Below are 144,179 nucleotides of genomic sequence, written 5' to 3' on the forward strand. Positions count from 1 at the left end.
TGGGTGTATTTTAAAAATTATTAGTAAAGTTAGATACTGCATAAGATCTCTAATTCATACAGCTCTGATTTAGTGATCTAATTATCATAATACACCACCAAAATAGGTGTGATTGCAGAATGAGCTCTCAAAGAGTTCTACATCCGAATTCTAGAACCTGTGAATATATATGTTATGTTTTATGACAAAGGAGTATTAAGATAGAATTAAGCTTACTGGTCACTTGACCTTAAAAAACTGAGATAATCCTGAATTATTCAGGTGGGCCGAGTGTAATCAAAGGACCTTAAATGTGGAAGAGGAAGGAAGAAGAACCCGTGCTGAGGTGATGAGATATGAAAACAGCTCCGCTAGTTATGAATGGTTTTGGAAAGGGGATACAAGGCAAGGAGTGTGGGTGGCTGCTGGAAGCAGGAAAAGGCAAGGTTATGGAATCTCCTCCAGAGCTTCCAGAAGGTGGGAAGCCCTGTGCACCTGGATTTTACCTGCCTTAAGATTTCTGACATCCCAAACCTCAAAATATTAAATCAACGTTGTTTTAAACCACTAGGTTTAGGTTTGTGCTAATTTGTTTAGCAGACATGGAAAACTAATACGATAGGATATATTTCATATAGCTCCATTTTACAGATGAAGAAATAGAAATTTACAGAGAAGGTAATTTGTTCATCTGTCTCGAAAGCCTGCTTTCTGTTCTCTTTCAGGATATCTGTCCTTATAAAAGGATACCCCTTGTGGAATTTTCTTTTGGGTGATAGCTACAGTCTTTGTTTTTCCATTTTCCTTTGTTCATTTCCTTCTGTTACGTTCAAGTTTGTTTGCTTCCAAGTGGGAGAACTAGTTTCCATACAGGCTTGAATGGAACGTAAAAGATTTTCTCTGGGTTTTTGGATGTAACAGGAAAAGTAGGAGTAGATTACTCTGAATATTAAATTGAGTTGTTTTGAGTGAATCTGACTTAAAAGTCATGTAGACTAGAAATATTTGTAAGTTTACAGAAATAAAAATGTATTGCCCACCTAAGTTAAATAAAATTTGGTTGTTGTACAAACACACTAGTGGCTTTAGATAAAATCTAATATCAGGAACAACTTTGACTGTTTATTAGATTAGCTAAGAGGCATTTGGAGTCAGAAAAACTTTTATTTAAACTCAAGTTTCTAACTTGTCTGGGTGATCCTGGGATAATTATCTCTGAGCTTCAATTTCCTGATTTTTAAAATGGGGATAATATAACTGAGTAAGATTCAAATGAGAATTCATGCAGAGCACATTGTAATCTGTAAAACACTATACAAAAAATAAGATAATAATTATTATTGCTGTGAGATTTGAGAGAGACTATATGGGCTTCTTTGACTGCAATTCACTTGCTGTATGAAAAGTCTGGCTGATTATCATACCCCTAAGGAATTACTACTTTCAGTTTTCTTTGAATTGTTACTGGTTGATCAAGGAAAAATTATGAATCAATTTCAATAATACCTATTATTATTAGCTTTCCCCAACTAATTTAGAGCACAGAGGTTTCTTAGTGTTCAGAACTCATAACATTTATTGTTTATAATAGTGGTTCACAAACTTGACTACACATCAAAATCACAAGAGAAAATTTAAAAGGTCATCCTGGGCCCCAATGCTGAAATAGTGTGATTTAGTTTTTTAAGTATATTCCAGATGATTCAGGTTGATATCCACATTTGGGAACTGCTAGTGTATGCCGATCTCTGTGATAGTCAGTAATCTTATTTAACTTGTAGGTCATTCTTCATGTTTTAAAAAAAATCTCAGTTACGTTGTGAGTTTTGTGTCTCCACATAAAGTAGTGTACACTCATCGTTATTGCTTATGATGTGTACTTAGGGAAAAGTACTGGATTGTTCACAGGCCACAAGTAGTGGTTTGTACTTCAATTATGTGGTCAGATAATAGAAAGTTTTGAATTATTCATAATACATGCAAAGAAAACTTAGAATTGAAGAAATTACTGAAATTATCTGGTTTGGTCTCTCTTTTTTTTTTTCCCCCAGATAAAAAACTTAAGCCAAGAAAAGTTAAAAGGCCTATCTAATGCCACTCAACTAGTTATCTAGGTCTAGAATTCCCAGACTTTGTCGTTTTCCTCTAGCCATGATAATTGTAGATGAAATAACTGAAATTCACAAAGACTCAAATCCCTATTTACTCAACTAGTTATCTAGGTCTAGAATTCCCAGACTTTGTGGTTTTCATCTAGCCATGATAATTGTAGATGAAATAATTGAAATTCACAAAGACTCAAATCCCTATTTGAGCAGTAGTTTAACGTTCTCTCTTTTACTGAATTCTTAATTAGTGGTAAAATGCACAGACTAATTTAAATTTTTTTCCTTTGAATAGTCTATGGTGGAGGGGCCCAGCAAGGAAATACAGAATTCAAAGAGTGAAGAAAAAATCATTTAAATCAACAAGAGTGGTTGTAGCCTCAATTTTTTTAATGCTTTTTTTTCCTGTTCTACAATATATTACCCAGTAAGAAAATCAATACAATATCAACCTTTTCTAGTATCATTACTGGGACTGATTTAAAGTAAAGTGAACAAATTGGGCATTAGAATACAATATAAAGACCACGTACAGAAGCAAAATAAAACGTCTTCACCCATGCTAAATAATGAAGCACTTTTCTATTTCAAGTGTCAAGCATCTGGAGGTAGGAAGAAATTCCTCTCATAAAAGTTTTCAAAAAGTAGACTGTTTAAGTTGCAGGAATTACACATTTTAGGAAGAAGGTTCTGTTTGTTGCATGTTCCTTTTTTTCCTGATCCTGAAGTAGCATAAGTCATGTGATTTTTTGTTGTCCCTACTAAACTCTGCATTTTTTCAAGCATAGATCATATCTTATTCATCTTTGTCTTTCTAACCCCTAGATCTTGGTTGAATGTCAAGAGATATCTATTGACTGAACCAAGGAGGGAAGAAAACAAAAAAACTTGAGAACCAGAGTTTAACAATATTTTTCCGGCTTCAAGGCCTATTTTTATTTCCCTCAGTATTCCAGTGAAACATTTTCTTTTGTACTACACTTTCTATAGAAATTGTTTTCTTTGCTTTTCTATCAGATTAAATCCTATTTGACTTTTCACAATGACGTATGCAATAACCAAATATCTAACAGTTACAGCTCATGAATATATGTGACTGCTTTAAAAGCTTACAATCTAGGACCCTTTACAGTAGGCCCCAACCTGATAACCCATGTTTTCTACATCAGTTCACTGAGTTTTTATATTACAGTTAGTCCATGTAAGTGAGGCATGTTAATATTTGTCTTTTTGTTTCTGCCATTTCATTCAGCATACAGTTCCTAAGGTTCATTCGCCTAGTTGCATGCTTCACAACTTCATTCCTTCTTGCAAGCCGCTCAGTAGCCCATTGTATGTATGCACCATAGGTCCCCCTTTTATTCCTCAGTCGTTATACCCTTAGGCCACTTCTATCCATTGTGGATTTCAAACATGTCACCACAGACACCAGTGTGCAAGTGTGTGCAAGTGTCCATTCATGTCCCCACACTCAGTTCCTCCAGGTATACACTGAGCAATGGGGTTTCAAGATCATATGGCAACCCCACCCCTAATTGCCCCCCGCCCTGAAACTACATTGCCCTCCAAGTGGCTGCAGAAAAGAAGATTTTAGAAGTATGAGAAAGAGGTAAGTATTGGGAAAAATGTTTCCAAAATTCTATCTGAATCATTTTGCATAATATCTGCTCTCCTAGGTCTGTCTTTAGGATCAATGTCAGCCAGTGAATGGAGACTTCAAGCACCAGAATCAATCACTCCATAACTGTCCCTCTGCAAAGGGTCACGATAAGGGATTCGCAGCCATAGCAAACATGATCTCATGTACTCTGAGCTCATGCTCAGTCCATGAAAGGAGGTTAAAATAAAATTTTAAGGGCACAGTTGAATGGCGAATTAACTATAAAATTGGGTCTGAGAGGCTATACAGAATAGAGGAGGGATAATCTCATTCCTTGTAGAGACAATGAGAAGAAATCATGGACCAATTCTGTGCATTGTACCACAGGAGTCTTTTTAGTGCAAGCTGCTGGTTCTTGTTTGCTAGCTGCTGGAATGCAATATACTAGAAACAGTATGGCTTTTAAAAAAGGGAATTTAAAAAGTTGCTTGTTTACAGTTCTAAGGCTGAGAAAATGTTCCAATTAAAACGAGTCTATAGAAATGTCCAATCTAAGGCATCCAGGGAAAGATGCCTTGGTTTAAGAAGGCTGATAACATTCAGGGTTTCTCTCTTGGCTGGAAGGGCATATGGAGAAGGCTGCCAGCTTTCTCTTCCAGCTTCTTGTTTCATGAGGCTCACTGGGAAGCATTTTCCTTCTTCATCTCCTAAAGTTGCTGGCTGATGGACTCCCTGCTTCATGGTGCTGCAGCGTTCTCTGCTCTCTCTGTACCTCCCTCATTCTCCACAGTGTTTCCTCTTTTATAGGACTTCAGAAACTAATCAAGACCTACCCAAATGGGTGGAAACACACCTTCCCTAATCCAGTTTAACAACCACTCTTGATTGGGTTACATCTCTAGGGAGATGATCTAATTACAAATTCAAACATACAGTATTGAATAGGGATTATTCTGCCTTTACAAAATGGGATTTTGATTAAAACACAGCTTTTCTGGGGTCCATATATCCTTTCAAACCAGCACACTGGTAAAGTAACTTATTTTTTTACTGACTTCCTTGAGTTATGGTCTAGTCAGTAATCACAAGGAGTTTCTAAAAGTTGAGGTCTTGAAACATTTCATGAATTTATTCTACCCTTATGTACTGATGGCTCTGCAACTCAGGCCACCCCCCCCTTGTCTTTAGGCATCATCTGACTGTTCAATAAAAAAAAAAAAAAAAAAGTGTCATGGAACCCAGCAAAGGCAATCAGTCAACCAGAGGCTGAGCTACTTATTACTATCTCTGCTGCGCGTGCTCTAATTTTCAGATTTCAATATATTTGGGCACGTGAATTCATGACGACTGACACGGCAAAATAGATATTTTCTTTTTCACAGTTGCACGAGTTTGCTGAAGTTTTTTTGAAAGCCATCAAAACTTAATATCATTAAAAGAAAAATTAGGGCAGGCCACAGTAGCTCAGCAGGCAGAGTTCTTGCCTGCCATGCTGGAGACCTGGGTTCATTTCCCTTTGCCTGCCCATGAGAAAAAAAAGTAAAATCAATGCATCTGAATCATTATGGAGTTTTATTTGGAAGAAAAAATCGTCAATACCATAATGTCATTAAATGAAAAACAATCAATGTACTTGAATACTTCAGGAGGTTTTATTTGACAGCTTTGTTAGGTCAGTTCTGAACTGTTACGCCAGTTGTGGGTTGAATCATGCTTCCCCAAAGGACTGCTCAAGTCCTAACCCTCAGTCTTTTTCATGTGAATTTATTTGTAAATAGGATCTCTAAAGATGTTATTAGTTAAGATGAGGCCCAAATAGACTAGGGGAGTCCTAATCCAATGTGACTGTTGTGCCAGTCTGATCTGTGGTGGACCCCAGAAAAACCATGCCCTTTGATCCTCATTCAATGTTGCTGGGTGGGAGCATTTTGATTGTCTCCATGAAGATGTGACCCACCCAACTGTGGGTGGTAACTTTTGATTAGATGATTTCCATGGAGGTGTGTCTCCACCCACTGAAGGTGGAGTTGCTTGCTGGAATCCTTTAAAAGAGGAAACATTTTGGAGAGAGTCCTTTTTGGTAGAGCCATGAGAAAGCCAGTAGACGCCACCATGTTCGCCATGTGCCCTTCTAGCTGAGAGAAAAACGTTGAACGTCGTTGGCCTTCTTGAACCAAGGTATCTTTCCCTGGATGCCTTAAATTGGACATTTCTACAGACTTGTTTTAATTGGGACATTTTCTTGGCCTTAGAGCTATAAACTAGCAACTTATTAAATTCCCCTTGTTAAAAGCCATTCTGTTTCTGGTATACTACGTTCCGGCAGCTAGCAAACTAGAACAACTGTATTCTTATAAGGAGAGGAAATTTGGACACAATCATTAGAAGATAGAGAGAGAGAAATGACCATGTGGCAGAAGCAGAAATGTAGCTATGCCACAAGCCAAGGAACATCCTGGATTGCTAGCCATGGCCAGGACCTTATGGCCTGCAGAGGAAGCATAGCCAAGCCGACACCTTGATTTGCACTTCTGGCTTCTAGAACTGTGAGTCAATACATTTATGCTGTTCAAGCTAAGTAGTCAGTGGGGCATTGTTGCAGCAGCCCTGGCAAACAGACGTTTGCATAGCAGGTACTTGGTATCTGAGACCCATCTGCTAGGAAAAACAGGCTGAGGACATGTCTTTGTGAAATCGCTTTTGCATTACAAACCTATTGTTTACTGTGGCCTGTAAATTCATTTTAGGTGGCCTAACACTGTGCTTGCATAAGAAGCATACTATTCTTTTTTTTATGTAATAGTATAAAATAATTATTTCATAAGTGCTACAAGTTCTTGGAAAAATAACTTGAGAAAAGAACATCCTTGTTTCTCCTCTGATGCATAGTTTAGCTGAGATTTCCACTATCTTCTACTGACTCATGGTTCTTTGCTAGTGAGGAGAATTATGTAAATATGAGTGTGTATCCTCAGAAATTATGTATGTGGCAATTTTGATTATATGTCTACAGGAATGTATTTAACGTGCTATGTAGACCACTAAAACTCAGCATTTTCTTGCTCACAGTCTCTTGTGCATTTCTCAAATATGGATACAGTCATAATAGTTCTTTGAAATTTCACAATTTTCAACCTAAAAACAAAGTTTGAGAAACACCAGGAAGTATACATTATTTAAAAATAGTTATGTGAAAATGCTTAATACCCCCTTTTCTGTGACTTACACAAATGGAAAAGAGGTAAGAACTATGCTTTTTTCATTAATTTTCAAGGTTTGGGAGTATTTAATATTTAATGATACTTTCAAAGAAAACAATTAATATAAATAGCTATGAGAGTAATTTCATTCCACCCTCTACTTTTGATGTAAATGGGATCAGGTGAGCAGAGGCCAAGTACAAGACAGAAATCTTGGCAGTAAAGCTTAAAATAGATAAAGGAGTCTGGAAGATTTTTTAATGTGTACATACAATAGCAGGTGGTATTATCTTGATTTTTTACCAAGGCCTTGTTTCTTCAGAAGCTAGACAAAATCTTTGGTTCTCCTTTTTCTTGAAGATGGTTTCATGGAATCAAGGATCTGTAAAAGACCTGTAAAGTTATCTCACCCATTCCCCATTTCTTCGAAGCTTTACCTTGACATGTTCTCTCGTGACAAAGAAACAACTTTATACAAATGTCTTTTAGTAGTTTTCTCCTCCTGTGTTTGTGACTGAAATGTGGGAACCTTTCAATGTGTGTAGCATTCTGTTACTTCATATTTTCCTTTCTTTTTTTCAATCTTCAGGGGAAATAGAAAACAGTTTGTTATCCTTTTCTAAATTCATGGGGTTACCCCTGACCTCTGTCGCCTTAAAAATCTCCACAGATTCTGTAGGTCACTGGCTGTTGTGAATACTCATACCCCTTGGTACTTTGGGATTTGAGGAAAGGTCACTGTGCTGTGTCCTTTGACCGGAAGTAAATGCATGCACATAATAGCTGTATACTCAGTGGAGTTGAGAGGTGTTTATAAAAGCTCTGTTGACACAAATCATGACTTTCCACCTGGAGGACAGACCTGAAGAACTTCTTGAAAATATGAGTCCCAGATGATGAACATATTTAAAGAACTTCAAATAAAATCTATGGCTCAAAAAATGAAAAAATAAGCTCCAGAGCATGTGAAGCAAGATTTGAAAAATTTCTGGAACTAGAATTGCTTACAGTTAGTAGAACTATGGTGTGTAAAATTTGAGCAGTAGCTATGGGGTTATGTTATTTGTAGTGATTTTTTAGTATCATGATGATGTATTACAACTGGATTGAGCAGAGATGATATGTTATTCTGATTCTTTAGGGAAAAAAAAGGGGCTCTAGCCATTTTCCACAAAAACTCTTGTAATAACGGAATGCACTGAAAGGAAAATAGAACTGGATCTGTTAAATTTTGGGGGGGTTTAAGAAGTTGTCCATTTTGCTTTCCTTTTGGTCTAAAGTAGGAATCTCTTTATGCAGAATTTGTAAATTGACAGGAATCAATATTATCCACCAATAAATAAAGTCATTTGTTGGCAAATAAAATTTAAAAATGTAATGGAACTGTATGGTGTGGGAGTATCACTAACTAGAATCAGAAAAAATCCAGACAAAAAGTAAGTCAGGTGGCATAGAATCGAGGCCTCTTCTTTATATTTACTAGTTTCTGACTTTAAGGCAATCACTTCATCCTTGTAGTCCTCAGGGTTTCACTGATGAAAGAGAGGTTGTGTGTGTGTGTGTGTGTGTGTGTGTGTGTGTGTGTGTGTGTGTGTGAATAGTGAGCTCCCAGGTAGGGTCATGCTGACCTCCCAGAAACTGGGGGAATTTTCATTTGTCACAATGTCTTGAGGTGCTTCTGGCACTCACTGGCTGCTAGTGAGGGCTGGAAAACCTTCTGCAATAAAAAGCAGGGTAATCTTATGTAGTGAAGAATTGTCCCACCCCAAATGCCAATAGTCCTGAGGAGGGAAGCAGGAGATAGTTCTCTATCCAATTTGCCCTATTGGTAAGAACAATAATATATGAAATAAAAAACTGGGTTGCATGAATTTGAAACCAAGCCACAAACACATAGAAACACTTCATATTTTTAGAACGTGCTTGAGGCAAATGTAGTCTATATGCTTATTTACTAGGAAGGGAAACTCATTTATCGAATATTTATGTACTAGTCATTTTCACACATTCAGATGTCATTACTACTCATTTATCAATACTGAGCCTGAAGGTCAGGGAGGGAAGCATCTTGTCTAAGATTGGACTGTACTTGTCTGAACCAGAATGTTAATTTAGACTTTTGTGCCTCCAAACCTGGGGCTTTTGCCTTGCATTTCTTCCATCGGAAAGTGGAAAATGGTAAAAATGAGAAATGGTAAAGATGAGGACAGAAAAGTGCATGCGTATCAGCAGCCATTCTGAGCTCTTATCAGTTCCTTGAATATGCAATACTCGTAGCTCTGGGCCTTTGCAAAGGCTACATTTTTTTTTTTCTGACTTCCCCCTCCACACCTGATCTAACTCACCTTTCTCTAGAAGGTCGTTCTTGTGATTTGTGTCCGCTGGGAAGCCCACCATGAGCATGTGGAATTTATTTTAGGTGCCCCTGCTTTGTGCTCTCCTGACCTCCTACAGCCGCTCAGTCATATAAACTTACACCTTAGTCCACCTGTTTGGTGACTCAACTTCCATGCTGGGGGCAAGCTTCATGAAGACAGGGGCCCTGTGTTTCCCCAACTTCTAGCACTGTATTTTGTACCTTACTGAATATTTCTTAAATAGTGAGCTGAAAAAGGTGACTGTAGCAATCTGTTATAAGAAATGAAGTGATTTAATGGTGAACAGTTTGAACATTTGTTCTTTGAATATTTGTTTTGGTACATTAGAATATAATTTTACTTTATACAAATATATAATTTTTCTCTTACTCATGCTTTCTCTTCTACTTTTAATATTTGATATCTTTTATTTTATGCATCTTGCATTTATTTCTTTGGATATGTTGTTTATAATATGATTCTAATATATCCAGAGGGACTGGAGAGCAGAAAACTAAAAGAGCAGATTATGAAGCCAGGTGGCCTGAGTTTGAGAATCGCGGTTGTACCACTTACCAACCGTGCATCTTTTACTTTTAGAAAGTGACTTGGTCTTTCTTTTCTGTGAAAAATAAGAGAGCACCAATACTTTTCCCTAATGATTGCTGTGGACTACTAAATGAGATAATATGTGTAATAGGTACCGTACAGGTAAAACCTTTTTGGGGCATGACAAAATGTGCCACTTAATTTGACAGTTATTATTATTATTCTCTTCTTTCTCTATGATTAGGACATTTTAAGGTAGGTTTTTAAAAATTTTTTGGATGTATGCTATTAGAAAGGGGGAAATGACTGAACTTGATTCTTTCTGATCAAGGGAAGGTTAAGTAGAATAAACTTTGACTCACAAAAACCTGGGAATATTTATACCCGTTAGCACCAGATTGGAGGCAAGAAGCTTACTGGCTGTCCTAGAGTAAATTTAAGAGGGGAAAGTCTTAGAAGAAGACATCAGCAATCTGATGTCATTTCCTTACTCCAGTACAGCTTTGTTCCTGCCTGCCTACCTAGTGTGGTTACTGTTACATAGAGGCACTCTCCTTACTTCCTATTGAAATGGCGAGGTTGAAGGCTGCTAAGCCTAACCAAGAGCATGTCCCTGGGGCACTCTGGATGAAGGTTTTTGCAGTATGACCTTATTCAACTTTAATACTCTGTTTGAGAGAGTTCCTAAAACCTTAATCATAATTTAACAAATAGCTCATGTATACCTGAAGGATTTAATATTTTACCAAAGTTAATCTATCTTCTCAGCACTGGAACCAGATTGGGCCCCACACAAAACGTGTTGACACATATCCAAAACCAAAACTTAATGCTTTCTCGCTATTATTTGAATGAACAGCACAGTGAGCATCTCTAGATTGCAGCAATTTATAGATTAACACTCCTTCCCTTAACACTATTTTCTGTTAGCCTTGACTCATCATGCATCGTCTACAGGGACCTGCTTTAAATCATACCAATAAATTCTGGTTGGTTAGTGAAATTAAAGATGCCCTGACATGTGATTGTGAAATGCTGGATTAAAAAGAATACATATGTTTTGTATAATCTTTATCAGTTGTTAGTTTTGGTTTGAGAGGTGAAAAATTTTAGGCTAATGAATATTTTTTCTCACTTTTGGAAGTCTAGAGAATTTATATTTTAGGTGCTTCTTAAACAATGAATCATCTAAATTATTCTGAGCTTCTCTCATGCTGTAATGTGAAGGAAAGCTAAGGAAGCCAAAATTGTTTAAGACACAATGTGATAGATTTTGATAATAGGAAACAAATAGGGCCTTTGACAAAAAGAATAGGTCTTAAAAGAATAGCTATGTGGTGTCGGAGCAATGGCATTGCCCATTTTCCATTGAGAAAGCTCGCTTGCTCCGTGGGAGTGCATCTTATATTCTGAAATGGTTTGCATGCGTGGACATATACCAGAAGTTAGCGTTCCCCAAACAAATGGGTCATATTGTTACCAAATACTGTCTGAGTTTTGCTTTAACACTTACCAGTCACTCTAAAGCTATTTTCATTGATAATTGGTGTTTTTAATCTGATTACTCTTGCTAATTAGAAATTAGGTTAATAAAGTGAGGTTAAATATAATGTTTATGTTCTACATGTATCTGTGAGTATCTTTTAATTGACCTTATAAATGCTAAGGCTTCTCAGCTGTTGCTGGGGCCAAGGCTGTCCCATTTGGTCATAATACTAAGGAATTTATAGCTTTTTATTCCTCAGGCGTTAAAAAGAACCATAAAGAAGCTGGGAGAAGAAAGGATTGCAAGTATATTTTTATAAAGTTTTGTGTATTAACCTTCTGATTTACAATTTCTTGGTCTCTTCATTTCTTCTTGTGGATTTGAGTTACCTACATCTCGTATCATTTCCTTGCTCCAATACAGCTTTGTTTTCACCCACTTCATTTGTGCTGTTACTGTCAAGTGTATTATATTTTTATGTGTTAGAGGCCTAACAATACAATTATATCAATTATTTATATGTTGTATTATGCAGTTGGTTTTTAAGTCACTTAAGAGAAGAAAGGAGAAGAAATATGCAATTATACTGTTTTTAAAATTACCTATGGAATTATCTTTAATGGAACTCTATTTATTTTGTATTGATTCAAATTACTGTTTGGTGTTCTCACTTTTAGTCTGAATTTCCTTTAGTATTTCTTTTAAGGTCAATCTTTCAGCAACATATTTTCTCAGTATTTGTTTATCTGGAAATATCTTTATATCACTTTCATTATTTTTATTGAGATATAAATCACATACCATGAAATTTATCCTTTCAAAGTTTACATGCAGCGCTGTCTAAGTTCAGAACATTTCATCACCCCAAGAAGAATCCTTATGCCCGTTAGCATTTATTTCCAATTCTCCCTGCCCTTAGGACCCTGGAAGTCACTTTTTGTCTTTATGAAATTTCCAATTCTGGACATTTTATAAAAATGGGACCATACAATATGTGGCCTTTTTTAATATATGGCTTCTTTCGCTTACCATAGTGTTTCAAAGATTCATCCATGATGTAGCAGGTATTGGCACTTCCTTCTTTTTATGGATGAATTACATTCTGTTTTATGGATATACTACATTTTGTTTATCCATTTAGCAGCTGATGGACCTTTGACTTGCTTCTGCTTTTGGTTATTATGAACAATACTGCCATGAGCAATCAGATACAGTTTTTGTGTAAACATGTTTTCAGTTCTCTCGGGTATGTACCTAGCAGTGGAATTGCTGGGTCATATGATAACTCTGACTTGTTGAGGAAATGCCAAATTATTCCAAAGCCTCTTCACCATTTAAATCCCTACTAGAAATATATAAGATTTACAGTTTCTTCACATCCTTGATGAAGTTTGCTCTGGTCCATATTTTTGATTATAGCCATCCCCAGAGGACTTGAAATGGTAGCTATCTCATAGTGGTTTTTGAATACATCATCCTATTGCCTCTAGTCTCCATGGTTTCTGATGAGGGATTAGATGATAATCTCATTTTGGTTACCTTATATGTGATGAGTTATTTTTCTTTTGCAGCTTTCTTGATTTTTCTTCATCTTTCAACATTTTGACTGTGATGTGATTAAAAGCTCCTATGTTTTTTCCTGCTTGGAGTTCATTGACCTCCTTGAACACGTAGATTAATGTTTTTCATCAAATTTGGTAAGTTTTCTGTCATTATTTCTTCTAATATAGTATTTGCTCTTTGTTCTTTCTCTTGCCTTAGTATTCCTATTAAGCACAGGTTGGTGTGCTTATCGGTTTCCACATTTCTCTGAGGTCCTGTTCAGTTTTCCTCATTTTTTTTTCTTTCTGTTTTTCAGATTGCATAATCTCTACTGACCTATCTTCAAGTTTACTGATTTTTTCTTCTGCTAGCTCAACTCTGCTGTTCAGCTTGTCTAGTGAGTACTTCATTTTGGGTTATTGCATATTTCAACTCCAGGATTTTCTTTGGTTCTTTAAAAAACTAATTTTAATCTCTGTTGCTATTCTCTATTTGTGAGACAGTGTCCTCATTTGTTCCCATTTAAGCATGATTTCCTCTAGATTGTTGAGCATTTTTATCATCGTTTCCTTGAAGTCTTTGCTATGTCTAAAATCTGGGCCTCTTCACAGGTTGTTCTATTGATTGCTTTTCCCCCAAAGTATTGGTCACACTTTCCTACTTCTTTACATATCTATTTTTTTTTCTATTGATCAAAATAGAAAAAAAAATCCCTGAAATTTTAATTTACAAAGTGTAGCAACTTTGGATACCCTTGGGATTTGCTATTGCTGTTTGCTGACTTGGTTGGACTAAGTGGGTGAGACCTGTCTCCACCATGTGTGCAGCTTCCAATGTCTCGCTGAGAAAATACAGCCCAGAGTATGCACAGGGTCTTCTTGACCGCCAGTGATAATTGGGTTCTGTTTTCTGTCTTTTCCTAACCTTTCCTGTAAACTTCTGTTCTTCTTCTGTTAGTGTCACACCCATCTTCTAGCCTCCATTAATTACTTGCTGGTTACTCTGCCATTTTCAACAACACTTTAGGACATTAATTTTTTCATAGTCCGATGCAATTGAATTCATGCCCTTGGCAGAGGCAGTTTTCTCTAGTTTTTGAGGCTTGTTCTAACACGTCTGGGCAGAAGCGCTATGCTATGGCGCGGGAGGTGGTGGTGGGGTTGGAGAATGGAGAACTCACTTTTCACTAGCTGCCCCACCTGGATCCTCTCTATGGAGAAGGAATTGTGTGTGTGTATGGGGAGGAGGCTTGTTGGGGAGGGGGAAGGGACAAGTACAGGCTCTGCCATCTGTATGTGACCAGAACCCAGTGTGGATTTCTGTAACCTAGAGCTGGGGAGGATGGGATTAGCTGATACTCATCAGCTGCCAAATCTACCTGGCAGTGTTCTTCTTCCTTAGGAAGTTGGGGTAAATGGGAGCTGCCACTTGGCAGCTGAGTCTCTTGGAGCTTCAGGAGAGGCAGTGTGCATGAAAATGGGAACTTCACTCTCCACCAGCTGTCTTGTCTTTTTCTTCCCTCTGTAGCAGGACTTCATGTGTCAGAACAGGTGTCACTCAGCTGCCGCTAGCCACTCTATATAGGCCTTCTGCAACATAGAGCTTTGGAAGATGGGATCTGCTGTTGTTTATAGGCTGCTGAAACCACCCCAAATGGTTTTCCATCCCTGAGAGCAGGCAGAGATGGGAACTGCCACCTGACTGTCAAAACAATCCTCCTGCAAAGTAGAGCTGACAGGGTATAGGTACATTCCCAGGTTGAATGCCACAGCCTCCCACTGTGTTTCCATAGATTCTGTTAAATAAATGCTTCTCGATTTGTTGTAAGCCTGTGATCAATATCCAGAGACTTTGAAAAATTGCCTTTGCTATTTTTGACCAGCAGGATAGGTTTCCCTGAGTTCCTCACAATAATGTTCCAGAAGCCCTGATTCTCGCAATTAAATTATATAACCAGGTACTAGAGCTCAAGTAAGAAAAAGAGTAAATACTTTCACAATAAGGGATTATATTCCAATAATTTTTAAGAGCCAACAGAAGCCTGTGTCCAGTGAAGATTTGGATCCAGGTCCCAGAGTGACCATTTTATTCCCAATAGTTAAAAATCAAGAGGTGTTTTCAATAGGCTATTGTGACAAACACCAATTAAATAAAAAAAATACATCCCATAATTCTAACAAATGTTATCTATGTGTATTATTCTCTTATTCCTGTACATATGTGAATGATTCTTACCTTATTGAAATCTTAATTTTCAAAAACTTTGTGTAATTTCTTTCAGATTCATAGGCTTTCTAAGCTAGAGGTGGAAGTGCAAAAAAACCTATCGCTCACCATTTTAAAAAAGAAACTATTTATTTTTCAATTTTAAGATAATATTTTTAATAAAGACCTTTTTCTAATTGGTAGAATTTTAGAGCTAGAAGGAATAGATCATTATTTTGTTTTGCTAAAGCTGTTGGAATACAATATACCAGAGATAGAACAGCTTTTTTAAAGGGAATATATTAAATTACAAGTTCACAATTCTACAGCCATAAAAATGTCCAAACTAAAGCATCCAGGAAAATAAACCTTGACTCAAGAAAGGCCGATGTCTGTCACATGGGAAGGCACGTGGTTGGTGTCTACCGGTCCTTGTTCCCAGGTTCTGGCTTGCTTGGCACCTCATGGGAAGGCACATGGTGACATCTGCTGGGCTCTGCATCTCCAAACATCCATGTCTAGGCATCTGCTCTCTCTGTCTGTACCCCAGCAGCTCCAAATGTCTGCGTTTCTGTCAGCTCTCTATCAGCTGTTCTCCAAGCTTCAAAGCTTCCTACAAAATGTTTCCCCTTTTTAAGGACTCCAATAAACTAATCAAGACCCACCTTGAATGGGAGGAGTTATATCTCCATCTAATCAAAAAGTCACACCCACAATTGGGTGGGTCACATCTCCATGGAAACAATTCAATCCAAAGGTCACACCCATAACTGGGGTATTACATCTCCATGGAAATAATCTAGCAAGGCTTCCACCCTAAATGGTAGGTCTGCCCCCACAAGATTGGATTAGGAAAGAAAGCCTGGCTTTTCTGGGATACATAATTTGAAACAGTACAATCATCAATCCAATTGTATCTTTTTTTCCAGGAAAATGAAGTGAGGCCCAGGAGATTATGTCACTTGCAGAAAGGGTAAAGTCATCAATGGCAGAATTAGGAGATTTCAGTTTTTCTCACTCCTGGGTGACTTCTCACATTTTTTATCAACACCCTTTGTACTGGCAAACGTCATCAAGACAAAGCTCAACAAGATTTTAGTTAAATCACAACCCCCCCCCAAACCCACCCCACACAATTGGAGAAGAGTTCAAATAGTGACATTTGGGCTTTAAGCATTTGCTGTTTGAAAACCTAACTTTGCACACATTAAGGATATGAAGATGATTTCTCTCTTCTGGAAATTTTAGGTTGACTGGGATAAAAACAAAAGGGCTTCCACATTGCCCAAAATACATGCTGAAGCATACCAAGATTGCCTTCCGATTGGCCCCAGTTTTCTGGGTCTCAGAGGGGCTCATTAATTTGATGTGCTTTGCTTCTATGACAATAGAACACTCGCCTAGTCAATTACTTGCACCTGCCTTTTTCTGCTTGTCAAATTCCCCCTTTCCTTTAGAGCCTGTGAGTAACTGGGAAGGGAAAACCTTGTTGAAAAGAGACACCTCCAGGTTAGTTTTCCCTCTTATACCCAATAAAAAGAGGTACTCCTTCCCCAAATAAGTAAAGATGAATCTATTCAAAATGTAAAAATTGTTCTTATTGCAATAAATGGTGATACCCAATCTTGAAGGACAGGCACGTGGGTGTAAATCACCACTTATCTCTTTCTCTGTTCTTTGTTTTGGGCCGGGGCAGGCTCTGGGAATTGAACCCCAGTCTCTGGCATGGCAGGTGAGAATTCTGCCACTGAGCCACCATTGCATCACCCTCTTTCTCTGTTTTTAATGTAGTTTTTAAATTATTTTATGTAAAGATAACCAATGCAGTTTCTTTATTTTTGAAAAGACTAGACCAGTAACAAAATTTTAAAATAAGTATTGTGTGAAACAATTTTATTCAAGATTGATATTAACATTCATATGTTTCTTTTTTTAGAATGCAAATAGTAACCCCTTCACTCTCCTTATGAGGGCAGGGTTGTAGTGAAAATAAGGACTAGTAAAAACTGGAGATTCTATGCCAATATTATGTTACTACAAAGTCAGAATCTCAATGTTTCCTTCAGTGTTACAAAAGGTTTGAGGATAACTTATGTATTTTGTGCACATTTAAGTATTTTCAAAATCTTATGTGATTTTTGGATCATAATTCTATACTCACTTTAATGAGTGTAATGATATCTATTGAGCTTAAATTAAGCAAACACTCAAAGTAATACTTTTAAAAATTAAAAAAATTATTTACTCCTTCACACTTTACAGATGAGGAATTGATCTTCAGCTCTTAAGTAACACACGCAATGTCTTATAAGGAGTAAGTGAAAGACTTAGGACTTGAACCCAGGATGGTCTGACACAAAGGCCTAAGTGTAGCCATGTAGCCAATGTAGCCAATCTACTCTAGTTCTTTTTTCTTTTTTATTACATTCTTCCTCCCAAATTCTAGACATGTACCATATAGTGGTTCATTTCATATGCCAACTTGGCTAGATTATGGCGTCCAGTTATTTGGCCAAGCAAGCACTGCTCTGATTGTTACTGTGAGGGTATTTCATGGATTTAAATCACTAGTCAGTTGATTGCATATATGGCTGCTTATATCTATAATCAGCAAAAGAGATTGCTTTTTGTAATGAGAGAAGTCTCATCCAATCAGTTGAAGATGTTAAAGGGAGAACTCATGTTTTCAGCAGTCAGAAGGGAAAATTTCTATCTCTACTTCAGCCAGCCAGTTTCTCCTGGGGAATTTATCGTCACCTTCATTGATGTTTCCAATCTGTGGTTTGCTCTACGGAATTTGAATTTGCCAATCCCCATAATCCTGCGTGCCAGTTCCTATAATCAATCACTTAATATTTGCAAATATAATAAATCCTGTAACTTTTTCTTTCTAAATTAAAAAAATTGAAGTAATTGCACATATCTTAAGTGTATATTTATTGAGTTTATACATATGTACGCACCAGCCAGATCAAGATATAAAATATTTGCAGCATCCCGGAGGCTTTCCTTGTAATCCTTTGCAGTCTTTACTCTTTCCTCCATCTACGGGAACATCCCCATTCTGACTTCTGTCACTACAGAACATCTTAGAAATATCACTGGAACATCTTTTAAATATAATCCTGTGGTGGTGCTCTTTGTATCTGGCTTCTGATTCAATATTATATCTAGGAGATTTATATAAAATTGCATCAAGACGTAGCTGAGTAGAATAATGTTAAATGGTATGAACAAACTGCAGATTACTTATGCATTCTATTATTGATGGATATTTGGGTTGTTTTCAGGTTTTGCCTTTATGAATAAAGCTACTATGAACAATTTTGTACATGACTTTTGGTAGACCTAGCATCCATCTCATTTGGGTATATACCTAGGAGTGGGATTGTTGGCTCATAGAGGTAGGCATTTTTTAAGCTTTAGTAGATTCTGTCAAATAGTTTTCCAAGGTGATTTTACCAATAGACATCTCTACCAGTAATGTCTGAGGGTTTTGGTTATTCCACACCTCACCATCAGTAGGTAGTGTCAGTCTTTTTTTTTTCTTAAAGTGGTATTGTTTTTTTAAAAAAATATTTCATTTTCCAATTGTTTGTTGCTTGTGCTGTTTTGAAACTGTTATGTACCCCAGAAAAGCCATGTTTTTCTAATCCAATCTTGTGGGGGCAGGCCTATTGTGGGTGGGGCCTTTTGATTAGATTATTTTCATGGAGATGTGACCCCTGCCCATTCAAGGTAGGTCTTGACTAGTTTACTGGAGTCCTTAAAAGAGCTCATGGAGAGAAAGAGAGCCCCAGAGTTTACACAGGCACAGATGCCTGGAGATGCTGAGAGAGCCCAGATGTCACCATATATCTTCCCATATGACAGAGAAAGCCCGGACTAGATCGGCCTTTCTTGAGTGAAGTTATTCTGTTGTTGGCGCCTTAATTTGGACATTTTCACAGCCTTAGAATCACAACTTACTGAATCTTCTTTATAAAAATAAATCCATTTCTGCTATATTGCATTCCAGCTGCTTTAGTAAACTGAAACATTGCTACTGTATAGAAATATAATTGACTTTAGAAAAGATTTATTGAGATATAATTCAAATATTATACGTCACCTATTTAAATTATGCAATTCAATAGCTTTTAGTATATTCAAGGGGTTGTATAGCCATCACCAAAAGAAATTTTAGAACATTTTCATCACCTCAAAACCCTATATCCCTTAGCCATCAACTGCTAATCTTCCCATTCCCTCAGCCATTGGAAACCACAATCTACTTTTTGACTCTATAGATTCACTTATTCTGGATATTTCATGTAAATGAAATCATAATATGTGATCCTTCATGACTGGCTTCTTTTACCCTGCATATTTTCAAGGTTCTTCTTTGAGAACTGATACATTATAGCATGTATCAGAGCTTCATTCTTTTTTATTGGCAAATAATATTTCATTACCTAGATCTACTACATATGATTTATCCATTCATCAACTGTTGGACATTCGGATGGTTTCCACTTTTTGGCTATTATGAATAATGCTGCTGTGAATATTCATGTACAAATATTTGTGTGGTTGTCCGTTTTCACTTCTCTCAGGTATATGTCTAGGTAAGGAATTGCTGTCATATAGTAACTCAATGTTTGACCATCTGAGGAACTGCCAGACTGTTCTCCATTGGCTGCTCCATTTTATGTTCCTACCAGCAGTGTAAAATGGTTCCAATTTCTCCATATCATCAACATGTTTATCTATCTTTTTGGTTACAGTCACTCTAGTGGGTATGAAGTGTGACGTCATTGTTGTTTTGATTTGAATTTCTCTAATGGCTAATGATGTTGAACATCTTTTCATGTGCTTATTGGCCATTTATATACCTTTTTTAAAAAACATCTATTCAGATCCTTACACCCATTTAAAAATTTGGGTTATTTGTCTTGTTATTTTTGAGTTATATTAGTTCTTTATATATTCTAGATACAAGTCTCTCATCATATGATTTGCAAAAACTTTCTCCCATTCTGTGGGTTGTCTTTTCACTTTCTTTATGGTGTTCTTGAAACACAAACTTTAAATGTTTTGATAAAATCTAATTTGTCTCTTTCTTCTTATATTGCTTATGCTTTGAAAGTCATATCTAAGAAACCATTGAAGATTTACAAGTATTTTTATTCTAAAAGCTAAATGATTATAGCTCTTACATTTAAGTCTCGTATCCATTTTCAGTTAATTTTTGTATGTATTTTTAGAGGATGAATGCATTCTTTTGCATGTGGATGTTCAGTTGTCCCAACACTATTTGTTCAAATGACTCTCCTTTATCCTTTGGATTGTCTTGGCACTTTTGTCAAAAATCACTTATCATAAATAAGAGGGATTATATCTGGATTGTCAATTCTATTACACTGATCTCTATATTTTTCCTTGTGCTAGTACAACACTGTCTTGATTTCTGTAGCTTTGTAGTAAGTTTTAAGATTGTCTTGGCTAATCTGGGTCCTTAGAATTATCAAAGGAATTTTGGAATAAACCTGTCAATTTTTGCCACAAAGCTAGCGGGATATGGATTGTGTTGAATCTATAGATTAATTTGGGGTTGTACTGCTCTTTAATAATGTTCTCTTCCACTCTTTGAACACCGAGTTTCTTTCTGTTCCTTTAGGTCTTGAATACCTTTTGACAATCTTTTTTAGCTTTCAGAAAATAATTTAAATATTTCTTTTGTTAAAAGTATTCCTAAGTTAACTTTATTCATTTTTATGCTGTTGAAAATGAAATAGTATTCTTAATTCATTTCAATTTTTTCACTGCTATTGGATGAAGATGCAGTTGACTCTTGTATATTGATCTTGCATCCTGTAACCTTGATGACGCTGCTGCTTAGGTCTAACAGTATTTTCCTGGTTTTCTGAGGGTTTTCTCTGTATAAAATCATGTCATATGTAAATGGAGAAACGTTTTCTTCTCCCTTGCCCCATTTTGTGTATGAAAAAAATGTTAGAAACTGAGGTTAGTAATATTTACCTTCACATGGGAGCCCCCTGTACTAGGTCAGTCCACTGATGTTTGGATGAGTCAGTCTCTTCCATGATTGAGCTGGCTCCGAGCTTTCTTACACTTCACCACTGCTTTCAAATATTGTAAGGATGGAATCAGAAATCTTTATTTTCCAGGGCCTGGGATTTAAATACCGGCAATATACTGTAGATCTGCCTGTGATTTGTGGACAAGCTGCTAGACTTTGAATCTGGGAGCTCTTTCCATGTTTTGCAGCCTTGCCCTTGGCTTTTTGGGTTGCTCAGCTCGGTCCCACACTGCCTTCTGAACTGAGGATTCTCTTTATGTGTTGCTGTCCTGCCCTCAGATCTTTGAAAGGTAGCAGCTCTACCCTCTGTGAAGGCCAAAAAACCTTGGCAGAGGTAGGGGGAGGCTTTACTCTCTGCCCTACTGCCCCTCCCTGGTCTTTGGCATTTGAAAGCCTTTGTGTCTTGGAACATGCTTGGACTGAATCATGTTCCCAACAAAGACACGTTCAAGTCCACATTCAAGGCCTAACCCCCTCTCCTGTGGATGCAGACTCATTTGTAAGTAGTCCTTTGAGATCCTATTATTAAAATGAGCCCAAACTGAATCAGGATGTGCCTTAATCCAATGTGAATGGAGTCCTTATAAGCAGAGGAGATTTGGACACATTTAGGATTAGGAGGGACTCGCCTGCCGTGCTGGAGACCTGGGTTCGATTGTTGGTGGCTGCCTGTGCAAAAAAAAAATTAGTAGGGAAATGGGCATGTGATAGAAGAGATGGAGTTATGGATTGCTGATAAACCACCACCAGAGTGCTACAGAGAAAGCATGATCATGCTGGCACCTTGATTTTGGTCTTTTAGGCCCTAAAATGAAGACAATAAATTCCTGTTGTTTAAGCCGACCATCGTGTGGCATTTGTTATAGCAGCCCTAACAAACTAAGATAAGTTCATTTGGCTCTCCTGATCTTCCTCTTTCTTAGATGAAAGCCCCCACTAAGTTGGCATCTTATGAACCTCCTTCTCTCTCTCCCCACCCCAATTTTGGCATTTTACCCTCAATCCCTTAATGGAGGCTTGTGGGAAAGAGTTGGCTAAGAGTTGGCTGGTGGTTGGTGACTTCTGTGTGGCTAGAATGCCTAAAGATTCTTTTTTTTTAAAAATATTTTTATTGTCAAACCTTAACAAATAAACATAAAAACATCCTTGACATGAAAACATTACATACATGCTGTACAATCAGTGGCTGACAGTATCATCACATAGTTGTGTCTTCATCATCATGATCATTTTTTTGAACATTTGCATTTATTTCTTTCTCTAGAAAAAGAAATAAAAAAGAAAAAACAAAAAACTCATACATACCATACCCCTTATCCCTCCATCTCATTGACCACTAGCATTTCAATCGACCCAATTTATTTTAACTTATGTGCCCCCTATTATTTGTTGATTTTTTATCCATACTTTTTACTCATCTGTCCATATCCTAGATAAAAGGGGCATCAGACACAAGGTTTTCACAATCACACAGTCACATTGTAAAAGCCATATCATTACACAATCATTTTCAAGAAACATGACTACTGGAACACAGCTTTACGGTTTCAGGTACTTCCCTCTATCCACTCCAATACACCATAAACTAAAAAGGAGATATCGATATAATGTGTAAGAATAACCTCCAGGATAACCTTTCAACTCTGTTTGAAATCTCTTAGCCACTGACACTTTATTTTATCTAATTTCTCTTTTCCCCCTTTTGGTTGAGAAGGTTTTCTCAATCCCTTGATGTTGAGTCCCAGCTCATCCCAGGATTTCTGTCTCACATTGCCAGGTGGAACGCCTAAGTATTCCAAGCTTGCGTACCAGCCCACTTGTGGCTGTTAAAAATTCAGTTGGTTTCTCATTATCTTATCACTGATGGTTTATCCCTCCTTCATCTATTCTGCAGGTATAAGAGAAAAGGTAAAGTGTTTTCTGTCCTCTAAAGGACCTTTAAAGGCTTCCTCACTTTCTGGAGTTTTTATTTCAATTGAGTCTCTTTGTGTCTTCAGCTCTCTGATATATGTATTTTTAATTTTAAAAGAATTTTATTCACAGACCATACATTTCATCCAAAGTGTACAATCGGTGGCTTTCAGTTTAATTACAGAGTTGTGCATTCATTACCACAATCAATTTCAGAACATTCTCATCGCTCCGAAAATAAAACCCCCATACCTCTTATAACCCCCTATTATCGATACTTAGCATGGTATAGGGCTTTTGTTACAATTGATGAAAGAATATTACAGTATTACTATTAACTATAATCCATAGTTTACATTAGTTGCATTTTCCCCGTATACCACCCTATTATTTACAAATGCAATAGTGACATACATTTGTTCTAGTTCATGTAAGAACATTCTTATATTTGTACAATTAACCAGTCATCATCTACAGAGTTCACTGCGTCATATAGTCACAGGTTTTATCCTCTAGCTTTCTTTCTAGTAATGCACACGACCCTAAACTTCCCTTTTCAACAATAATCACTTCCATAACTCAGAGCTGTTAACTATACTCACAGTAAGGTGCCGCCATCACTTTTATCCACTTTCAAACATTTACATTCAACCTTATTAAAAATTCTGTGTACAAATCAAGCACCGGTTCTCTGGTGAGTTTTTAAAAAGCCATGATTTTGTAGCTTAATGGGGCTTGTTCATGTTGTTCAAGTGAGAGTGACAGTACCTTGTGGTTTTCTGCTTCTGAAACAGAAGTGGAACCTTCCCTAGGATTTTTTTTGGGGGGGGGAGGGTGTATGGTCCAGGAATTGAAGCAGGGTCTCCCGCATGGAAGGCGAGCAATCTGTTACTGAGCCACCTATGCACTCTTCCCTAGGATTTTGAGATGCTATTTATTTTTTTCCTCTATACGGTCCTTTGAAGTATGAGATTTTATCCCCATTTAATAGGTGAGAGAGTGTGTATACTCTGTCAAGTTCAGTGATTTGTCCAAGCTTTGGCCAATGATTTGTCAAATGCGAATTCCAAATCCCATGCTCATTCCGTTCACTATATCTTTGGGGACAAGAAGAAATAAGAAAGATTCGTACTTCAGAATTGAATTGAGAGAACCATCACTTGGTGTTTGGGTTATCAGCTAAACTAGGAAGGTGGAGTTAAAACTGGTCTAAGTAAATTGTGAAGCATTTCATGAATTTTTCCGTATAGAATCTTGATTTGATCCTTATTTTGCTACTGATAGTAGTAACTGGATATAGCAGCTTTCAGACTTATCTCAGCCTGGTAAAGAGCAGCTGTTCTGGTACTTTCACTCCAGCTCCTGCATCCCAAAGTGGTTCATTAGCCTGCTAGCAGCCAGCTAGCAGAAGTTTGGGAGAATCTTCACTTTTCAGCCAAGGTTCCTGAGACTCCGAGAGAGTCTCATACCTGATCGTTAACTACCTGAATTATGTTAACATAAATTTTGAAGAAGAATTTCTTAATTATAAGCAGCCAGTATAAATATGTTATTCTTAAGGAATATGCACCTGCAATCTTTTACTGTTTGAGACTTCTAAGGCAATCGTCCTTTGCTTGCTTAAAGTATTAACGCTTAAATGTGTGCCCTGTGCCATTTTGGATTTTCAAAGTGGGGTCTGATTTTCCCAGTTGAGATTAATTTAGAGAAACAAGTGGATGTGGACAGTTCAGAGCATCAGGCCACCTAAAGGCCTTTCTCAGCTTTCTCTCTCAGCTGCAACCCCCTTGCTTCCCTCCACCCATCCGTATGTTCTTCTTGTAGATACTTTGGCTTTAAATCTCTCTGTATACTAACTGAAAAGGAAAACTGAGTTTGTCTTGCCTGACTCATCAAATTTCCTTCATTTGGTTAGGAAGGAACATACTCTCGTCTTCTGTACTTTCTTTTCTCCCTCTCCTCTACCTTTCCCTCAGTTACATCTCAAAGCTTAAACAAGAAAATAAATGGAACATATTTGTCAATACTAATGTGGAAGTGAAAACTCTGTCTGTGAAGTCAGAATGATCTTTCTGAAAGGCAGATGGTGCGGATTTGAACAGATAACTTCCCTGCTTGCAAATGCCTCACTGGCTCTTTTGTAACCTAAGGACCTAAACTCTCCTTCCTTACCTGATACACAAGGTTCTTCATGGGCTGATGTAGCTACTTCCTCAACACTCTAAGCTCCAGCCTCACTGTGCTCCTCACTTATCATGGCTTTGCAAACAGTAAGCACAGCACAGCATGCACCCAATTCATTCTCCTATTTAACTTCTCTCCAGCATTAAATATGGGTGACCACTCTCTCCTTTTGGAATCATGCTTCTCTTTCTTTCTATGACAAATTTCTCTCCTGGTGTCCCTCCTAAGTTACTTGTCATTTTGTCTCCATTTCAGTCTTGAATATTGTTATGGTCAGGTTCATATGTCAACTTGGCCAAGTGGTGGGTGGGCAAGTGCTGGCTTGTCTGTTGTGATGAGGACATTTCATAGAATTAAATCATGATCATGTCAGCTGCATCCACAGCTGATTCCATTTGTAATCAGCCAAAGGGGCGTGCATTCTGCAATGAGTGATGCTTAATCTAATCGCTGAAAGCCTTATAAGGTGGATTCCGAAGAGACAGGTTCCTCCTGTTTCAGCTGGTGAGCCTCTCCTGTGGAGTTCGTCCAGACCCTCCATTGGAATCGTCGGCTTCACAGCCTACTCTGTGGATTTTGGACTCTGCGTTCCCGTGGTCACATGAGACACTTTTATAAATTTTATATTTGCGAGTGTTCCTTGTTGATTCTGTTTCTCTAGAGAACCCTAACTAATACAGATATGTTCATTTTGATATGCCTATCAGGCAACAAATGGAGATCACAAGTAAGCGGTTGGATATTTGGACCTGGAGGTTCAACAGACTCCTCTCTCTCTCTCAGTGTCCTCCTTCAACTGAACTCCAAGCATATTGACCCACACCTTCTTCTCCCCTCCCTCTTCACTTTAAAAACTTATGTCACGCCTGCCATGCCAGAGACCTGCGTTCAATTCCCAGAGCTTGCCCATGTCAAAAAACAAACTTATGACAATTTCCACATTTATATCTCAAGCCAGTACTTCTCCTTTGATACGGACTTTCATTCTCAAGGCTGTTTGAAAATGTGTCTGATCACCAAAATGTGTTCTCCGTGGAAACAAAACCTTGTGTTTCTTTTTACCATTATCTGTGTAAATTACCTAGTGGCAATACTTGGGATTCAAGTGATGCTAAATTTGTTTCAAATACTCATTTGTCAAACTTTGACAATCCATGATGTTTTATATGTATAAAGTACTTTTAGACTCCTTTAACAGATGACTAATAAATTTCCTTCATCAGTTGACCTATGGCTGGGTTTGGATTGAGCAATAAGACATCTGTACAAACCCAGCATTTCGGATCCCTGGTGAAAAGGGTGTCATTTCCTGGAAGCTTCAGGAACACAATTGTAAATATGTCATTGGATTTAAGTAAGCTTACTTTGCTGTTGTGTGAATATGCTACAATTTTGTCTTTGTTTCAATGGATATTTAGGATATTTCTATTTCTCTACAGTGAAGAACTTAGTTCTTATTCAAATTAATAGTCAAGTTAAATGAAAACTTTATATAGAGATAAGTCATATAATTTGGTGGGAGAATCTGCCTTAGCAGGCAAAATGTCTTGCTGTCCTGGTGAAGTTTTCTGAACAACTGAATGAGAACAGAGTTAGGATTAATTTTTTTGGGGGGGTGGGGGTGAGGTTGTTTACATTTTTCCTTTTACTGTGTTTGAAAATATATGCTCTTTACAAAATAAAAATGTCCTATATAATGTGCTAGTTGTAGTTTGTATTAGAAAACTTACGAACACATTTTTTAATCTAAGAAGTAGAATATTAAAAGAAACTTTCAGTTATTCATTATCTTCCCTCTATCCATTTCTCTGCCTCCCTGCCATATAGGTAACCACTATTCCAAAATTTATATTTATTATTATGTTGCTTCCTTAAAATAGAATTTTATCATAAATATATTTGCGTAAATTGTTTGATTACCTTAGTTGTTACTTAGCTCTATAGAGATGGTGTCAGGCTCTTTTTATTGTTCTGTATGAATATATCACAATTTCATTTATCTTCTCTTTGTCAATGGGTGTTGGTCTTAATGCAAAATTTTAACAAAGTCATTTATGTTTTTTTAATAAAAAATAATTTTAACGTACTATTTTAAAACATATTTAATACCATTTTATTATTTTTCTCTAAAAAGAGCTTGCCAATGAAAACTTTCTAGTGTCTTCATTGTTTAGACATGTTTAAGAGATTATAATTCTTGTACTTCCTCAAAAATACCTTGTTTTCGCTTATCTTCTTATTCTTGGGCCTTTGCACATGTTTTTATCTCTCTCATTCTTCAGATCTCATCTTAGATGTCAATTTTTCCAGAAAGTTTTCTGTCTACCCTAGGTTGGGGTAGGTACTTTCAACCCATGCCATAAACTCCCTATCTCTCTTTATATCCCTGTTCAAAACACTCATCGTACTATATCATGGTTTCTGGTTTACTTCTTTGTCTCCATATGTCTTACATGTCTTACTAACATGTAAGCTTGGAAGGGTAGACGTTTTGCTTCATTTACTGATATATTCCCAGAACTCAGCCCAGGACATTGCATGTGACAGATATTCAATAACGTTTGTTAAATAAATTTAACAAAAAAGAATTGCTAGCCTCTGATTTCCTCCTCACCAAAATCATCAATAAGGAAACTATTTGTTGATGAATGGAATATGTAGTAATGCTTTCTCTTTGAATCAGATGTTATCAATTTCCATGCTGTCAGCTGTCAAAGATGGAGATCAACAAAGAACCAAACAAACTAGGCCGCACTTCATGCCTTGCCTCCCTTGGTCCATGGAGATCAATGCCATAAAGACAGCTATTGATTTCTGCCATTTGTCTGCCAGGCAAGCCAGCAGTAATTGCTTTAGGAATTTTGTCCATGAATATTTCCTGTTAATTTCCCAGGAGCAAACCAGCTGCTCTCCATCTTTAAAAAAATTTAGAGACCTCGTAAAAATAAAAGTACTAATAAAAGTTTTATCAAAAATATTATTTATTCAGGCAGTAATGAAGAATAAGAAGCACAATACAGAAATATTTAAATTTTTAAAGGATTTTAAATCTATAATATATACAATAATAAAGCAAAGACTGAGTTAGAAGATATGCTTGCTTTATGGAAACATCTTATCATTTCTATTTAAAAAATATTTAATATCTTTTCAGGCTTTGGTAAACCTGCAAGCTTGCTTGTCAAGTTTCTCTAACAGTTATCCCCTATGGAAAGAATCCAAATTGCTTCCAAAATCTTCTTCTCTTTCCAGTTTTTTACCCCATTGCTTGTATATATCTGAAAGTTGATTAAGAAACATTAGATTTGTAATGGATTAGACATCTGGAATGTCATACAAACAATGATTCACTTTGTGACAATGTATGGGTTGCTATGATACACAGCATTTTTAACCTTCCAAAAAAACGTCTCTATTATTGTGGTTTCTTGACCATTCTAGAGGTGTTTTAGATATATTCAAGAGTTCAAAGGGCTAATTAATGAAGAAAATTTGCATATTTGGGTTGGGATGGCAGTCTTTTTTAAAAATTTTATTTGTTGAGGATTACTTCCCAACTCTGGAGAAGTAGCTTGCCATTTTATTTCCTGCCTCAAAAATAAATTAAATGTCATCCATTTCATTGATGTGTAGCATATGCTCTTATTGGCTCATAATAGCCAATCATGCATATGTTTCCCCAATTTGGCATTCAGTGATATCACATTGGTAGCTTGCAATTGGCCATGGTGGAGGTATTTACAGAAATCAAGGCCTTGTTTCTCCCCAAAAATCTGGTTGCTAATCATTGACAGTAAACTACTATAGATACTGGACAATTAGTTTTTCTTTTTTTTTTTTTAATTTGATTTTATTTTTCTGCCTAGTATTTGATCCTTTAGGGAACCACTTCTTCTCAATCAGTGTGATTCTGATATAGGTGTCAGTCCCAGAGCCTCAATCCTTTAATCACATAAGTAGAAATATGACCTAGCTGTGTACTTGTGTAAATAAGGTGGCTACTGGTCTGGCTGATACCCAAGAAGAAGGTCAGAAAACAACCAAACCTGGTATCGCCCTTCTACCCTGTACAATCCCCAATTCATATGATGCCTGGGTGTTATGCCAGCGCACAATTGGTGTGCAATAAGTATTCATTGAATCAAATGGATTCTGGCACTTGACTCCCTTGTCTAGAGCTGGGGATATTTAGAGCTTGAAGGGTGAGGAGAAACCCTAGAATACTCCAAGATATTTAACTCCCTTACTATTCAGAAAAAAAAAAGATCCAAAGCCCAGAGAGGAGAGATGTGCTTCTCAAATTCACACAGTGACTTAGCAACTGGGTTGGCTTGCTAATTTTCATCCTTCTGACATCTGAAACCTTTATTCAGGGATCAATTCCTCCTTTTTCTTGAAGTACATGATTTAGTGAAATATTACATTCTTTTTTTTTTGTCTAAATATGTCCTTATTTCATTCTTATTCTTAGAAGGATATTTTTCATCAGGTATAGTATTTTAGGTTTATGATTATCTGAGTAAATTCGATGATGACTAGAGGTGGGTTCCTCCGGAAAAGATCCGTCCCTGATTCCAACCCTGAGAGCCTTTTAAGGGGCCCAAGTTTGTCCTAAAAAGGGTGTTTCTTTGTTAGACTAGCTTCCTTGGGCAGGTCAAGACTTTGAGAGACCCAGCAACGAAAATTGAAACTTAAGTTCATCTGATATAGTTTAGACCTCAAGGCTTGCAGTGCTCTGCTGACAATCTTGGGTGTCTTTCTTTACTTATTTCTAACCTGATTACTCCTCTTTCTTTTTTCATCGTACATGGAATAAAGAAAAGGTTTTAAAAATATTTTATCTATCATCTCTAATAGACTTTAGGAGAATAGTTGGACCAGACAACTAGTGTATGAGATTGTCCGAAGATTATACCCAAATGCTCTGCGACCACCAGCCCCAATGTTTTCCATTTGTAGCATCGGTGGTCACAGCCATACCAATTGTATTCTCAGAAGCTGGCTGCTCACTTACCTCTGCCTGCAATCAGTGTGGTAGTGCTCTGTGCCACAGCCTGGTAAACCCTGAGATGGGTCAGTGAGACTAAGATGCCGTGCTTGGAAGGGCTAGGGCTGGGATGGATGCAGGGATGTCTGTGTGGGGCAAATGAGATCCAGGGGTGTCAGGAAGGATCTGCTTGAGGATGGGGTAGGGTTACTGCAGGCTTGTAGTTGCAGTGCAAGACTGTGTACTGCACGTGTGTGTGCCCAATGCTAATTGCAAGTGTCCAGACTTCATGCACTTGTGTGAGGAAGGGCATGGCTGGATAGGTCTGGCTGGTCGAGGTTGGGGTAATGCCTCCTGTGAGCTTGCCCATAGCCACTAGAATGGTGCTTACACTTACTTTTTTTTTTAAATAAAAAAATTATTTTGTGTTGTATATAGAAAGTATGGGAACCATAATCTTTAAAAACAAAACAAAACAAAACAAAACTGTTTTATTTGCACACCATATGATCTATCCAAAGTGTACTATCAATGGCTGTCGGCATAATCACAGAGTTTTGCATTCACCACTACAATCAATTTGGATCGTTCTCATTGCTCCAAAAAGAAAAATCCCATTCCTTTATATCCCCCTAGTTTTGAGACTTAGCATTGGTATAGTACTTTCATTACAATTGATGAAAGAATCTTACAATATTGCTGTTAACTATAGTCCATAGTTTGCATCAGTTGTATTACCCCCATATATTCCCTATTATTAATAATACCCTGTAATAGTGATGTGCATTTGTTCTAGTTCATGGAAGAATTAGAACAAACATATTTGTACAATTTGTCCTATATTTGTACAATTAATCACAGTCATTGCCTACACCAGGGTTCACCAGGTTATATAGTCTCATGCTTATATTTGCTTTTGATTTAAAAATTAATCTTATAGGGGGGTGCAGGGGTAATTCAGTGGTAAAATTCTCGCCTGCCATGCAGGAGACCTGGGTTCGATTTCTGGTCCATGCACTTCCCAAGAAACAAATAGGCAAACAAAGCAAACAAAAAAACAAAAAAACAAAAAAACTAAACAAACAGAAATTCAACAAATGGTGCTGCAATAATGGGGTATTTACATGGAAAAATAATGAAATGTGACCCCCCTGGATAGCAACCAAAAAAAAAAATACTAATCTTATATTTAAGATACTGAATGAGAAAAACTGCCAAGCAAGAAATCTATATCTGACAAAACTGTCCTTCAAAGATGACGGAGAGTTTAAATTATTTACAGATCAACAGACACTGAGAGAATCTGTGAACAAGAGACCTACTCTACAAGAAGTACTAAAGAGATCACTACAAGCAGATAGGAAAAGACAGGAGAGTGAGGTTTGGAGAAGGGTATAGAAATGAAGATTAGCAAGAAGGGTAAGTAATGGGAAAAAAGTAAGATATGACAGATAAAATCCAAAAGAAAAAATGGTTGAAGAAAATACAGCCTTTAAAATAATATGAAATCTTAATGGATTAAATTCCCCAATCAAAATACATGGATTGGCAGAATTGGTAAAAAATTAGGGACTATTTATGTGCTGTCTACAAGAGACTCACTTAAGCCCCAGAGACAAAAACAGGTTGAAAGTGAAAGGTTGGAAAAGGATATTCCATGCAAATAACAACCAAGAAAGAGAAGGGGTGGCTATACTAATATCAGACAAATTAGTCTTCAAATGTAAACCAATTAGAAGAGACAGAGAAGGACACTGTCATGGTCAGGTTCATGTGTCATCTTGGCCAAGTGGTGGTACTTATTGGTCTGGTTGGGCAAGTGCTGGCCTGTCTCTTGCTATGAGGACATTTCATAAAATTAAATCATGATCATGTCAGATACATCCACAGCTGATTCCATTTGTAATCAGCCAAGGGAATATCTTCTTTATGAGTGATGTTTAATCTAATCACTGGAAGTCTTTTAAGGAGCTTGGATCCTCCTTAAAGAGACAGGCTCTCTTCCTGTTTCGGCCACTGAGCCTCTCTGGTGGAGTTCATCCAGACCCTTCAATGGAACCGTCAGCTTCACAGCCTGCCATATAGATTTTGGACTCTATATTCCCATGGTTATGTGAGACACTTTTATAAATTTTATATTTACGAATATTTCCTGTTGATTCTGTTTCTCTAGAGAACCCTAACTAATACAGACACTGTGCGTTAATACAAGGGATAATTCATCAGTTAGACAAAAAAAATATCTATTCACTGAGCCAGAGTGCCCCAAAATATATGAGGCAAATTCTGACAATGCTGAAGGGAAGTAGACACGTCTATAATAGCAATGGGAAACTTCAAAATACCACTCTCATCAATGAATAGAACATTTAGAGAGAAGATCAATAAGGAAAGAGAGATCTTGAAAATATAATAAATGAACTAGACTTAACACATTTACAGAACATTCCACCCCACAACAGCAAGACACACAGTTTTCTCAAGTGTTCATGGATCATTCTCCAAGATAAACCTCATGTTAGGAGACGAAGCAGAAATCTGTAAATTTAAGACTATCAAAATCATACAAAACACTGTCTCAGATCATAATGAAATGAAGTTGAAAATTAATAACAGGCTGATGCCTGGAAAATTCAGATTTATGCAGGTTAAACATCACACTCTTAAACAACCAGTGGGTCAAGGAAAAAATTACGAGAGGAATCAGTAAATATCTTGAGGCAAATGATAATGAGAACATAAGATATTAAAACTTATGGGATGCAGAAAGGCAGTGCTGAAGGGAAATTTTTTTTGTATTTTTTTTATTCAACATAACAACATACAAGCGCAAACATTCTTACCATATGATCATTCCATTCTTGATATATAATCAATAACTCACAATATCATTACATAGTTGTATATTCATCATCATGATCATTTCTTAGAACATTTGCATCAATTCAGAAAAAAAAGAAAACAGAAAAAAATTCATGCATACCATACCCCTTACCTTTCATTGATCACTAGCATTTCAATCTACTAAATTTATTTTAACATTTGTTCCTCCTATTATTTATTTATTCTGAGAGGGAAATTTATTGCCCTAAATGCCTGTATTATAAAAGAAGAAAGGGCAAAAATTGAGAAATTAGCTGCTTACCTGGAGAAATTAGAGAGAGAACAGCAAATTTACCCCAAAGTAAACAGAAGGAAAGAAAGAACAAAGATTAGAGCAGAAGTAAATGAATTGAAAACAATAGACTGAATCAATAAAAACAGAAGTTGGTTCATTGAGAAAGTCAATAAAATAGATGGACTCTTAGCTGGCTGACAATGAAACAAAGAGAAAGGATGCAAATAAATAAAATCAGAAATGGGAGAGAGGATGTAACTACAGATCCCCCAGAAATAAAGGAAATATTGAGAGGGTACTATGAAAAACTATATGCTAACAAACTAGACAACTTAGATGAAATGGACAACTTCTTAGAAAAACATGACCAACATTGACTAAAGAAGAAATAGAAATCCTTAACAAACCAATCACAAGTAAAGAGATTGAATCAGTCATCAAAACAAACAAACAAACAAACAGACAAGCTAAAACTCCCAAAAAGAAGATCCAGGACCAGATGGATTCACATGTGAATTCTACCAAACATTCAAAGGAGAATTAGTATCAATCCTGCTCAAGCACTTCAAGAAAATTGAATAGGAGGGAAGGCTACCTAACTCATTCTATGAAGCCAACATCAGCCTAATAGGAAAGGCAGGCAAGGGTTCTATAAGATAAGCAAATTGCATACATACAACACTGAAAACACTGAAAAGAGAAATAGACACCTCTACCACAATAGTTGGAGACTTCAATTCCCTGCTCTCATAAAAAAGAAAAGATTGAAATCATACAAAACATTTTCTTGGATCATAAAGGAATGAGGTTGGAAATCAATAACAGAGAGAAGGCCAGAAAATTCACAAATATATGGAGGCTAAACAACACACTCTTAAACAACCAGTGGGTCAAGGAAGAAATTACAAGAGAAATTGGTAAATATTTCAAGGTAAATGAAAATGAAAATACAACATATCAAAATGTATGGGATGCTGCAAAGTCCGCATAAGAGGGAATATCAGGGAAATTTTTTGCCTTAAATGCCTATATCAGGAAAAAAGAAAGAGCAAAAATCAAGGAATTAACTGTTCACTTGGAAGAACTAGAGAAAGAACAGCAAACTAACCCCAAGGCAAACAAAAAGGAAAGAAATAACTAAGATTAGAGCATAAATAAATGAAATTGAGAACATGAAAACAACTGAGAAGATCAACAAAACAAAAAGTTGTTTCTTTGAGAAAATAAAATTGATGGACTGTTAGCAAGATTGACAAAAAGAAAAAGAGAGGATACAAATAAATAAAATCAGAAATGGAAGAGGGAACATAACCATTGATCCCACAGAAATAAAGGAAGTAATGAGAGGGTACCATGAGCAACTTTATGCTAGTAAGCTAGAAAACGTAGGTGAAAATGGACAACTTCTTAGAAAGGCATGAACAACCAACATTGACTCAAGAAGAACTAGATGACCTCAACAAACCAATCACAAGTAAAGAGATTGAATCAGTCATTAAGAAGCTCCCCAAAAAGAAAAGTCCAGGACCAGATGGCTTCACACGTGAATTCTAGCAAGCATTCAAGAAAGAATTAGCATCAATCCTGCTCAACTCATCAATAAAAATTGAGAAGGAGGGAAGGCTACCTAACTCATTCTATGAAGCCAACATCACCCTCATACCAAAGCCGGACAAAGATACTACAAGAAAAAAATTACATACCAATCCCTCTAACTAATATAGATTCAAAAATCCTCAACAAAGTTCTTGCAAATCGAATCCAGCAGGGCATTAAGAGAATTATACACCATGACCAAGTGGGACTTATTCCAGGTATGCAAGGATGGTTCAACATAAGAAAATCAATTAATGTAATACACCATATCAACAAACCAAAGCAGAAAAACCACATGATTATCTCAATTGATGCAGAAAAGGCATTTGATAAAATTCAACATCTTTTCTTAATGAAAACCCTTCAAAGGAGGATAGGAATAGAAGGGAACTTCCTCTACGTGATAAAAGGAATATATGAAAAACCCACAGCTAACATTATCCTTTATGGGGAAAGACTGAAAGCTTTCTCCCTAAGATCAGGAACATGACAAGGATGTCCACTGTTACCATTGTTATCCAACATTATGTTGGAAGTTCTAGCCAGAGCAATTACACAAGAAAAAGAAATATACAGCATCAAAATTGGGAAGGAAAAAGTAAAACTCTCACTGTTTGCAGGTGATATGATACTATATGTTGAAACCCCCAAAAAATCCACAGCAAAGCTACGGGAGCTAATAAATGAGCACATCAAAGTGGCAGGGTACAAGATCAACACTTAAAAATCAGTAGTGCTTCTATACACTAGTAATGAGCAATCTAAGGAGGAGATCAAGAAAAAAATTCCATTTACAATTGCAACCAAAAGCATAAAATATTTAGGAATAAATTCAACTAAGGATACAAAAGACATACACAGAACACTACAAGAAATTGCTAAAAGAAATCAGAGAAGACCTAAATGAATAGAAGGGCATATAATGTTTATGGATTGGAAGACTAAATATAATTAAGATGCCAATTCTACCTAAATTGATTTATAGATTCAATGTAATGCCAATTAAAATCCCAAAAACTTACTTGCAGAAATAAAAAAAACCAATAACCAAATTTATTTGGCAGGGCAAGGTGCCCTGAATAGCTAAAAATATCTTGAAAAAGAAAAATGAAGTCAGAGGTCTCACACTACCTGACTTTAAGGCATATTATGAAACTACAGTGGTCAAAACAGTACTGGTATAAAAATAGATAAACCTGACCAATGAAAACAAATAGAGTGTTCAGATATAGACCCTCTCATCTATGGACAGTTGATCTTTGATAAGGCAGCCAAGCCATCTCACCTGGGACAGAGCAGTGTCTTCAATAAATGCTGCTTGGAGAACTGAATATCCATATGCAAAGGAATGAAGGAGGATCCATATCTCACACCATATACAAAAATTAACTCAAAATGTATCAGAGATCTAAACATTAGAGCTAAGACCATAAAATTTTTAGAAGAAAATGTCAGGAAATAGCTTATAAATATTGTAAGAGGAAGTGGTTTCCTAAACTTTACACCCAAAACACAGCACTGAAAAAAGATAAATGGGATTTCCTCAAAGTTAAATAGTTTTGTGCATCGCAGAACATTGTCAGGAAAGTAAAAAGGCATACTATGTAATGGGAGACAATATTTGAAAACCATATATCAGATAAGGGTTAGTATCCTAAATATATAAAGAAATTTTTCAACTCATCAACAAAAAGACGAACAACCCAATTAAAAAATGGGCAAAAGACATGAACAGATACTTCTCAAAATAAGAAATACAATGGCTAACAGGCACATGAAAAGATGCTCAACTTCACTGACTATTAGGGAAATGCAATTCAAAATTGCAATGATGTATCATCTCACACCCACCAGACTGGCCATTATTAAAAAAACACAGAAAACGGTAAATTCTGGAGAGGATGTGGAGATAGAGGCACACTTATCCACCATTGGTGGGAATGTAAAATGGTACAACCACTGTGGAAAGTAGTTTAGCGGTTCCTCAGGAAGCTAAGTTTAGAATTGCCATATGATCTGGCAATCTCATTGCTATGTATCTAATCAGAGGACATGAGGGCAAGGACACATTTGGACATGTGTGCACCTCTGTTTATAGCAGTATTATTTACAGTTGCCAAGAGATGGAAGCAGCCCAAATATCCCTCAACAGATGAGTGCCTAAACAAGCTGTGGTATATACACATGATGGACTATCATGCAGCTAAAAGACAGAATAGTCATGAAGCATGTAATAACATGGATGAATCTTGAAGACATTACGCTGAGTGAAATTACCAGAAACAAAAGGAGAAATGTTGTATGGTCTCACTGATATGAACTAACATTAATGAGTGAACTTGGAAAATTTCAGTTAAGAGCAGTTTATCAGGAGATAGAAATAGGATAGAGATTGGCTAAAGGAATACAGATTGTGCAACAGGAATGATTTAAAAAATTCAGAAATGAATAGCACAATACTACCTGATTGTAGCACAATAATGTAAGTACACTGAATGAAACTGAATGTGAGAATGATAGAGGGAGAAAGGCTAGGGGCATGTATGAAACCAGAAGGAAAGATAGATGATAAAGACTGAGGTATAATTTAAGAATGCCTAGAGTGTACAATTACAGTGACTAAATGTACAAATTAAAAAACCTTGCATGAGGAAGAACAAAGGAATGTCATTGTTGCAGAGTGTTGAAAATAGGTGATCATTCATATTTTAAAACTACAACTTCTACATAAGATTAAAGGGAGAAATGTTTATTTGGTGCAAAATTTATGTTTTGACTAGTGCATTTCCTAATTTAACTTGTATAGTCAGATTAATTGAACACCATAAGTACATGGAACCTTGAATAAGGCATGATCTTTTGTTGGTTTGTCCAGGTTAGTGTGATGTGCTGATAAATCCCAGAGTGATTTGAACAGTGAATAAAGAAGTATTTGCAAAGTCTCCTTGGGGGATGGAGAGTAAGGGGGAAGAATTCAACTTCCTCATTTGCAGAATTTCTGATATTCTTACAAGCAGTGGGGACAACCAAATCAATAGGCCAAAACCTTTTGGGGTTCACCCCTATGAAACTTAGATCTGCAAAGGAAAGGCTAAGCCTACTTAAAATTATGTCTAAGAGTAACCCCCAGATAACCTCTTTTGTTGCTCAGATGTTGCTCAGCCTCTTTCTCTCTCTAAGCTGACCCAGTAGGTAAACGCACTGCCCTCTCCCTGTATGTGGGACATGACTCCCAGTGGTGTAAACCTCCCTGGCAATGTGGAAGAAAAATCCTGGGATGAGCTGGGACTCAGCATGAAGGGGTTGAGAAAATCTTCTTGACCAAATGGGGGAAGAGAGAAATGAGGCAAAGTAAAGTGTCAGTAGCTGAGAGATTATCCTGGAGGCTATTCTTATACATTATACAGCTACCCCCTTTTTAGTTTATGGTGTATTAGAGAGGCTAAAGGAAAGTACCTTAAACTGTAGAGCTGTGTTCCAGTAGCCATGCTTCATGAAGATGACTGTATAATGGTATAGCTTTTGCAATGTAACTGTGTGATTGTGAAAACCTTGTGTCTACCGCTCTTTATATCTAGGATATGGACAGATGAGTAAAAAATATGAATAAAAAATAAACATATAATAGGGGGAAGAAAGGTTAAAATAAATTAAGTAGATTCAAATACCAGTGGTCAATGAGAGGGAGGAGTAAGGGATATGATATGTATGAGTTTTTTAATTTTAAATTTATTTTTTCTGGAGAGATGCTACTATTCAAAAATTATCATGGTGATGAATACACAACTATGTGATGATATTGTGAGCCATTGATTGTACACCATGTATAGAATGTCTGTGTTTCAAGAATGTTTGTGTATTTCTTTGTTGTGTACAATTAAAATATTAAAAAAAGATTACAGAAAAATCTCTTTAATGAGTATGGATGGAAAAATCCTTAACAAAATACTTGCAAATTGAATCTAGCAGCACATTAAAAAAATCATGCGCCATGACCAACTTGTATTTATCCCAGGTATGCAAGGGTGGTTCAACACAAGAAAATAAATTAATGTAATATACCACATCAATAAATTAAAGATGAAAACCACATGATCATCCTGATTGATGCAGAAAAGTATTTGACAAAATTCAGCATTCTTTCTTGATGAGGCCACTTCAAAGGATAGGAACAAAAGGAAATTACCTCAACATATTAAAGGGAGTACATGAAAACCCACAGATAAAATCATAGTCAATGGGGAAAGACTGAAAGCTTTCCCTCTAAGCTCTGTAACAAGACAAGGATGCCCACTGTCAACATTGCTATTCAACATTTTGCTGGAAGTTCTAGCTAGAGCAATTAGACCAGAAAAAAAAAATGAAAGGCATCCAAATTGGAAAGGAAAAGGCAAAACTTTCACTGTTGCGGGTCACATGATACTCTATGTAGAAAGTCTCTAACATCTCCAGCAAGGCTAATAAAGCTAATAAATGTATACAACAAAGTGGCAGGGTAGAAGATCAACACCTCGAAATCAGTAGTGTTTCTATACTTTAGTAATGAGCATTCTGAGGAAGACACCAAGAAAAAATTCCATTTATAATAGCAATGAAAAAGAATAAAATATTTAGGAATAAATTTAGCCAGAGCTACAAAAGACCTATACACAGAAAACTACAAGAAACTGCTAAAAACAAAAACAAAAACAAAAACAAAAACAAAAAACAAAAATCAAAGAAAACTTAAATAAATGGAAGAACATACTGTGTTCATGGATTGGAAGACCAAATATAGTTAAGATGAGGATTCTGTTCAAATTGATTTATAAACGCGATGAAATACCAAGTAAAATCCCAACAACTTACTTTGCAGAAATAGAAAAACCAATAATCAAATTTATTTGGAAGGGCAGAATTCCTTGAATAGTTAAAAAATCTTGAGAAGGAGAGATGAAATGGTAGGTCTCACACTACCTGACTTTAAAGCATATTGCAAAGCTACAGTGGTCAAAACAGTATGGTACTGGCATGAAGAAAAATATACTGACCAATGGAATCAAATTAAGTTTCAGAAATAGACGCTCTCATCAATGGACAATTGATCTTTGATAATGTGGTCAAACCAACCCAACTGGCACAGAGCAGTCTCTTCAATAAATGGTGTTTGGAGAACTGGATATCCATATGTAAAAGAATGAAAGAGGATCCATATCTCACACCCTATACAAAAGTTAACTCAAAATGCGTCTAAGACTTAAACATCAGCTCTAAGGCCATAAAATGTTTAGAAGAAGATGTAGGGAAATATCTTAAAGATCTAGTGATAGGAGATGGTTTCCTAGACATTACATCCAAAGTGTGAGCAGTGAAAGAAGACATAGATAAATGGTATCGCCTTAAAATTAAACCCTTTTGCACATCAAAGGACTTTGCCATGAAAGTTAAAATGGGAGACTATATTTGGAAAACACATATCAGATAAAGATTTAATATCCAGAATATATAAAGACATCCTACAACTCAACAACAAAAAGATAAGTAACTTAATTTAAAAATGAGGAAAGGACACTTATGGCTCTAAAACATATGAAAAGACATTCAACTTCCCTGCCATTAGGGAAATACATATCTAAACTACAATGAAATATCATCTCACACCTACTAAAATGGACATTATCAAAAGAACAGAAAACTCCAAGAGCTGGAGAGGATGTGGAGAAAGAGGCACATTTTTTCACTGCTGTTGGTAATGTGGAGTAGAGTAACTGCTCTGGAAGGCCTTTTGGCAGTTCCTGAAGGAGCTAAGTATAGAATTGCCATATGATCCAACAATCCCGTTGCTAGGTACATATGCAGAGGAAGCAAAGGCAAGGACACGATTGACATTTGCCCGCCAATGTTATAACAGCATTATTTGAAATTGCCAAGAGATTGAAACAGTCCAAAGTCTGTTGACAGATGACTGACTAAACAAGGTGTGGTATATACCTAAGGTGGAACATTATACAGCTGTAAGACAGAATAAAGTCATGAAGCATGTAGGGCATTAGACTGAGTGATATTAGCCAGAAATAAAAGGGCAAATAAATACTCTATAATCTTACTAATATGAACTAACATTAATGAGTGAACTTTGAGAGTTAAAGTTGACGACACATGTTCTTAGAAGACAGAAATAGGGTAGGGATTGGGCATTTGATGCTGATGCAGTACCGAATGTTCAACAGGGCTGAGTGTAAAGATCCAGGAATGGATAGCACAATACTATCTGATCATAACACAATATTGTAAGTACACAGAATGAAGTTCTGTGTGGGTATGGCTGGAAGGAGGCGTTGGGGCATGTATGACACCGGAAGGAAAGATGAGTATAAAGACTGGATGCTATACATTAGCAATGCCTAGAGTGAACAATGATCATGATTAAATGTACAAATATAAGAATGTTTTTGCATAAGGAGAACAAATGAATGTCAACATTGCAAGGTATTGAAAATGGGATGGTATACGGGAAAAAATACAGTCAATGCAAACTAAGGTCTATCATTAATAATAATCAATAACATACTTCCATAGAACATAGCAAAGGCAATGTGCCAAGCTAAATGTCAAAAGTGGGGGACATGGGGGAGGGTTACAGAATTCCTTGTGGAAAGAGTGGTAATGCCCTCATATAGACTGTGGTGGTGAAAGCAAGGCTATGTGATTGTACCAGCAACCACTGATTTTTTACTTAGTTAGACTGTATGATGTGTGAATAAAACTAAATGAACAGAGAGCTATAAGTGCTGGAGAAAATGTGGAGAAAGAGAGTTAGCTAGTAACTGTTGGTGGGGAAGTGAAATGGTGCAGCTCTCTTAGAGGGCAGTGTGGTGATTCCACAGGAAGCTAGTGGTGGAGTTTGCCCCATGGTCCTGAAACCCCATAGTTAGGTATATACTTGGAGAAACTGAGAGCAGGGTCATGAATGGACATTTGCACACTGGTGTTTATGGCAGCAGTATTCCACAATTTGCAATGGATGGAAGTGGCCTCAGGGTACATTGACTGATGAACAGAAAGGCGAACTGTGGTGTGTACATGCAATGGAATATTGAGTGGCTGTAAGAAGGAATGAAATTGTGAGGCATGCCACTAGGTGAATGGACCTTGAGGACAGTATGTTGAATGAAATAATCCAGAAACGAAAAGCAAACATTATAATGCCTCACTAATATGAACTAACTGTAATGTGCAAACTCTGAGAAGTGAATTTGAGTGCATAGGTTATCAGGTTTAGGCCTATCATAAAGGTTCCTAGACTGAAAGCTCTTACAGCAGTCACATCTGTCCCAGACTTATGGTGGTTATTTCTAAATTCTGAGATGCTGAGCTATTTTTGTATAAGCTGGTCATTCCCTGGAACTTTGGGTATTTGTGTGACACCTAAAATTAAGACTCAGAGTTAGAGTTATGCAGCTATAAAAGTCAGCATTACCCCATACAGCAATTATTAGAAACATGGCAAGACTGATCAGATTTATCAATCAGAGTTATGAATGAAGCTGATCTCGGTAGGACTGTGGTAAATCAGATGAAAGAGTAGAGGATGATATTGACTGTATTTTAAACTTCAAGTTCTGTGGGAAACCAAAGGAAGAGATATTTCTCTGGTGCAAAATTTATATTTTCTGTAGCACACTGTCTAATTTAACTTGTATGGTCAGCTTATTTGAACATCATAATTACATGAAACCTTGAATAGGAAGTGAGATCATTTGGTTTGTAGAAGTTGGTGTGATGCTCCATTACATCCCATAGTAACCTGGGCAGAAGATTAAAAAGTATTTGTAAAGCCCCCTTGAAGGATTGGGGAGAAAGGTGGAAATATTAAACTTACCCCTCTTGGGGAGGACCTGTTATTCTTGCAAGCATTGGGGGCTGCAAATTTGTTGGGCCAGGATCTCAGTGTTATGGCTTGTCCTTATGAAACTTATTCCTGCAGAGAAGAAGCTATGCCTACTTATGCCTATGAGTCACTCCCAGAGAACCTCTTTTGTTGCTGAGATGTGGCCTCTCTCTTTCTAAGCCAGCTCCATATGTGAACCCACTGCCCTCCCCCCATGTGGAACATGACTCCCTGGGGTGTAAATCTCCCTGATAAGGTGGGACATGACTCCTGGGAATGAGCCTGACCCTAATAACATGGGAGTGGAAAATCCTTCTTGACCAAAAAGGGGAAGAAAAATGAAACAAAGTTTCAGTGGCTCAGAGATTTCAAATGAAGTTGAGTGGTCATTCTGAACACTATTCTTATGTAGTATATAGATATCCCTTTTCAGTTTATGGTGCGTTGGAGTAGCTAGAGGGAAATATCTGAAACTGTTGAACTGTAATCCCACAGCCTTGATTCTTGAAGATGACTGAATAACTATAGAGCTTTTAAGGTGTGTCCACGTGATTGTGAAAACCTTGTGACTGATACTCAATTTATCCATTGTATTGACAGATAAGTAAGAAAAAAAGTACAAAACATAAATTAACAATAAGACAGGATGCAGGGTATGGAATATTTTGGATGTTCTTTTTTACTTTTATTTTTATTCTTATTAAAAATTTTTTTTGGAGTAATGAAAATGTTCAAAAATTGATTATGATGATGAATGCACAGCTATATGGTGATGCTATGAACCAATGATTGCACACTTTGGATGATTATATGATATGTGTATTTATAATATATCTCAATTTTAAAAAAGGAAAATGAGTAGATTGTTTTGGAGTGAAACAGACCTATGGAATTACAAATCAGAGATACTCCTGGTTCATGTGTTTAGGCTAAACCACCTTTGACTTTAATAGCTCAAATATGTTTGCTTATTGTGTCTGTTATGCTCTCTGGGTGCACCTGCATTATGTATGAATAAAGTTTTGTGGCCTAGTCTACCTGCAACCTGCTCATGTTCCTTGGGAAACATACCTTAAATACCAAATGACTTTTTCTCTCTTTGGAACATTGACCAAGTATAAATTAAATGTCCCTGACTTTAAGAGTCTTGATGATCCTGAAAATCCACCATCTGAACAGGTGTAGGACAGATGTGGGAATCTGCCAGAGAGAGAGGCACACTTTGGGACACAGAAGGCTGACATCCCTCTCAGTGTCTTTTAATAAAAAATTTTAATCCGTTTTATGGGACAAGACATAATATTTAGTTTTTTGGATGACACATCAGAAAATAATTTTCTAATGGAAAAGTACAGATGGTAAAAGAACATTTTTGGGACCGTGTCACATGAATTAGTATAAAAATAATAACACTTGCTGAATTTCATATTTGCATGTTACCATTGTCAAATCTGTGAGGTAAGGAGAGAGTGCACTCTCATTCCAGTTCCACAGGTAAGTAAGTTTGGAAAAGTTGTATGAGTTTCACTAGTTGTACAGCTGTAGTCACGCAGGGGTACATATTTTAGTGTTCTGAATTTAGTCTTCTGGATTTAGGCCTAGTGCTCTTAGGAGGCTATTGCAGAAAGAACTGCGGAGTTGAGAAGAGACCATTTAGAATAAGAACAATTATGGACAACCACAGGTAATTTTGGAAATAAATTTAATGTTGTTGAAATCAGTAGAGAAGAGAAATACAGAGAAAGACAAGCAAGGACTTTGATAAATGGGAAAAGAATACTAGAATCTGAAAGAAATGCTAAAGAGAACAATAGGGTTCTCTAGCACAGTTTAAGTCTAGGTACCAAATGGCTGGGTAGATTTTTAGACCTTCATATGTAATCTGGATGTCAACTTTAAATGCATCCTTAACTACAGCTCTATTAATCTTTTGATTTTGCTTCCACTGCTTTTCTACATAACATTAAAAAAACATTTTGAAGATATTAAAGTTAACAGATAATTATCAGAATTTCCACTTCCAACCATGACGGACTAGACTAGCCATCCTACAACCAATATCCAGAACATCGGACAAAGTATTTGAAACACCTATTTTCAGATATTGGAAAACAAGAAGTAAAGGTCTAAATTGTCCGCAAGTGAGAAAAAAATACCATACAATCTTGCTTTGGGCCTGAAAATCCAGACTGCAGCCCACCAGGGAGAAATAGAAGCAGTCTGTTTAGTAGGCACTGACTCAAAAATGACAATGATGGTAAAATAGCAGACAAGGGCTCAGAGGAAAAAATAAGTAACCTTGAACAGAAGACCAATGACAGTTTCCACATTGAAACATACAAAGAAAAATGCTGAAAAGAATGAAAACATTCACTGTAATCTGTTGAAAAAAAAAAAGCAGTGAAGCATGATAGGACTTGCAGAAAAAAAGGAAGAGGGAGAAAAATAATATATTCAAAGGAATGATCATCAAAATGTTTTCAAAGTTGATGACAAATGTAAACCTACAAATCCAGGAATCTCAATAAACTTCAAGCAGTATAAACACACCAAGCAAAATCATAAACTGTTTAAAACTATTGATAAAGATAAAAATATTAAAATCAGCTGAAGGAAAAAAATATTACATATATGGGATCCAATATGTGATGCATCATTGACTTTCATTAGAAATAATGCAAGCCAGAAAACAATGGAATAACCTGTTTTGAGTCCTGGGGAAGAAACTATCAACTTAGAATTCTATATCCCCTAAAATATTCTTCAAAAACAAAAATAAAATAAAGATATTTTATGAAGGTAAAAGTTAAAGAATTCATTCCCATCAGTCTTTCAGTATAATAGATGTTAAAGGAAGCTGTGTAATCTGATGGAAAATAATGCCAGTTGGAACCTCAGATTTTATACAAGGAAATGAAGAATGTCAGAAATGGCATACAAGTAGGTATTATTATAAGGCATAAATTTTATTTAAAAGACCATTGACTACATAAAACAAAATATGTTTTATAGGTCTATAATGTGTATAAATAAAAAGCATGACAAAAAGAACACAAAGACTGAAAGCAAGAAATAGAAGTACACTGTTGAAAGGCTCTGACATACCCGTAATATAAGTTAAACTTAATATTTTAAAGATCAAGTAACGTGATTTCCCACATCTACAGAACAGAGGATAACAATCACATAATCATCTAAACTAATGCAGAAAAAAAGCATTTGACTAAATTCAACACCCATTCATGATTTTTTAAAAGTCTAAGCAAAATAGAAATAGAAACAACGTTCCTCAGCCTGGTAAATGTCACTATAAAAAACCTTCAGGGAACTTGTGTACACGTATAATAACCCTCCTTCTTTACATACATACATTGTTTCTTTCTAAAACTTCATTCTGTCCTCCTCATTCACCCACACCAGTCTAAATCCTGAAAAGTGAAGCAAGAATAGATATTTCACTCTATTCCACTTCTCTTTTTGGGTTGTTCTCTACGTAGGATTTTTGAAAACTGGCACTTCACTTTGTAGTATTTTCTTACGCCTAGCCACACTTTTGAATAAGAATAAAAATATTTCCATTTGTTTATTGGGATTTTTCTCAGGTAGATTTATGGATTGAATTATGTTCCCCACAAATCATGTCCCCCCATTTTCAAGTCCCAACCTCTAGTCTAATAGATGTGAACTCCTTTGTAAATAGGAGTTTTGAAGATCCAATTAGATGGTGCCACATTGAATCAGGATGGGCCTTAACCCAGCGTAACTACACTCCTTATAAGCAGAGCAAATTTGGATGCAGAGTCACTAGGCAGTTGAAGGAGACATCCATGTGAGGGAGGCAGAGTTGGAGTTATGGGCTGCTGGGTAAGTTACCACCAGAATATGACAGCCTTCGGGGAAATCATGGCCCAGGGGACACCTTGATGTTGGACTTTAAGTCTCCAGAACTGCAAGACAATCAGTTCCTGTTGCTTAATCCAACCAGTCTATGGTATTCGTCATAGCAGATGGGTCAAACTAAGACACAGAAAAGCGTGACAAAGAACGAATCTGTTCTGAAATCAATGGGGCTAGATTGCTTGGAGGAGGGATGACTGGTACCCTTTCTAAACTGAAGGGGTTACTCTATGGGGGATTGATAATGATGCAGATTGTTGCGAACAATTGACTGGTGATTGTGGGAATTATATTCTGAGTGAAACAAGTTTTATAGTACTGGTAGAATAATAGTGTAATACTGGGAGAATCACCATAGCTTTTCCCATGTACAACTTTGTTTTTAATTCCCAGAAGGAAGGAAATTAAATTTAAGTGAAATAGGAAATGGGTCATTCTCCTAACCCAAGTTGTTAAGAAATAGAACCTTTCCATGAGATACTTTTAAAATCCTTAAAAAAAAATGCTTGTCTTGATATTCTCGCTTTTCCTAGAATCCATGCTATAAAGAAGAAACCTTTGTGATCCAGGGATCTCCTTTGGAATGATTCAAGATGGAAGTAATGGTGGAACAAGTAAGAAGAGGATTTTAGGAATGGCGATTGGGAACTGGGCCCTGGAAATTCCCTGAGGGGCTATCTCTCCTCCAGTGTCCCATAAGGATGAGACACAGCCTGACAGCTCCTGAGAATAAATCAGACCCAGTAAACCAGGATATCTAGATAAATGTTACTCCCTGCTTTTATTTGACTTTGGTTAACTTTGAATGTTTATTAAAAATTTATTTGAAATTTTGCTTCATCATTTCCATGTGCAGAAAATTGGAAAAAATATTAAAGATCTTAAGTAAATTGTCTGAGGTTTAAAAAAGAAAATAGCATCCGCTAAGGTTAAGGGCTACTGATAAAAGTGATGGTGGAAATATTTCCTAAGGTGAATGTAAATCTGAATACTTGGAGATTCACAATAATTCCTTATTCCCTGGGTAGTCTTCCTCCACTGCTATCTGGGAGAGTCTGATTTAATTTTATTAAGGAACCACAACTTTTTCTTATATGTGCTCAGTGCGAAAAGGTAGTCACTCCAGATTTGAAATGCCTTTCTCCACATTCTCTCAATGGTTTTTAAGTTCTTATTTCTGGGTCAGTTTAGAGTTAAACTGGGTTATGTTAAAACTGTCAACTAGATCCAAACAACCCAGGGTCCTGAGTGTTGAAATGTCCTTGAAACATGGAAATAGCTCTCTTTCACAATTCCCGTAGGAATCATTTTTAGAATCTGATATTGTAAAGAAAGCTTCTGGTTTCACTTACGTTTTGTTTCTACAACAAGCTATGATGGACTTACTAGTGTTCACTAACCACATAAACCTCACAATTTTGTTTCTTCCTCTACACCCAACTTCAAGGTAATTATATGAAAGAACAAAATTTATTTATTACTTCTTGTTTTACTGATAAGATTTTATGTTCTGCTTCATTTTTCTTTCTCTCCCAACCTACTGCTTAACTCCATACATACCTGCTTCCCTTTTCCTATATCAATGGTGCTAACATGGTCTCTAATATATGTGCTATGGATGGTCCTTGTATTTCTGGACTAATTTGTTCTGACGTGAAGTTTACGTTTAAATTGGCATAATTTAAAGAGATGTCCATGTGTATTTTGTGTGTGTGTATGTGCTATATGGCGGGGGTCACGTTTCATTCTTTTTCCATATGAGTATCTTGTTATTGCAGCACAGTTTGTTGAAATTTTTGTTTCTCTTTCTTGTTTTGTTTTTGTTTGCTTGTTTTGTTCTTGTGGGATGTGCATGGGCTGGGAAGTGAACCCAGGTCTCCTGCATGGCAGGTCAGAATTCTACCACTGAGTTACCCTTTTAGCCACATCTCCATGTGTATTTTAAATCCATTCTGGCATTTGGGGAACTTTTGCCCGAGTCAGTTTCCTGACAAAAAGCCTCATGTATAAGTAGAAGAGCAAGGGATTAGAATCCCAGAATGCAGAAAGGATTGCTGGTGATTACAGAGTATATACATATATCAATAAATAATTCTGTAACTCACCAAATTAATAGACAAAAAGTGAAAACACATGATCACCTTAAAGTTGAAAAAGGATTTGATGAAATTCATCCTCCATTTTTTATAAAAAAATCTTAATACATTGCAGTTGTATTAATGTATTGGAATATCTTTAACATAATAAAATATAATAATTGCTCCATATTTTTAGAAAAACAATCTATAAACGATTCCTTTACATTTAGGAATAAGAGAAAGATGTGTGTAATGAAGTCAGAAAAAGTAATTAAATTAGGGAAAGACATGAGAGAGATAAAAGTTAGGAAAGAGAAGGAAAATAATTATTTGCAAGTAACTTGATTATGTACCTGAAAACTCCAAGTGGATGACCTGAAAATCTGCTAGAACAATTAAAAAATTCATCGAGGAGGCTGAGTGCATTAACAAAAAAGTTATAGCTTCTTCATATACAGAATAAAACAGGATAGAAAAATATAATTGAAGGGAGGCATCTATAACAATAGCCACAAAAAACTAAATGCCTAGGAATAAACATAATAAGAAATATAAAACATGTAAATGAATAAAAACATAGAATTCTACTGAAGGACTTAATATTTAGATAAACTGAAAATCATTCCCTCTTCTTGGATATGGAACCTTTATGTTTAACATGCTCCTCAGTAATTATACGAAAAAGATTTTTAAATGAACTACAGAAACTGATTCTAATTTTCTTATGTTAAAATAAACTGGCATGAATAGTTAGGGACGTTCCAAAAAAGGAAGATAAAATGAAAAAGTTTTTGCCTTTTGAATGTACTTAGTCACCTCACTTAGAAGCTGGATGGTTAGCACTAAAGTATATCAAACATATTATAATAATATCGTACTTTAAAGTTTGGTACTGGCACTTGTATAATTAATGTATAGTTCAGTAACAATGAGTGAAACATTCAGAAATGAACCCAATACATTGTGAATTTGGCATATGTAAAGGTGGCATCATAAAAATAAGATGAGATAAGATGAATTATTCAATAAATGATGCTGGGACAACTGTGTAGCCATCTGGGAAGAAAAAATCTCCCTCTCTAAGTTTATCTGAAGCAAAGATTTTAGTATAATAAATTAATCCAAAAAGTACTAGAATAAAACATAGCGAGAATTAAAAAAATAATTTTGGAATAAGAAATCCCCTTCTAAATGTCATATACAACCCAAAAGCTATGCCAAAAAAAAAATGGTTCATAAATGTGAATAAAAACAAAAACGACATTTGCGTGGCAGAAATTACCATAAATGAAATAAAAATACTAACAAAGATTTAGAAAAATATTTATAACTCATATAGTAGGCGAAAGGCTAATTTCCTTAATACATAAAAACTTCCCTTCCATCAATAAGAAAATGAGAATTCAGTTCTCTGTGCTGATTGACAGTTCGTCGTGTTTCCTCCTAAGACCAGAGTCACCAAATATGGAAACACAGAATACTGAGGAATTGTCTAACTCAGAGTATTTATTTTAAAGGGGAGGACATTCAGGTGAATGGATTTATCTTTTCAAACTTTCTTTTTTTTGCCCTGTGACTGTTTCTTGAGTATATACCAAGCAACTCCTGGTCTGCCTTCTCCCACCCCCGATTTGTTTTATTCTATAAGATGCAACTAAGAGAGGCTCCTAATCATTCTAGAAAGGAATAAAAAATATTTCTAGTATAGAGGTATGAGAGACTGGATGTGAAATTTAAAATATAGTTACTGCTGATTCAAGTACGTGTTTATTTTTCTCATTCAGTCTAATTTTAGTTCTGAGACACTTTCCTGATTCATGTTTGCATTTGTTACCTTTAAGCCCTGAAAAGTAGCAGAGGTGTTCTGGAGAAACAGCTTTCCTTCCTCACCTTCCTATAAATTCTGCATTGTGATTATTTTAGTATTTATGATGCAGTGGGGCCCGTGTTCTTGGGTGGAAACATGGCAGATATTCTGGGCTATGAAAACGTGGAATTTGACAGTGGCATTGGTAAATTATTCAGGAAGGTGAAATGTTTGTTTTCAGATAAACTAGGATACATTCCAAGTAGCATGTTTCTTCTCTTATACTTAGGGCAACAAAACTCACTCAAAGCATTTAAAAAATTCGCAGATGATTTATGAATCAATTAAATTGTTAGATAGCCAACTCATTATTATTATTTTTGATGCAATTTTTAGAGATGTATTCACACAGCATAGAAACCATCCGAAGTACATAATCACTAGTTCACAGTATCATCACATAGTTGTGCATACAGTCCCATGATTAAATTTACAACATTTTCACTACTCCAGAAAAGAAATAAAAAGAAAACCCTCACTTTCCATACTCCTTATACCCCCCGTAATATTGACCTATAATATTAGTATGGGACATTTGTTACTGTTGATGAAAGAGTGTTAAAATATTACTGTTAACTATAGTCCATGGTTTGCAATAGGTAAATTTTTTTTTCCATATGCCCCTCTATTATTTTTTAAACATCTTTATTGTGAAATGTATATAACAGAAAGTGATAAATTTCAACTTTAAGTTTAACAAGTAGTTATAGAGCAAATTTATAACTATAATATGGGTTACAGTGCCACAATTTCAGGGATTTCCTTTTGGCTATTTTAATATACTATAAATGAAAAATAAATATCTATATGGTTCAGCATTGATAATTATTTGTTAAATCCTAACTTCTCTGTTACAACTCCTCCCTATTATTTAATCATTCTCTTAATCTTCAGGGATATCTGGGCAATGACCCTTCTAACTTCTTCATGTTGAAAAGGGGTGTTGACATTATGGGGTAAGGGAATGCAACTGGCTGATGTTCTTGGAGAGACTGGTACCTCTAAGTTTCAGGGCTTATCTGGCATATGAACAATCTGGAGGTTTTAAGTTTTTGAAGAATAAACTTAATAAGTAAAACTTTTTACAGTCTTAGATAGAGCCTTGGGTTTTCTTTAGGGTTTTCAGGAATACTCTTGGCCAGAGCTTGGCCATACCATGTCAGTTTATAACATCTGGCTGAAGCTTGTGTAACAGTAACCTCCAGAATGTTCTCTCAACTCTATTTGAAATCTCTTAGTCATTGAAACCTTCTTTTGTACATTCTTTTTTCCTCTTGTTGTGAAGAAGGCAATCTCAATTCCACGGTGCCAGGGCCAGGCTCATCCCTGGGAGTCATGTCCCACATTGTCAGGGAAACTTACATTCCTGAAAGTCATGTCCCATGTATGAGGTAATGAGTTTGTTTGTGGAGTTTGCTTTAGAGAGATAGAGTCCAGATCTGAGCAACAAAAGAGGTTCTCTGGGGGTGTCTCTTAGGCATGTTTTTAAGTAGGCTTAGCTTCGCCATTACAGATAAATTTTGTGAAGGCCAGCCTCAAGGTTGAGACCTTGGTTTATTGAATTGGGAGTCCCAAATGCTTGATGGAATATCAGGAATTTCCCAGGTGGGGACATCCATAGTTCTACATTTTCCTCCAGTACTTTTTTATTGTCTGGCCAAAATATTCTGGAATGCGTCGTGGTATTACGTTAAGTTATACCGAATCACCAGATCTCATTCCCTATTCTAGACTCCATGTCCTCCCTCTCAATTTTAGACAATTTTCATTTTTCCAGAGGGAAAAATAACAGATAAACACAGCCACACACACAAAAGAAAACCCCAAACACCCCATATCCCTTATCCCTCTCAATTACTTACCCCCAGAATTGGTGTGGTACTAGTGAAGTATTGCTGTTAAATATAGCCCATAGTAGGCAATAGGAAATTTTTCCCATATACCACTCCATTATTAACTCTTTGTAGAACTGTTATTCATTTGAAGTAGTTCATGCAAGAACTGATGCTATTTGTAGTGTTAATCGTGAGATACATGATTTTTTTAATTTTTAAAATTAAAAAAAATTTTTTTTACATGGGCAGTCACTGGGAAATGAACCCAGGTCCTCTGGCATGGCAGGCAAGCATTCTTGCCTGCTGAGCCACCATGGCCCGCCCATGAGATACATGATTTTAGACAACTCTTTCAATCATATTCACCTTCAATAGGCACAATTACTTATAATACAAATAATGAATTACCATCACCTCTATTCATTCTCAAACATTTAAGATCAACTGCATTAACAAATCTGTACATATAACATAACTGCTCCCCTTTCTTTAGCTTCTGTCTTTGTTCTGTGTTTTAAGACTCTCTAGTTTATGTTTACTAGGTGGTTCATATTAGTGAAATCATACAATATCTATCTTTTTGTGTCTGGATTATTTCACTCAGCATTATGTCTTCAAGGTTCATCCATCCATGTTGTCACATGTCTCAGGACTTCATACTTCTGTATTGCTGCAGTATATGTATATACCTATGTATATTCCATTGTATGCATATTTCATCGTATGTATATAGCACATTTGGTTATCCGCATATCTGTTGTTGGACGCTTGGATTTTTCCCCATCTTTTGGAAATTATGAATAATGCTGATATGAATATTGGTTAGCAAATGTCTGTTTCTGTCACTGCTTTCAGGTCTTCTGGGTAAATACCAAGTAGTGGAATTGTTGGGTCTTAGGGCAACATGATATTTAGTTTTCTGAGAAATTGCCTATCCGTCTTCAATAGCAGTTGTATCATTTTACATTGTACTGTGAACAAATGTTCCATTTTCTCCACATTCTCTTCAACATTTGTGGTTTCCTGATTGTTTAATAGTAGCCTTTTTTTATAGGTGTGAGATGATATCTCATTGTGGCTTTAATTTACATTTTCCTAATAGCTAATGAAGATGAGCATCTTTTTATGTGCTTTTTAGCCATTTGTATTTCCTCTTTGGAAAAATGTCTATTCATATCATTTGTCCATTTTAAAATTGGCTTGTTTGTTCTTTTGTTGTTGAGTTATAGAATTTCTTTATATATACTGGATATAAAACTGTTAGCAGATATATGGCTTCTGAATATATTCTCCAATTGAGTTGGCAGCCTCTTCACCTTTTGACAAAGTCTTTTGAAGCATAGAAGTGTTCAGTCTTGAGGAGTTCCCATTTGTCTATTTTTTCTTTCATTGCTTGGCCTTTTTTTTTTTTTTCAGTTTTCATACTTTATTTTTTTAAAAATTTTTTTATTAATTAAAAAAAATTAACAAACAAAACATTAAGATATCATTTCATTCTACATATACAATCAATAATTCTTAATATCATCACATAATTGCATATTCATCATTTCTAGAACATTTGCATCGATTTAGAAAAAAATTAAAAAGACAACAGAAAAAGAAATAAAACGATAACAGAAAAAAATAGATTATACATGCCATACCCCTTACCCCTCGCTTTCATTTACCACTAGCACTTCAAACTAAATTTATTTTTAACATTTGTTCCCCTATTATTTATTTATTTATTTATTAATTTTTTATTAATTTAAAAAAAATTAACACAACATTTAGAAATCATTCCATTCTACATATGCAATCAGTAATTCTTAATATCATCACATAGACGTATGATCATCATTTCTTATTACATTTGCATCGATTTAGGAAAAGAACTAGCAAAACAACAGAAAAAGATATAGAATGATAATATAGAGAAAAAATAAAAATAATAATAATAATAAAAAAATATATAAAAAAGGAAAAAAAGAAAAAAACAGAAAACACAAACAAACAATCAAACAAAAAAAAACTGTAGCTCAGATGCAGCTTCATTCAGTGTTTTAACAAAATTACGTTACAATTAGGTAGTATTGTGCTGTCCATTTTTGAGTTTTTGTATCTAGTCCTGTTGCACAGTCTGTATCCCTTCAGCTCTAATTACCCATTATCTTACCCTGTTTCTAACTCCTGCTGGTCTCTGTTACCAATGACATGCTTGTGCTTTTGATGTAAAGTTTATAAAGCTACCTCCTATCACTAGGTCTAGAAGATGTTTTCCTATATTTTCTCCTAGGAGTTATGGTACTGCCTCAAATATATAGGTCTTTGATTCATTTCAACTCAATATTTTTAAGTTAAATTCATTGGTTTATTATGATTAATACATATGTTGATTTAAAAATTCTTCTTATAACACTGTTATGAACTCTGTGTAGTTGATGGAAGTGAAATCTATAATATTGAAGTATATGGGCAATTGTTATAAAAATCATATAAATGGTCTCATCTGTGCATGCGTGTATCAGTTAACTTTTCTGTTAACAAACCACCACCATTTATTTACCTCACAATTCTCTGTGTCAGTAATGTGAGTTGGGCTCAGCTGTGAAGTTCTTCTGGTCTCAGCTGGGCTTACTCATTTTTAGTCATCATTTGATTGGGTCTTGGTTAATGTTGGGAAACTCAGTGGGAAATTATTATGTCTGCTCTAGGTTGTTCCTTAACCTCCAGCAGGCCAGCTGGGGCTTACTGTCATGAGTGGTGAGTTTCAGTTTTGGCAAGGGGGTCATTCCTAAGGTTCAGGTGCTTTGCAAATCTCAGCCTAGGTCATGTGTTTTAGTTGCCGATTGAGCAAAGTAATTAACAAGGACTAATCTAGGGTCAGAGTGGAAGAACACTGAAAATCCCACAGCAAAGGGGCAAAAATAGAGGGAGGGTAATATTTTATGGACATTTGTACAATCTCCCAAAGTTTTGTTATCATTTGTCTTTCTTCACTGAATTTTACCATATGGACTTTATCCATATTGATACAGCTCTAATTTATTCATTTAACTGCAATGTAGTATGATATGACAACATCATGATTTAATAAGTCACTCCTTTTTTTTGTTTATTTTCTTCTCAAGGTGAAATTTACATAAAAAATTAAACATTTTATATGTATGTTTAGTACAGTGACATTTCATATATTCACAAAGTTGTTCAGCATTTCCCTAATGACTAAGGATATTAGGATCTTTTCATGTGCATACTGGCCATTTGTATATCTTTGGAGATCCTCTGTCCATTGTTGAATTGGATTGTTTGTTTTTTTGGTTATTAAATTATTATAGTTCTTTATATATTTTGGATACTAGACCCTAATCAGAGATATGATTTCAAAGTATTTTCTTTCATTCTGTAGGTTTTTTGACTCTTGATGATATCTTTTGACACACAAATGAATGTCAATTTGAAACTAATGAAGCCCAATTTGACTATTTTTTCTTTTGTTGCTTGTACTTTTGATATGAATCTAAGGATCCGTTGCCAAATCCAAAGATGTGAAAGTTTATCCTTATATTTCCTTCTAAGATTTTTATAGTTGTAATTGTTATATTTAGGACTTTTTTCTGTTTTGATTTAAATTTTGTATATGAAAGAAGGTTGAGGCACAACTTCATTCTTTTGTATGTGAGCATCCAGTTTTCCATGCAACATTAGTTGAATAGAGTATCATTTCCTCATTGAATAGTCTAGGCACTGTTGCTGAAATCAGTTGACCATATATGTATGAAATTATTTCTGGACTCACTCTCAATTGTATTTCATTGGTCTATGATATCTATCCTTATGCCAGTACCATATTGGTGATTATGGTAGCTTTGTAGAAAGTTTCTAGTCTAATTCCACTTTGGACAGAGAAGATACTTTGTATGATTTCAATCTTTTAAAATCTATCGAGACTTGTTTCGTAGTCTAATATATTTTATACTCTGGAGAATATTCCATGCACATTTGAAAATAATTTCACTCTGCTGTGGTTTCTGAAGTATTCTGTACATGTCTGTTGGTTCTAGTTGGTTTGGTAAATGTTCAAGTCTTCTGTTTCCTTATTGTTTGTTCTATACATTATTGAAAGGAGGGTATTGAAGTCCCCAACTATTATTGAAAAACCATTTATTTCTCCCTTAATTCTGTCAATTTTTGTCCTATATATATTTTTTGGCTTTCTTGTTAAATGTGTGAGTATTTATAATTGTTTATCTTCCTGATTAATTTACCCTATTATCAATATATAATGTCCTTCTTTGTCTCCTTTAACAGTTTTTTGACTTGAAGGCCTGTCTGATATTAGTAGATTTATTCTGGTTGTTATTTGATTACCATGTGCATGGAATATATTTTTCTATCCTTTCATTTTCAACCTATTTTGTGTTATTGACAAAGTGAGTCACTTGTAGATGACAAATAATTAGATCATACTTTTTAAATCCATTCCGCTAATCACTGTTTTTTTACTTGGAGAGTTTAATCCATTTACATTTAAAGTAATTACTGGTAAGGAAGAGCTTAGCCATTTTGTTATTTGTTTTCTATGTGCCTCACGTATATTTTTGTTACTCATTTCACCTGTTACTGCTTTCTTTTGTGTGTTTTTTACTAGTGTGCCATTTTGATTCCCTTGATTATATATATATATATATATATATATATATATATATATATATATAGATGCATTTAATATATATAAAAGGAAATGATAAGGAACTTCCTGGATGTGTACTTTTATGTCTTTTATAACATTTGATTATTGGCCATTATTTCTTAAATATTCTTTCTGCCCATTTCTCTTCCTTCTCTCCTTCTGGGATTCTCAATATATATATATTAGTGGTTATCCTTGGCATTAAAATTAACTTACTAAACTTATAACAATGTAGTTTAAATTATTGCCAATTTAGCTTTAATAGTATACAAAACTTGGTTTTATGTTCTTCGTCCTTTATGTTGTTATTATCAGAATTAAATCTTTATATATTGTGTGTTCCTTAACATAGATTTATAATTAGTTTTATAGATTTGTTCTTCCTCCTTTATGTTGTTATTATCAGAATTAAATCTTTATATATTGTGTATTCCTTAACATAGATTTGTAATTACTGTTTTATAGATTTGTATTTTAACTCATAAAGGAATAAAAGAAGATTAAAAATCCAACAGCAACAACAACAATAATAATGGATTCTTATTTCTCGTGTAGTTATCTTTACCATTATTCTTTATTTGTTATCTGGCTTCAAATTGGTTTAGTGTCCTTTCATTTGAGCCTGAATGACTCCTTTAGCTTTTCTTGCAGGGCAAGTCAACTAGCAATGAACTCTTTCAGCTTTTGAGAATGCCTTCTTTTCTCTGTCTTTTTTGAAGAATAATTTTGTTGGGAATAGAATTCCTGGTTGACAATTTTTTTTAACCACTTTAAATATATTGCCTTACTGCCTCTGACCAGCATGGTTTCTAATGAGAAATTGGCTGTTAATCTTACTGAGGCTTCCTGGCACATGACAAATTGCTTCTCCTCTGATGTTTTCAAGATTCCCTGTCTTTGGTGGTTTGCTTATAATGAGACTTGCTGTGGATCTCTTTGCATTTATTTTACTTGGAGTTTGTTGAACTTCCTGAATGTGTACTTTTATGTCTTTTATAACATTTGATTATTGGCCATTATTTCTTAAATATTCTGTCTGCTCATTTCTCTTCCTTCTCTCCTTGGGGTTTCTCAATTTGCATATATTAGTATGTTTGGTAATGATCTAAAAGTCTCATAGGTTGTGTTCATTTTTCTTCTTTCTTCCTTCTTTTAGACTGAATAATTTCAATTGACATCTTCAAGTTTACTGATTCTTCTACTGGCTGAAATCTGCTATTGAAATGTCTAGAGACATTTTCATTTCAGTTTCTGTACTCTTCTTCTCCAGAATTTCTATTTGCTTCTTTTTGTAATTTTCATTTCATTATTGATATTCTCTATTTGTTAAGACATTATTCTTTTTGCCATTTTTTTTTAGTTCTTTGTCCATGGTTTTCTTTAGCTCTTTGAGCCTATTTAAAATAGTTGATTTAGAATGTTTGTCTAGTAAGTTCAATGTCTGTGCTTCCTCCAGGACAGTTTCTGTCAATTGTTTCCTGGGAATCTGTCATAATTTCTGTTTTCTTTGCATAGTCATTATTTTTGTCGACGATTGTATATTTAAAATACTTTAATGTGGTAATGCTGGAAACCATATTCTACCTCCTCCTCCAAGTTTGCTTGCTGTTGGTTGTAGCTATTTGCTTAGGAACTTTCTTAATTATTTTTTTGAAGATTGGATTCTTTGTAGTGTGTGGTCTTTGAAATCTCTGTTCTTTTAGCTTGTGATCAGTTAGTGGTTTGGCAAAGATTTCCTTAAATGTGTTGAACCAATAAAGAAAAGAGAAGAAAGGAAAAAAATATTCTTGCTCTCTTTGTATATTGTTTCTGTGTTGGGGGACTCCTTTAGTACAGAGACAGACTGTTTACAACTTTGCCTTAGCCTTCTTTTCCTGCTTGTACTTGGCTTAAAAATAAGCTGCATGTGAAAACATTGAGTCTTTTATGAGTATGTGTCCTGTCCTTGGCATGCATGTGGCTCTCCAGAATCCCCCTTGTATGCAAGAGCTTTTCAAACCCCCTTTGCCCAAAGTGACTCTTTCCCTTGCTTTTACTCCCAGGCTTTCAATGTGGTTCTTGTTTGCTCCAATTGTAGTCTTTTGCCCCATATAGCAGTGGCTTGGTAACTTGTCTTTCAAATTGACAATGTCTTCACTTAGTTGTTTCTTCAACCTACAAGAGTTCCATGTTAAATAAAATAAAGTCAAATGTCTTGCATCAGTCCTTCAAAGAACACCCAAACCAGTCAAAACAGATGAATAAATTTCCTGGGAACAAGGTCTACTCTGCTCCGTCTAGGACTAGGTACTCACACCAGGAATGTGTGCTGCTATATTCAATAAGGCCACCGTGCCAGGAAGTGGGTACAGTGGGGCAATACTAAGTTAAAATGCCACACAATTCTCCTACCATGTTTGTCACCTTGTTCTTGTTTTGGTGTTCACTTGTTGCTGTAAACATTTGATTATTTCCCAGAGTCCCCAGAAAGTTGATTTTGGCAGTTTTTGCTGATATTTTCAGTATTTCTGTGGAGGGATGGGCCTTTGAGGGCCATTCTCTGCCATTTTTGTTGACATCATTCCTCATTTCCCTATTGATGGGCATGTGGTTTCCCTTTATCTTTGTCAGCTCTTGATAAGTTAGGCTTTTAAATTTGGGCCATTTTATAAGTTGTATAATAGTATCTCTGTGTTTTCAATTTGCATTTCTTTTATTGTCTGTGAAGTTGTACATTTTACATATGTTATTTTCTACTTGGATTTTCTCTTCTGAGACATGACTGTTGAAATCCTTTGCCCATTTGAAAATTTGGGTTGTTTATTTCTGACTGGTAATCAGAATTCTTTACTTGTATCCTGAATACTGATAAATCTGCATATAATCCCTGAATCCTCCATACCCAGACTTGGATAAAGAATTATAGTTTGTTTGTTTGTTTCCTTTAATAAAATTCTTGAGTGTAGTTCATTTACTATCATATTTTCTTATGCATATTTGGTTCTGGTTAGTTGCTAAATGAATGATCTATATATGATTTTTAAAATTTCAAATAGAATAAATTCTTTTAAATGCAGGCACTAATTAATTTTCAGTAAGTGATATTTGGAAGTATCTTAAATTTATCTTGGTATCATTAAAAGGACCAACATTATTGGAATATATTTAACTTTGGATAAAAAAATAAAAATACTTATTTCACATGTTAATGATAAATTATCTGATACAGTTTGTTGTCTGGTAGAAATTCCATCTTTTTTCTTCTACAAGGTTTGTGGTTTACTCAGTGTTGCCTTGATGTTTCTGGTTATTGGATTATAAGAGAAAAAAATTTCAGGTGACATTGCTTTAGTATGAAATGTAAGTGCTTCTGAAACTTGTGATAGAGATGATTCATTTGGGACATATATAGTTATACTGAAACTTTGAAAACACCTGAATACCAGATAAATAAAAATATCTAGGAAGTCCAGTTCAGTTAACAAATTATTTAACTAAATAATTAGTTACAAATTATTAACTAAAGTAATAATCCAGAAAGAAGATATCTTATGCAAAAGGGAGAATATTCCTTTTCTCGATAAATATATGATTTTAAAATTGTATTCTACTTGATATTCATTTACTACGTTTACTATACTGGTTTTCTTTTGGTTAATATTTCTGTTGTATCCATTCGTTTTAAACCTTAAAATGTTATTATGTTTTAGATGCATTTTTCTGCCGAAAGCATATAGCTAGATTTAAATATATCGAATCTCTGAGTGTAACTTTTAATGTCTTTTTTATTACATTTATTATTATTGTAATTAATGATATATTTGGGCTAATTTCTTTCATCTTTAGCTGAAATTAACAGTATTTCTCCCTCATTCTTGTTATAATTTTGCTGGATGCAGAATCTAGGGTGATTTTTTTTCTCGCAGCAGCTTGAATACGCCATTTTATTTTAAACTAGCATCTTTTAATATGTCAGCGATATCAAACATATTTTTGTATTTTTGCCTATAATTTCTCCAGATGTTGAGCAGAAGAGAAAGACTTCATCATCTGTTCAGTTAACTATTTTAACCAGAAATTTGATTTTATTTACTCTTAAACATTTTTAATTGTATCAACACATATACAACTCAAAATTTCCCACCTTAACCTCTTTCAAGTGTGCGATTCAGTAATATTAATTATATTTAAAATATATTGTGCTACTATCACCAATATGCATTAACTGAACTTTTCATCACCTAAACCAGAAACTCTGTACCACTTCTCTGTCCACACCCCAATTTCATTCTTTTGTGTGTTAGGGGACAGAGACCCAAGTTTTGAGCCTATCATCCACAGAGTCAGTTGAGGTTGCTATACAAAGGCATCCAATGTTTTCATTTAGGGACACCTGTAATCAGGCCCTAGGAATCTGTACTGGAAAAGCACATGGGTTGCCAAACTGCTGCTGTGGAAGGGTCAGGCGTCAGGGACACACACATGAGTGCATGTGACCCACCCAGGTGCTGCTGCAGGATGACCAGGTACCATGAGCCCACACTGAATGCACACAGGCCATTAGTCACACAAATGCCCCTGCTAATCCAAGTGTAGGGGAAGGGTCTGCACAGGTAAACAGATCCTAACACTCTCCTCCCCATTTTAGTTTTTTTCCTTTTTTAATTCAGCATTTGTTGATTTGTTCTCTAGTCTCCATTGTATTCCAGAATTTTGAGAAAGTTGATGTTGCCTGTTCTTTTTTTTTTGATGTTTCTAGGGGGGAGTTTATCAGTGCATCTTATACTACCATCTTGATGATGTCACCCTTTCCTTCTTTACTCTTTATCAAGACAAAAATTATATATATATGTATATATATATTTAAAGAAAGTCATTCATTTTTAGAATAATGTCTAAAAAGACATTTAAAAAATTATTTAGTTGTCCTCTGCTGCAGAAATTTTGTATTTAACTAGGAAATTTTTTAAAATTAAATTTGAGACATTGGTTAGTCATAAGCAATAGTTTTAAAAAATCCAACACTTATCATACTGCTAAGCTTTTCAGAAATGGATGAAGTGGTGGTAGATAGATATCTGTGTGCTCATAAACTGTATCTTTTTCACTTGGACACTAAGCAAAAGTACCAACTCCATAGCAGATAGGCAGGACTGTGAATTAATTTTGGCCAACAGAATATGAGTGGAAATGATATTCGCAACTCCCAGTGTTGACGGATTTCAGCATCCAGGTTCTTGGCCATGCCGTGAGAAAGAATTCAAGGGCACAGCAGAGCATAGACAAGTAGGCAGAAAATTTATTAGATACACATGTGAGAGGCCATGTGGGCACGGTCACAAAGACTAGGTGAGAAAGGTGAGAGCCCCCACAATGTGGGTTATTTGCTTTTGTAGGTTAGCTTTTCTAACTCTCCCTCCTCTTCATTGTTCAAGCTTTTCCTCCTAACTTCCTCTCTCTTCAGGGAAGTTCCTGGAGGTAGATAGCACATTTGGGTGGCCTAGTTGGCTCCACCTTTCTCCATAGAGGACTCACACAGGTAGAGGTTGTTTGGCTTCAGAAGGGTCAGCTGCTGCCTGGGTGTTTCTCATAATGGGTGGCCATAGGTCTTCCTGACCCTGATTGACCATCTTTGCTCAAGGGTTTCTCTCCTCTCTCAGGTCCCTGTTCTAGTCTGTCTCACCAGGACTATCTCTTAAAACATTGTTCATGATACTGTATATTCTTTCTCTTTGCTTTGTTAGCCTTTTGGGTGATAAGGATCCAGCAGAGGGCTCAGAGGCCTGTGGGGGCTAGAGAGCCCCTAATAGAAGGTGCCAGGATTTCCAGGCTACTTACACTGAACATATACAAAAAATAAAGACAATTGTTATGTGTCTCAAGATTTATTTCTAATTTCTAAGGAATTTCTGGAGACTTTAAGTGTCCCCATTTGTTTAATAATTAATGTAGGTGAATTAAAACTGTTAGATGTATTTTAATATTTGTTAGGTTCAGGAAGGTTTATAAGGGTGTTTTTGGCATCAATTGCAGAATGCAGGCATCAGAAATTTCACACTTGTCCCCAAATTTCTGCCCATCTTTATCTGTTTCTTATTTATTTAAATGAGTGATTATCTTGCCTTTTGAAGTAGGAAAAATTCTGAACACCACACAAGAAAGTACCGAAGCCTCTGAGAAGTGGACAAACTCTTTATTGCTGCGGCAGACTCAGAGGACTTCTGTCCAAGTTTGAGCCCTGAATATCCTTTGTCTCCAGATTATATAGGCTAGCAAGCAGGGTGGGAGTTACCATGGGAATGGACAAGGGTGGTGCTAAGAACTAGCAGGGCAGGAGCTATCATGGGAATGGATAAGGGTGGAGCTAAGCAGAACTTGCAGGGCAAGAGTTACCATAGGACAGGGGTAGTGCCATAAGCTCTGGCTCTTAGCTGACTTCTCTTATCTGGAAAGTAGACATTTAGTCTTACTATGCAGGTGAGCCTGAGCATGCCTGGACATGACTAGGCAGATGCAGCAGACATTTTGTTTCACTACTTCTTTCAAAAAGCATGTTTTTACACATTCTTGCGAGTACACAAATTCATAAATCATTTTAGGTAGGAGATACAGAAATAATACTGGGGCCACGTCTTACGAACTACCTCATTCCCCCCCTTTTGATAATATCACTTGTCATATTTTATTCCATAGCTGTAGCATCTGTGTTTTCACTTGTGGGAACTAATCCATATTTAGGACAGTTTGAGGGATGCAGGCCTCTGAAATGAAGTAGGTAGGAGGCAGTTTTTCTGTCTACTAAAGCTTCTGTGGTTTGACTTGTACTTTTTAATAAGCAAGGGAGGAGACGGGGAGGATAAGACATGTACTAAGCAGGACTAAAACACTTCCAATTAGAGTTTTGAACCCTCAATAGATTGAGAACCACCCCTGAATAGGTTCTTGGGGTCCCAACTGTTGGTCTGAACTGGGATGTGGGCTTGGGTTCTCACGCCATTGGCGATTTCTTCTATTCCTTTTCCTTGGTCATCTGTCTGCAGGCAACAGTTGGAAAGGTTGAATTTTCCAGATTCCTCCTTCCTTTGCTAACAGGTAGTCAAGAGCCAATTGTCTTTGGTAGATGGCTGCTCTAAATTTGGTTTGTTGCTGCGCGAACAGATTTAAAGTATGGGGAGTTTCACTTGTGATTAGTTCTACTACTGCCTGGAGTGGAATCATACCGTTTAACGTGTAAATTGGGGTCTGATATCCTCATGACCCATCGTCTGCTCAAGTTGCCAGACACTAATACAGGATGATGAGCTCAGGAGGTCCCTTGTTGTCTTTCCAGTTCCCTAGTTGTGTGCCTCTCTTTTGGACCCAGTTATTTTGTGATTCATAGACTGGGTATCCTAGTAGTTCCCCTTGCTTCAAGGGGATCAGGAAGAAGGAAGGGCAGATGGTTCCTAACACACGAGCTCCTGCCCATCCTGCAGGTAATTCAGTGTAATTCAGGCCCTGCCACAGATCCAATGCAACCCTTTGAGGGCTTTCCAAACTCCTGGGGCTGAAATGTCTTTCCAGAAACTTTTTTGAGGGGCAGGGGGGAAGAGGCTCATGGTGATGGGTTGGGAGCTGTGAGATTTTTATTTGACTCCCACCAAAAGATGGCATTTTTACTCTGATGATAATACTGTTGCCCCAAACAGATGAGGTTCCCAACTGGAACTGGGAAGTTGTTTTCCCATCTAGCTGTGCAGTTTTTTCCAATTATGGAAGTTGTCAAGTTCTATTTGCTGGGTCTGAGCCAGGAGGCAGTTATATTTCCTTTTTGTGTTGGCATTAGTTCTCTTGCTTCCCATGGCCATTGGTTTCCTAAATTTGTTCCTCCACAGATATAACAAGAGGAAACATTTAGGGAAGAGGCTACCTGTTCTGCTAGTTGAAAGAACAGATTTTGAGTGCTTATGGGAATAGCTGGGGGTTAATCTTGTATTTCCTTATAGAAGGAATGAAATACCTGGAATTTTTCTTGATTGTGAGAGTTCATGTTTTTTTTTTATAAAAAGGGTGGGGCCAATGATGGCTTTAGGGGACCACTTTACTCTGAAGAGCGCCTGAACTTCTTTTCCCTGGTGGGTATTATGAATATTTAAATGGTAAGATTAGCGAGATTGCAGTGCCCTGTCCTACAACTGGGGGTGCTTGGTGTTACTTGCAGGAGGGTACCTCGGGGGCCTCCTATTCTTTGTAACACGCAGTGTGTAGCTGGCCCTACAGCAGGACAAGCATTAAAGTGTTAAAGAGTAGAGACACTGTTTGTTGGCTTTTTGGAGCAATGGCTCTGCTTACTACTATTTCTTTTCTGCCTTCTCAGGATTTTAATTCTGCCACAGTTTCATGTTCAGGCCTGTTAGGGTCATGGCAGATGTAGTGATGGTCATCCCCAGGGTCACAGACCGGGTATGTGGTCTGATTGTGGGTGCAGAAGCCCTTGGGGATACCCTGGCAAGTATAATGGGTGTGGAATACTAGGGTGGAAGTGACTGTGCCTCTGATCCAGGTAGCGCAGATGCAGTCCTGGCAGGAGTCTTGGGTGGTGATCCCAAAGGGACAAAGGGAAAGGGCAAGAGACATTAGGGACAAAAACAACATTCTGCAAATTATGCAGGAAGGGAAGAGTCACCTGGAAATGGATTATGCCACCAAATTAAAGTAAAATTAGTTTTTGGGAAATAGTGAAGATGGATTTCTTCTGCAAGTGCTAAAATTGTAGATGCACAATAAATGCAAATGCAAGGATGAAGAATGCTAAACTACAGGCACGATAAACTATGTCACTCATTTCATGAAAGACTAAGTTAGTACATGTCTACTAAAGCAGCTCCTCAAGCTTCAGCCGTGTGTAGACCAGTCAGCCCTGGAGTGACTGAAGCAAGGCTCAGAGTCAGAAGATTTCTTCAAGTTTCAGTCCCAGAGTAGATGGGGCAGGGCAGGTGGGTTCTTTATGCAGGATCAGATGTAGAGGTTTTCTGGTTAGTCCCAGATAGGATTGAGCCATTTTCAGATTTTAACCAGGGGTGGTGGATCCAGGGGACGTTCTCGGCAAGCAGGGGTGGAAAGGAGGACCATATAGGGCCCTAACTAGGTAGGGGTTAATGCCTGATTTTTTCAATCTTTTACACAGACTAATGATCCTGGTGCAAAAGAGTGCACAGGGGGTGTTAATTGCAGTGGAAATCTTTCATTTACCCAGCTGTGCAGTTGAGACAGGATGGAACTTAGGCCCTGGAGTTGCTTTCTCAAGGTTAATTTTCCAAATTGTGTAATATTTCCTTGAAGTTATTTTATCAGTGGTGGAGGTCATCTCAACAAAACTTCAAAAGGGAAAAAAATCTGGTTTGTTTTGTGGGACTGCATCTTACCCTTAACAAGGCTATAGGGAGACTGTTAATCCATTTTAGATTGGTTTTCTGACAGAGTTTCTTCAGATGGGATTTCAGAGTGCGATTCATTCACTCCACTTTAACTGAACTCAGCAGCCGATAGCTGTGTGGAGTTTCTACTTTATGCTGAGGGTTTTGCTGAGATTTTGCATAATTTGGGCCACAAATGCCAGTCCATTGTCAGAGCCCATGGAACTTGGCAGGCCATACCACATAATGATTTCCTTGCACAAGAAATGAGCTACTTCTTGGGCTTTTTCTGAGTGAGTTGGAATGACTTCCACCCATCCTGAGAAGGTACAGACTCCTACTAGAAGTAGTGGTATTCCCTTGCCCAGGGAACTTCTGTGAAGTTTACCTGGATGTTTTCGAATGATATTTGTCCCATGACTTGAATTCCCAGGGGGTCTAGGCCCTTGTTGGAGGTTATTTTGAGCACAAGTTACATATTTAGCACAAATAGTTCAGGTGAGTTGATGCAGCCAAGGAATGTAAAAGTACTGTTGAAAAAACTGCTCCAGGACTGTTTTACCATAGTGACTATTTTCATGAACTTCGGAGACCACCACTGGGCTGAGGGCTTCTGGGATTGCTTATTGACCATTCTTGAATTTCCACCATCCATTTGGCAGGAGGGTAGCTGGGTTTAGGCTGCATATGGCTTTCATTTGAATGTTCGGGTTGTCACATAAGAAAGCCTAATACTTAAACAGCTGGGAAGTGGAGAACCAATGATGTCCTTTTGTTGGAGAACTGCTTTGATTTGGTGTGGGATGTGAAGGGTCAGTTGTTGGCTGAAGATTAACTTTTCAGCACCGTGGGTTAGGATGATGGTGGTGGCTATGGCCCGCACACAGGGAAGCCATCCTTTGACTACTGATCTAACCGCTTCAACAAGTAAGCTAGTGGGTGATTCCAAGAACTTAGCTTTTGGACAAGGACCCCTGTAGCTGATCCCTGTCATTCACAAACGTACAGGGTGAAAGTTTTGTCGATGTCTGGGAGACCCAAGGCTGAGACTTGGGTGAGTTCCTTTTGAGTTTCAAAGGCTCTCTGTTGTTCAGCTCCCCAGGGCAGGGGTGAGTTTTCATCTCCTATTGTAGCCTCATATAGGGGCTTGGCAACTATGGCGAAGTTAGGGATCCAGATGCAGCAGGGTCCTGTGGCCCCTAGGAACTCACAAACTTGTCGCTGAGATGTGGGTGTACGTATCTGACAAACGGCTTGTTTTCTTTCAACTCCCAGGTGCTGGGTGCCTTGGGAAATGTGAAATCTGAGGAATTTTACTTGGTTTTTTCAAATTTGGGCCTTTTTAAAGAGACCTTGTAATCTCTTTGATTCAGATGGGCCAGGAGTGGCTTTGTTTTACCATAGTGACTATTTTCATGAACTTGTGAGACCACCGCTGGGCTGAGGGCTTCTCGGATTGCTAATTGATCATTCTTGAATCTCCACCATCCATTTGGTAGGAGGGTAGCTGGGTTTAGGCTGCATATGGCTTTCACTTGAATGTTTGGGTCATCACATAAGAGGGTCTAATACCCTCTTGTGAGGTAGACAGTCTTGTGAGGTTGTGCTGGCTAAGAGTAGATCATCCCCATATTGGAACAAAACCCTATTATACTTCTTGTTGTGAAATTCTTGCAATTCCTTCCCTAGGGGTTGGCTAAGTACAGTGGGAAAATTCTTGAGCCCTTGAGGCAAGCACATCCTGGTGAATTGTTTTCTTCCAGTGCACAGATATTCCCATTCAAAGGCAAAAATGGATTGGCTGACCGGTGCCAGAGGAACACAGAAGAAAGCGTCTTTCAGGTCAAGGCAGGAGAAAAATGATGCTATTGCAGGAATTAAGCTTAAGAGGGAATAAGGGTTTGGCACTACGCGCTGTAAGGTAACAGTCATTTTGTTGATGGCCTGCAAATCCTGAACGGGGTGGTAATCACTGGTACTGGGTTTTGTAGTGGAGGAGTGTTCCACGGAGACTGACATTCCCATATACCATGAGCAAGCATTGATAAGTCCCTGAATTCCCACCTGGGCTTCTCTGGGGACTAGATATTGTTTAAGACACACTGGAGCAACTCCCAGGTGTAATTCCACAAGGACCGAAGGGGCATTCATTGCTAGCCCTAGTAGACTGTTCTCTGCCCAAACAGAAGGATCAACTCCTGGCACCTGTGGATGGCCAGGCCAATTCTGGTTTTCTTTGGCCAGAAAGAGGTACCACTCTTCCATCTGGGGGGCTCTCAGGGTCACCATGATTTTTTTTTCTGGGTCCTTTAGTGGCAGGAGACATTCTTCTTCTGCATTGAGGCTTACTTGGGCCTGGAGCTTTGCCAGGAGATCTTGGCCCAGTAGGGGTGCCAAGCAGACCAGAAGGTAAATAAATTGATGAGAAACTCCATGGGATCCCAACAGACACTTACAGGCTGTTAAGAAGGAATACTGAGCTGAGATACCAGTGGCTCCAAAATGGTGGCTTGCCTGTTAGTTTTTGGCCCAATTAGTTGTGTGACAACAAACTATTCTGTGCCTGTGTCTATCATAAAGTTTCTCTTTTGGCCCCCTACTGTCATTGTGACCATGGCCTTCCCATGGCTGAGTGTGAAGGGGCCCAGTCTGTCTTCAAGGGCTGCTAGACCTACAAAATCATTAGCTCTGGGTTCTCCATGGCTAGTGCAGAGCTTCCTGTCTTTTGTTGGGGCACTCTGCTTTCCAGTGTCCTTCTTCCTTACAGTATGCACACTGGTTCCTTCCGAGTGGAGCTCTTCTCCTACCTTCTCCGGGTGGCCCCCTATAAGTGGGTGTCTTATTTCCTGGCCCTGGTTGCTTGAAGGTTCTGGGTTTTGAGAATGGGGTTTTCTAGTGCCCTGGATGAGTGCTGCCGCAAGCAGGTCTGCCTTTTTCTTTAGTCAGAAGTCTGCTTCTTTCTGTGCTACCCAGTCTTGGTTCATGTAGCCTTTGGTAGCTACCTCAAGGAGCTGGGATATAGTCATTCCAGAAAACACTTCTAATTTTTGCAGCTTTCTCTGGATGTCAGGTTGGGCTTGCCCAACAAATGCAGCATTAGCAAGTCTTTGGTTTTCTGGTGTCTCGTGGTCAAAAGGAGTATACAGTCTAAAGGCTTTGCAGAGACACTTGTGGAACTGGCTAAGGGTTTCATCTGCTGTTTGCAGGACTTCAGTGGTTTTTGATATATTGATTGTTCTTCTGGCCCCCTCTTTCATGCCTTGAATGAGTGCAGCTTAGTAGAGGTTTAAACTGTTGTTGCCAGCTTTGGTGTTCGGGTCTCACTGTGGGTTGGCATCTGGGAAGGAGTCTTGAGCATATGAGGATGCATTCATCATCCCTTCAGAAGCATTTTCTTCTAACCATTTCAGGGCTGCTTGTGAAGTCTGTCTCCTTTCTTCAGTGTTGAAGAGGGTGATGCAGAGCTGATGGCAATCTTGCCTCATCGGCTGATGGGTCCTGTATAATTGACTGGAGTAAATCGATCATAGCCTGGTGCTTCTTGGTGTAGGAGGGGGTGTGATTTTCCAGTTTATGAGGTCAGTGGTTCAAATAGGCTTGTAGACAAACATTGGTTGACTTCCCTGCAATTAGCCTTCTGGATCGTAGTAAACTGGTCCTTGGGTTTCTCACAGGGGCAGTTGCAGAGCTCCACAGGTACTGCAGGTTTTTCCAGCTTGAGATCGAAGATTCCAGGTTGGCAGGATTTCTGGAGGGAGTTCAGGTGGACTGGGACCAGGAGAGATGGGGAGTGATAACAGAGGGCTGGTTGGAGTTCCTGATGAGGTGGAATTTTCAGTAGAGGGTGTCGGTGGAGCTGATGGCAGTTCTGGAACCATAGCCAGTGCTTGAGGTGGGAGAAGGAGCTGGAGCTGAGTAAAAATAAGGCAGGGTTGATGGGTCTTCCACAGCAGCAGGGAGGCCTGGAGGTTCTACTGGGATTGAGGATTTAGGAAGTTGGGGTTAAAAAGTCTCTGTTGGCAGCAGGAAGGGTGGCCCCCCTGTGCCTTTGTACTGGCAGCCTGAGGGTGGGAAGAGGTTTTTCTTTGTCAGTGGTGGGTAGTTTTCCAGGGCTGGAAGTTTAGTGGTGGCTCTGGCTCTAATTGCTTTGTGGCAACCCCTCTGGGGGGTGAAATGCTCAGGTTGGCACAGGCTACCAGAACTTTTGCATGTGTTTCAATGCAACCTTTTAGCCATGGTGGTGAATTCTGAACAAATTGGAGCCAAGAGTCAATGTACGGGAACTGGTCAGGGTGGCCAGACTGTCCTTGGATTACTTGCCAGATGGCTCAGATCAGTTAGGGGTTGAATGACCCCTCAGATGGCCATCTAACTCCAGGAGTGGACCAGTTCAATTGGCAAAATTTATGCAACTGTTGGGACTTAAGCTTCACTCCGTTGTCTCCAGTAAATGCTTTTTTGAAATTGTACCACCCATAGTGCTCCTTCAGGGGCACCAGACAACAAAAGAATAAACAAGAGGCAATTGCTTAATCTTTCTCACACATGGGAATTTAGGGTCCTCTTGGCATGAGGTGGGTTGGTATAAACCCCCAACCAGGACTCCCTTTTTTGAGAGGGCTGCCTTACGAGTTGTACAGAACTGCAGATGGGGACACAGTTTCACTTTGTGGGTGACACAGTTCCGAAGCCTCAGGACAGAGTCATGTCTCATTCACACATTTTCACACACCAAGCCCTCGACAATATGACACATTTTGTTGCCTCCCCAAACCAGAGTGTATCTAACTACTGGGGGTTTCTCCTTCAGCCTCTCCTCTGTCTGAAGGGTCCTCGGCCCAGGTTAGGAGGTGGTCAGTCTCCTCTTCTGCCTGAAACTCATGCCTGGACATGACTAGGCAGACGCAGCAGACATTTTGTTTCGCTATCTTTTTCAGAAAGCATGTTTTTACACATTCATGAGCGTACACAAATTCATAAAGCCATCTTAGTAAGGAAATACAGCAGCAATACTGGGGCCATTTTTATGAACTCCCTCACTTTTAGATTTCTCTTTAAAAATGCAAGCTCTTCTCTATTCACCACTCTAGTTAAGATTCTTTTGGTTATATGCACATAAACTGATGTTGACTAACTTAATCCAAGGAAATGATATTGAAAGGAGACTGGTGAGTTCATAGAATTGAATAGGAGGAAGAGAGCTATGTTTCCTCAGGTAGCTGGGAATACACACACCTATAAAAGTGGGAATTTGTGGGGTTTCTGCCCTGGGCTCTGCCTTTAAATAACTTGGCAGCAACTTATTTTCTGCCCTTTTGAATCTCTGCTCTAGACTTACATACCTGGGGAAGAGAATCCAATCCAATTGACCTTGGTCCCCTGGCCAAGGTAAATGATTCCCAGTACCTTGGAAGGAAGATGTGATTGGCAGCCTCATGAAGAACATAAAGGAAGGAGAAAAGGAAATTCTTTGAAGAAAGTGAAGGGCTTTAATTGGTCTAAGAGGGAGAAAGGATGCCAAATACATTCACAACAAAATATATCCACTACAAAGGGGGACCTTTTAAGCCACTCAGCATAAGCCATTTCAGTAAAAACAAATTTATTAGAGTGCCTTTTCTACTTGTATTTGGGCAAGGAAAGATGTCTTTGTTTGCTAGAGACTCTACAGTAAATTCACAAAAGCAGTTGGTTTAAGCAATAGGAATTTATTGGCTCACAGTTTGGAGGCTAGAAGTTTGAAACCAAGGTATCAGCAGGCCATCCCTTCTTTCTGAAATCTATAGTGTTCTGGTGGTTTTCTACCAATCAATCTCTGCTTTCACCATAATAGCGACCTCTCCTCAGTCTCCTCCTGTGACTTTCTGCTTCAGCGTCTAAACTTCCTTTTCTGTAAAGGATCCAGATTAGGACTCACATTGTTTCAGTATGGCCTCACCTGAGGCAGGATAGAATAGGGCTTCAAGGCTGTGGTCCCTGGTTTGCTGTCCATTTCTGAAGGAGCAAGCACACAACTGCAAACTCCCCAGAGCAAGAATTTCCCTTATAGCCTCTGAACATCCCCAAACCATAAAGTTTGTAAAATCATGGACCCAAAATGAACTCTTAGTTAATAACAGAAAGCCTGGGTCATAAAGATTGCTCACTATGTGTCCAGAACAAACTTTTGCATAGTATAGGAGGCCACAAGCACTGATGGTTATCTCTTCCTGAAACAAAGAAGACACCTGGTATTCAAAGGTTTAATGGAAAAATCACTGCTAGCAAAACCTCCCTATAAAGCAAGCTAAATCCACGCCACCTGGGGCATGCCTCTCCCTTGAGCATGTCTGCACTAATTTCTCTAAGGTGCACTAAGCTTTCAATAAACTTCACTGTTTACTGTTACTTGCTTTCTTGTCCTTGAATTTTTTCTTGCGGTGAGACTCCAAGCCTTGAGCAGAGCTTTGCTCTGGTATTGGCAGAGGTCTGGTTACACATCCAGATAGGATTTTCAAATATCTTATTTACAAATGAGTTCATGCACACAGGACTAGTGTTAGGATTTAAAAATATCTCTGTGGGGGCTACAACAAGCAGGAAGACAGTGGGTGTTTTATGTTAGTTAGAAACATAATGGTATGGTGTCCAGGATCAGGTGGCAAAGGAAGAAAAGTGCTATAAATATGGAAAACAAGGAAGGAGAGGGGTGAGAGAGTAGAGGGTAAGAAAGGTAGGGAGGGGTAAGTAGAGACCAACTTTTCTATGCAAGAGTTTGCCTGTAGAAATCATGGACTAGTGATCACTAAGTCTGTTCTTCAATTGTTTCTCATCCCTACAAAGCTTGATTGTATTTAAATGTGCTGTATCACTTCTCTGTAGCAACACAACAGATATTTTAAAAATAACCTAGTATAGATAGACTTCTTTTGGAATTCTGGCTGATTTATTTTGAGGTAGAAATAAATAAGTGTCAGTACCATGAGTCAAGAAAGGAGGTAAAAAATTAAATAAAAATCGTGCACCATTAAACTGACTTTTGACTTAAGCAAACGGAGTGTCAGGAGAGAAGAAATAAGAGGACAGATGAAGTAAAAGAGGACAGAAATTAATTTCTTAAGGAACGTGAGACTAAAATCTGTGTTGGTATTTCAGTGTGACACAAAACCTTACAGTCTTCTTGTTTGAACTTCTTGCTCTAAATAAAGTTTGCAATTCTATCTTGAAAGCTAGCTGATATTAGATGGGTGTAACTAGATGCCTCTCTGATTATATCACCTCTTGTGTTTGCTTTCTTTCCCAGGACTCCCTAACACCTGTCTAGCTCATTTCCTTAAGAGTCTAACTGGCTTTTGATAGCATTCTTAGTGGTGAATTACTTTGGAATGTTAATCTTTAAAGCAAGTATTTTCTAAATGAGACCATGCAATATTTGCAGTTTTGTTTCTGGCTTTTTTTGCATCACATAATGTCCCACAGGTTCATTTACAACTTGCCTGCCTCAGGACTTTGTTCCTTTCTGTAGCAGCACAATATTTGATCATATGTATACACTACAGTTTGCCATTCTACTTCTCAGTTAGTGTATCCTTTAGCTACCTCAATCTATTGGGCATCCTGTGTAACATCCAAAGTCAACAGTCCATGTCTCATACTATCTTCGTTTAGTGGTATAATCACCAACACTTTCAATTTTAGACAATTTTCATCCAAAGGCCTAGTGTAGGCCAAGAGTTTGGTTTGCAGAGTGGACAGGTGAGGGAAGTGGCATATCTCTTAAGGAATTTTGTCTCAGAAGTTTTATTTTTCTATAGGTGCATGAAATGTTTGAAAAATTAAATATAAAGGAATAATAAAGCAGATCATAATTAATTAAAATAAATAAATGGGTCTACAAGTCATGTGATGTAATCAACTGCTGCTTTCTGTTCTTTATTTGTGTCGATTTCTTCTGTGAAAACTTTCATGAATTCTATAAATGAACTATTTTTATGGAATACTTCTGAGCACAGCTCCTTGATCAGTGCCTGGGAAAAATCCAAAATCTAGATTTATGTTAAGATATTTAGGTGACAAAAATACTAAACTTAGATTGCGTGTAGACTTCTTCCAGCAGGATTCAAAACCCATTCACTTTACTTGCATGCAAAACCTGGAAGTGTGTATTATTTCATGAATTTGGATTACCCACCTCAGATGTATTTGTAATTTCTAATCTCTTGATGGAGCTGACAAGTCTTCTGGGAGCTTTACCTGTGAAGTAGTCCTGATACCAACTTCTACAGATCGACAGAGCATGCTGTCTATAGTCTATTTAAAAACAACAATACCAATTATTGTTGATTCTATTGAAAAGGGTATATAGGAACTTTCCCTGGAGGAATCTCTCTTTTCTCTCTCTGTGTTGTTTAGAAAGGAAGTTGAGTTTCTATTGGGTTTTTCTTATTAGTTCTCTAAAACCCTTCATTTCCTCTAATTCTCCAAGTTGGCACATTTCTATGATGCATTTCTTTCTATGATCATTTTACATTTATTCTACATGGAAATTTGTATCTGGAGTTGTGGTTTGAGTCAAACATTTCAAACTCTGAATGTGTTTGCAATAAAGAAAGGCTTAAAGTTGGTGGGAAAGTATCACAGGGTGCATGTTTGCTTGAAAATTGAGGGCCAGTTGAATGTCAATTAAAAATGCTACAGAATTGCTTCTTTGGGAAAATGATTTTTAAAGTTGTAGACATCCATTTGTAAGCAACACCTCTCACCAAGTTATGTAGGAGGAAATGATGTAACAGGATTGAAAGCAGGTGGAAAACTCAGGCAAAGTTGTAAGGAACATTAGCAGCTCTCAGGATTAATTATCACCTTCTTGCATTGCAAAGCTTCTTCTTAGTCATGGAACCTTGTTTCTATTCCTTTGCATAAAGGATCACACCTGAATATATTTATACAGAAGGGTCAACAAGCTCACATAAGGCAAGGACTATGCTTCACCTGTGTGGGTGAGCATCCAGTGCACAGTTGTACCAGAAGAGCAGAGTAAGCACTCTTTGAAAGAATGTGAGGACAACAAAACCAGTTTACCCCATATACAGTCCGAATACTGGGACTTTGGTGAGCTACAGTAATAAATAACAATGCAGTAAATAAAATATTACTGATCATTTGAACTTTCAGCTAGTACAATTTCTACCCCTTTTTAATCTTTTTTAAGAAATTCATATTTCTTTTGGTGAAGAATGTATACTTCAAAGAACACTGCTGTGTAAGAACCAAGAACACCAGGTTCTTGGTTTGCCATCTCTAATCTAAGGAGGAAAGCTGCTGATTTACATTCCATTCTGTCCTAATACCATCTTTTTGCCTGTCACTTGCACAGCCTGTAACTTATATGCCTCACTTGCTGCGTGTGGCTCCTCTTGTGGTTCAGTTACAGTGAGCATGACAGAAGCTTCAGGAATGTCTTACATCCTCCTGCTCTCTCTGAAGTCCACCTAATCTTCAAGGTCAAGTTCAAATATCATTTCTTTTTTTTTTTTTCTCTCAACTGGTAATTTTTTTTGCTCATGCTCCTCTTTTCAGAGTTAATTCTACATCACTTTGTGACACTTCTATATGGTCTAATTTCAGTATTTTGTGATTAAATAAAAATAATGTATAATAGCTCTCAACCAGGCTATGAAAGAGGATGGGCAGTAATTTATATGATTTCATTTCTATTATGATATAATTAATTAATTAAGTACATGTTTGAGGACTACTCTGTATCAGGAGCACACTAAATTCTAGAGTTAAAATAATAAAATATATGACCCCTACATGCAAAATGTTCACAGTCTAATGTAGACAAATATATGAAGTCTTAATGCAAAATAGCAATGGCATTATTTTAGCTTTTTGCCAAGTAGAGTGGGGGCTCAGGAAAAGCAACTCCTTCATCTGCCTCAGCATTCATAGAGAAGATGATATTTCATAAGAAACTTGAAGGAGCAGTAACTTGTAAGGTGGATAAGCAGGGAAGAAGGTGGCAGGATATCTAGGTAGAGGGATGATATTCCAGGCATGTGGAAGGCATGGTTAAGGGAGAACCCAGTATTTTAGTACTGTTGAAGCATAAAGCATGAAATGGACTTGATAGCTAGTTTTATGGCTGGTGAAATTTCAAATCACAATGGATATTTCAAGCCTTGAGGAGATGGTTCTTTTTCTTCCAATGGGCAGTGGAATCCAGTTGAAGGATTTTGAGCAGAAGAATAGACATTATCAGATACATATGCTAGATGACATTCATTAGCATATGTCATCCAATGACACTAACAGTGGTGCAAAAATGTGCATTAGAAAGAGGAGTTGACCTAGAGGTAGAGTACTGACTGCAGTGGTCAGGAAGAGTTGGGACTAGAATGGGGAAAAGCAAGGATGATCTGGAACCACTGGCATGTCTGTACCTGTTCCTCATTGCCTCTAACTCTACAGCCTTCACACAATTTTTCTTGTAGCAAATTCTAACCCAGAATCTTAAGGAAAAGAGAATTGTCAGAAATATAGCTTACATAGAAGAAAACCACTAACCCCTTATAACGAGCTATCTCCTGGATGTATTTGAATATCCTCTGAAATGCATTTTTCTATATCCCTGTCTCAGTGAATGGTCACCACAAGTCCTCAGATACCCAAACCTTAACCTTGGAGATGTTAACATCTCTAGTATCTGACCAGCCTTCACTCTCCACTGCTAGATATCTTAGCTCAGGCCATTGAGATTCTCTCAGAGGAAGAGAATAAAAAAAAAATTGTTAGAGCAGTTGCATGCTTACAGAAAAATCATGCAGAAGTACAGAGTTCCCATATATGCTCCCCTTACCATACAGTTTTCCCTATTACTTACATTTTGCATTAGTTTGGTACCTTTGCTACAGTTGATGAACAAACATTATTATAATTATATCATTGATTAACTATTGTCCAGAATTTGCACTAGGGTTCACTGTTTGTGTTGTACATTGTATGGAGTTTTTAAAATTTTTTATACTGGTAACAACATGCATAACAAAAGTTCCCATTTTGGAGAGGGGCCAAGATGGCGGCTTAGTAATGTGCGCGCATTTTTAGTTTGTCCTCCAGAGCAACTACTAAATAACCAGAAACAGTACAGAACAGCTCCCAGAGCCACGACAGTGACCGGACACACAGCGTACCCCAGTCTGAACCAGCTGGACTGGCTGCGAGTCTCCGGAACAGTGAGTTCCCCAAGCCGCGCACACTTCCCCAAGCCGCGCGCTTTGCAGCGGACAGTGCCTGGTGCCCCTCCCCCACAGGTGGCTTCCCAGAGGGAAATGAAAGAAGCTCTAATAGAAGCAGAGACTGAGTCCAACCAAACACCAATAGTGGCATTAATAAACAAATTCTGACTACTAAAAATAGGCCCTCAGCTCAGGCGAAACTGGTCAAGGCAGACGAAACGGAGCCTTCTGAGGCTGTTTCTACAGAGGCTTGGCTGCCTCTGGATTCAGCAGCGAGATTACACATGCTGCAACTGCCCCAAACACAGAAACAGGCTGCTTTCAGGGCTGTCTCCCATCTGAACCTTCCCCATGGGAAGGGTGAAACACAACTCAGGTGGAATCCCTCTCTCAAGGAATTCAGACCCCAGGACTTCACAATTTGAAGCCAGTAAAACCAGCCTACAACCTTTCCTCTGTCTCCACCACGCCCCCAGCAGGGAGACCCTTCCAAAGATAAAGGAGCCACAACATTTTTTGCTGGTGGGACCCGCAGACAGACAAGCACCACATACTGGGCAAGATAAGAAAAACAGAGCCCAGAGACTTCACAGGAAAGTCTTTCAACCTGCTGGGTCTCACACTCAGGGAAAACTGACGCAGGTGATTCATTTCCCCTGAAAGGAGGCCAGCTTAGTCCGGGAAAACCCGGCTGGAGTCTGTAATACCTATGTAGACCCTTCTAAGGGTGGGGAGGAAAAAGGCACCTTACACGCAGGACAAGAAACAAGAAAACAAGAACTGAAAAATTGCCCTCTGTTAAACAAAACTTAAGCTAGAGGCCCAGATAAAGCTGGACTGAAGGTCAATGAACAGATAGACAACAAACTCATCTAGCAAGAAAACCCTAGGTAAGATAAGTGAAAGCAATCTCCAGAATAAACTAATTAAGGTAATTAAATGTCCAGATGCCAGCAAAAAATAACAAATCACACCAGGAAAACTGAAGATATGGCCCAGTCAAAGGAACAAACCAATAGTTCAAATGAGATACAGGAGCTGAGACAACTAATTCTGAATATACGAACAGAAATGGAAAACCTCTTCAAAAACCAAATCAATCAATTGAGGGAGGACATGAAGAAGGCAAGGAATGAACAAAAAGAAGAAATGGAAAGTCTGAAAAAACAAATCACAGAACTTATGGGAATGAAAGATACAGTAGAAGAGATGAAAAAAACAATGGAAACCTACAATGGTAGATTTCAAGAGACAGAGGTTAGAATTAGTGAACTGAAGGATGGAACATCTGAAATCCAAAAAGAAACAGAAACTATAGGGAAAAGAATGGAAAAATATGAGCAGGGGAGTCATTTTAGAGTGTAAACTTTTAATTAGAATTCTTCTTGACATGGATATTGTAAAGTCAGCATTTACTCCTTATCCATCTGGAAAACTTGTGAAAACAACAAGGAGAATGAGTAAACAAACAAACGGTACCTTCTATAAATATATGACTGAGATTTGGCTGAAACCTCGAAGTGCAAAATAAGTTAAATGAATTCCCAAAACAATGGAAATCAAGCAGATTTGCAGGAGAAGTTGATAGTAAAGTAAATGTTTTTACGATGATGGGTTTATCCTAAATTGCAAAATAAATCCCTTGTGTACTGCATTCACAGGCTAGAGGTGGAAGCTTCTTGGAACCTGTTTGACTCTGAGAAACAGATGAGTAGAGGACATGAAGAATTGCAGAGGCAAGCCTATTTGTAGAAAATAAAGGGCAAAGTGACTAATAGTTCTGGCCCCTTTCTACAAGAATCTCTTAAAAATACCTGGTCCGGGGTGCATGGGTGGTTCAGTGGTAGAATGCTCACTTTGCATGCGGGAGACTTGGATTCAATTCCCAGACCATGCAACTGCTCCCCCTTCCCCCACCGGCCCCAAATAAAAACGTGGTCCAGTAAAAACTCACCACATTCAGAGATGGGAGTTGGGGGATCTGCAAAGAAACCAACAAAAACTTGTATAAAAAAAAGCATAAAATGAAGAGGAAAATAAATGGTAGATGAAGAACTTGCCTGGAAACATGATGCTAAATACTTCATCATGAATTACAAAAGAAATTTAAAGAAGAGATTTCCTTGTTAAACTAGAGTATAAAGTAAACAGAACAGGAGATGGAATATGACTGGACAGATCTTATGAAAAAGTTAACCAAAAACACCAAACAAATTGAAAGTGACACAAAGGAGAATACCCTGCTGGAAATGCAGCAAAAGACCTAGAAGATATGAATGAGGAAATAGGGCTGAATGAAATAGAACTGAGTACAAAGTTGAAAATGACTGGAGAGATATTAACATATGGTACATACTCAAAGAAAATCAAATGTAAGTGTAACTGGAGCCCCTGGAGAAGAAAACGAAAATATTGCAACAGAAGAAATACTTAAATATTTCCCAGAAAACTTTTCATGAACAAAAGAATTGATGTTATAGACTGAAAGGGAACACCAAATTTCAGAAAAAAAAATTGATATAGAATTAAAGTGGCAGAGACTGCTAGTTGTCCACCAAAATGTATTCTTCTTAATCCTAAACACAAAGCTAGATTAGATTTCCCAGCAACTATGGGAGTGACTGTGTGCTTTATTGTTATCTATTAAAGTTGAGTATGTGCTCTGCCTTCATGATACTGCAGATGATGGTTTTTACCTTATGGTTCCCTATAGCATAATATTGGTCTCCAGCCTTCCATCTTGCAAATCTTGTTTTCTTACCATCCTCTGTCCAGCCAGTAAACTAGTGATACATGTTTTTGTTATTGTTGTGACATTATTCTATTACTGTGAGTAAGTTTTGTATTAATTAGTGGTGGATACACCACTCTAATAAATACATTCAAAATTAAGAGTTCAAAACATTAAAATAGTTTAATGTTTCTTATTAATATAGTGGTCGAAGCCAGATGTTCCAGGTTAATGAAGAAGAACTTATCTTCCCTAGAGTCATTCAACAGCCCAGGCTTATAGTTCCATCAAGGGCTACTGACTTACATGTCCAGTCAATGCTATCATTGACCCTTTGTCTGGTCCTCATAGTTGCCATTCTAGCCTCCAGAAAGGGTGACAAACATGAAAGAATCTTCTAGGAAGGTTTTATCCCCGCCTGGACCTGGATGTAGCACATGCCACTTCCACTGTATGGCTTTCTAGGAAGCTGTATTCCTCAAGGCTCACTTAAGATAGGGCCAGGGATAAGAGGCAAGAAATAATCTTCCAGCAGGTGGGGTCAGACATGATGGAAAAGAGCAGACAAGTAAGTTCCACACAGAGAGCAGATTCAAGGTCTAATTGAGAAACTTTCAGTGCTGGTGAAACTTTATAATGCCTGCCCAGCTAGATTCTAGAAAACAGCCATAACAGTTTTTCTCATTCTTTCCTTTTCTGAGTGGGGATCTTAATTGTGGATATCTTGTCTGTACTCCACCACTGAATATTGGATGTTGGTTTGAGGAGGCAGGGGCAGGTACTCCTTAAGGAACCATAACTTGACCTGGCAGAAAGAATATAAATCACATAGAGATCCTGCACATTGATTTAGATGCAAAAACTGGATCATAATGTGGGTTTTTCTTCTTTGAGAAAAGGATTGAATATATTTCATGTTCTGCATGTAGGATCTGCACGGACATGTGATGGTCAGTGGAGAAAGTTTTGGGAGAGACTGCTAATCTCTACCGGAAACTTTCTTCTTTGTTCTTCCTGGGCCCCAACACGTTTTCTAGCTTCCTTTATGTCATGTGATTGAGATCTAGTCAAAGGAATGTGAACAGATGGGATGGGTCCCACTTTCAGGTGTGGCCAATCAAACATCTTGTGAGTAGTTCTTCATGCTGATATTATGGCCGAAATGACCAAAGTGACCTAAAGACCATTTGTCAAAGAAGGCAACACTATCATGAGCCTGAATTACTGTGCAGATTAGGAGTCCCCCAAATTCAAATGAGGAATATCTATCTCGTGAACAAGAATTATATTTCTGCCCTTTTTAAGCCATTAAACATTGAGTCTATTTAGTATCACACTAGCCTATGTCACCTAATAAAAAGGCAATATTAAAACATATCTTTCTAACCTTATGAAACATTGAAAAAAAGAAAAAAATATTTGGGAAACCAGACAGTAAAATCAAATTACTTAAAAATGGAAAAAATCAGGCTGTTCTCAGATTGTTGCACAGCAGAATTTGCTATTAACAAAACAATTCCTCTAAGACCTTAAGGAAAGGAAATACGTACCAAGAATTTTTATTCAGAAAAACTGTTAATCCAGTATAAAGACAAAAAATAGGGGCGGGCCGCGGTGGCTCAGCGGGCAAGAGTGCTTGCCTGCCGTGCCGGAGGACCCCGGTTCGATTCCCGGCCCCAGCCCATGTAAAAAACAAACAAACAAACAAAATATAATAAAAACAAGAAAATGTTTAAAAATGTTTCCCTTCCTTCCATCCTTCCTTCCTTCTCTGTCTTTCCTTCCTTTCCTCCCTCTCTCTTTAAAAAAAAAAAAAAAAATAAATAAATAAATAAATAAATAAATATATTGAATTTCCAAGAATTTAGGGGATATTTTTCTCTTCAGTCTTTCCTGAAGAAACTATGAGCGGATGAACTTTAGTTTCCTTAGTGATGAGAGTAATATTGTGGCAAATAGATTAACAATGAGAATTGGGTTTATTTAATTATAATTTATTGCAAAAAATAAACATGCCAAAGAAAAGCATCAATAATACTACACAAAGATATGCAATAAGATATCTCAATAAAGGTACAATAGTTGTGAATACCATGTCTTGTATAGAATAGAATCAGCATTCATAAAGCAAATGCTAGAGATTGATAAGGTGAAAGAGTGAGAAACACTAGTAATAAAAGTCTTGCATTCAACATTCTCAGTCTACAACTGTTCTAGTTTGTTAGCTGCCAGAATGCAATATACCATAAACAATGGGTTTTAAAAAGGGGAATTTAATAAGTTGCAAGTTAACAGCTTTTAGGCCATGGAAATATCCCAATTAAAGCAAGTCTATGAAATGTCCAATCTAAGGCATCCAGAGAAAGATACCTTGATTCAAGAAGGCTGATGAAGTTCAGGGTTTCTCTCTCAAGTGGAAAGGCACATGGCAAACACCATTAGTGTTTCTCTCTCAGCCGGAAGGGCATATGGCAAACATGGCGCTATCTGCTAGCTTCCTCTCCAGCTCCCTGGAAGGTGTTTTGCTTCTTCATCTCCAAAATTCGCTGGCCAGTGGACTCTCTGCTTTGTGGTTCTGTGGCATTCTGTCATCCTTCTCTGCTCTCTCTGAATCTCTTTTATAGGATTCCAATAAAGCAATCAAGACCCACCTAGAGTGGGTGGAGACACATCTCCACCTAATCCAGTTTAACAACCACTCTTGATTGAGTCACTTCTCCAAGGAGATGATCTAATTAAAGTTTCGAACATACAGTACTGAATAAGGATTAGAAGAAATGGCTGCCTTTACAAAATGGGATTAGAATTAAAACATGATTTTTCTAAGGTACATACATCCTTTCAAACCAGTACAATAACAAATCAAAGAGGCAAAAAAATCAAGTGGACAAAAATAAGAAAGGTACAGAAAATCTAATTATAGGGACAATTCATAAGGTAAATTTAATTGATATATATTGTATCTTAAAAATAGAGAATACACCTTCTTTTCAACTATGAACGGGATAGTCACAATAATGACCATATTTATAGGCCAGGAAGAAAACCTCAAAAATTATAATTAAGTAGAATAATATAGAAAGAATTGCTTGGTGTAAATCCAATAAAGTTAAAAATAATAAAACCAGGCAATCAAAAAGTCCCCATTGCATAGAAACATAGAAACTTTCTTTTAAGCAACTTCAAAACATGAAATAGAGTATATTGATAATGAAAATACTGCATAACACCACATAGGGTTTACAACTAGATTAAGTGTCAGAGGATAAGTCATAGCACTGTACTTATATTATTGAATAAGAAAGTATGAAAGTAAATGAGTTAAACATATAGCTAACAGATTAGAGAAAGACTAAAAGGAAAATAGAAATAAAGAATTGATGAAGGTAAAAGTAGAAATCAATAAATCATAAAACAGAAAAATGGTAAAAATTTGTGTATTGGGTTGGGGCTTGAAATATAAGCAATACAATAAACAAATGTCAACTAACGAGTCAAGAAAAAAGGGTGAACACACAAATATCCTGAATGAAAATGAGAGAAAATAACCTCAGTTGCAAATAGATAAATATATTGAACACATAAGAATTTAGGGGATATAAAATTAAATGAATCAAAGGAGTCTAGTTTGCTAATCTCCAGGGAAATATTTTGAAATGGTTTGTTTTCTAGGAAAATGCAATTTACCAAAACAGATCCTAGGAAAGAGAAAAAAATTGAAAGACTAGTTTATCATAGAAGAAATGAAGTTGAGGGTGCACGGGTGGTTCAGTGGTAGAATGCTTGCCTTTCACGCGGGAGACCTGGGTTTGATTCCCGGACCATGCACCCAACAAAAGAGAAGAAATGAAGTTGTCAAAGAGCTAATTCTCTAAAGAAGACTCTCCCCAGATAGTTTTATAGGGGTTAGACCCTTTGCTATTGAAATTGCTTGATAAGGAAGGAAGGGTTATAAACTCATCCTGTAGAGTACATTTAACATATAACATATATCCAACAAAGAGTAGCACAAAAAACAACATGCTAACACAATATTGACATAAGAAATCCAAAATAAATTATTAGCGAAGATAATCCCCTAATTATTAGCAAAGGTTATGTCAATTAAAAGAGGCTATTACAAGAATGTGAAGCTGGGTCTGCATTATAAAATATACCAATATAATTCAATTTAGTACTAAATCTGAGTCTTATGTTTATCTCCAAACTTACTGAAAAAGCAATGGCAAAAGTTAATGTAAGACAGTTATAAAAGACCACATTGTATGCTTCCATTTACATGAAATGTTCAGAATTAGCACATCTATAGATACAGAAGGCAGACTAGTAGCTGCCTCAGCCCTGAAGATGGCAGTGCGATGGGGATGGAGTTTCTTTTTGGAGTGGTGAAAATGTCTAAACAGAGACTGTGATGATGGTTGCACACTTTTGTACTCAAACAATGGAGTTACACACTTTAAATGGATGAATTGTATGGTATTTGAATATCTTTTTTTTGAATAATATCTTAAAGAAACCTTTTAAAAAGTCCATGCACATTCTTGATTTAAAACGTTAAATAAAATATCCTTAATGATTAAAAAATATACCTCTCAGGCGGTGCAACAGTGGGTCAGTGGCAGAACTCTCACCTGCCATGTCAGAGACCTGGGTTTGATTCCCGGAGCCTGTCCATGCCAATATATATAGATATGTATCTATCTCATCCTCAAAGCTAACATCAGTCTTCATGGGGATGCGGTAGTGTTTCTCCATAAACACTTGGAGCAAGGCAAGAATTTCCACTATCGGGGCTATTATTTAACACTATCTGGAGATACTAGGCAATTAGACAAAAGACAGAAATTAGGGGCATAAAGTTTGAAAAGAATGAGATGAAATCATCACTATTTGCAATGCTATTATTGTTGACATGGAAAACATAAAACAAGTCAAGAAAAACTATGAAAACAATAAAATTCAGGAAAGTGGATGGATATGAAATTAATACACATGTACCAATAGCTTTTCATATCTGCAAACTACAACCACTTAGAATATTCTGTTGAGGAAAAGGCATATTTTGCGTAGCAGCAGAAAAGATACAATAACTAATAGAGACAAGTAAAGTGCAAAATCTGCATGAGGAAAACCTTAAAAACTGTGTGGTACCAAAAAGACATAAAAAAGAGAAGGAAAGCCATAGCATGTTTTTTTTTCGTAGAGGAAAAATCGACATCATAAAGCTGTGCAATTTCCTTAAGTTGGTCTATGCACTTGATCCCAGGAAAAGTGCAAGTAGGAGGTTAAGAGGCTTTTTTTTTTGAGAGGTACTAAGGAAGTGCATATGGAAGCATAAACAAGCAGGGATTGCCAGGAAACTTCTGAAAATAAGAGTAATGGAAGAGACTTAGCCCCACTAGATATTAAGACATTTATTTTCAGGGTACATAGAAAGCTAGGGCAATGGAAAACAATGGAACATAAAGAATTAAACTCAGCTTGATGTCAGAATTAAATATATAATAAAAATGTGCTTGGACTCGTTGGGGAAAATGAATATTCAGGAAATATTTTTGGCAAATAAGGAGTCTTCTAGGGTGAAAAAAAAAGCCGATTACCACCTCATTCTTTATACCACAATAAAGTCTATGTTGCAAACAAAGACATATGAAATGTTTAGAGTAAACACTGGGGTTTTATGATAGCCTTGGCTTGGCAAAATTTTTATATGTCATAGCCAAAAAGGATGAACAAAATATTAATAAATTCTACTACATGGAAACAAAAACAAAGTCATAATCAAGAGGCAAATTGGGACAAGTATTCAAGATTCATATTAAAGAAAGTTTGCTTTCCTAATACGTAAGAGCTTCTATAAATCAACATAAGATTAACTTACTAGAAAAGCGAGCACAGTGTATGAACAAACAACAGTTCACACAAAATGAAAAACTAAACTAAAAAAGAGATGCTCAGTTTCCCTCCTGAAGAAGGATGCAAAACGAAACTGCACTGAGAATTTTCTGAGCCTTGGCAGAAATAGGAATTTCAAAGGAATGACAAAGTTTTAGCATTTTTGAATACATTTGGTTGGTAGGTGTAAGGAATCAGGTTGTCTTCATCGCTGATGGGAACATGACTTGTTGTAAACTCTTTGATGGGCACTTTTTCAATATACAAGTAAATATTAGTTTCTTCTGGGGAGGAGAACTGGATGTCTGAGAAATGGTGGAAGGGGAACTTCTCACATATGCTATGTTGTAACTTTAAACTTAAGAAAACCTTTTTATTGTCATAAATATACGACTCAAAATTTACCATTTTAACCACATTCAAGTGTACACAATTACATTACAGTAGTATTCATCACATTCAAAATATTGGGCTATCATCTGTGTATCTGTTATCTCTACTTTTTTATCACCTCAGACACAAAGTCCTCCCTCATCTGAACATTGTAAATGTATTACATGTTTTAACCAATCAAACCAAATCAGAGCAAAGTTTTAACCCAGGAATAAATTTGTTGATCATTTACCGTGGACCTGAATATTATTAGATCTAGTTATTATTCATATTAGTGATGGAAAATAAACCTACATTTATTGTGAATGGATATAATTGTGTTCCAAGCTCTCATTATGTTATCGCATTTAATCTTCACAATAGTTTCATGAGGTAGGTATTATTATTTCTATTTTAATAGTAGATGAAATGAGTATTTGGGAAAATCATTTTTCCATTTCCAAGTTAAGTAAAATATTTGTACTAATGTAATTAGATAATCAAAGATTAGAAGCCAACATCTATGAATCTATATATCCAGGTAAGGAATCTGTTATTTGGGCGAAGAAGTCAATATAGTACAAGATAGAACTTATTGTGAATATAGTTTCTTTACAAGACATAAAAATAAACATAAGCTTGGGTTATAGCTAGAGACAGTTGATTATGGGCAATTTTCTTATTTGAAGGACAAGCATTAGGGAGAATTATCAAGGGGAACCTTCCAAATTTTAGAGATAACACAGCAAGGGGAAGAGTGCATGAATTTTAGAGTCATAATAAATGTGAAATCAAATATTAGTTATAGGACGCACCAGCTTTGTGACCTGGGACAAGTTTACTTAACCTCTTTGTACTTCATTTTCCTCATCTCTAAAATCAGAAAAATGATCTCTAGCTCAAAGAGTTTTTCTAATGACTAAATGTAGAAAGCATCCAATAGATGCTACTGCCCTGTCGTAGAGCTTCCTCTAAGGATATATTACCGTGTCTCTCTGAATTGGTTCACACGTGGTGGTGGTTGGCATGGAAGTTGATAAACTCAATCACCTTGGGATGTCCACTTCATCTTTATGGTCAATGATGACCATGTGCCATCTTCTGGTGCAGGAGATGGGCTTCATCTTTAGTGTCAACATTAATTGTTTGACAGTGCAAGCTGGGGATGCTATGTTGAGAATAATTGCCAGGTGATCTCTGCGTTAGGTGGGTGGGTGTGTGGGGAAGCCATGATTCATTGTCAGTGACTTTCTTAGGAATCAGAAGAGGACATGCTACAGAGGTACTGTCTATTGACAGGGCCAAATGGAGCACAAGAATACACATCATGGATCTCTCTTCTCCTTCCTTGTCACCACCATTAAGCTACAGTTCTTATATTATTAGGATTAAAAATTGAAAAATATCATGGGATAAATTCATAACAGTCTTTGTTTATGGTCTATGAGTACCAGATACTTGTTTTTATTAAAATGGCAGTCAAGATTTGTTTGTCATAAAAGCAAATGTTTCAAAGGCAAAATCCAGGATAATGCTTGCTATAATGAATAATAAATCTCTCTCTCTTTCATGTACACACACACATATTCCCTTGCTCTCTCACTCTCAAACTACAATCATCCTTACAATTGTACTATTATTCCACCAGAACTTTAGAGACCATACCTATTTTCATATCTGGATTTAACTTTGAATTAAAGTCATGAAATAAATGGTTCATTATTATTATTAAATATAGCACATTTTAAAAAAACCGAAATACACCAGACCTTTATTTTTAGAGAAAACCATTCTTCAAAGCAGTCATATCAGAATGTTAGCTACGTATTCCGTTGATACTGTTACTGTTTAAATAATTTTCAGAGCTCTTGTTTGCAATCACCATCATTGCCTGTGGCACTTACTTTTGAATTTCCTCAATATTAACAGATCTTTGTCTGCAGATGGTGAATTACAATTGTGGGAATAGCTAGAAGTAATTTGGACCCAATTCTCATGGGAATAAAATATATGTTCAAGTTGAAATATATTTCAAAATTTCAAAGGAAAATTTGTTTGACTATAAAGTACCTAGATTGACTTTTGGCTACATTATTCATTGTCTTTTATATACATTATTTGTATATAAAATAAAAAAAAATAAAAAATGTGTTGAGTATTTGCACCCCTGCCAGAGTAGGTTCATGTGTTTTTCAGGCCCTTATTTTGTGTTTCCAACACCTGAATCAGCTTCAGGCCACTGGAAACAGGTTTGCCCAGGGCTCCCAAGCTCCGTTTTCAGATGTTCTGGAAGTTTTGTGGTGGAATGTGCTAAAGTCTAGCAGACATGTGTTTTGGTACTGACATTGTCACTGTGTAATATTGAGCAAGGTCATCTCGGGCAGCATGACCAGCTGCATTATATAATGCAGTAATATACCAGCATCTGCAAAATCAGGATTATAAAACACCTTGAAACAAGTTGTTAGAGTAAGCAAGATAAGAAAAATACTAAAACTCAGTGCCTGACATATAAATGCTTAACAAGTGTGAGTTCCTTGCTGCATTAAATTATTTTTAGAATATGAAAGAATGTAAAGAAATAATAATAAAATGTCTTCTTGTGCTTATCTGTTCTATCTTTGACTATCTCTGTTCTCCTATAAACTAGTCCTTTGTGGATATAGAGCCTATCAATTTGTGAATATTTTCTATGCCATTGATAACCTTCTTTCTCGACACCTTTTCCACCTCTAGTTGAATCATGAATGAATGAATCTGTGATTCTGGACCAGTCAATCTGAAGAGGAAAATCAGGGATGGCTGCTCACACCCAAATCTCTACTTTGAGGAGAAATACTCAGAGATTCCAAGACAGCTTTTTTTAATTGGGGTTTTGCTCTGTTGTAGAGGTGATATTGTCAGTAGGAAGTAAATGGTGCCTCACTTGAGAGCTCTACTATTCTCATTTTCCTTTGAGCCAGTGAACATGTTAATATGGTTTGCTTTTTGGGAAGCACCGCTTGGTGTTTCATCAACCTTACTTTGTACAGAAACATCTCAGCTTTTCTCCTTAAAGCAAAAGGTATATTCTTATTCTTCCAGTGAACTGATCTGCTGTTTAAATCTAGACTTGAAAGACCCTTAGTCCTTTGGGAAGAGGACGGTTTCTGCTAGTGCATCTGTTGGCAGTTTCAAGAAGTTGGATTGTCTACATGGCACAGATGACTGAGACCCCAGTTTTCAGAAGTGGAATCAGTTTTCTTCCTAGAGGTTGCTGTAGGAGGCTGGCAGCAGCATATGCTAAAGAATTATGGAAAAAAAAACTTCATTATCATAAAGCGTAAATAATTAGATCAAAGCTCCTTTGCAAGGATTCTAATGGCAAGCTATACTAAAGCTGCCACGAACCATTTGCAGCATAGCTTAGGGAGCCCCTCTAACACAGAAAATACAATAAAAAGTTTTTCTTGGAAGTTGCTAGAAAAATCAGAGTTAAACCATTAATTTTAGTCAAATCTCATCCATTGAAGGGGTTGCATTTCTTCAAGCACTGCCCTCTCCTCTCTCGCATGTATTATGCCTTACTGCATAGAACATAACTCAACCAATATGCTTTCAGTTAAAAAACTATTTTAAAAGATAAAGCAGTGATAAAATCTGATTTTGTATATCATTTTTATAATCATGCCTGAGGTTAACCATTTTAAAGGACCCATTTGCCTCTAAACCTGTAAGTTTTCTCTCTTGGGGGCAGCTCTGCAGTTCTAGCTTACTGTATAGTAATGCCAACAACATTTCTCAGTTTCTGGTCTCTGGGCCATCTGTCACAAAATCCCCAGATGCTAACAAAAAGGTTTGACTCTTGGGCCCTTCCTTCAGACATACTGTTAGAATATCCAGAGGAAATATTTTAAATCAATTTTAATTCTGGGCATAACACTCATTAGATGAGAAGAAGCAGTTTATGTCATCACGGTATTGAAATTGAACATAAATATTTGACATAATTGAAGGATTTTTGCTGATTAATAGGTTAATTTAGTCAATAATCATACACTGAGTGCTGGCTATGAACCAGGCAATAAGAAATTGAGAGTATTAGGTTCCAAGAAGGCCCAGAGACAAACTGATCACAGGTGAAGGAATGTATTTAGGTACCAGCATGGTGAGGGTCTGAAGTCAAACGTCAACCCACTGGAGAGAACAGTGGAGGATCTTTTATATTTGAGGGACTAGGCAGGGGGATAAGTGGGGTGAGGGTTTGGGGGGTGCAGGACAGGAAAGGACCTTCAGTCCTTGGCCTGGGGGAGAGAGGACCCTTGTTTTGACAGGAGAGGACCTTGAGGCATTGGCCCAGGTGACGGTGGGGAGTTTCTGAGCCAGGTGGGGTAGGGTGATTAGTGGAATGTTCCATGGCGTGGCCTCCATTATTTTGTTTCCTGTTGGGGGTCCGAACCTATCAAAGAGGTGAATATGACCGTGATCCCACTACTTAAGAATGAACAGTTGAATTGTTGGAGACAGATGACTAAACATATAACTGTAATTGAATGTAGTAATCCAGAACCACCCAACATTATTGCAAGGTTAAGGAGGGAGTGGGTTACTGCTTGGTGAGGTCGGCGAAAGGCTTCCCCGGGGTTGGGATTCAGAGAGCAAGGAAGGATTCGCTGATCAGAGGCAGTGGGAAAATTGTACCAAGTGGAAGGACTATTACATGGAAAAGATTTGGGTGCCAATTTTGGTTCACAGAGGCAAATTTAAAGTTCACCAGGATAGTACAAAGCCAGTGCCAGGGAGAGAGTAAAGAATCAATAAGGAGTGGTTATCTTTTAGAGAAACTTTCTAGGCTTCTTTACAATTATTAAGCAAAGTAATACTATAATGAAAATATTATTTGCAATTGTTCTAGGAATTCTGGTAAAAAATGAGCTAAGTTAGAAATAAGAGACCTAGAGTTAGACGAAGAGGCATTTGTGGATCAGGCATGTAGAGAAAAGGCCTTGCTCTAAGTTAGGGACTGTGAAAATGAAAACAAGAGGGTAAAGAGAAATGACACTTAGAAGCAAGAAACAGCAGCGCTTTATGGATTTTTTGTGGCATGACACATCCATGAAATTACCCTCTTCTCTATATTAATAGCACAGGACCCAACCATTATTTTTAAAGATGGGATTTCGTTCCTTTTTGGTTTCTTTCATTGCCACAAACACATAGTCCATCCCTGATGTAGTGATATTTTAAAACACTATAATCTTAGTAATACCTCTCCCAATATGTAACATATATGGAAATATCCTACCATTAAATTGTTGCTCATACCATAAGGGATTTAGGAAAACTAAATTCTACTGGTAATTATTTTGTATCCTGTAGCTTTATTAAGCCCGATAGTCTAGGACGTCAGGAAGACGTATGTGCTGCATTAATGGTCTATCACTTCTTAACAAGAGTTTAGCAATGAAGGGTGAAATTGCCAAGAAGCAATCTGTATGAATGATTGGGAAAGTGAGATAATGAAAACATGGTGTGGGAGTCTCCCTGACATCATGTATCAGTTGAGGATGTACACATCAAGTATTAAAAGTTTGAAAAGTGAATCTTTCAAAGGGAATTTCTTTTCCAGTTAGTGTAGGAAGAATAAAGATAGCCTAGCAAAGTATTCATAAAGACAAATTACATCGAAAGTTTCATTTATTTATTTATCTTTTTTTTTGCATGGGCAGACACCGGGAATTGAACCCGGGTCTCTGGCCTGGCAGGCGGGAACTCTGCCTGCTGAGCCACCGTGGCCCACCACAGAGGAGAACTATACAGAAATATAGATCCTAGAACAGAGGTCAGCAAACTGTGGCTTACAGGCCGAATCCATTCATGTGCCTTTTTTTTTTTTGTAAATCAAGTTCTACTGGAACATAGCCTCCCCCATTTGTTTACATATTATTTATGGCTGCTTTTGTGCTGCAACGATAGGATTGAATAGTTTCAACACAGATCTTTTGGCCTGTGAAACCTAAAATATTTATTACCTGGTCCTTCCCCAGACTATGCTCTAGAAAGAAAAATGTACTAGAAAAGTTGCAATCGTAATGTCAGGACAGCATAGAGGACGGCATTCTACTTACTCTCCCAGTGCCCTTGAAGATCCGCTTTTGCTCCTTCCAAGACCTAGACAGGAATTTCATGTCCTCTTCTGGTGTCCACCCAACCTGTGAACTTTAGGGTTTAGACCCCTTGTCCTCAAATTAGCTCTTTACTCTCAACTGCTTCCCTTCCACTCTTGCCTTGTACTCATTGACCATGTCACTGGTCTTCAAAAATGCCATGTTCATATCCACGTCAGTGGCCTACACACAGGAAAGCTCTTTCCTGTCGCTTCACATGGGGTGTTTCTTCTTATCCTTCAGTTCTCAATTTAAATGTTATCTGCTCCGAAAGGATTTTGCTGACCGCTCTATAGTATTGTCCTCTTCCCCATCACTCATTAATTCATTACTCTTTTTTTTCATTGCATGATTTGTCATCTGAAATTATTGCATCCAATTTTAAAATGCTTTACTTTCTATTTCCTCCATTAGAGCATCAGCTCTAATACCAGCATGTTTGACCCATAATGGGCCTCAGTATTTGTAAATGGTGGCTGTTGAAATACTCTTCTATATGGTAAAGCTGAAACTGTAATCCAGAGACAACAAGGGAGCCTAGATTTAGGTTCAGAAATTTACTTATCCTCATATAAATTAATGTGTGAAGAGGTTCATAATTTCACAGACATTTAAGCCCTAATTTTACTTGTGCAATACCCCAGAGAATCTCAACAAGCTTCCAACTGAAAATGACTGTCCTGGTGTAGTTTTTTACTAAAACTCCTAATACCCAGTATTATAAGCAAATACCCCAGACTTTCCTTAGCTCCAAGTTTTTGTTTAATTCTTGGGTTATCTTAGTAGCCATTTTTGGAAATGCCCATTTTTAGCTACAACATTAACCTGTGAATGAAAGTGGAGTTATATAAAGAGGGAACAGCCTCTTCAGTTATGACTAACTTTGTGTATTGATCTAACCATTCATACACAAAAGAATATACATCCTGGAAAGCCTCCTGAAACCAAAACTACTTCCTATTTAATCAGTGGTATCCTTCCTGGATTTCCAAGTAACTCTCCCTAGGAAAGAGAGCTCAATAACATTTGCTGCTTTAATTTTCAAATACATTTTATCTACTTACTGTTCTTAATTTTCTTCTATATTCTATCTACTGTAACTTACTGTTCTCATCAGTTAAGCAGAAATCTAGGTGGACAACTCTGTCAAAGAAAGAGCTCTTTGACTCCAATTAAGGAGATATGGCTTGGTAAAGCTCTAGTGGTTGGATAAATTTGATGAGGTAGATTTGGATATTGTTAACATTATTGGTATGGTTGAATAGTTGTGCTATAACACTGAATCAACCAAGAGAAAATTTGTGCCAGCTAGCTTCCTTTGCTCGAGATACTCAAAATGGAGTGCAGCATACAAAGCATTGCACTTTAATGAACCTGAACATTTTCAGCATTCATCAGGCCTAACTCAGGACAAAGCAGTGCTGTTTATGTAGAACTGTTGACTTATGAGACATGTGGGGCTCTGTGTGCTCAACTGTACAACCTGAGTCACTCTTTAATTAGTAGAAAGCTGGAGTACAATTTAGTACATTACTCCAATAGTGAATTAAATGACCCCCTTTTCTCTGGAAAAAAAAAATCTACCTCTTAATGTACCTAATTTATAATCAGGGTTGATTTTTAGCAGTGAAGAAAATATAGCACATTTCTATTCATTTAAAGCTGAAATAATGATTTTTTTTGCTCTGATTGGCATTTAGTAGATTTATGATGCTGTCTGCGTCATTCAGCCATTTCCATGTCCATGAGTACCAAAGTGGTGATGCCATAGCTATGCATACTTCCATTTGATTATTTGTTTCTGAACTGGACATTTTGATTAAGCCACCTTTCTTTATATTGCAAAATCTCTTTGTTTTAAGAAGGATGTTTGCTATGATTTATACTCTTTGAAAGTGACTAATCAGTGATGTTGCAGAGAAACATCATGTGGGAAAAATTACAGTGCAGCCATCAAGGAACTACAACCCCTGGAAACATCTGAGAAGCAGCATGGCAGCAACTGTGAAGAAATGTACCTTGGAGCCACAGCCAGAAACTTTCTACTGTTGGTCTGGGTTTTAAAACATTCACCTGTTGCAAGCCACAGTCAATACTGCTCAGGTAAGGAAGTACCCAAGAAGCTGATTTAATGACTGTAGGACTTAAAACTTATATTAGCAAGAGCACCCAAGATTATGTTCTAGTGAACGTTCAGTGCATGATAAACTGACTCATAAAAGTAAAAGGCACACTACAAAAAAAATGAAGTGTTGGGTCAGGTCATCTTCATAAATTTCTTGTGGGAGGTGAGTTTAGGGTGGGAAGGTCACCGATTGAGAATAACATTCTGGGATGAAGGAACATTGTGGGGTCAGCAGTGGTATTACAGGCTAATTGCTCAATTCCAAGTTACTTCCCCTCATGATCCTTTGCTCTCTGCTACAGAAAAGTAGCAATTTTGGCTTTTTATCCTTAATACTCTCCTAGAATATTTTCCTCAGACCATTGTGTTGCACATCAAAATTGCCCCATCTTAGAAATGTAGCTGAGAGTGATTAGGAGGAATTGTTCTCCCTCAGCACATTCTCCCCAACTAATGGAATTTCAGTAGTTTTAAAAGCTAGTGTGGCTTCCCTCCAACCTGTGTTTTAAATCCTTCATGGTCTTCCTCCCCTATGTTGGACCCTGGACACTTAGCCAAGGCTGGATGTAGGGTTTGTAGATGAAGGTGGTGAGCTTGGATTTTTAAAAATCTCTGTGTAATGAGAATGTAGTGCAGTGGCATTATGGTTTGGAATAGTTTTTAGCAGGTCATGAGTGCACATGGGGAGACCAGTTAAGCTGCTGCCATATACGAAGACAGAAATAATGGTGTTTGGAGGAAAGTGGGAGCGGTGAACATGGAAAATAGTGAATGGATTGGGGTAATAATTTACACATAGAGCCCACAAAACTTGCTGTCAAACTGAAGAAGTGTTTGGTGGTGCAAGAGAAAAAGCAAAATGGAGCTCAAAGAATTAGTTCAGGCTAGAGACACATATTTGAAAGTTATACATTTAAATGTTGATTTATATACATTGGAATTTAAAGTTATGGGAATGGATGAGATCACCTGGGGAGAGGAACTAGGGAAGATACAAAAAATGATTAATCCATGGTCTGAAGGAATGTATATGATATGTGTGTGTGTGTGTGTGTGTGTGTGTATATATATGTATATATATATAATTTTATTTCCAAAATTTTATCTCACTGTTTCAAAGCTTCATTTTTGCTCCTCTAACTGCAGATGATATATTTTCTGATAATGTGATTGAATTCATGGCCAAACATTGGTTTTCTTCCCACTTTACTTGTCTAAATTAAGTTAGCCTTAACTGATGGGAATGATTAACTCTCCCATTTTTCTCAGTGACGAGAAATGTTACCACTACCCTGTAAAGACATATTCAGCATATCTCCTAAATAAGATGCCCTAGAATCTTGTAGTAATTAGGTAGATTCTATGACTTCAAAAATATTTCATTTTCAATGATTATGGATTCTCTAGAAGAAAGAAATCATGAATCAGATTTTAAAAAAATTATTGATTCAGCCCGACATATTGGTACCTTTTCCTTCCAGTCCCGTGTTTGCAGGAATCTGCTCAAATAACGGTTGTCCTCATCTTGCCTGATACAGTTAATGAAAAATGAGTTCACCTAACAATGTACACAGAAGCAGTAGAAGGAAAAATAATAAGGTGGGGCTCATATTTTATAATCTCAAGAGATTTAAAAGTCTCTCTAAAAAATAAAAACATGCTATTTTTTACATGATTTTCAAGATTTTTAAGATGAATGGAGAGAATACCTTACCCTATCTTTTTTTTTTAATATCTTATTCACATACCATACAATCTGTCTAAAATATATAATCAATAGCTCTTGGTATAATCACAGAGTTGTGCATTCACCACCTTTTGAGGACATTTTTGTTGCTCTAAAAAGAAAAATTCCATTCCCCTTACACCTCCCCCCATTATTGACAGAACATTGGCAGAGTACTTTGTTACAACTGATGAAAGAGCATTGCAATGTTACTGTTAACTACAGTCCATAGTTTGCATTAGTTGTTTTATAGTCTCACTACTTAATGTTTTAGCGCTCGGGCAAGATGAGAGAAAACCAGCCATTTGAGAAACTTGAAAAGGAGAAAAAGAATTTTAATTTTCTACAAAGAAAAACACAGGGGGCTTACTTTTGCTGTTATCCCTCCTTACCACCCTCTGTACCCCTCACAATGCCAAGGAAATAAGAGTCCAAGGGAAGCCTAAAGGGCTGGTCAGACTATAGTCAATCCAAAGGAGAGATATAAGTGACACAAACCCCACTTGAAACAAACCTTGCTCTCTCCCATTCAGGGAGAAGAACTTGTGGATAATAAAGAAAAACCCATAATTCAAATACAGAGAAGAAGATATATATGGGTGGCGTTGGCTTTTTATCACAAGAAGCATATCTGAAACCTCAGTTCAATCTCAGAAAAAGAAGCGAGTTCTAGCTAACATTTCCCTCCCCACATCTCATCCACCCAATCTGCAACTATCATTGGTAAAAATGTGTTTTGCTAAGAGGACAGCAGCCTATTCCTGAAATCAAGAATGGCCATTGAGCTCCACCAATAAATATACTCTGATAATTCATTTAAGGTGAATTTATTGTAGCTTTCATTGATACAAGTACTGTTAAATTATTTCACAAAATACACATAGATTTCAAGAAATATTCCCTATTTCAATAAAGAATTGCTTTCATTTCAATAAAACTATGATGATATTCTTTTCCTATTTTGTTTTCAGAATTAACATAAACACACTTCATTTCTCTAAACCTTGAATTCTGTTACTGTTGCCTCTTTGAAAAGACTGTCAACGTGCTGCCCAGTGGTGAGAACTGGATTATCATCTTAAATCCATTCAGAGAGCCTATTACAGGAGTCCCATAATCATAATTCACGACCACTAATGGTCTTGTCTAGATAGGAACACTTGACCTACTACTCCTAATCCCATTGCTAATTCCTGGAGCCATAAACTGTCTAAAAGGTAGTATATTTAAAAACATAACTGAATGCCACCTTTCCCTATGTTAGTTCAAGCTATCTAGTCAGAAAGGGCTTCAGAATGCAAAATGTGTGCACAGTCAAAAACGACCCCTCCTTCATTGCACAGGATGTGTCAGACTGCAGACTTTCGGATTTACTGAAGTCCCTTATCCATTAGAGAAAAGCTAATTAGTCTTCTAAGTATTACCCAAGAAGTGGTTTGTTATCTACGCATACACAGGAATCTCAGAAACGCCCCTCTGCCATGTACAATGCCATTTAGTTCCCACTCGTATAGTTCAAGACTTGATAAAGTAGAATACTGTGGGAAAACTGTTTTTTTTTTTTCCCTTGCTATCGTGGCATTCAATTACCTCTGGCAGTGACCCTGCAAGTCCTGGTTGAATTCCTTGTGTCTTAATGCCATGCTCTTTATCACAGACAAGATGAATGAAAACACTGACCTTTACATTGGATATACTTCTCATTGTCTGCTGATGCACTCTCCTGGCCAGCTACCCTGTTTATACGAGTTAAACTTGATGATCAAAACACATCTCGATGTTCGGTATCCCTGGGACCTATTAAATGGCTAGTTAAGGTTGCTTGACATTGCTAAGTCTTGGAGGTTTATATTTTGTACCAGAAGATTATTTGAGATTTATTGAAATCAAATACGGCTTAGTTGGAAGAGTTAGAGCTAAAATTACATATCCCTGGTATGTCCTGGGAGAAGTACCTATTCTAGTTGAATTGACATCAGAATAATATATTCTGGTAACTTACAGACATCACACTTATGCCATTCATTTTTTTAGGAATAAGTAGTAAAGTTCATTAAAGAGAAGTTTATTAAAAAGAGAGAGTACACGTTGAAGGGTTAGCACGGATGTGCCCAAGGGAGGGACATGCACAGAGTGGAGTGGTCCAGCTTATTTTATAGGAAAGTTTTGTAGGTAACAGGTTTCCATAGTAACCCTTGAATACTAGGTGTCTTCTTTGTTCTAGGAGGAGATAGCTAGCACAATTCACATAGGTATGCTTTCAGATACCTAAAATTTATCTTTGGGCAAATGGTTAACAATCTTTATAACCCTATGCTTCCTATTATCAAGAAAGAGTTTGCTTTGAGCCCAGAATTTTACAAGCTTTTATGGTTTGGGGATGCTTCAATGGTTTGGGGGCTTTAGGGAAGTTTTTGTCCCAGGAAGTTTGCAGCTTTGTATTAGTTCTACTGGAGCTAGATAAGAAATAAAGGGCTTGTCTGTTAACCTTTCCAGAGCTGAATAGAAGACCAGGGACTTAGAGTTGTTCTATTTTATCCTGTTACAATCCCCCTCCACCACACAAAAGAGTTAAATCCCTTTAATGTTAAAGGGAGGCTAAGGCATGGATTTTTATATTTCCAGAGTTGAGAGAGTACATGTAAGAGCATGTGTAATTCTGACAATGTCAATGGAAAATGCAAAAACATTGTTATGTTACAATTCACTCCATCCCACCACTCTTACAGTCTTTCCACTACCTCTTCCACATAAGTCCCTGAGCATGGGAATGGGAGGTTACAAGTTCACAGCCTGCAATGCTGAGGAATGAGAAAACAATTGCATTTGGGGAAAGGTAAGTGTGCTGCGGCTCACTTAGAGCTGCTTTGCCCCCCCCGTTCATTTATTTTGTCATATAATGATGTCCCTGTCACACTTGTATGTGGACAGCTATCTATGTGCTGGTGTGTAGTTGAATCAGGCGTTCTGGTGCCCAGGATGCCACCTGTAGTAATTATCCACATTGAGCTGTTCCAAACACATGTCACCGATGGGCAGGCCCTGTTTAGATGTACTCTGACAATAGAGATAGCACATAGAACAGAGAGGGTATACCTATAGAATATTATTAGGTAGCTGCCATTTTGGGGAACATGGGTGATTGACAGTTATTATTTAATTGTTCCAATTAACTGAAGACACTGGAAGAATATTCCATGGGAGGTTACAGTTACTTGAAGCTGGAGCACATTTGCAAACTACTTAGTTAAAACAGAGGTTTAGTTTCTTTTTCTAGCATAACTAGGGTTGGTTAGTTAACAGGTAGGACATAATTTATATACCTGCCATGCTTCTTTTAAAAGTTTCTTTTTGTTGAAGATGAATTTTTGATTTGTAGTTTACTGCAGACGCTTTTAGAGAAGCATTAGAGCGAGACAAAGTAGTTGACAGGGAAATTTAATTATAACACTGAACATTTTTAATGTAATTTATAATATGTTAAATGAATTTAACTATTTTAGCACTTAATTTTTATAAAGTGAAAGAATATTTTTTTTGCAACTACTTTGGATAAAAAAAATCTTTTAGGGTTTGACCTTGAGAAAGCAAAATGTTAAAGGTAGTTATGTTTGAAACAATATTTGATTTCTTACTTAAAGGTGAGGAAAATACTTAGCTTTTTTTAAAAAAAGTGAGAAGTTTTGTTTTTGAACAAGTAATGTTATGCTGATGTTAACACAGACTACAAAAATTATTTTGACAAACTATAGACATTTGCTTTCTACAACATTACTTAAGGAAAACACTGTACTGAAGATGAAATAATAATTTAAGAAAACTGTCACTTTAACAGAAAACTAAGTTTTAGTTTTGCATTAGTATATTATAGACCCATCAAATTTTTCTTAACCTTGACTATAATTTTTCTTTTCATGAACTTTCTAAAACCTTCCTTCTCCATTTATGTTCTGTCTTACATTCTCCTCATTTGGTAAGAACCATTCATTTGACCTTGGGACAAAATTACACCATGTTTCCTTTAAATAGAAACATATTCTTTATATCCTTCATACTTTAATTACCAAAATAATTTTGGGAACTGTCTTCAAGCAAACATCTTACAACATACAATTCCTATCAAAATAAAACTTGTTAGAGTATACTTAATGCATTTTGAAACGGTAACAATTTTGCTATTTGCCACTTTGATGCATGCTCTTTACGTTTTGGTCTGGGTTTACATTTCAGTGGGTGGCACTGAGAGCTCAGCCTGGATTATTTCAGATGACAAAGAGTGCTTCCCTGGGGTGAAGACACACCCAACGTAAAGAACCTTTTAGAAGACAATTTGAGCCTTAGAGTGTGAAACTTGGTAACCTAATTCAGCTAGGAAAGTAAGGGTAGTAGTGGTGTAACTGGTAGAGGGTTCTCTTGTAGGACAGCATATCAATACATCATCAACATACAGGAGAAGGAGCTAGACTCCAATGCTAGCACATTCCCCAAAAAAGGCAAGAACTGTCTCTGAACCCTTGGGGTAGGACTGTCCCAGTGAGCTCGATTAGAATTGCTTCCCTGGGCCCTTGTCACTCACATAAAAACTGAGAGCCTGGGTGTAAGGTATGCTAAAGAAAGCATCTTTTAAATCAAGAGCTGAATACCACAGGGTGGAGTTTGGGATTTTTTGAGGAGGCTATAAGGGTTGGGTATTATAGGATGGAGGGGAATGACAAATTGGTTTATAACTTTAAGATCTTGCACTAATGGGTAGGACCCAGTTGATTTTTTAATTAGCAGAATGAAAGTGTTATAGGATGATCTGCAGGGGATGAGAAGTTCTGCTTTCAGGAATTTTGGATAAGAGGTTGAATACCTTTGATGTCCTCCTGCTTTAGGGGATACTGTTTTTTTTTTCTGGGAAGAAGCAGGTCTATTTTGTATTGAATTATAATAAGAGGGAAGTGAATTGTTTTCCCAGGCAAGTCTGTCTCCTGGACTTTAGGGTCCACCTGACTTTTTAACTCTGAGGGGAGGGACATTATAGTGCGCTTTCATTCTTAGTTAACACCATACTTAATGTTACAACATTTCCAGTGGGGCTTTCAGGTTCTTGCTTTAAGTTATGCCACTTTTAACTGTTATTATGAAAGTCTTTTTTTTTTTTCCTTTTCACATGGGCAGCCACCGGGAATCGAACCCAGGTCTCCAGTATGGCAAGTGAGAACTCTGCCACTGTGCCACCATGGCCTGCCCACAATGTCGTTTTAATGTGCATTTTTCTAATGGCTAATGATATTGAGTCCCATTTATGTGTGTATTTGCCATTATATATCTTCTTTGGTAAATTCTTTGTTCAAATATGTCTGTTTTTCTGGGGACGGGGTGGGTTAGGTTGTTTATTTTTTTCTTATTAGGTTGTGAGTGTTTTTTGTATCATCTAGATACCAGTTCGTTTCCACATATGTGTTTTGTAGTTATTTTCTCCCATTATGTAACTTGTCTTTTCATTTACTTAGCAATGTCTTTTGAAGAGTGGAAGTTTTACATTTTGATAAAGTCGAACTTATCAATTGTTCATGCTTGCTTTTTTGTCTTATCTAAGATATCTTTGCCTAACTCAGGATCACAAAAGTTTTCTCTTATGATTTCTTCTAGCTTTAGTCTTTACATTTTGGCTATGTTCCATTTTGGTGTAATTTCTGAAATGGTAAGAAGTATAGTTCAAGGTTCATCTTTTGCATGTTGTTATCCAATTATTTCCTCACCATTTGTTGAAAATGTATTATTTCTCTACTGAATTGCCTTGTAAAAATGAATTGAACATGAATATGTGTCTCTATTTCTGGATTTTATTTCTAAAATATTCTATTCTATTTCTCTATTCTATTCCATTAATCCATGTGCTTATCCTTTTAATATATTGTCTTTCACCAGTTAAAAACAATTTACATATTGAAAGAATAGTATTTTCAACTAATTGTGCTGGGATAGCTGATATACTCATGCAATAAAATGAAATTGGATCACTATCTCACACCATACAAAAAATTAACTCAAAATGGACTAAAGACTTAAATGATAGAATCTTAAAAATGGGGCTTTCTGTTTTCATAATTGGTTTTCTACTCTGACTAGACTCAGAGGCACTAATGACTCTGTAATAATCAAGATGGCACCAACAGACCATGGTGTGAGTTGGCAAAAGAGATACTCAAAATGTCACCGTTAGATTCTGCTAATTGTATGCTTATATGAAGCAAGGCTCTGGGTGAGAGCTTTGGCACCTTTATGGAATTCTTTGGAATTATGAGGTATAATGATGTTGGCTGGTTGTTTTTAGATATGCTGGATACAATGATGAAGGAAAACGATGAACTGAAGCTTTCAAATTTGAAGCTTGAGTGTCCTATGAACAATGTGAAAGTTTCCATGTGTGCCCTGAAAGAAAATCTTATTTCCTATGATTGCAACTAATCCTGTTTCACCAGAAGAAACTGAAATGGAATGCCCTGAGGTAATGGCTTGAAAGGCGCTTCTATTTTTTTTCATGATCCACCCCCTCCACCCCTCTTTTCTTCAAGACCTATAACTAGACTAAAGTCCCAACAGGCCCTGAAAGTGAGGTACAAAGTGTGACTCAAGAGGAGGTATGCTATATTCCAAAAGAACTGCAAGAGTTTCCAATCTATATATTCAGAAATATGTGTGGGAATGGATAGTAAAAGTATGGGATAATGGTGGAAGGAATATAAAATTGGATCAAACTGAACTTATTGATATGGACCCACTAAGCAGAAATTCTGCATTCAGTATTGTAGCTTGAGGGGTTAGAAAGGGCATTAATGGTTTGTTTGGATGGTTGGCCGAAACATGAATTCAAAGGTGGCTGACATTCTCAGACGTTAAAATGCAAGAACTGTCTTCGTATAATGTAGAGGAGGGGATCCAGAGACTTAGAGAGATTGGAATGTTAGAGTGAATTTATCAGGGAAGACCTGCTCACACACCCCACTCTTGGTACCAAGCTGTGTTAGTCAGGCTTCTCTAGAACAGATTCAATAGGAGATATCTGTAAATATGGGGTTTATAAAGGTATCTCCCACAGCCATGGGAATGGAAGAGTGCAAAACCTGCAGGGCAGACTGTGAAGCTGACAACTCCAATGAAGGGTCTAGACGAGCTCCATAAGAGAGCCTTGCTGACTAAAGAAGCAGTGAGAGAGCACCTCTTCTTCCTTAAGAGCTTCCAATTGATTGGAGTGTCTTGTTGTTGGGGACATGCCTTAGTTGATTGCAGATGTAATCAGCCACGGATACAATCAAGTAACTGATGATTTAATTCACCAGCCTTCCGGTTTATCAACCAGCCATAAAATATCCTTGCAGCAATGGTCAGGCCAGTGTTTGCCTGACCAGACAACTGGGCATAATCACTTGGCCAAGTTGACACCAGAACCTAATGATCACATAGAGCTAAAACCATAAAGCTCTTAAAAAAATACATAAAGGTAAATCTTCATATTGGGTTAGTAGGTAATGGTTTCTTAGATATATAAAAAAGCACAAATGACAAAAAATTGATTTGAGCTTCATCAAAATTAATAATTTTTATGATGTAAATGATATTATCAAAAAGAGAAAAGACAACCCACAGAATGGGAGAAAATATTTGCAAATTTTATATCTGATAAAGGACTTATATTCAGAATATATAAAAACTCTTTAGAGTTCAATAATAAAATGACAATACAAAAAATATGCAAAGAATCTGAATAGACATATCTCCAAAGACTGTATACAAGTGGCTGATAACTATATGAAAAGATACTCAAAATCATTAGTCATTAGGGAAGTCAGACTCAAAATCTCAAGGAGATATCATGTCACAACAATTAGGATGACCATAATGAAAAAAGAGATAAAAGTTTTAGTGAGGAGTTGGAGAAATTGTACCTTTGTACATTGCTGTGGGAATGTAAAAGGGTGCAGCCGCTTGGGAAAATAGTTTGACAAAGCGTAGTATTAGTATATGACCCAGCAATTCTCCTAGGTATATACCCAAGAGAAACGAAAACATATGTCTACTCAAAAGCTGAACATGAATATTAAGAGACACATTGTTCATAATAGTCAAAAAGTGAAAACAACTCAAATATCTATCAACTGATAAATAAATAGTATGTTGTATATCCATACACTGGAATATTCTTTGATGAAAAAAGGGATGAAGTACTGTTACTACATGAATAAACCTTGAAAACATTTCGGTAAATGAAAGAAACCTGTCATAAAAGATAATATATTGCATTATTCCATTTGTATGAAATACCCAGAACAGGCAAACCTATGGAGACGGAAAGTAGATTAGTGATTTCTGAGAGCTGGTGGGGGTGGGGTGGGGGGTGGGGCAGGAGGTGGTGAGGTGTGACTTCTAATGGGTGTGGGGTTTCTTTTAATGGAGATGAAGAAGTCCTAAAATTAAATTTTACTGATGGTTGCACAGCCCTACAAATGCTGACAGTGAATTGTAAACATTAAATGGATAAGTAATATAGTATGTAAATTATATCTCAATAAAACTGTTTATAAAAAAGTTTTTACAAAGTTATTATTGGAAGAAAATAGAAAGTAAGCATAAAAATTTATGTGCTGAAACTAGTCTGTATAAAGCAACCAGGAAGCAGAGAAAAATCGTTACATAGCACTTCATCTTGAATGAAATATCATTTAATAATGTATTTCAAATGAAAGAATACCACGAATCAGAAATTAACAAACAGAATAGAAATGGAGTTAAAACAGGAATATGTGGGGGGAAAAGCTGACTAAACACAAAAAAGAAATGAATGAAAAATAATCATTTTGTATACGAAGACTCTAAAAATAATTCCCTAGATATTTAATTATTCTTTTATGCAATTGTATATGGCGATTTTTAAAAATAATTATTTTCAATTTTTATTGGTATTTTTTAATGTAATTAACTTTTGTAGATCAACCTCATCTCCAGTGATGTTGCTAAATTCATTTATTAAATATAAAAGACATTATTTTTGATTCATTTATTAAATTAAAAACACCAATTATTTTGGATTTTCAGTGCACAGAATTATCCTGTTGGCAAATCCTGAGAGTTCTATTTCTTCTTCCACAAACCTCATGGATTTTGTTTCCTTTTTTGCCTTATGATACTATTTTGTCTCTAGCATTATATCGAAAGGAAGTGACAATACTGGGGGTTCTTGTCTGATTGCTAATCTTAGGGGAAAGTATTTTACTACATAATTATTTTTTTACATCCGATTTTGTTAAATATGCTTTTTCAGGTTTAGGAGTTTCTTATTCCTACTTTGCTGAGAGTTTTTGTCATAAAAGGATGCCATGGTTATGAAATGTTTTCCCAGCATTTTAAAAATTGATCACATAAATTTTCTCCTTTTTCTTTATTAAAGTGGTGAATTATATTGAATCTTAAGTGCTTTAAAATATTCTTCAATTCTTGGAATAAACCTACTGTGTAGTAAGGTATTTCCTTCCTACATATTACTGCATTTATTTGCTTTTTTTTTTTGTTAAGGAATTTTGCTGCTATGTTTTTATCAACTTTTTGTATCACAGTTTTGCTGTCTTTAAAAACAGTCAGGTTGTATTTTCTGTTCTTCTAGCTTATGAAAGATTTTGTGCAAAACTTGTATTATTTGTTTCTTAAATATTTAGATGAATTCACCGATGAAGACCAAGAATATTTTTGTTAGTAGGTATCTTAGTTTACAAGCTGCCGGGCTGCCAGAACTGGAATGGCTTTTAAAAGAGGGAATTTAATAAGTTACATGTTTACAGTTATAAGCCCACAGAAATGTCCAACTAAGGCATCCAGGGAAAGATACCTTAATTCAAGGAAGATCGATGGGTACAGAACACCTCTGTCAGCTGGGCAGTCACATGGCTGGCATCTGCTGCTCCTTTGCTCCTGGTTTCCATTGCTTTCAGTCTCTGTTCCTAAGGGGGTTCCGCACTCTGCTTCTCCAGGGCTTGCTTTCATCTCTTGGCTTCCCATGGCCCTCTCCAGGTTCTGGCTTGCTTAACATCTTATGGTAGTATCTGCTGGGCTCCAAACATCTCCAAGCATCTGTGTCTCTGTTGGCATTTGTGTCAGCTCTGCTCTGAAGTTCCTGTCAGTTCTGTTGTTTCTGAAGTTTCTCCAAAATGTATTCCCTTTTCAAGACTCTAGTAATCTAATAAGACCCACCTAGAATGGGTAGGGTCACATCTCCATCTAATCAAAAGAGGAGACCCACAACTGGGCGCATTACATCTCTGTGGAGAGAATCTAATCAAAAGTTTCCACCCTGAAATATTGAATCGGGATTAGAAGAAATGGCTGCCTCCGCAAGATTTTCAAGATTAAAACATGGCTTTGCTGGGACACAATATTTTCAAACCAGCACAGCAGGTTTAAATAATGTTCCATTTATTTAATAGAAATTGGGTTTTAAATATTATTTATTTCTTCTTTTGCACAGTTAAATATTTTATACTTTCTTTTTCTAAGAATTTGTCCTTTCCATTCAAATTGTCATGTATTGGCATGTGGATTTGTTCATAATGTCCTCTTGTGATATGTTTGATGTTTCTCAAGTGCAGTAGTCTTGTCTCCAGTTTTATTCTTGCTATTGGTGGTTTGTGCTTTCAACCATTTTTCCTTGATTGACTTCAGTAGAGGTTTATTGAGTAATAAATGGCTTCAACAATTTCTGATTTTTTCTACTTTACTATCCATTTTCTATTTTATTGTTGTCTGCTCTTATTATTATTATTTTATTCCTACTACTTTTTTGGTTTTGATATACTTTTTTAGCTTCTTGAGCTAGAAAAACCTCATCCTTCTATACATGATCACCTTCTCTTTTTCCATCCAAATTTTAAGATACCAAACCCTATACTTTCCTACATCTTCTACAAAGCTTCTACTGACAGCCTGATGGCTACTAATATCTCTAGGCTATGTCCCCCACATTATAAGTGACTGGTGCAACAAGTGGCAGGTGGGGGCAGTCCTCAAATATTTGTTTCCACATCAGTAGTATCTAGGAAGGGTAGGCTATCTCAAGCAAATTGTCTCTATAATAGTTTGATTATGTGAATATGGCTTCTTAATATGGATGGGAGACCTCTCAGGAAAGGGTGGAGTTTTGTACCTTTGATCATCTTTGAGATTTATCCATAAGTTAAAATGAGAACTCTGTGGACAATACTTGGCTCTCATATACTAGTGGCTGAGACTATGGAAGTATAGTCTGCCCAATCAGCCTAGGTTTATTTTAACCCAGCTAATAATAATGACTAATGTAATCTTTGATGTCCCTCAGCCAATCAGGATGTATCATCTTAATATTTAAAGATGAAAAACCAAACTGTATATTCATAAGAAAAAATATAGAGAAATTAGTACATTTACTAGAGTAATGAGCTCAGAAGGAAATAAATACATCAATAGTACCTCTGATATATGATAAACCACAATGTGTAAAATCAAACAAACTTTTAGATGAAGATAATAAAGAATATATGATATTTGAATAAGAAGAATTACTTAAGCATGATATAAATGTAAGAGCCAAGATCTAAGATCCATGAAGAAAACTTTATAGATTGGATTTTACTAAAATTGACTCATGTACAACAAAAAATATGTTATAAAAGTGAACAACAAGTAACTGTCTGTGAAAATACTTTTGCAACATTAATTAAAAAATAATTACTACACAGATTGTATAAAATAACTTTGACTTGATATTAAAAATGCAAACAATATAATAAAAAAGGATGAAAGGATACCCACATTAGAGGAGAAAACCGAAATGGCCAGTGACATGAAAAGATTATCAACTTCACTAATAGTTAGATAGTTATATATTATAACAATTATGAGGATGCTTTTATCCCCAAACTCCAGATTGGCAAAATCAACAATTTGTCAGTACTATAGATGTAAAGAAATGAGAGTTCTCAAATATTGTGAATTAAGGTGGAAATTGCTACCATCCTTTGGAAAGTATCTATATATTCAAGGAGACAAGTTGGATAGAACCTTAAGTTTTAAATTTAAAATACTGAAAATAATACAAATCTCTATAAGGAAGGGATATCATCATATAATGGAATCCTATAGTGCTGTTAATGGGAGTGAACAAGTTCTATGGACAGCTTTTATGTTTTTACTATATACAGTATATTTAAAAGACGACATCTACGTGGCCATTTATACTTTTACTGAAGACAATTTTCAAAAAATATTGCAAAAATTATTCAAAGAACATCGTCTGGGGTTGGAAAGAAGTGGAACTTGGGAGAAAAACAAAGAAGAGCTTTAATTTTACCCATAATTTGGAGTAAAAATGATGAAATCTTAAGAGTGCTTGATTCTAGGGTGGCAGGGTTCCTGATTTGTTATATTGTTTCCTGTAATTTTTTTTAACAAACAATAGTAACCTAAAAAATTTCAAATATAGCCTACTAATGAATTTTTATAGAATTTATGGTAGAGCCATCATTGGCAGCTACATCTAAAAGACTAAACTTCCAAATCATAATGGGAAATTTCAGATACCTGGAAGTCTCTTATTAAAGTTCTACCCTCTCATTTGGGGAATGTGGTAAACTCTCAAGGCTGTACTAAATCTATACACCTTTAACTGTCTGAATCACTGGGGAAAGCCCTACTCCCGGAGGCTGTGGGGGAAAGCTCTGTAATGGTAGCGACAACACCCAGCTACGAAATACTAAAAATCTAAAATTGAAGAGGTCTGTCGTTCTATTCATGGAGCACATTTGTGTGACTCTTTCAAAGCTCACTGACCATGTCCAAATTTAGGTGTAACAGAGTCATAATTTCAGAATATCTCTTTACATCCTATTCTCCCAATCATCTGGGGCCTTGGCCAGCAGTCTTTACAAAATTACAGCCAAAGGGAGGGAAAGGTGAAGAACATCTAGAGAAGGGAGGATGTGACGTAGGGGTGGTTTCTGTAGGACAGAAATGCTTCTGGTGCTGAATTGGAGGTGGCAGTATAAAAGATGATAGTTAAAATGTCCTCATAGATTTGGGCACTTTTCATATTTGATGAATGAAGCCCTTTCACTCTTCTGAGTAGCCTGGCGAGAAGCGGCTGTTTGGCTGGGGTGCTGTGGCAGAGCTTCTCCTCCCACTTATCACCACTTGTAGGAGTTCGGTTCAGGTGTCAACTTGGCCAGGTGATGATGCCCTGTTGTTCTGCTGCTGTGGATTTAAATAATCAGTATGTGAAATTCATCTATGGCTGATTTATTTGAGGTTGGCTAAGGGAAGTGCCTTCCACAATGAGTGAAGTTTAATTTTTTAGCTGGAGGCTTAAAAGAGAGAGGTCAGAAGAGAGCTCAGCAGCTTAGCATATGTCATCTCAGCACTCGAAGCTCGGCCCAGATGTTTGAAGACATGAAAATGAATCACCCCAGGGAAAGCTGTTGGAACCCAGAAGCCAGGAGAGAAAGCTGGCAGACGTTGCCGTGTGCCTTCCCATGTAACAGAGAACCTCAGATTAAAGCTAGCTGCCTTTCCTCTGAAGAACTGTGTATTTTTTAAACTGCATAAATTCCCCCTATGAAAAGCCAATCTATCTCTGGTGTGTTTCAGAGACACCCTCCCAATGATAGCTGGAAATCCCCAGTAGGGGTGGAAGATTAGCTCCATGCTGGGCCCAGTAGCCAGCAGGTAGAGGGGAGCTGCTTGCTGATTCACCCTGCTGTGTTGCTGAAGGGTGAAAGGTGAAGGAAACTTAGCTGCCCTCTGGGTCTGACTGAGTTGGGTCAAGAAGACAGAATGACTGTTGACTATTCCACCTGGAACCAGTTCACAGTCCCCCGAGTTGATGCTGAGTAGGGGCAGTTCAGGCCCCCACTGCATCTCACTGACCCTGGGGGTGGGGTGAAGTGGGGTGCACGCTAGTCTTGACTGCAATGCCCTGGTTAGTTTCTTGAGGTCAGGAGGACGGGGTAGGCTTACCTTTTCTGGACCATTTGGCTCCTCACTGTATTGGTGTGTGTGCATGTGTGTGTGTGTGTGTGTGTGTGCCTGGTCTGTGTGTATGGTGTATGTAGTATGAGTGTGATGTGTATGTGGTATATGTGGTGTGTGTCTCTGTGTATGTCGTGTGTGTGTGTATGTCTAGTCTGTGTTTACACGTGGTGTGTATGGTGTATATGTGCAGTGTATGTGGTGTATATATGATCTGTGTGTGTTTGGAGTGTATATCTGGTCTGCGTGTATATGTCTATGATGTGTGTGGTATGTGTGTGGTGTCCATAGTGTGTGTGTCTCTGTGTATGTGATGCGTGTGTGTGTGTGTTGTATGTGTGGTCTGCTATGTATGATGCGTATGGTATGTATGTTGTGTGTGTGCTGTGTGTGATTGATTTGCGTGTGGTGTGTGTGGTGTGTGTTATCTGCATGTGTGTTGTCTAAGTGTGCTTGGGGTGGTGTGTATGTTGTCTGGTTTGTGTGTATGCTTGGTGTGTGTGGTGTCTGTGATTGCTCTGTGTACAGGAATGGTATGCGTGTGGGATGTGTGTGTGTGTCATCTGTGTGTATGTGTGTTGTGTATGGGATATATATGTCAGGTCTGTGTGTAGGGATGTGTGTGTGTGTGTGTGAGCAAAAGTACACATACCTATATGCATATTCTTTCTTACCTTTGTTAGGACCAGACTCAAAACTTGACCCAGGGACACAGGAGCCATGCTTTCTTCTTTCAGGGCACTGGCCCTCCCCTCAGCCTGAGGGAAAGACTAACTGACTACAGTTAGTCACTGTTACTATTGCTTACCGATGCATTTCTGAGGCATGAGATCCTTTCCTTCAATCACTGCAGATTGGCTTTATTAAAGTTTTTTTTTGCCAGAGGATTTGTTTGTTGCTAGCGCTATCACCATAGTAACAAAATAATGGCAATATCTGTAATAAAGGGTCTGACTCCATTTTTTATGCTTGCAGACACTGTTCTAGCTATATCCCTCCTTTTTCCCCTCTTGCCCACAACTGGGCAAGAGAGCCTGCATTATACTTCCTTTGGTGTGGGTGAGAAGTTCAAACCATGTCAGTCCCTGGTGCCGGTGGAAACTCTCTACCCCCTAACCACAATGAAACCCAAAGCCAGTATTCTGCAAAGCTGTGTTCCTTACTGGGGGCTCTAGGAAAGAATCCATTTCCTTGACTTCTTCTTCTTTTAGAGACCATTCACATTCTTTGGCTTATGGCCTCTTCTTCTATCTTCAAAGCCAGCAGAGTGTCTAATCCTCACCTAGCATCACTCTGACCTCCTTTTTTTTGTTTTTTTTTTGCCTTCCTCTTGCTCTTTTAAGGACTCCTGTGATTTTATTGGTACATTTGGATATGCCAGGACGCTCCTTTCATTTTGAGATCAGCTGATTAACAACCTTAATTTTACTTTACCATGTAAGGTAACATAGTCATGGGTTCCAGGGATTAAGATGTGGGCATTTTTGGTGGCCATCATCTGCCTTCTGCAGTTGGAGAAAGAAATGCTATTTTCAAATTATTTGGAAGTACTTCTGTGAACTCTATATAAATGTAAGATCCAGAAAAGAAAATGCCAGCATTATTTTGAAATACATTAGACACCTAATTTTCCATTTCATGCTTGTTTACCTCATTTCTAGATTATTATGTAGCCCCCTAATAAAAGGAAGGTGAAAGTTCCTTTATCTTTTTTATTTTTCCTGCATGGGAAGGCACTGGGAATAGAACCTGGGTCTCTGGCATGGCAGGCAAGAATTCCTGTATCTTTTGATTTGTCAGTTTTTGGCCTGTCGTTTTGAGGAAGACCTTTGGAGAGAACTAATGTTATAAAAAAATAATTAATAGATTCAGTTTGTTCTTCTAACAGGGTCAGTAGCTTGAAAACAACTCCTTTTGTATTTGGAAAATATGAAACTTTATCGCATGGAGGTTGTGCCTTTTTTAAAGCAGAAGAATTTGGTCATTTTAACAGAATAAGAACGAACTGGACTAACAGTTTCATATGAGGGGAAGACTAATACTCTTCTTCCTTTCAACAGTGACTAAAAAGATTAAATTAATTTTATTCTTTCATTAGAAAATAAGATACATTTTGAAGAAGCTTCCAAATTTTGTGTAGTTGTCCTCAGATACACTTTGAAAGGCTTGGGAATCTTGTGCTCTACTAGATTACTTTGCTATGGCTTTGCTAGCTCTTTGGCTAGGAAAGGCTTCAATAATTAAAGGGGTAATTACTCTAATATGGGCCATAACTTTTATGTCTGCTTCTGGTTTCCACTTAAGGGTCGTGGAGGTGGGGGGAGGGGTAGAGCTGCTGGCCAGTGGTCCTGCTCAACAGATATTGTGTTGGAGAGACCTGTTTTTTGTTTTGTTTTGTTTTTGCTCTCTGTTAAACAAAGCATTCTTAAAGTCATTTTCTTTGGCAATTGTATTTCTTTTACAGTTTCCTTGGTGATGGAAAGCATGAAATTCATTGTTGCTTTTTACCTCATGTTATCCATCAACACTGCTCTTGCCCTTTCTCCCATTGCTTTATTTCATTATCGTTGCTGTTTTAAAATAGGACCTGCTTCTGTGTGCATGCAGGCCAAGACTGTTTTAAGCAATTAAAGTGGGAATCATTGCAGCCTGGAAAATGACTTTGATTCTTTCCTTCCTGCATAACTTATTCTGTGGCAGGTAGCTTAGGAATCCAAAAACAGGTACAAAATCATGATAGAATTTCCTGTGCCACTTCTCCAGATCTGAAACCGCCCCTGTAAATGTTTATTGCTTGCAAATTCAACTGTCTAGGTTACATACAAATGAACATAATAAGTTTTTATTTCCCATGGTGCTACACCAACAGCTACATTCAGCTTCTAATAGTCTGCAATTCAGTAATAATAGCTTGGTTCAGTTTAGTTTATTGAAGACATAAAAATACTTGGCAGACAGAGGCTGGAATGAGTGGTTTAAGAGAACACGATTCCAACAGGGACCACAGGACCTGCATCTTGAACATGGGTGTACCCAGCACTTATTCAATATGATGGATTCATTTAGTAAAAAGCGGCATCCCATAAACATGATTTATATAATTACTGAGGGAGGAATTCAATCTTCTGTTATATATAAAGGAACCTCAGATTTTTGTTGAACATATATTTCCTTTTTTTTAAACATTATTTCATTGTGAAATACATACACAAAAAAGCAATAAGTTTCAAAGTACATTTTAACAAGTTGTTATAGAACAGATTTCAAAGTTTGATATGGGTTACAGTTCCACCATTTTAGATTTTTCCTTCTAGTTGCTCCAAGACACTGGAGACTAAAAAGAATGATCAGAATAATGATTCTGCAGTCATACTCATTTATTAAATCCTAACTGCTCTGCTATAACTCTTCCTTTTCCTTTGATCCTTCTCCCAGTCTTTAGGGATATTTGGGTTATGCCCCATCTATTTTTTCATGTTGAAAAGGGGTGTCAATAAGATGGGATGGGGGATGGAACTGGTTCATGTTCTTGGAGGAACTGGCCCCTCTGGGTTTCAGTACTTACCTGGCCTAGGAACCATCATAAACTTTAGGTTTCTGAAGAGTAAACTTAGGGTGTGCAACATTTGTAGGATCTTAATAAAGCCCTGGGTATTCCTTAGGTTAAGAGGAATGAGTTATTTGGGGTTTGGCAAACTGTGGCTATTAGTAATATCTAGCCGAAGTTTGCGATTTTAAGGGTAGCCTCCAGAATAGCCTCTTGACTCCATTTGAACTCTCTTAGCCACTGATACCTTATCTTGCTACACTTCTTTTCCCATTTTTTATCAGGAGGGTATATTGATCCCATAGTGCAGGGCCAGGCTCATCCCTGGGAGTCATGTCCCACACTGCCAGCGAGGTTTATACCCCTGGACATCATGTCCCCTGTAGTGGTGAGGGTAATGATTTTACTTGCAGAGTTGGAAAGAGAAAGGCCACATCTGAGCAACAAAAGATGTTCTCTAGAAGTGACTCTTAGGCAAAATTATAGGTGCTTAGTATCTCCGCTACAGAAAGAAATTTCATAAGAGCAAGCCTCAAGATCAAGGGCTTGGCTTATTAACTTGGGAGTCCTGAGTATTTGAGAGAGTATCTGAGGTTCCCAGGTGGGGGAGTTAAATAGCTCCTTTTTTATCTCCAGTCCATCAAGAGATTTTGCCAATACTTTTTAATTATTTGCCCAACATATTCTGGAAGGTATCCAAGTATTAAGCTATACAAAATTACAAGCCCTTTTTTCCATTCTGGGCCCTATGTATTTGGGTCGTTTTAAGTGAACTATCCAGACTGATTGAGTTAGATTATGTGCTATAGAAAACTTAGGTTTTGAACAAAATAAAGCTCTCTTCTTTTGGTATCAAATAGTAGGTGAAGTTCTAAAATATTTTACCCTGTATTCTGATTTACCTTGTTGAAGACCAATTGACTTGGTGGTCTATTTCCACACTCTTAATTCAATTCCATTGATCAATGTGTCTATCTTTGTGTAGGTACCATGCTGTTTGACCACTGTGGTTTTATAATAAGCTTTAAAATCAGGAAGTGTTAGTCGTCCCACTTTGTTATTCTTTTGAGAATATTTTTTTGCTATTCAAGATCTCTTTCCAATCCAAAAAAATTTGATAACTAGCTTTTCCTAGCCTTCAAAGTAGATTATTGGAATCTTGATTTGTGTTGCATCGAATCTGAAGATCAATTTGGTAGAACTGACATCTTCACATTTAACCTTCCTAGCCATGAGCACACTATGTCTTCACATGTGCAGGAGTGGGGTGGGGTAGAGGTGCCCGCTTCTGCAGGGCAGAGGCCGTTTGGCGCAGATGTGCCTGAAAATACCTGCCAGGTGTGGGAGAAGGGCGGTTGTGCCTGGGGTGGGTCAAGGGTGTGCACGTGTGTGGTGGCTGGGGTGTGGAGTGCAGGGGTCAGGAGATCCGTGCATGGATACGTGGGTGCCCAGCAGGGAGGTTGTGGCTGTGCCAGTGAGTGGGTCTGGGGGCAGGGTCATGGTGCGCGAGGGTCTGAGGGGCATGACCTGGTGTACACGTGCACAGAGCTCAGGGCAGTGGGCTGCGATGGTGCCTATGTAGGCTAGGGGCGGGTGTCTGCCCAGAGCTGGGGGTGGGGTGGGGTGGGGGGAGAATGCTGTGAATGGGAGCATGCACGCGCGTGTGTCTGGAGAGCCCGATGCTGATGTGCGTGTGCACAGAGCTCAGGGGGTTGCTGGGGTGGGGGTGGGGGGTTGAGCGACTGTATGGTCTGGGCGACCGTGTAGCCTGGGTATGAAAGTTGAGTGCCTGCGGCCTGGATGGGCAGGGGACTGCCTGCAGGGAGAAGGGAGGTAGAGATGGGGGTCAAGGGGCTGGCGGGTCTCTGGAGGGGTGGGGCGAGACTGTGCGGTTGCGCGGGAGAGGTGGGTCTGGTTGTGACAAGTTTGTGTGCATGTGCTGGGTGGGGGTTGTGGGACGTGAATGGTTGGGGATGGGGTCGCGGCGGGGTCCTTGGAGCGCAGTTGGAGTAGGGGGTGACGGGGTTCAGGTGCGTGAGGTGTGGGGGGAGTCACGGGTTGTAGCGGGGGCAGCACGCACGAGGGTAGCGCGTTGAAGGAACGCAACTTGGCTTACTTTTTTACACTCCTCAGGACTCCTGGACGCTATAGGCTTTTTGCACTGGCTGGCCGCTCTCCGATTCTCTGCATCTCAATTCTGCCTTTTCAACTAGGCCCTCCCCATGTGGTGTAGAAGACCCTCTCAGGTCACTTACACCCTGGAATAACTCTCCTTGTTGTTTTTCTGTCCCTCTCTAGCTGTTCTTTGGAGCAGGGGTGAACTCTACCTATCCTATTCTGTTATCTTCTTCTCTTACGATTTTAAAAATTTCCTCAGGATCCATATTAATGACCCCCACCTCTCATTTCTGATTTTGTTTATTTGCATCCATTCTCTTTTTTTCTCTGTCAGCCTAGCCAGGGGTCCATGAGTTTCATTGATTTTCTCAAAGAACCAATTTTTGGTTTTGTTGATTCTTTCTGTAGTTTTTGTTTGTTTGTTTTGTTCTTCAATTCACTTATTTCTGCTTTAATCTTTGTTATTTCTCTTCTTCTATTTGCTTTGGGGTTAGTTTGCAGTTCTTTCTGTTGTTCCTCCAGGTGACTAGTTAAGTTTTTGATTTTTGCTCTTTCTTTTTTTTTTTTTTTTAATATAGACATTTAAGGCCTGTATCATTTAAGAGGATATTATTTAATCTCCATATATTTGTGAAAGTTCTGGTTCTTTGGTGGTTATTGATTTCCACCTTCACTCCATTATGGTCGGAAGAAGTGCTTTGAATAATTTCAATCTTTTAAAATTTATTAAGACCTCTTTTGTGTCTCAGCATATGATCTGTTCTGGAGGACAGTCCATGAGCACTAGAGAAGAATGTGTATCCTGGGGTTTGGGGGTGTAATGATCTATGTATGTCTGTTAGGTCTAATTCATTTATCACATTGTTTAGATTCTCTATCTCCTTTTTGATCCTCTGTCTGGTTGTTCAACTTATGGGAGAGGGTAGTGTTTTTAAGTCTCCCACTATTATTGTTGATCTGTTTCTCTCTTCAGTTTTGCCAATGTTTGAAACTCCATGATTGGGAGCATAAACATTTATAATTGTTATTTCTTCTTGGTGACTTGTCCCTTTTATTAATATGTAGTATCCTTCCTTGTCTCTTATGACATCTTTACATTCAAAATCTATTTTGTCTGATATTAGTATAGCCACTCCTGCTTTCTTTGGTTACATCTTGCCTGAAACATCTTTTCCATCCTTTTGCTTTCAATCTATTTGTGTAATGGATCTAAGATGAGTCTTTTGTAGACAGCATATAGATGATTTGTATTTTTTAATTCATTTGGTCAATCTGTATCTTTTGATTGATGAATTTGGTCCATTAACATTCTAAGTTATTTCTGTAAAGGTAGTTCTTGAATCTACTGTCTTATCATCTGGTTTTGATTTGTCAGACCTATATATTCTTTTGCCTTTCTCTCTTTTTATCCTTTAAGGTACCATTTCTGATAGTCTTCAATGTGGTACCCTCTTCTAGACCTCCCCCTCCTGTCTTTTTTTCTCAGCTGACAAGAGTCCAAATAATTTTTTGTAGGGCATTTTTCTTGTTAACAGATTCTCTCAGCATTTGACTGTGTATGAAAATTTTAATCTCTCCCTCACTTTCTTTTAGTGTGTGTGTGCTATATGCATGGAGGTCACATTTCATTCTTTTTCCATGTGAGTATCCCATTCTTGCAGCACCATTTGTTGAATTTTTGTTTATTTTTTTCTTTCTTTGCATGCTTGTTTGTTTTTGAGGAGTGCATGGGCTGTGAATTGAGCCCAGGTTTCCTGTCTCTCACTTTTGAAGGACAGCTTAGCTAGATATAGAATTCTTGGCTGGAAGTATTTCTCTTTCAGAATTTTAAATATATCATACCACTGCCTTCTTACCTACATGATGCTTGTTAAGTAGTCTGAACTTAGTTTTATGTGGTTTCCCTTGTATGTGGTTAATTCCTTTTCTCTTGCTGCTTTCAGAACTTTCTGCATCACTTCAGTTTTTGAGAGTCTAATTAGTATGTGTCTTGAAATGGATCTATTTGGATTTATTCTACTTGTGCTTTATAGGGCTTCTTTGATTTGCATACTTAGGTCTTTTAAAAGGGTAGGGAAGTTTTACCCCATTATCTTCTCAACTAATCTTCCTAGTCCTTTACAATTCTCTTCTACTTCTGGGACACTGATGATTCTTGTATTTTTATACTTCATGTTGTCCATCATTTCTCTGAGATCCAATTCCAATTTTTCCATCATTTTTGCTATTTGTTCTTTTGTGTGCACAGATTTAGTTGTCCTCTTCTGTAGCTCACTTATTCTTTCTTCTGCTTCTTCAAATCTGCTGCTGTATGTCTCTAGTATATTTTAAATTTATGTACTGCACCTTTTATCTCTGTGGTATCTGCTGTTTTTTTAAAATTTATTCTTTCATATTTTTCTTTATGCTCTTTTAATGTTTTCTTCGTATCCTTTATGTCATTAGCCAATCCATAGCATTTTTAAGAGATTCGTATGACTATGTTTTCCCAAATTACTGTCACCTCCAGTAATTTGGTAATGTGGCTGGGCCATATCAGTCTATATCTTCACGTGCTTTGTGATTTTCTGTTGGCTTCAGGGCATTTGATTATCTTGATACAGTTATTTTTAAAGCTGATATCCCTCGCTTGTCTAAGGTTTTGTATTTGCTTGTGTTTGTGTTGAAGGTCTCCCTTTAGTCTTGGTTTGTCAGTAATTCCTCACCATACCAAGGCCCAGATCTCATGTGGGAGCTGCAACTCTACTTGAAGATCTGTTGAGAGCTAGGCAGATAGTTTGCAAACTGCATTTTCCACATCTTCCCAGCAGATGGTGCTCTTGGGAGCTCCTCTTCCCAATGGTGGCAGCCAGCTGAGCAGGATGGAGACCTGATGCGGTTCCAGCCAAGGCCTCTGGTCTTGGTGCATACTGAAAGCCATCAACCCTAGGTCTAGGTGGGGTGGGGTGGGAAGTGTGCAGTTTGGCAGAGAAATAGCTTGCGGGCCTGATGGATCTGGTGGTAGCTAGGCTCCTACTTGGGATGAGCTTGGGCCGTGGTACTGAGTATTTCAATTGTCCCTGCTCTAAGCTAACGTGGGAAAGCCTGACTATGCTGCTCAACTAAGCTCACTTCCTTGGCTGCTCCTCTCCACCATGCACACTTGAGAGCTCCGGGTCTGACCCTTCATCTTATACATGCCTGAGTACTCTAGGCCTCCATGAAAGGAAAGTGGGAGCAGGACCCAGTGAGTCTCTCTTGCCTGCCAATCATTAGATCGTATCTTCCCTTCTTTACAAAAGAAGCCCCCCCCCCCCCCCCCAGTCTCTGCCACACACCAGGCACCCACAGTGGCCTATCTTAGGGGCCAGGGGCAGGCACTGTGTACTGGCTGGAAGTTCTCAGTGTGCAGGCAAACCAAGTCTGCGGTTTTCTGAGTTCCTAATGGGAGCTCCCGGTTGAGGAGCTGAGAGGGAAGATCTCCCAAGCTAGAAGTGGAGGTCGGCTCCACTCCTTCAGAACCTGTTCTTTCCTGTGCACCACCGCTTGCCTCAGGTATAGTCATGGTGGGCACACTTACCCTGTTCTCTCCATCCCAATTTCTCACTTTTTCCTCCAGGATCTCCCTATAGCGTGAAGTCTCTCTCTACTCGCTTGCACCCAGGAACTGCTGCCCTGGTCGTTTTTCTGTAACTTCTCTCATTGTTCCATTGGATAGTCCATCTTATTCTACCATCTTTCTGGAAGTCTTTATATTACCTTTTTAATATATTTCTTTTGGCTGAAAATATTTCAGCTTCTCACTTTTCTCTGGAGAAAGCTCTTTATTTTTAAGCTTTAGAAATAAATGAAATAGAAAAACATCAGTTCCTTTACTTACTGACTGGCTTGAGGGCTTAGGCATTGCTACTATCAGAAAACACAGCCCTAATTGAAACAAAAAGAAGCAAAGTAAACCTGACAGACAAATAAAAGATCACACACTTAACTCAGCACAAGGAAAGTTTTAGTTGCAAAGCCACCTAAACCCAGATGCTCCTGGTGTCTATCCATGGCAGTCCCAGTCCTCCAGGAAAAATTCCTGGGCAGCTGCTAGACACAGAGCCAAGGGGTGCAGGACAGAGCCCTGCAGCTGATGAGACACAGATCAGGGCTGCAATAAAGCATCAGGGGTCTTGCCACAGTCATCAAATTGTTACCATCAGAAAACACGGTCCTAAGTAGTTGGGTCCACCTGATCTTCCATCTTTATCTTGGTGAGAAGGTGAGTTTATTGAGGATGCCTCATCAAGGAACTGGAGGAAAAACTTTCCAATGCCAGTTTGGAGTGGGAATGGTGTTTTGGGTTTTTGTAACCCCAAACAGACAAAGAAAGGCAAAGGTCCAGAAGAAAGCAGAAAACATTTAAAAATTAAGTAAAAGATTCATTAAAATCAAGTAATAGTTGCTTGCTTCATTTTGTTTGGTCAGCATATCCTGTTATCTGGGAGGCCTTTTGTTCTTTGTTGGCTATTCAGGCCTTTGGTCTTATCCTTTAGGAAGAGGACATTAGTTTACATGGTATTTCATTCCTGCAGGCAGAGCAAGGGAGGGTTTCTGGGAATAAAGAGTAAGTTTTCTTATACAGCAAACTGTTTAGACAAGGGCTTTTTATGCTTAAAATAATTCAAGGTTGCTTGAGTGAAGTGATTATGCTAAGCATATTTTTATTCATTGAAGACTATACTAAGCATTTTCCAACTGAAAGATTATATTGACTATTTTTTGTTTATCCAGTTATCGGCATTATAGATGTCTGCTATTCAAATAAAGAGCATCCTGAATTCAGTTCAAATATCTTAAAGCAATCAAAATTATTTTTGGTTATTTTAATTTTGATATGAAATTATTTGATTTCAAGTAAACAAAAATTATTTGGAAATAATTCTTATCAACAATGTATTTTTTTAGAAGTGAAAATTGAAAACTTCAGATGGGACAATATTCATTAAGCACATGATTCCATAATTAAACAGCAGAAAGTTTACAAAATGTTGGCAATGAAATCCACTTTGTTTTTATTCATTTTCTACATTAATGAAGTATAGTAACTCAGGATTTGGACTGAGAAGACCTAGTACCATTTGTACTAATTCCAACTATGCCACGCACTCGACTCTATGACTTTGGAAAGACTGTTAAATTCTCTGAACTTTGGTTTCTTTATTTAACAAATAAATAAGCATGTTAACATCTGCCTTATCTGCTACCACAGAGTGTTGTTGTAAGGATCAAATAGGATAATGCATTCAGAAGTGTAGGGTCAACAGTTGACTTTGGGAGCTCTTGATTACTGTGCAAAAATATGCCAGTTGCCATCAGTAAGCTATGGTCTATTCCATAACTCCGCACACTTTTCTGCCGGTCTGCCTTATTACTAATGACACAGTGTGCATGTTGTGATGACCCATTCGGATGACCTGTAGAAAAAAGTAGTCTTTCCCCCTTGCCATCAGAGGAAGAGTGGGGCAAGTGCAAAGAATCCGCGTTGAATACAGAGGCCTTTTGGTGTGAGATTTTGGGTAATCCATTGCAACTCTTTAAACCTCAGTCATCTCATCTGTAAAATATATGAATGAAACCCACACACATTGTCTTACAGGATTGTCTTCATCAGAAGGAGCAAGACTTCATATGGAAACCCTTTGGAGACTTAAATCATACAAATGCAAAATACTATGATTACTCTTATGTTTAGACATTGTAACCTTTAGCATTGATAAATGAAGCTAAGTAAAATGAAATTATTTCTTGATAAAAGTTAATGCTCTACTGGTGAATGGGATAATGCTTTCTGTTTGTTTTCTGTGAGAAATAGCTTTCAATATAATTGCAGTAAATAAAATTTACAATGCCTTTATAAATCTTTATTTAGTCAGAACCATGGCTATTTCACTTAGTGACCTTTTCTTTGAAAATGATGTGTCTCCCTTGTGAAAAAAAGACTTTTGGAATTTACAAACCAGCAATTGAATCATCACTCTTAAGAAAGCTCAAACAAAATGTTTTAGCAATAACCCAGATGTTTATTTAAGAAATTCCACCTGTGAAAATCCATATTTTCAAAATAGATTAGGTGGGGTAAGTATGGTGGTATAATGGCTTTACAAATTCATTCATTGCTTTTGAATATCTTTCAAAGATCTTTAACAATAGTGATATTATCTGGTAAAATATGAAGCAAGTGCATTGTAATAATTTGGAGTTAAAAATAAGGATTGTAGAAAAAACTTAGGGAGAAGAAGAGGCTATTTGCTTTCATTTTTAGGTAGATGGAAAGTTTTTACATGATGTGAAAGAATTTAAACTTACGGAAGTGTGTTGAAATCTTGAATATTGAAGTAATGTGAGAGTTTTATTTTGAATAATACAGACATGTGATCTATTTTAACCTGCCATAAAATTTACCTTTGGCATTCAAATATAATTATTATTTTTAAAAGTTATGAATTATGTGTCTTTAAATAAGGGGAAGCTTTTCCAAACAAGATACGATATTAGCCAAGTAATTGGGATATAATATCTCTATATTAGGATCTGTTACAATATACTTTGCTATAAGTTCAATTGTAATTTTGTTTTTGAAAATTTATTTGACTGTATAAACTTGGCAAAGCAGTAATAATTTTTGTTTTAGGCCTTAAAGAATTTTCTTCTGAAGTCTTTCTGTTCCTTAACTACATGCCTTTACAGCAACTAATATTCACAACTCTCACGGTTTTGTGAGTTGACCATGTTCAGCTGAGTGATTCTCACTCATGGTTTCTCATGTGGTTAGGATCAAATGGCAGCTAAGCTTGGAGTCATCTGAAAATTGCTCACATGTCTACTCCTAGGTCCCTGGAGAATGGTTGTGGCCCTGCTTGTCCTTGCAAGCTTCTCCTTCTGGCTATCTTGACTTCTCTACAACATGTTGGTATCAGGGTATTTGGATTTCTTATACAGAGGGAGAATTAAAGAATTTGTGGCATCTTTCTACATTGGTGTTTGGTGTTCTTCAAGTCAAATTGGTCAAGTTTGTCAATTGTGTTTTTCAGCTCTTCTATAATTTTATTGATTTTTTAAGAATCAGTTTGTTCTGTTAGCTATGGAAAGAGCAATGTAAAAATACCCCAATATTATTGAAGATATGTTTTTTCTGTGCTTAGTACACCAACTTTTCCATGATCTATTTTGAAACTGTGTTATTGGGTGCATCAGATTAAAATCATGGTATGTTCATTTTGGATACATTCTTTTATCATTATGAAAGTCTTTTTACTATTTCTAGCAATAGTTCTTGCTGTAAAACCTATTTTGTGTGATATTCATAGTACTAGACAAGATTCCTTTTGATAAGTGTTATATTTATTTTACTCTTTTACTTTAAAACTTTGTCTTTATAATTCATATATATCTCTTACAAGTAGTCTATACATATAAAAATATATATAAGCATATATATATGTGTGTGTGTGTGTATGTGTGTCTCCATTTTTATCTCTATGTCTACCTCTATTTCCCTCTCTCTCTTTAACCAGTATGTCAATCTTAGTTTTTTACCTGGAGTGTTTGGTCCATATCCAGTTAATGTACTTATGGATATAATTGGATTAATGTTTACAGTTTTACAATATAGTTTGTATTTGTGTCATCTGTTTAATTTTCTGTTTAACTTCTTTTGTATCTTCTTTTGCATGAATCATATTTTTATTACTTAATTTTCCTCTACTATTGACTTATTAGTTATGCATATATTATTATTATTTTAATGGTTACCCATGAGATTATAATATGCGTCATTGATTTAGTTGTCTAATATAAATTTATTACTTTTACTACTTTCCCAATATTGCTAGAAATTTAGAACCTTAAATATCTTTTTCTGCCTCCCATCTTTTGCCTTATTGTTTTCATGCATTTTAGTTATATGAATAATTTAAACTCCTAAATGCAATGCAATTATTATACATTCAACATTCTTTTATAATTTACCCACACAATTATCCTTTCAGAAATTTTTCATTCCCTCCTGCATTTTCAGGTTTCCTTCAAGGACTTTTTTCCCCAACATGAAGAACTCTTTGATTTTCTTGTTTGGTGAAAGCTGCTGGTGACAATTCTGTCAGAGTTTGTTTATCTGAAAACATTTTTATTTTAGCTCCATTTTTTAAACTTATTTTGGGGGGTGGGTATAGAGAAGTTCCAATTAGCTGTTACTTTCCTTCATCATTTTAAAGATGTCTTTTGATTGTCTTCTATTTCCATTGTTTCTTTTGGAAGACAGCCATTAATCTTGTTACTTCTTTGAAGGTAATGAATTTTTCCCTTTGACTGCTTTTAAGATATTCTGTCTGTGTATTCAGCAGTTTTACCATGATGTGCCTTGTGTGTGTGTTTGTGTGCGTGTGTGTGTTTATCCACTTGGGATTTACTGAGCTTTTCTATTATGAGTTTTGGTACTTTTCATCAGTTTTAAATATGCTTTTGTCTCTCCCTCTCTGTTCATATTTTGGGACTCTGTTCATACATATGTCCAATTTTTGGAGTGTGCCCCACATGTTTAATTTATCTTCTGATTTTTTTCCAATTCTTTTCTGGGTTTTAGTTCAGGTATTTTACTGTGACCTATTCTGTCTTTTGCTATGTTTGATATGTTGTTAAATTAATCAGTTGAACTCTACACTTAATATACTATGTATTTTTGTTGTTGTAGAATGCTTATTTGATTTATCAAATGAATTTAATTCATTGTTGACATTATTCATCCTTTTTCTAATTTTGTCTATATTTTTCACTAGTTTAAAAACATCTATTACTTTAGAAAAGCTTTAAATTTACAGAAAATGTACAAAGATAGTACAAGAGTTCCTATAAATACCACACCTAGTTTCCCCTATTGTGAATAGCTTATGTTAAGTAGGGACATTTGTCACAATTATGGATCAATATTGATATATTATTATTAAGTACAATCTAGTTCATACTTTTTCCAGATTTCCTAGCTTTCCCATAATGTGCTTTTCCTCTTTCAGGATCCTATCCAGGATTCTCTGTCACAATTAGTCATTTTGTCTAAGATCCTCTTGTCTGTAACAGTTTTTCAGGCTTTCCTTGTTTTTTGCTTACCGTGACAAGTTTTAAAGAATATCTCTATTTTTTAAACTCATATAAATCAATTATTTAAAAATTCTTATTTGGAATATAATCGGATCTGCTACCATTGCCAATTTTCTTTTTCATGGTTGGTCATATTTTATTGCTTACTCATATATCTAGTAATTTTTTACTATATTCTAGACATTGTGTATAACAGGTCCAGATGACCTTAATATCCACCAGATGACCTTATTATTTCCTCTGCTAGACAGATAAGGTAAGAGGTTGATCATCTAAAGCCCATTGGGGCTGAAGTAGATTTAAGAGGGAGTTAAAGTTATAGTTTATAGTTATAGTTTAAGTTGGGCTCAGTTTTTTTCTGTTTTTCTCTTAATTCATCAAGAAATTTCCTAGGCTTTTGATTATGTGCCTGAAAGTGCCTGAGTCTACCTTCCTGAAAGTCCACAGGAGATTCAACTCAATCCTTCACAGTTTCCCAGCAAGATCCCCAGACTCCAGCCTCATGCAGCAACGAAATATTGCAAATGTCTTGAGGGCTTGAGTGGGAGGCTGGACATTTGAAAGAGGAAGTTCCTTTCTCCCAACAGACCTCAGTAGCATAAGACTGTGGGAGATCTACTATGACTTTTAGAAGCTTTTGTTCTAATTCCCTTGCCTCCTACATGAACCCCACACCCAGCAAACATCTTTTTGGAAAACAGACAATGAATTTAAGGCCCCTCAAGTTTGTAATTTGTAATTCTACCTCCACATGACTACTAAGTTCTCTGTAGTTTTCTTTTCTCACCAGCATAGACTTTTTGTCTGAGCTAAACTGGATCCTCTGCCTATTCTTACAATTGCTAAATGCCCCTAGGTGATTGTAAACTCACTTTAGAAATGCTCTCTCCTCTCTGGAATTTTAATTTATCAGATTTTTCCAGTTATCCTCACAAGCACATGAATAGGTTATGACTTATGATACTTAACCTCGATATGGATGTATCCAGCCTACAGCATTTTGCTTGTGGGGACATATTAATCAAGATAAAATGTGTTCTTATTTAGCAATGCCATTTTCTTGCCAACTTCCTTTGTTAGGAATTATAATCGCTGAGTCATGGTGATTGGAGGTACTAATGAAGCAACTAGGAACATTACACTCCTACTAAAATTTCATACAGTAGGAAGATGGTCGTTAAGCTTTTTAATTGGTGCATAGTTTGTTTTTGTAAACTAGGAAATAGAAAATTCAGTATAAGAGAAAAAATCTTTCTCTTTATTTTAAAGTGGTCAAAGTACTCTGTTTCCAACCTCATTACAATTAGTCAATGATTGCCTTCTCAAGCATGTTCTGTAGCTCAATAGTTATTAGGAATTCCTACCACATTGGTAGAAGTTCAGGCATTGGTAAAAGATCAGTTCTTTTTTGGTGGTGGTCAGTTTCTATCATTTTCATCAACACTGTGTCAAGGTCTGCTAGCCAGGCATCAGAGTGAGGACATCATTTGTTTCTGCCTCTCTTTCCACTGTTCCTTTCTCCTGGCCTGGTTACTGGTGTAAGATAGGAGTTTAACAGACATTTATTGAATGAATAATTAAAAATAAATAAATTATAGTGTTATTGACAGAAATTTAAAAGTTCAGTGTGGCATAGAAGTGGTGACCTGGTTTAGGGAAAAGTGATAAATCACTTTACTGATGAGAGGAGAGCCACCATCAGTGATTGTGTTTGGAGGCTGTTACCTCATAGTTGGAAACATGTCATCCTACCTGGTTATTTGAAAGAAGCTACTTCTTACTTACTTTCTTTTTCTAACATGATGTGAGACAAAGATTACGGTCTTTGTCTTTGGGTAAACCCTGTTTTCCCATCAGATCTGCAAAAGCAAGGAAATCCTTGCTGTTGATTCCTGCCTGGGGCTGAGATGGCATCGGCCTTTTGAAGAACCCTCCATGGCTGGAAGCATGTAGTACCTTCTGACCAGGGTGCTATGGCACACATCTTTACTGTGTACCTTACTTAGGCTTGGAGTAGGTTTTCCTCTTAAAAATCTTAAAAATCACAGTCAATCAATTTGCTTTCCTAAATTGAATTAATTAAGCTTATAGCATTGAAAAACTAACAAATGTAATCTCCTTTTAAGACAGAAGTGGATTAGGCAATCATTTCTATTCCATCTCTCAAGCAGGTTTTCATTTAGTGTGTTTTTGCCTGCATACTGATTGTCAGAATTTGTACTAAAGCAAATAAGACACAACTCAAATGCATCAGATGCTTTTTTAAAAACAGCCTTTTATAAAGTTTTTTTTATTGCATATTGAAGTATGTATTCAAGTATGCCACAAATGTTATTTACTACCTTCTTTATAAAAATATTTTTTAAAAGAAGAGTGATTGATAATCCTGATAGAAATGATGATTTAGGAAAGCCTATGAATTTTATTTAGTTGAACCATTTACAAATGTGGAAATTAAAAATTAAGCATATTTGCATTTGCTAATATGATTTATCACAGGACAATAAGGAATTAGGTCTACCTAATTTACTGTTGGATTCTCTCCTCCATTGTCAGTTTCCAACTTTTCATCCCTTGCTTACATTATCCTATAAAATCTATTCATTGACCTGTCCATTTATATTCCTGACCATCTCTTTGGAGACCACCCATTTGATATATAATTTAGAATTACATTAAGCTATCACTATTTTTAAACAAAAACTATTAGAGTTTGGGCTAGCTGGTCTCCATAGATGGCCTGTCTTTTCAAAAAAATTTATTTATTAATTAAAAATAAAGAAACAAAATAAAACAACATATATAATCAGTAATTCACAATATCATCACTTAGTTGCATATTCATCATTTCTCAGAACATTTGCATTAATTCAGAAAAAGAAATAAAAAGACAATAGAAAAAGAAATAAAATGAACACAGGAAAGAAAAAAAAAGATTATACCTACTATACCCCTTACCCCTCGCTTTCATTGATCACTAGCATTTCAAACTAAATTTATTTTAGCATTTGTTCCCCCTATTATTTATTTTTATTCCATATGTTCTATTCCTTTGTTGACAAGGTAGATAAAACGAGCATTAGACACAAGGTTTTCACAATCACACAGTCACATTGTGACAGCTGTATCATTATTCAATCATCCTCAAGAAACATAGCTAGTGGAACACAGCTCTACATTTTCAGGCAGTTCCCTCCAGCCTCTCCATTACATCTTGAATAACAAGATGATATCTACTTGATGCATAAGAATAACCTCCAGGATAACCTCTCAACTCTGTTTGGACTCTCTCAGCAATTGACACTTTGTCTCATTTCCCTCTTCCCCCTTTTGGTTGAGAAGGTTTTCTCAATCCCTTGATGCTGAGTCTCAGCTCATTCTAGGGTTTTTCTCAATCCCTTGATGCTGAGTCTCTGCTCATTCCAAGATTTCTGTTCCACGTTGCCAGGAAGGTCCACACCCCAGGGAGTCATGTCCCATGCAGAGAGGGGGAGGGTGGTGAGACTGCTCGTTGTGTTGGCCAGAGAGAGAGGCCACATCTGAGCAACAAAAGAGGCTCTCTTGGGGGTGACTCTTAGGCCTAAATTTTACATAGGCTTGACCTATCCTTTGTGGGGTTAAGTTTCGTATGAACAAGCCCGAGGACTGGGGGCTCAGCCTATAGCTTTGGTTGTCCACACTGCTTGTGAGAATATCAAGAATTCAACTTGGGGAAGTTGAATTTCTCCCCGTTCTCACCACTCCCTGAAGGGGGCTTTGCAGATACTTTTCCACTCACTGATCGAATCACTCTGGGATTCATTGGGGCATCACTCTGGACGAACCAGCAAATAGATGGCCTGTCTTGATTTATGTTCTTGTGTAGCCCTTGCTTCTTGAATCTGGGAGACCCCTGTTACTTGTTCTTCTTCTTCTTTTTTTCAATATTTTTATTGACATATATTTACACATATACAATCCATACATAGTATACAATCAATGGCTCACAATACCATCACATAGTTTTGTATTCATCACCAAAATCATTTTTTGGACCATTTGCATCACTCCAGAAAAAGAAATAAAAAGAAAAAAGAAAAAACTCATATGTCCCATACCCATTATCCCTCCCTTTCATTGACCACTAGTATTTCCATCTACCCGACTTATTTTACCTTTATCCTCCCAGAAATTTATTTATTTTTTATCCATAAATATTTTTTACTCCTCATCCTTAACCTGGATAAAAGGTGCATCAGACACAAGGTTTTCACAATCATACAGTCACTTTGTAAAAGTTATATTTTTATATAATCTTCTTCAAGAATCAAGGCTACTGAACACAGCTCAATAGTTTCTCGTATTTCCCTCCAGCCTCCATAAACTAAAACTAAAAAATTTTATATTTTTATATTTATATAATGTATAAGAATAACCTCTAGGATAACTGCTCAACTCTATTTGAAATCTCTCAGCCACTGAAACTTTATTTTGTCTCATTTCTCCTTCCCTCTTTTGGTCAAGAAGTCTTTCTCATTCCCATGATGCCAGGTCACAGCTCATCCTGGGAGTTCTGTCTCATGTTGCCAGGGAGATTTACACTCCTGGGAGTCATGCCCCATTAGGAGGGAGGGCAGTGAGTTGTGACTTGTTTTTAACCTAGAAAATGTGATGGATGTGATGCTGCATAACTTCAGAGGAAAGGTCATAAGATTTGCAACTTTCCCCTGGGCGATTTGGAACAAACACTGTCGGAAAAACCAGTTGCTACCATGCAGTGAGAGAATGTCTAAACTAGCCACATGAGAGGCCACATGGAGAAATAGAGCTACACGGGCATTCCCCAGCTGTTCCAATCAACCCAGCCAAGGTGAAGACGTGTAAATGATGATCTCATCTTGGATATCTTGGCTAGTCCAAGCCTTTCAGGGCCCCAGCCCCTGCTGCTGTTTGCATCCAATGAGAGACCCCAAGTAAGAACTTCCCTGTGCAACCCAGTTAATATGCAGAATTGTGAGAGATAATAACTTGTATTAAATCACTAAGTTTTCAGGTTGTTTATTTCATGGCAATAGATAACTGAAACACAAATATAAGCTTTTTGGTTTCATTTGCCTCTAAATAAACTTGCATTTAAATTTTTGTGAATTCCTATTGTTTTTGTTTTGTATACACAATTCTTTGCTTAGAAAATATGAATGAATAAATATTTGTGTATGTATTATAGAATAAACCTGAAGAATAACTAAATTGACTTTCTAAGAGAGGAGAATGTACTTCTGGGTATTTTAAGCTAATAATTTGACCTGCAAACTCTCTGGTACAATTTGATCATTTGATATAATTTTGAGACCTTGTATGCACTGAAAACATCTAAAGGTAATAATGCTAGGCTTCAGTGAGAAAAGGAAGAGAGAAAAAAGAAACTGAACAGAGACTGTAAAAGAAAAATATTTAATAGGGAGAGGATTGGTGAAGGTGAGTATTATTCTAGTACTAATATTTCTTTAGGTAAATGATGCTCAATGTCACCTCTGACATTTTATGATATTAGTCTAGTTGATGGACAGGATGGGAAAATCCTGTGTGTTAGTGAACCTGATGAGATGTGTGCCACAATAGTATGGACAGGGTTCTCTAATTGGAAAGAACCAAACAATGGCCTTAACCTCCTAAGTACTTAGTATTCATCCATGAGCTCACCAGGTAAAATGTTTCAGCTATTGAACAAGTTATTAACTTGCTATACTAAGGATAGTCTCCTGATAACTTGGGGGAAATGTGCTAATATCAAAGTTAATTTATAGAATTAGGCATCTTGAAGAATTGTGTTTAATAACAATTAGCTGTCAGTGTTCACATAACGTTAGTAACCAATGTTTCTGATGTTTTTCAAGGTGACAAGTACAGATCTTAGAAAAACTAAATGTTATAGTAAAATGTGATTTGGCATTCTCACTGATGAGTCTTTCCTCAAAAAAAAAAAAAAAAAAAGCTACAAATGTCCCATGTGTTAAACTTTGGCATAGGTGCATGGAGCACAGAACAACTAAAATTGCACAGCAAAGGTATGCCAGTGTCATGTGTTGCCCTTAGTCCTTTCAAGTGGGTATATCACCAGGATGGCAAAGGAATATTTACGTGAAGACGGAATGGGGAATACATTCAGGGCAGGGCCAAAATGTCTCTTGTACATGTTGCCATTTACTCTGTCTAAAAACATAATATAGTAGTTATATTATGATGCAAAAATAAGTTTGTTATTGTTTGCCACCCTTACTAGATTATAAATCTATAGGACAGCGACGATACCTCATTTGTACTTGGGTCCCTGACATGCAGCACACATTCAAGAACTACAGTTAAGGAATAAAGTAGCAAGTGCAAAATCCCTGTCTTTTAGCACTTCTAGCCCAGGTTATTGCAACCTGATTTATACATTTATGTGTGTGCTAGATTTTCTCATTAGATTATAAGATCTTTTAGGGAAGGGACCTTTTTATTTCTTTAAATGTCAATTGACATATAGTAAGAACCATACAAATGTTCAATGTAGAATAGGAAGCAAACTATGGTCCTTTACTTTTCTTAATCAATCGGCATCTAATTTAAACCTACAAGCTTTTATACAGTGCTAAATTATTACAATAAATGATCTCAAAGCCTATATAATTCTGTATTACAAGTATGAGGCTGTCATATTTCTCTCTTTCTGGTTGTCTAGAAGCAAAGATGTAAAGTTTATATGAGGCTATAAGAAGTTTTGTAAAGTTCAGCTTGCCCATCTGAATTTGGAAAGCATCAATTCTGAAGAGCTTCAGACAATACTGTGGTCTTCATAGTTTCAAGTTTTCAAAGATTGGCTTTCTTTCATCAATGTTAAACACATTATACATTCAGCTAAAGGAAATCATGGCTAATGTAGAGAAACCAGAACAAACCAACAATACAAATTCTCTATATTTATTGATGTATCCTAAATATTTCCAGATTTTAATCAATGATATTAAACCATGGACTATAGAAGAAAGGGAAAAGAATAGAGGAAAAGCCCGTATCTGGCATCTGATAAACCAGTATTGACAAGATAACTGAATTAACAAAATAATTTTGACCTCTTGACAAGTAAACAGTGGTATAGTAGAGGTGGTGTGACAATACTAGGTATTTACTTTCTAGGTGGAAGTGTCTTTTTCTCCTCCGCTCTGGTTAAACATGAACAGATAATATGCAGTATGACATTATAAGAGTAACAAGCTAGGAGTAGGAGTCCTGGGCAGTATTTCTGGCCTCTTCCTGGCTTCAGGGATTTATACTCATATGTAAGGACAATTCTGTCCCCTTTGAAAGGCAGGAAATTCTGCTGATTTGATCTTACCTTCTATAACTGCTGCAGGAGAACAGGGGGCTAGAAGAAAGAGGAAAAGGGATTAAAATCATGTCTGACACGAGAGCAAGAAAACTGGAGGATACATTCTGGGGAAATCAATGAACATTTAACAACTGTTTTGGACACAGCTGGGATCAGCTTCCCAGCCAAAGAGTATATTTCCTTCAAGAGCAATTTCTCACGTGTCAACGCATTTCAACATTCACAGGAGTGCTTTATACCAGTAGGTAGTATATTACTAGCGGACAACTTGAGGCTCAGGGAGATTAGGTGATGCAACATGTTCACCCAAAAAATTTGTTTTAGAAACCAGGTTTCTTGACACCAATCCTAGTGCTGTTTCCACTGAAACATCCTCCTACACTTGTTAGTGGTGGGAGCCATGATTACAATCACACAGACAAGTCTAAGGTTGAAGGTGGGCATTTGGAACTTAGCACAAACTATCCGGTGTGCTTTGTATGTATCTTCCCATCCATATCATAAGAACCTGGAGAATAGTACTTCTTTGTACCCAGCCTTTAGTAGGTGCCCAATGGAGACTGACTGCTTGATGAAGGCACTAATGCTATATAATCATGGAGTCTATAAAATAGCCAATAAGGAAGCTGTTATAGAAACCTACATTTTTGTTGTTGTTGTTGCATTATAGACTGGGGAAGCTGATCTGATCATCAAGGTAAAGTTGTGTGGTTGGTGTACAGTGGGGAGAGGGAGGGCCCTGTCTAGACCCTTGGTGCACTCTGGGATTTGTTCTATTACTTCTATATCCAATATAAAGCAACCCAATAAATGTTGGACTGTTATGGACTCAGATTCTTCAGAAATATTGTAGTCACCCAATCAGGTTAAGAATCCCAACCAATCAAGATGCTGGCTGAAGATAGGGAGAACACAGAATAGGAGGTGGAAGTAGGAAGTAATAAGCATCAACTTAGAACTTACTATGGAAATAAGAATTGTAGCAGCTATACGATCTAGAGATACATAATGTTATATATATATGTGGTGTATATGCATATATACCTATATATCACATATATCATCTGTTTACCAGATTTTTCTACTTTTTTTCCCTTTTCTTTGCCATACTATTGGTGGAATTGGTAGTACTTAATTTTAAATTTAGTTCATGGATCATCAGGACCAAAGAAATTACATTCAGAGAGGATTACATATAACCTGGAGAAGCTGGACTTGAGATGGATACAATGGCTGATGAGACTTTGTTTCTTCACTTGCTGGAAAGAAGATGATGGGATTGTCATTTGTGAGACAGACAGCTGCCTCATGTTAGGAAGAATCATGTAGTTGCTGTTATATTGGTATAAGGATAAAAATGGATGCTGAATAGAAAAGGGTATATACATTCAGATCCATCCTCGGTTCTCCCCTGGCTCTGTTCTATTTCAGAAAGAACTACTTTTCTCAGATTCCTTCTTCCTCTGGCTTCCAGGTAGATTTAAACAATGGAAAACACTGGGAAAAGACTGGCATAGAAGAGGAAAGACTAATTATTTCTAATTCTGCTTCTTGCCTTGCCTCAGGCAGCATCTGCAGAAGGGGCTGTGCTACGTTCTTTTTCATTGCTGTTGTTGGTTTTCTCTTTTTAATGCAAGTGTATTGAGATATATAATATATTCACATACTATATAGTCATCCAAAGTATACAATCAATGGCTCACAGTATCATCATATAGCTGTGCATTCATCACAATCAATTTTTGAACATTTTCATTACTCCAAAAAAATAAAAATAAGAATAAAAGTAAAAATAAAAGTAAAACAGAACACCAAAAACATCCTATATTCCCATTCCCCCTTTATTATTTGTTTATTTTTTATCTTTTTCTTTTTATTACTCATCTGTCCATATTCTGGATAAAGGGAGTCTCAGTCACAAGGTTTTCACAATCACACAGCCACACCTTAAAAGCTGTATAGTTATTCAATCACCGTTAAGATTCAAGGCTATTGGATTGCATTTCAATAGTTTCAGGTATTTCTTCCTAGCTACTCCAATACCCCAAAACCTGAAAAGGGATACCTATATATGCATAAGAGTAACCTCCAGAATGACCTCTCAACTCTGTTTGAAGTCTTTCTCAATCCACAATGCTGGGGCCAGGCTCATGCCCAGGAGTCATGTCCCGTGTTGTCAGGAAGATTTACACCTATGGGAGTCATGTATCACATAGGGAGGAGGGCAGTGAGTTTACCTGCAGAGTTGGCTTAGGAGAGAGGCCACATCTGAGCAATGAAAGAAGGTCTCTGGGGGTGACTCTTAAGCATGCCCATAAGTAGGCTTAGCGTCTCCTTTGCAGAAATAAGTTTCATAAAGGCAAGCTCCAAGATTGAGGGCTTGGTCCATCAAAGGGAATCATATGTTTTTTATATCATTGATAAGCAGGGCTTATTTGCTTCTCTTAATTTTTTTTTTTTTAATGAAAGCCTCCTTGAATGGATCTCCAAATTTACTTTAAGATAGTCCACCCCAGGGAGAGGACAGTCCTGATCAGCCATTCCAAAGAAGTAGAAATGGATACTCCCTTACCTTTCTGGATTTCATTCCTCCATTCACCCATTAATTCATTCATACAGTCATTTATTCAACCAGGTAGAGATTGTGCCTCCATTCTCTTACATGCCATACCTCTCTGAGTCTTGCTGTCATCTGTAATGTCTTCACAACCTCCTGCCTTTGTAACTTTTTCATACCCTCACTCCAATTATATCTGCAATTCAATCACATCTCAGAGAAATGTTTTGGTAATCAATTCAATTTAAAAAAAAACTTTTTTGATTACTACATATCAGGGAAAGTAATGGGGTTACAGAGAAGAAAGACCTAACTCTGACTATTGGGGCAAATTCAAATGCCCGCTGGTTCAAAGGCCTCCACTGTGTGGTCACAGTGTCAATGGACATCACCCCCAACTCCTACCCCAAAAGTTTTCCCCATGTAAAAGGATCCTCACAAATTCCTCCAAACCACACCATTTCCCAGTACAGTAGAAAGTCTCCAAAGATGGCCTCTAATGACCGATATCTCCCAATATCACCAAACCCACCCCCCTTATATAAAAAAAAAAGATATGTCCACCCTTTGTTTTCTGATTTGATCATAAACAAGGTTTGGGACTCTTTTGATTGTCTTCAGAAATTCCGTGTTTTTTTGTTTGTTTTTTTGTTTGTTTTTTCTCATGGGCAGGCATCAGGTAATCGAACCTGGGTCTCTGGGATGCAGGCGAGAATTCTGCCACTGAGCCACCATCACACCACCCAGAAATTCTGTTTTTGAGCCAATATAAATGAATGGAACTCAGGTTCCAGTTCTATAGTATCAACTTCACATGATAAGGAACTTTGTAAGGATGATCAAAATAAATAATAAAATTGATGAAAGCTGTAATTCATTTAAGTTTCTGATACCAGAAACTATACAGAGCCCTTTAAATATTCAGTCTCATTGAATTCTCACAACAGTGGTATGTCATAGATACTATTATCCATCTTTCAAATCAGCTTGTTAATGTTCAGAGAAGTCACACAGCTGGTTAATGCTGCTGGGATTTGGATTTGGTTGAATGTTTTTGACTCCATAACCTGGTGTGTGTGTGTGTCTATGCGAGTGTGTGTGTGAGCCTGTGTAAAACTCGGTTGAAATTTAGTGCTTCTGTGTGTTGACAGTTGATCTTTTACTGCTTCAGAGCTTTTGCTCTTTTTAAACATTTTTATAAAGCTCTTACCTTAGTTATATCTACATCACTAAGAAGTGTAATACAATTTTTAATTTAACAACTTCAGGCATTATATATTGACTTCCTAAATTAATATATTAGAATTTAGCTGGGGCGTATCAGCCCTTCTCTCTTGATACCAGTATATCATCATTTTTGTTTGTTTCCCCTAATGATACTTAACTTACTCAAAATAATTATTTAACCTCTACCAAATAATGTATTTGAATCTCCATTTGTTCCCTAATTATAGTCATAATTCATGACCCTCTACAGTGTAAGATAAGAGTAATGGAAATGGAAATGCTTTCCATTTCATGTCCTTGTACTGCAACAACTTCATCACTTCTGTTATTTTTACTTTTACCTTGTCAAAATTTATATCATTTTTATTTCCAGCAACATAATTAAGTCTCTCATTCTTTATATATAGGTTGATTCTAAAAGTTGAAAATGTAAATAATGATTAAATATCATGATGATCTAAATATCATTTACTACAGAACCATTTAATGATCTATCCTTATAGTTCTCATCTACAGTTCTACTAAATTTGGGAAATCTGAATATGTTCAATTCTGAATCTCTTTTTTACTCAACCATACTCAACCAGTTGCTAAAAATCATGACTCTTTTTTGTTTACTTTGTATTTCAATGATCTATTTCTTCAGTTTTATTTCCTATAATTTGTGATTGTCTTTTTTCTCCATCGCTGGTAGAAGAAACTGAAGCATAATACTTTTTTCCAAGTTCATATCAATTCTATTGCTTGCTTGAATTTTATAGCTTTGCTTCATTTATGAACTATCATTTTCTTATGCGGCTTTTCTCCCCTGAAATTCAAATACTCTTTCTTGTTTTTTGTTTTTTTTTTTCCTTTGCATTTTTGGTCTTTAACCAATTGTGATACTTTTAGTATTTTCCTCAGAGGAACTATTGTATGGTGTCCATTTATTACTTGGAGGTTTTTCTCCCAGAGTTTGGCATCATTCTTCTGCAATATGGACTGGCTGCTCTTTAGGTATTGCATGCTGCTACAGTCCTGAAACTTCCATGCACTCTTCTCCAAGGGTTGATCTGCGCTTTCCTGGATCTCATGACTTCTTTATTGGTTTATCATCTTATTTTTTGGAGTTCAACTTCAAATAACTTCTTAGGCAAGTGAGTGTGGGAAGTAAATTTTCCAAATCCTTGCAAGCTGAAAATAAGTATTTTGCCCCTCTCCGAGTAGATTAGATATATATTTTAAATTTTATTGTGGTAACATCTATATAACACAAACTTTCCCATCTTACCACTATCAGGTATACAATTCAGTAACATTCATTATAGTCACAATATTGAGCTACTAATACCAACATCCGTTACCAAGACATTTTATTACTTTAAACAGAAACTCTATACTAGGTAAGCGATAGCTCCCCATTCCCACCCCACCCAAGCCCTTGGTAAATTTTAACCCAACTCTCCATCTCAATGTATTAGCTTATTATAGATATTTCATATACGTGAACTCATACAATATTTGTCCTTTTGTGTTTGGCTTATTTCTTTCTAAATGAAGTCTTCAAGATTCATCCATGTTGTGGCATGTATCAGAACTTCATCCCCTTTTATGGCTGACTAATGTTCATTGTAGCATGTATGCAACATTTACTTGACCAGTCATCTGTTGACAGACACCTGAGTTGCTTCCACCTTTTGGCTAGTGTGAATAATGCTGCTATGAATATAAGTGTGCAAATATCTATTCTAGTCTCTGTTTTCAATTCTTTAGATTGGGTATTTTTCTGGATAAAATTTTCTAGGTTGAAAATAATTTTCCCCAAAACATTATTGTCTTCAAACATTGAATATTGCTCATGAGAAGTCTGATGCCAATTTGATTCTGGGTCCCTTGAAGAATATTTGAAAAACTTTATTTCTCTCTGGAAGCCTTAAGGATTCTCGACGTGAGAAAATTTCACTGTGATTTATTTAAGTATGGCTCTTTTTACACTTGATTTCATCAGCCCTTGGTCAGACTCTAAATGTAAGGTTCACTACTTTCTGTAATTCTGGAGAAGTTACTGCACTTCCTATTTTGGTTTCCTTCCTCCCATTTTCTTTTTGGAATTTCTGTGAGTTTGATGTTGGAAATCCTGTCGTCACCCATATATTTTATCTTCTTTCCTCTAATATTTCTGTCTTCACTTTTTGCAATGTATCCTGGAAGGTGTCATTGATTTTTATATTCAAACTCTGAATTTTTATTTTTTAATTTTGGAAGCCATAAGTTCTGTTCTGTCTTCTATTCCTTATTCATTCTTCTACACACCCCTTTCTTACTTTAGAGATGAAATATCTTGAATATCTTTAAGGTTCTAATTGGAATTGCAATTTAATTTATTTTAGCTTTCTGCTATATGTGTTTTTCTTAGGTACGTTTCTTTGTCTTAGACCTCCTCACTCGGGCTTCCCTTGAAACACTGAATGTGTGGTTGTATTTTCAAATTCTAGAGTGAAGAAATGAGTTGGATGATTGACTGCATTTTCTAGACATGATGGCAACATTTACATTAGTCTAAAAGGTTAAGGAGTCATTATACTAGATTTTTATCAACATGCCAGTGGGTAAGACTTTACTCTGGGTACCAAGAACCAAACTAGTTTTTCTGGTTCTCTCTATAAAGTTAATTCAATTCTATTTCAAAGAAAACAAAAATTTTTGAACCTGGGAATCAATTTCTAGCTGCACATCATTCATAATGTGGAAGTGGGAGAGGGGCTTGAGGAGTTTGAGCAAACAACATACTCCCCAAGAAAAGATTCCTCATTTTAGTCCTTCTTAATCACTCCTTTCACTACTTGCAGCTCTGATTCTGCAGCTTCTCTTAACTTCTTCTTGGATGCTGCCTGCTTTCACAATATAACCATCTCTACACATATTTTTGTCTATTTTATTATCTCCCATAAATTTGTTGGAACTTATTGTCCATTGATGGCTCTCTCTCTCCTATTTTCTTAGTTGTTACAGTGTTATAACTTTTAAATTTCTTAAGTTTAATGAGAATTTAAGAGAGAAAAGATATAAAGATATGTTTTATCTACTGTATTAGTTTCCCATGGCTGCTATAACAAATTACCCCAAACAATATAAATTGATTCTCTCAGTTCTGGAGACTAAAGGTCTGAATTCAAGATCATTGGTTTGGAATCAAGGTATCAGCAGATCCTTGTTCCCTCCAGAGAACCTAGGGGAGAATCCATTTCCTTGTTTTTTCTTCCAGAGTCTACAACTGCATTTCCCATGCTTCCTGGCTCATGAATCCTTCCAACATTACTAAAGCCAGTGATGTGAGAGCTTCTCTTTTTGACTCTGCTCCCCTCTGTTTCTGTCTTCTTATGGTCTTCTCTTATGTGTCAAATCTCTGTTTGCTCTTATAAGGTTGCACACAATTTCATTTTGGACCCACCAAGATAAACCAGGTTAATTTTCCCATCTCAAAATCCTTAACTTGATCATGCCTGCCATCTAAGCTGATATTCACAAGTTCTAAGGATTAGCACATGGCTATCTTTTAGGAAGCCATTAGATAGCCCACCATTTCTCACATTTTAAAAAGCTCTTAAGAAATTAGGGATAAGGAGAATGATTGTGGCAATGGTGAGAAAGATTGCAGTATACAGTTACCCAAAAATATTTAGACTTCTAAAGCTAGTCTTTATTATCAACAATGATTTCCAAATTATTTTTCCTATGGCCCATGGGCAAAAGAATCACTTCTGCTGCCATTGTCTTTACAAAATCCTTCCTAGAGACAGTAATATAATAACTAACTGTCAACAAATAAAGCACTTTTTACACAATAATGTGAACTCCTATGGCTCTGTGGCCTTGGCTATTCATTTAGTACTATATTATGCCTTGTTTTGTGATGCTACCTGTATTATTTATCTTCCTTTTTGGACCTGAACTAAAAATGACCATACTTTTTCAACATCCCTGAAATAATTTTTCCATAGGCTGTGAAGGACTACCATTTCATTTTTTGAATAAAAATGGTGATAGATAATATTAACTAGAAACTTCTAATTTCCAGCGACTTTACATTCACTATTTACTTGGCCCTCACAAGCTTCCCACTTCATAGATTGGGAAGCAGACCCTGGATAAGAAGTGACTTATTCAGAAACACATAGCTAATGAGTGGAATCAGATTTTAAATGAAGTCTTACTAGCACCAAAATTTGTATTATTTTAATTACATAACACTGCAGGTACTGTTTGAGAGCTGAAAATGCCATAGATTTGAATCCTTGACAAATTTGTGACTGTATTTTAATAATGTGACTTTAAACGCAGCTTCCAGTAACAAAATTTAAAATACGTAATATGAGAAGAGCCAAGGACAATTTGTGATCTCTTGGAAAGATGGCTTCAGCCATCCTTTCTATGTGGTAGGCAGTTTATAAAATGCCTGCATGTAAGAAAAATTTTATTCTTCTTTCTCTGCCTCTTGCTGGCATCTCTCTTGTGTTCAAAGACTCCATTGCTTGGCAAAATAAGAGCAAAATTAAAAAACTGTATCTGAAAACATGTTCATCCTGCTGTAGGAAGTAAAATTTTAGAAGTTTAACAGTTGGGTATCCAGATTTGAAGAAGAAGAAAAAGAAAATAGTAGGCATGCCAGCATTTCACTGTGAAATAGAAAACATAATCCAAATTTAGGAAAAGGTGACAATCAATTTGGAAAATCACTTATGAGCTGATGTATATCAACATGTCTTTGCATTCCATTTTTAAAACGTAGTATTTCATAGGCTCTTATGTAGGGAGCTGAAATAGATTTAGTGCTCCAAATTGCCAAAAAAAAAAAAAAAATCCTGAATTGGCACAAATTAAGCAAATATTTCCAGAGATATTACTTCTGATACAACTGAAGAATTAATGCATTGGTAATTTAAATGGACAACCCCCACAGAAATATATGTTTTAGATATAACATAACCTTAAAAGGAAGTGAAAATATTTATTTATATAGTATTTCTTCTTTACTTAACCTGGAAATCTTCTCTTACTTTATTTTTTCCAATCCATATCCTCTGATCCCCCAATTCAACTAATGCCAATCACATGTCTTCATTATGCCAAACATTATGTTTGTACTTTCAGGTGCCTCATCTTGTTTTACCTTCCAAAGAACTCTGGGCCATAAGTACTATCATTTCCATTTCCATTTGAAAAGACCAAGGATTGGAGAAATAAAGTGATCCCCTTAACATCACTCTGCTGGGAAATAATGGCTAGATTCAAATCAACATTTTCTGGTTACAAGGCCATTTTGACTTGTTTTCTGAGATGCCTTAGTATAAGGCATCTAGTATAACGAATTTCTATTATACTTGTAATTTATTCTATGTAATTTTACCTTGTTTATTAAAGTTGTTTTTCCAAGTAGAGCATGAACTTCTTAAGGTTAGAGACCTAATGCCACACCATATTATATCCTCCACCTGTAGGAGCTCATTAAGTCACTGATCAGTCTTGGACATGGGGTCTAGTTTCTTAGGGCTGCCATAACACAATATCACAAACTGTTTGGCTTAAAACAACAGAAATTTACTAGCTTATAGTTCTGGAGGCTAGAAGTATGAAATCAAGGTGTCAGTAAGGCCATGCTCCCTCTGGCGTCTCTAGGGAAGGATCTGTTTCATGCTTTTCTCTGGATCCCTGTGGCCCCAGGGATCCCTTTGCATGTCAGATGAATCTGCTTCCATCTTCATGTGGCCATCTTCTCTCTCTGGGTGTCTGTCTGAGTCTCCTCTCCTTTTCTTACAAAAACACAAGCCATATTGGATGAAGGGTGCACTTTATTCCAGTCTGACGTCATAACTGGTCTAATTCCTTCTATAATGACCCTATTTCCACATAAGGTCATATTCTGTGGTACAGGGGATTAGTACTTCAATATATCTTTTTGGGAGACACATTCTCCCATAACCACGTGCTCAAATAGATCCCAGGGTAATGGGAAGATACTCATGTATTGCTGAGTATGAAGTTGGTTCTTGGGGTCTGTATTAACTTCTTCAAGTTAGTAGGTACAGCACTATACTTAGGAATGGGGACTAGATTAAATAGCGAGAGAGCATGGAAAATGTCTGTAATCTCTTATTTTAAGGTAGTTTTTAAAATTATTGTTCTTAAGAGCTGAAATTAGAGTTGGTAGACTAAGATAACACTTAAGGCAACATGTTTTCTCTTCTTCCCCTTCTATGATTTATTCCTTTCCCTATTGCCCTCATCCCCATTCACATGTTTAACTTAATAGCATATACTAATTGACTTGACCTTCTGCAAAGATAGTACTAGTTTCTTTTGTGGCTTATTTCATAATTTGATAAAATTCTCTGTGATAATGTTTGGTTTCTGCGTAGCATTTTAAGTCCAAAGTTGTAATAATATGGGGCCAGATGAATTCCTTGCCTTCATTTTCTTGAGGCCAGACTGAACAATAATCTTATAACTCTGTGATGATGCTCACAGTGTTCCATTATGGATGGACACATTTATGCCAAGAATATTAAAATGTATTTAATATTCATATGTTAGGACAATGTATTTATTAAGTTAGTTTAGTTGTTTTCAAATGTAATCTTAAGTGCATACTGACTATTAGAAGTGTAGGTATCAAAATGACTTTATATTGTCTTAAATCTCACTGCTAGATCTGCCAAAGAAACAGACCAAACAGTATATTTACTTACAAAGTGTTAGTAAAAGGGCTAGACTATGCATACTTCTGATTAAAGGTGATTGGAGGATAAAATATGAAACTGTTCTCCTTAGTAGAAGACAGAGCTGTAGACCTAGACAAGCTTGCATGATGGAAGCTCTATTATGGTTGGGTACAGTAAGGAACACAGAACTCTCTCCCCAACAAGCTCCTAATCTAGGACTATAGAGGGGTAGGCCACCAGCATTTTTGTCTTTCTTCTATATTTCAGGCAAGAGTGTCGGAGAGGTGTGGGGTTCTCTTTGTGTATTCACCTTCCATATGTAGGACAGACACTCAACCCAGGTGTAGGAGGCCTCGAATATGGCACTGACCACCCTTACCCTGACTTGCTCATAGGGCAGAGGTTACATAATAGAAAAAGCAATCAGAGAACAGCAGACACTATTGTCCCCATCAAGAGCTCTGCTTATAGAGGAGAAGTGCTGCTCCAAGAGAAGCAGGCCACTGTTCCTGCAGCAGGAGTACAGAGGTTTTGCCCAGAAGGAGACATAGGCTGTAACAGCAGAGAACTCTATAGCTCTCCCAGAGGGAACTGACTTTTTGGGAACAGTTCAAGCCTAATGGCACTGTCAAAAATAATGAAGTTTTTGATAGTAAGCAATTAAAAGGAGACTGGTAGCTTCATGACAGCAATAAGCTAACATGTAGGCTAGCTAGAAAATTAAAAGAATGAACTAGGGAACAAGAGAGCTAAGAAGAACCCTCCTGTGTGTGTCAGTGGTGGGGAGGGGAGAATAACTTAAAAACTAGTTTCAAAGAC

This window comes from Tamandua tetradactyla, chromosome 18 (assembly GCF_023851605.1).
Source record: "Tamandua tetradactyla isolate mTamTet1 chromosome 18, mTamTet1.pri, whole genome shotgun sequence".
Classification (NCBI taxonomy): Eukaryota; Metazoa; Chordata; class Mammalia; order Pilosa; family Myrmecophagidae; genus Tamandua; species Tamandua tetradactyla.